The sequence below is a fragment of the Calliphora vicina genome, chromosome 3 (assembly GCF_958450345.1).
Source record: "Calliphora vicina chromosome 3, idCalVici1.1, whole genome shotgun sequence".
NCBI lineage: Eukaryota > Metazoa > Arthropoda > Insecta > Diptera > Calliphoridae > Calliphora > Calliphora vicina.
In genome coordinates this window covers 114,977,822-115,115,045 of record NC_088782.1, presented here as the reverse complement: position 1 = coordinate 115,115,045, position 137,224 = coordinate 114,977,822, and the positions used below count along the sequence as shown (strand labels likewise).

The following is a 137,224-nucleotide window of genomic DNA, read 5'->3' as shown; positions in this document are numbered from 1 at the left end:
GATTTTCGGAAGTGGACCTTATATGGGAGCTATGGTCAAATATGGACCGATATTTACAAAATCCTGTAGTATGATTTCTAAATATAAATTACGGATCTGTGTAAAATTTTGTTTTGATATTGATATTTTTTAGATATTTATGTAGGTTAATGTGTTTTTCGGAAGTGGTCCTTATATGGGAGCTATAACCAATTATCGGCCAATCTTCATAGAATTAGGTACAGCGATAGTATATATAGGGACTATTTATGACGAATTTCAACTTAATAGCGATATTTATAAGACATTTATGCTTATTTAAGTGATTTTCGGAAGTGAACTTTATATGGGGGCTATGGTCAAATATGGCCCGATCCACAAAAAATTTGGTGTTGTGATTTTTTTTTAGCACGAAACTTATTTTCGCTGAATTTCATATGGATATTCATATTCTGTAGGCATTTATAGACCATATAACCATATTTCGGGAAGAAATTTGTATGGGGGCTAGGAGAAATCTTGAACCGATTCTTATAATTTTAACCAGAGTTACTCCTTTTATCATAAAAGTAACGAGTGCAAAATTTTATGATATTAGCTGCAATATATTTACAGAAAATGTCCAAAAATATATGAAAATTATCAATTTTTTTTTGTGGTTGTCCCACATTTTCATTCATAACTTTGGTTCCACTGTACCGATTTCGCTGATTTTCAATACCAAACTGCTTAGGAGAACAATAAACATTTTTCTTGGAAGTTTAACCATTTTGTTTGTCTATTTTGGACGTGAGCGTGTTTTACACAGACAGACAGACAGACGGACATGGCTCAATCGATTTAGAATTTCATAAGGATCAATAATATATATACTTTGTTGGGTCGCAGATGAATATTTCTCAATGTTACACACGGAATGACAAACTTATATATACCCTCATTCACCACTTATGGTGGTGGAGGGTATAAAAAAAATATAGCTAATTGCGATTTTATAGCGGGGTCACCAAAACTTATGGTGAATGTGTTCTATTGGTTTCTAAGTGTTAGATATGGTTTGATCAGTGATTTTGACACGGAAAGTTTGCCAGCCAAAAAAGTTTGAAGACCAAGAATTCTAGGCATTAATCCATAAAGATTTTTGTAAAACTCAACAAGAGCTTGCAAAATCATTGGCAGCTACTCAAGCAGCAATTTCAAAATGTTTGCCAGCAGCAGAATTCATCCAAAAGCAGGGAAATTGGGTACCCAATGAATTTAAGTAGAGAGACCTTGAAAGGCGATTGTGCATGTCCGAAATCATGCTTTAACGCGATAAAAGAAAATCATTTTTACACCGAATCTTACTTGCAATGTATGAGAAGAACGACCAACCAGCAGAATCGACACCAAAGTCAAATATCCATGGCGCTAAGATAATGCTCTGTATTTGGTGCCAGCAAAAGGGTCCTATCTATTATGAAATCTGGGCTTTATAAAGTATTAATCTATTTTATAAAGTATTAATCTAGCTAAAATCTTAAATCTTTTAGCTTGAATCAAATGTATTTTGAATTACTGAGTTTAGCATGAATTACAGGTCTTTACACAGTCTTAGCTTAGCTTTAATCTTAGGTTAACTTTAATTTCACATCTTTATTTAGTTTTAGTTAATTGTCATCCGCAGGTCGTCCTAAGGTCATAGTTAAGCTTCAATCGCAAGTATTTATAAAGACTTAGTTTAGCTTCACTCTTAGATCTTTAGTTAGACTTACTTTAGGTTTAATCTAGGGTTTTTAAAACGCCTTATTGAGCTGCAATCTCAGACTTTTTAAAATCTTAGTTAGGCTTGAAACACAGATTTTAATAAAGTCTTAGTCTAGCTGCAATTGCAGGACTTTTTAGGGTCCTAGTTAAGCTTCAATCATATGTCTTAGTTTAGTTTAATTTACAGTTAATTTACAGTTCTTTCTAAAGTCTTAATTTAGCTACAGTTCGAAACGCAATTTTGCCGGTTTTTTCATGTAACTCAGCCCATTGTGCAATTACAAATTATATTGTAGTTCTCTGTTTAATTAAAGTTAGTTAGTTTGTTTTGTTACTAAATACTCTCTAATAGTTAAAACTGCATTCTATAAAAAATAACAAAACAAAAACAAATTACTACAGCACAATTTATTTGAAACAATTTAAAAACAAATGCTTGTGAGATTTTCTAACTCAATTTAATGCCGACTTTGAACGGGCAAACACAGGTGCTCAAATGCATCTAGAACGGTTAAAATAAAGATAAAATACTAAATGTAAAAGTGATTAAATATAATAATAATAAAGCTAAGAAACAAGATTAATTAAGATATAAAAATAATTGTAAAACAATAAAATAATAAAAGTGAAAATATAAAGAGAAAATGCTAAATAAATAACTTACAGATTTAAATAAATGTGATTTTAATTAAAAGCTGTTAATAAATTATGGAAAATACCTTTAAGACATAAAACAAAAACTAAAACAATTTAAAAAATTAATATAAAATAATTAAAATACTCCTAATGCAATTAATTAACTATTCATACAGATCTAAAGAATAAATAATTTGCATAAAATTATTGATAGAAAAAATAAATCAGTTAATTAAAATTGTTATACAATCTGCATTTACTTAGCAATCAAATTTAAATTATTAATAATTTTGCCTTTAATATTCTTTGAAAAAAAGTCAACAAAATGTTGTTTAATTTATCGCGTAAAAACTTCTTATTCCTCTTACTATTAAGTTCCATTGTGATTATTGTCATAATTATATTCTGTACAACAACGAGTGTTAAAACATCATTCGAATGTTTCAATACGGAAGTGGATACGAAAAATTCAACATTGGAATTAGTGCATATTGTAAGTATGAGCGTTAAAGTTAAATGTGACTTTTGTCACGAAATCTACAAACAAAAAGAAAGAAAAAGTGAAAGTTAAAAGTGAATTAATCGAAATGATCTGCTTACAAATGTCATTGAAAGATGAAGGGTGACAATCGCTAAATAAATAGTTAACTAGCAGAAATGTACATGAACAAGTTGTACTATTTAAAGACTTATGATTGAAGCTAAATTAAGGTTATTCAAGAGATAAGATTAGAGCTAAACTGAGACTGTGAAATGACTTCAAATTGAAGATAAACTAATACTATACAAACCCAAGATTATAAACGACCTATGTGTAAAGATTAACTGAAATAAAGACTATGACAAAAGCTACAATTTAAGTTAAACCAAGACTATAGAAAAATCTTTAATTGAAAATAAACTAAAACTATATAAACCTACGATTGAAGATAAACTAAGACTTTATGAAGACCTTAAATTGATGCTAAACTAAGTGTTTACAAAGGGTTACAATTGAACCTAAAGCAAATCTTTATAAAGACCTATGATTGAAGCTAAACTAAGACTTTAAAAAACGCTTTGTGTAGGCCTAAGATTAAAAAAAACTAAGATTGACGATAAACTAAGGATTTATAAAGACCTGAGATAAAAGCTAAACCGACTTTATAAATACCTGATATTAAAGCAAAATTAAGACTTTATAAAGACCTGAGATTAATGTTAAACTAACACTACACAAAGACCTGCGATTGACACTATGCTCAGACTTAAAAAGACTTGCGATTGAAGCTAAACTAACGGCTTGTTAACTTAGGTTTTAGAAAGACCTGAGGTAAAAGCTAAACCGATACTTTATACAGAGCAACAATGGAAACTATACTATGACTTTATAAAGACCTGAGATTTGAATTAAACTAAGTCTGCACAAAAACCTGTGATTGAATTTAAACTAAGATGGCGATGGCAGCTAAACTAAGATTTTAAAATAACCTAATATTCAAGATAAAGAAAGACTTTATAAAGACCTTAGATAAAAGCTAAAACGATTGAAGCTAAACTAATACTTGATAAAGACTTAACTAAGGCTTTGTAAATGTTCAGTTCTAGTTCAGTTCTAGTTCAGTTCTAGTTCAGTTCTAGTTCAGTTCTAGTTCAGTTCTAGTTCAGTTCTAGTTCAGTTCTAGTTCAGTTCTAGTTCAGTTCTAGTTCAGTTCTAGTTCAGTTCTAGTTCAGTTCTAGTTCAGTTCTAGTTCAGTTCTAGTTCAGTTCTAGTTCAGTTCTAGTTCAGTTCTAGTTCAGTTCTAGTTCAGTTCTAGTTCAGTTCTAGTTCAGTTCTAGTTCAGTTCTAGTTCAGTTCTAGTTCAGTTCTAGTTCAGTTCTAGTTCAGTTCTAGTTCAGTTCTAGTTCAGTTCTAGTTCAGTTCTAGTTCAGTTCTAGTTCAGTTCTAGTTCAGTTCTAGTTCAGTTCTAGTTCAGTTCTAGTTCAGTTCTAGTTCAGTTCTAGTTCAGTTCTAGTTCAGTTCTAGTTCAGTTCTAGTTCAGTTCTAGTTCAGTTCTAGTTCAGTTCTAGTTCAGTTCTAGTTCAGTTCTAGTTCAGTTCTAGTTCAGTTCTAGTTCAGTTCTAGTTCAGTTCTAGTTCAGTTCTAGTTCAGTTCTAGTTCAGTTCTAGTTCAGTTCTAGTTCAGTTCTAGTTCAGTTCTAGTTCAGTTCTAGTTCAGTTCTAGTTCAGTTCTAGTTCAGTTCTAGTTCAGTTCTAGTTCAGTTCTAGTTCAGTTCTAGTTCAGTTCTAGTTCAGTTCTAGTTCAGTTCTAGTTCAGTTCTAGTTCAGTTCTAGTTCAGTTCTAGTTCAGTTCTAGTTCAGTTCTAGTTCAGTTCTAGTTCAGTTCTAGTTCAGTTCTAGTTCAGTTCTAGTTCAGTTCTAGTTCAGTTCTAGTTCAGTTCTAGTTCAGTTCTAGTTCAGTTCTAGTTCAGTTCTAGTTCAGTTCTAGTTCAGTTCTAGTTCAGTTCTAGTTCAGTTCTAGTTCAGTTCTAGTTCAGTTCTAGTTCAGTTCTAGTTCAGTTCTAGTTCAGTTCTAGTTCAGTTCTAGTTCAGTTCTAGTTCAGTTCTAGTTCAGTTCTAGTTCAGTTCTAGTTCAGTTCTAGTTCAGTTCTAGTTCAGTTCTAGTTCAGTTCTAGTTCAGTTCTAGTTCAGTTCTAGTTCAGTTCTAGTTCAGTTCTAGTTCAGTTCTAGTTCAGTTCTAGTTCAGTTCTAGTTCAGTTCTAGTTCAGTTCTAGTTCAGTTCTAGTTCAGTTCTAGTTCAGTTCTAGTTCAGTTCTAGTTCAGTTCTAGTTCAGTTCTAGTTCAGTTCTAGTTCAGTTCTAGTTCAGTTCTAGTTCAGTTCTAGTTCAGTTCTAGTTCAGTTCTAGTTCAGTTCTAGTTCAGTTCTAGTTCAGTTCTAGTTCAGTTCTAGTTCAGTTCTAGTTCAGTTCTAGTTCAGTTCTAGTTCAGTTCTAGTTCAGTTCTAGTTCAGTTCTAGTTCAGTTCTAGTTCAGTTCTAGTTCAGTTCTAGTTCAGTTCTAGTTCAGTTCTAGTTCAGTTCTAGTTCAGTTCTAGTTCAGTTCTAGTTCAGTTCTAGTTCTAGTTCAGTTCTAGTTCAGTTCTAGTTCAGTTCTAGTTCAGTTCTAGTTCAGTTCTAGTTCAGTTCTAGTTCAGTTCTAGTTCAGTTCTAGTTCAGTTCTAGTTCAGTTCTAGTTCAGTTCTAGTTCAGTTCTAGTTCAGTTCTAGTTCAGTTCTAGTTCAGTTCTAGTTCAGTTCTAGTTCAGTTCTAGTTCAGTTCTAGTTCAGTTCTAGTTCAGTTCTAGTTCAGTTCTAGTTCAGTTCTAGTTCAGTTCTAGTTCAGTTCTAGTTCAGTTCTAGTTCAGTTCTAGTTCAGTTCTAGTTCAGTTCTAGTTCAGTTCTAGTTCAGTTCTAGTTCAGTTCTAGTTCAGTTCTAGTTCAGTTCTAGTTCAGTTCTAGTTCAGTTCTAGTTCAGTTCTAGTTCAGTTCTAGTTCAGTTCTAGTTCAGTTCTAGTTCAGTTCTAGTTCAGTTCTAGTTCAGTTCTAGTTCAGTTCTAGTTCAGTTCTAGTTCAGTTCTAGTTCAGTTCTAGTTCAGTTCTAGTTCAGTTCTAGTTCAGTTCTAGTTCAGTTCTAGTTCAGTTCTAGTTCAGGTTCTAGTTCTGTTCTAGTTCAGTTCTAGTTCGGTTCTAGTTCAGAATAAGAATTGCGGGATTTTGAAAGATATTTAAAATGAATTATTATCTGGAAGGAGACTAATTAATTTATTTTTTATTATTTACAGGTTTTAAGACATGGTCCCAGAACACCAGTAGATACTTATCCCAAAGATCCATATGCTAATGGGGGATTTGAGCCCACCGGTTGGGGACATATAACCAATGTAAGTTTTTAAGTATATAACAATATTAAATGAAAACCTATTTCATTTTCTATTTAGAAAGGTAAACGGGAACTATATGAATTGGGAAAATTATTAAATAAACGCTATGGAAAATATATGGAGCCCTACTATACACCAGATGTAAGTTATTTGTTAAATTAAAAATATAACAATGGCTCATATGGTAAATTATTTACAGAGAGTTTATGCCCAAGCTACGGCCTCTCCCAGAGCCATGATGACCTTGTCTACTGTATTGGCCAGTATGTTTCCTCCCCACAATACACCCATGGAATGGCATCCTACCCTTAATTGGCAGCCCATACCCATATTCTCTGAACCCTTGGATCAAGATTCATTGCTGTTGGTGCGCACCCCCTGCCCGCGATATTTTGAAGCCCGTGATGAGGTTTTCGAATTGCCCGAGGTTAAGGCGGAAATGTTGAAATACCAGCCGCTGTTTAAAAATCTAACAGAGATAACTGGCATGAATATAACAAATGCCGAACATATCAATTCACTTTATATAACGTTGGAGGCGGAAAGAGATTTTGGTTTGGCCTTACCCGATTGGACTAAAGATTATTTCCCCGAGAAAATGCAATTTTTGGCGGAGCAAAGTTATGTTTACAATGCCTATACCAGAGAAATGCAAAAAATAAAAGGAGGACCATTTTTAAGGAAAATGTACGATGAGATGTTAAAGAAAAGGGCTCAGAAATTGAAGCCTTTTGATAGGAAAATGTTTATTTACACCGGTCACGATTGGACAGTGGGCAATATATTGTCAGCTTTGAAAATATGGGACAGACAAATGCCTAGGTTTTCGGTAATGGCCATATTTGAACTGCATAAGAATCCCATAACTCAGGAGTACTATGTGGAGGTAAGTAATTGATGTTAAAATTCATTAAAATCTTTAAATAATGTCTTACAATTTAATAGATCTTTTTGCGTAATGACGAGCAAGGCTGCCTTAGACAATTGCAAATACCCCACTGTGAGCTTAAGTGTCCCCTGGACAAGTTGCTGCTACTTAGCCAAGATGTCATACCAAATGAACCGTATGCACAACGTTGTGCGGCCAAAAATAGTAACTTCATTGAGCCACCACCAAGGCTGATTGATCAGTAACTTGTAGCTGATCACTTGCAAACATTAAAGAGCTGGCCTTGTACATAGCAAACCAACCAACCACCCTATAATTAGTTATAAGAATCTAGAACAAGTATTTAACCAGTATTATATGGTTAAAAATTGTTTAAATTATACAAATCTTTTGTAAATTTGTAATTAGATTTAATTGTAGTTTATTTTGTTTATAAAATAATTGTAACCAATTTCTTGTTGCTTTAATTTAGCAAAGAGTTTAATTGTTTTATTTAGAGTTTTTTGAACTTGATCTTAGTAACGGTTATTTAAAAATAATTTTGCATAAATTTGTTACCTTGAGCAAAAAACATGATATTTAAACTGATTTGACTTGCCCCCAAATGCATAAGCTGTTTTAAAATTTATCAAAAGCTTATAAATTAAAATTCGTTTTGAAATTTTGTTTTATAAAACGTTTATAAATTTAAAAATTGTCTATGAAAATAGTGGGGCTTAGGACGAATTTAAATTCATTCCTTTAGTACGTATACGAGTAACAATTGGATTAGAATTGAGACAGTTAACTTGGCGTCTTGCTGATCTGTCTGAAGATCCTCACATTTGTCTTAAAAATTTAAAAATTAAGAAAGTATGGTCGGTCAAGCCCGACCATATAATACCCTACACCAAGTAAATGAGTATAAATATTTTTCTTTTAAAATATCAATAATTTATATTCGTGAGTGATTTTCGGAAGTGGGCCTTATATGGGAGCTATGACCAATTATGGACCGATCACCATGAAATTAGGTCGTGTGATTTATGTCTATACTAATTTGAATTTTATGTGTACTCCAACATTTTTAAGCGATTTATGCACGTTAAAGTGATTTTCGGAAGCGGGTCTATATGGGAGCTATGACAAATTATGGACCGATCGTAACAAAATTTGGTGACATGAATTTTGTATTTATAAAACTTATTTGGAGCGGAATTTGTGGAGATACATATATAAATTAAACATTTATGACCGATAAAGTCCTATTTCGGAAGGACTTTTGTATGTGGGCTAGGTGAAATTATGGACCGATTTTAGCCAGTTTCAATGGGCTTCGTCCTTGGGCGGAAAAAATTATATGTACCAAATTTTATAGAAATATCTTCAAAATTGCGATCTGTACTATGCGCACAAGGTTTACATGGACAGCCAGCCAGGCAACCAGACGGACGGACATCGTTTAATCGACTCAGAAAGTGATTCTAAGTCGATCGGTATACTTTAAGGTGGGTGTTAGACTAATATTTTTGGGCGTTACAAACATCTGCTATGGTGGTGTAGGGTATAAAAATTGTCTATGAAAATAGTGGGGGTTAGGATGAATTTAAATTCATTTCATTCAACTAACGTTGGATTAGAATTGCGACAATTAGCTTAGCGTCTTGCTAATCTCTCTGAAGATCCTCACATTTGTCTTATAAATTTAAAAATTGCTTACGAATATGGGGGCTAGGATAGAGATCTTATATTCATACATTTAGTGCTTGTAAAAGTAACAATTATATTACAATACAGGCAATTATTTTGGTGACATCGATTTGCTGATCTCGCTGCAGATCCTCTCATTTGTCTTTTCTTTCGTGGTGTAGCATTGGAAATTTTTACAATAGATTGCTCCTAGAATTGTTCTATGGACTGTAGATATTCGTTCTGAAAAATATTAGGAGGATAGGATGACGCTAACTGGTGGTTTCATCTTCAGAGCGGTTAATGTTTGGAAATGCATTTACAAGGGGGAAACAGATGCATATTTTTCAGTTCTTTAAAAAATGTTGCCATTAAATAATTCCTTTGGCATTTTACTGTAAAAGAAACGAAATATCAACAAATTTATCGTTCTAACGAGATATGTGTCTAGTTTCTCTGCGTAAGTTTAATTTTTAAGGTTTACACACAAATATGAAAAAAATTAAAATAGTGCAAATTTAAAAACATTTGTCTTGAGTTACAAAACATCTATTTTGATAGATATCCCACTCGCATCCCACTAAGCGACCAAAAAGGTTTTAAAGGAAAAGACCTAAGCTTTCTTTTGAGAAAAAAAAATTAATAAAAAAAGAGTCCATTTTGGAAAAAAAAAAGTCAAAAATTTTATGATTTTTCAAAAAAAAGTAAAAAATTGTATGTCTTGAGTTACAAAACATTTTTTTATAGATATCACACTCGCATCCCACTAAGCAACAAAAAGGGTGTTAAAGGAAAACACATAAGCTTTCTTCTGAGCAAAAAAAAAAAATTAAAAAATGGGTCCATTTTTTTAAAAAAAGTCAACAAAGTTTTTGATTTTGCAAAAAAATTCAAAAATTTTAAATCTTGAGTTACAAAATATTTTTTTTGATAGATATCCCACTCGCATCCCACTAAGCGACCATATAGGTCGCTTAGGAAAAGACCTAAGCTTTCTTAAAAAAAATAAAAAAAAAAAATAAAAAGGGCCCATTTTGAAAAAAAATTCAAAAATATTTTATTAAATTTTTTTAATTTTTTTTTTCGAAAGATTGCATAAATAGCTATCTAAACTATTTGGGACACATTTTGCTAAGAACAATAGGTAATAAGTTATATGGATAAAAAAAAAACACCTGTTTGGCCAAAATGTCAAATTTTGACCTCCTATAACTCAGAGAGTTCTTGACCGATCTTGTTGAAAAATGGTGTCCGAATTACTATCCAATAGAACTAACATTGGTGCAAATTTTATCGCGATCGGAAGACATCGATTTCAAAAGTTGGTTCACTTGACGTGAAATTCCCCATATTTAATAATTAGTTAATACGTTTCTATCAACATTTTTCCCTTTTAACCTCAAGTTTTTCCCTTTTAACTAAAAAAGCGTATACAAATATATTTAGACAAATTTCAAAATATTTGGTTATGGGACTTAGTATATGAGAGCTATGACCTATTATGATTCGATTGTCATAAAATATTTTTACGTGATTTTTATGTATTTATATGAGAGCTGTGGCCAATTATGGACCAATATTCACAAAATTCAGTATTATGATTTTTGAATACAAATTACTGATTTGTGTACTATTTTGGTTTAATATATGGATGCTATGACCTATTATGGTCCTAAGTATTTGAGGGCTATTTTTGTAGAATTTCATATAAACAACGCTATTAACAAAAGTGGACCTTATATGGGAGCTATGCCGAATTATGGACCAATATTTAAAAAATCGTGTAGCTCGATTCTTGGATACAAATTACTGATCGGTGTAAAGTTTTGGTTCAGTACAGATTTTTTTTGATATTTGTGCAGGTTAATGTGTTTTCCTGAAGTGGTTCTTATATGGAGGTTATGACCAATTATGGGCCTATCATCATAAAATTTGGTACATCGATTTTTGTATATATTGAATAAATTTGTTTTGAATTTCAACCTGAGAACTATATTTGTAAGAAATTTATGAGGATTTTAGTGATTTTGGGGAGTGGATCTTATATGGGAGCTATGGTTAAATATGGATCGATATTCACAAAATCCAGAAGTATGATTACTGTATACAAATTACTGATCTGTGCGTAATTTCATTTTGATATCGATATGTTTTTAATACTTTTTAAGGTTAATATCTTTTTTCGGAAATGGGCCTTATAGGGGAGCTATGACCAATTATCGGCCAATCTGCATAAAATTTGGTACAGTGATATCTATAGATATGAGTATAATTTTTGTCGAATTTTAGCATGATAAATGTATTTATAAGAGATTTATGAGTACTTAACTGATTTTTGGAAGTGGACCTTACATGGGAGCTATGGTCAAATATGGACCGATATTCACAAAATCCAGTAGTATGATTTCTAAATATAAACTACTGATGTGTGTGAAATTTTGTTTTGATATTGATATTTTTTAGATATTTATGTAGGTTATTGTGTTTTTCGGAAGTGGTCCTTATATGGGAGCTATAACCAATTATTGGTCGATCTTCATAGAATTAGGTACAGCGATTTGGGTATATATGGGGATTATTTATGTCGAATTTGAACTTGATAGCGGCATTAATAAGACATTTATGCTTATTTAAGAGATTTTCGATGGTGTACTTTATATGGGGGCTATGGTCAAATATGGGCCGATCCACGAAAAATTTTGTAATATAATTTTTATTATCACGAAATTTATTTTTGCTGAATTTTATATGGATATTCCTATTCTGTAGGCATTTATAGACCATAGAACCAAATTTCGGGAAGAAATTTGTATGGGGGCTAGGAGAAATCTTGGACCGATTCTTATAATTTTCACCAGAGTTACTGCTTTTATCATAAAAGTAACGACTGCAAAATTTTATGATATTAGCTGCAATATATTTACAAAAAATGTCCAAAATTATGTGAAAATTATCAATTTTTGTTTGAGGTTGTCCCACATTTTAATTCATAACTTTGGTTCCGCTGTACCGATTTCGTTGATTTTCAATACCAGCTTAGGACAATAATAAACATTTTTCTTTCAACTCTACTAAGTTTGTTTGCGTATTTTGGACGTGAGCGTGTTTTACACAGACGGACAGACAGACGGACATGGCTCAATCGACTTAGAATTTCATAAGGATCAATAATATATATACTCTGTTGGGTCTCAGATGCATATTTCTCAATGTTACACACGGAATGACAAACTTATTCACCACTTATGGTGGTGGAGGGTATAAAAAGGAAAAACTGCCTCAACTATAGCCAATTTCTATCACCGACCTTTAGCTTTTAAGACAAACTTTGAAAAGAAAAGCTTTTGCTGCTAACAAAGATCAAAAGTACAATAAATTTATATGAAACTTTGATACATGGTTCAAGTCTTGGCTAGTAACATTAAAGACGAGCTTCCAAGTGAAAAGCTTTTAAAGATAATTGGCAAACTTAATTATGACACAGTGGTTTATGTCTAAGCTATCACATTATCATTTAATAGAAATGTTTGTTTCAAGTTATATTTATTAGAAAGCTTGCTTAACAAAGTGCTAGCTATTAAATTGATTAAATATAGTAATAAATTCATAAATGCAGTTTCTGTTTGCTAGTAGTATTTGAAATGTAAAGTTAATATTCATAATTCTGGATAGGAATTACGGCATTCGTGATTGAATGAGCTTTCATGAATTTCCAGCTGACAAGTCAGCAGGTTTATCAAAAACTCTGAAATGTTATATTAACAATATACTTTTTCCATTTCACCTTAAGCATGGGAAATGCAGCAGAGATTAACAAATTCTGAACTGGTTTCCAATTGCTTATATCATTATAACTTGTAAGAAACAAGTATTATTTTAAGTTAATATTTAATTAGTAGTTACAATTTGATTTGTTTGAAGAGCTGAAAAATTCTCTATAATATACTTATTGTTCAAAGATTATTATTTCTCTTTAGCTATATATCAGTTTATACTTGTGTCGGCATTAAAATTGTTTAAAATTCATAAAACAATAATTACTTTCGTATATTTCTATTTACGTTGCGATTAATGCACAAATATTTGTATTAAGTCTGTACAGCAACAAATTATTTTAATAAAGATATAATTTAAATAAATTTATTAAGTAAATTATAAGACTCTGTTCTCTATATGGTTTAATAAATCAAGTTAAAGGGAAATTATTTTAAATTAAAAATGTTTTCAATAGGAATTGTAATTGACCTACGATTAAAGCTGAACTAAGACTGGGATTGAAGCTAAACAGCGACAGTAAGATGTCCTATTGAAGGTGATCTATTGGTTGTGTGACTTAAAAATCCGGGATTTACAATAGATGGCGTATCTTTTGAACGGAGTTTTTGTTTTTAATAACTTATATGTCATTTTGAAGGTTACATATCTGTCTTTTATTCCCATTTAGTTATTAAACACTAAAGTGTAAAAACAAATTTTTGTTTTCCTTCGAAAATGTCGAGTTTTGTACCAACGAATCCTCATATGCGGGAAGTTTTGCTTCACTTCTTTAGTTTGAACGAAAGTGACGCTGTAACACACCGATTGCTCACTGAAGCTTATGGTGAAACTTTTTTTTATCGATTTCAATGAGCGATAGATAGTTTGTGCGGTTTAGAAGTAGTGATTTGGAAATGGAAGGCAAATATCGAAAAGTCCAGCCAATAAAGTTTGAAGTTCATGAATTGGAGGTATTACTACTCCATGAAGATTGTTGTCAAACACAACAAGAACTTGAAAAATTATTGGGAGCTACTCAATCAGCAATTTTAAAACGTTTGCGAGCAGCAGTATTCATTCAAAAGCAGGGAATTTGGGTACAATACGAATTGAAGCCGAGATACATTGAAAGACGATTTTGCTTGAACGCTATAAAAGAACATAATTTTTGGAACGAATCATTGGATCCATTACAATAACCGGAAGCATAAGAGATCGTATGTGAAGTTCGTCCCATCAGGTAATGTGAATGCAAGGGTCATATCTAATATGAGCTGCTGAAATCTGACCAGACCATCATATGGAACATTTACCGAACGCAACTGATTCGTTTGAAGAGAGCATTGACGGATAAACGCCAAGAATATGCGATCAGATATGAACAACGATTGGCAACATGTTGGAATATCTGTGGCTTAGCCACGAGAATACTTTAGAAAGAAGTGGTTGGGAAGTTTTGCCTCATCCACCTTATAGTCCAAACCTTGCCCCGTCCTACTTCATTTTGTTTCGATCGATGAACACTCTCTCTGTGCTACACTTAACTTTATAACAGAGTAACCGAAATTGGCTTGATTGGTTCTTGGCCTCAAAAGATGAGCAGTTCTTTTGGCTGGGAATCCATATGTTGCCAGAAGAACAAAAATATAAACTTAAATAAGACGAATTACTATTGAACTAAGTCTGTATAAAGACCTATAAATATGCTAATACTATATAGGGATTGAAGTTCAACTAAGACTGAAGGTAGATCAAAGATTTAAGCCAAACTAATTCTGAATAAAGACTTTAAATTGAAGCTAAACTGAGACTGTAACGAGAAATACGATTAAAGCTAAACTAAGACAGAAGGAAGACCAAAGATTGAACCAGTGATTGAAGCTGAATAAGACTGATGGAAGATCAAAGATTAGAGTTAAACTTATATTGAAGAAATGCGATTGAAGCTAAACTTAGACCGAAGGAAGACCAAAGATTGTATCTAAACTGATGCGGTATGTTGAAAAGTGATTCATGATCAACTAAGACTGAAGTAAGGTCAAAGATTGACGGTAAACTAAGACTGTAAAAAGAAATGCAATGAAGCTAAACTATAATTGAATGAAATCCCACGATTGAAGCTAAACAAGAGTGTAAAATGATATGTTTCGGATTAAGCAGAACATAGACTATAACAAGACTTAGGATTGAAGCTAAACTGAGACTGCAAGAAAATTTACGATTGAACTCAAATAATCCTTTAGAAAGACCCACGATTGAAGCCAAAATAGGACTGTAATAGGGCATAGAATTGAAGCTAAGCTAAGACTATATAAAGACCTAGAATTGAAGCTCAACTTAGTCTGTATAATGAACTACTATTGCAGCTAATCTAAGACTATAGAAAAATCTGGGAACGAAGCTAAATTACGATTGTAAGAAGACTTACGATTGAAACTAAACTTAGACAAAAATAAATTTAAGATTGAAACCCAAATAAAATCAAAGGAAGATTAAGACTGAAGGACTGTAAAAATACATAGAGTTCAAGCAAAACTAAGACTATATAAAGACCTACTATTGCAACTAATCAAAAAATCTAGGAATGAAGCTAAATTATGATTTGAAGAAGATCTACAATTGAAGCTACATTGTGACTGTAAGAAGATTATCGATTGAAACTCATATAAGATTGAGGGAATACCAACGATTGAAGCTAATCTAAAACTGAAGTTAGACCATCAGGACTGTAAAAAGACATAAAGTTAAAGCTAAACTAGGACTACATAAAAACCTAGGATTGAAGCAAAAACGATGCTGTAAACTACATACGCTTGTAGCTAAAGTGGAACCTTCAGAAATCTTTAGGAAACTGATTATGGTCCTACATAAGCCACACTTCTTTCTATGAAACTTAACACATTTGTACGATGTTGACTGGTATAGGTTATGTTAACCGCTAATTTGGATAGTTGAACACACAGAGAATTAAGCATTTGAGTGGTGCTCGCTGACTTATTTGTTTTTATAGCGCTCAGTAATAAAATTAATCAGCTCTACCCGGGAAACCGAGTAAATCACTTAAATATTTCTAAAATTAGAGAATTATTTAAGCCAATTTTAACATAATTTTCAAGCTAAATTAATGATACACTTCTAATTTGTTGTGAGTAAAGGTGAGTACTGTAACAGACCCAATTAACTCTATAACGTCATCGCTTGTAGACTTCGTTGTATTTATATTTGTTTTAAATTTAATTGGATACAAACCAAAAATTTCCCACCAAATTATTTATCACATATTTTTGTCGGTTTTTAGTTTGGTTATTCTTTTACTAATAAATTTAATTTTTTTTAAAATTTTAAATTCAACAAATATACCACATTTGTTGAAATTTTTCGTCAATACTTTTAGTTGTTATTTTTATAAAAGTTGTTTTTTTTCTAACTTACATTTAGTTTAGCTCTAACGTTTCAACTAACAACTATGAAGTCGCCATGTACTACATTGCTTTTAATAATTCTAATGTATTTAATACGAAATTTGCCAGTTAGGGCTGCTGAAACGGCTGCACTGAAAGGGGTGGAGCATGCAAATCAATCGACACTAAAGTTGGCACATGTGGTAAGGTTTTGCTAAAAAAAGATTAAAAGATAAATAAAACAATACTTGATTAAAAATTTAGTGTTAAATTTGTATAATTCTTTAAATTTCAGCTTTTTCGTCATGGCATTAGAACCCCCGTCAATACTTATGCGAATGATCCCTATAAAAATGGAACATTCTTTCCATATGGCTGGGGTCATTTAACAAATGTAAGTTGAATTTTGGAAGAAATCAGGAAATTTTACAATAATTTTTGTTGAAAATAATTAAATTATTGAAATAATAGTATGAAAATCAGATGAGGTTTCCTTTGCCTCTGCGCCCATGTAAGGGCCTGTAAATACCCCTGAATTTCTTATATTAAGAAAAGGACCAAATCAGTAGGTTGTTAATAGTACTGAACAGTTTTAGTAAGGAAGCTTTCCGTACTACATATTAACAAACTTCTGATTAATTCCATTTCACCTAATATGTGAAACTATCAATTATGTCCTTTTCACTGCGGGTAAAAAGATATCAGAATTATAGATATTTGATTTAATCGTTTTTATCTTCCATTTAATTACAATTTAGTTGCAATAATAAATATTTTATTCAGTTTTTTATTGTTTTGTTTATTTATTTTTAACAGGATGGCAAAAGAGATCTTTTTGAAATGGGCAAATGGTTGGGCCGGCGTTATCAGGATTTCGTAGCACTCTACTATAAACCAGATGTAAGTTGACAAAATTTAAAGCATTACATTGAAATTAAGCTAAAATGTTCATTTTTTACAGCTGGTTTATGCTAGATCTACCGCCTCACCCCGCACCCTCATGTCTATGGCTACCGTTTTGGCGGGCATGTTTCCTCCTAGCAATACACCCATGGAATGGAATCCGAAAATGGACTGGCAGCCTATACCAATATTCTCCGAACCTTTGGATAAGGATATAGTAAGTACTTGAAGTCAAGAACTAGAACAGAACTAGAACAGAACTAGAACAGAACTAGAACAGAACTAGAACAGAACTAGAACAGAACTAGAACAGAACTAGAACAGAACTAGAACAGAACTAGAACAGAACTAGAACAGAACTAGAACAGAACTAGAACAGAACTAGAACAGAACTAGAACAGAACTAGAACAGAACTAGAACAGAACTAGAACAGAACTAGAACAGAACTAGAACAGAACTAGAACAGAACTAGAACAGAACTAGAACAGAACTAGAACAGAACTAGAACAGAACTAGAACAGAACTAGAACAGAACTAGAACAGAACTAGAACAGAACTAGAACAGAACTAGAACAGAACTAGAACAGAACTAGAACAGAACTAGAACAGAACTAGAACAGAACTAGAACAGAACTAGAACAGAACTAGAACAGAACTAGAACAGAACTAGAACAGAACTAGAACAGAACTAGAACAGAACTAGAACAGAACTAGAACAGAACTAGAACAGAACTAGAACAGAACTAGAACAGAACTAGAACAGAACTAGAACAGAACTAGAACAGAACTAGAACAGAACTAGAACAGAACTAGAACAGAACTAGAACAGAACTAGAACAGAACTAGAACAGAACTAGAACAGAACTAGAACAGAACTAGAACAGAACTAGAACAGAACTAGAACAGAACTAGAACAGAACTAGAACAGAACTAGAACAGAACTAGAACAGAACTAGAACAGAACTAGAACAGAACTAGAACAGAACTAGAACAGAACTAGAACAGAACTAGAACAGAACTAGAACAGAACTAGAACAGAACTAGAACAGAACTAGAACAGAACTAGAACAGAACTAGAACAGAACTAGAACAGAACTAGAACAGAACTAGAACAGAACTAGAACAGAACTAGAACAGAACTAGAACAGAACTAGAACAGAACTAGAACAGAACTAGAACAGAACTAGAACAGAACTAGAACAGAACTAGAACAGAACTAGAACAGAACTAGAACAGAACTAGAACAGAACTAGAACAGAACTAGAACAGAACTAGAACAGAACTAGAACAGAACTAGAACAGAACTAGAACAGAACTAGAACAGAACTAGAACAGAACTAGAACAGAACTAGAACAGAACTAGAACAGAACTAGAACAGAACTAGAACAGAACTAGAACAGAACTAGAACAGAACTAGAACAGAACTAGAACAGAACTAGAACAGAACTAGAACAGAACTAGAACAGAACTAGAACAGAACTAGAACAGAACTAGAACAGAACTAGAACAGAACTAGAACAGAACTAGAACAGAACTAGAACAGAACTAGAACAGAACTAGAACAGAACTAGAACAGAACTAGAACAGAACTAGAACAGAACTAGAACAGAACTAGAACAGAACTAGAACAGAACTAGAACAGAACTAGAACAGAACTAGAACAGAACTAGAACAGAACTAGAACAGAACTAGAACAGAACTAGAACAGAACTAGAACAGAACTAGAACAGAACTAGAACAGAACTAGAACAGAACTAGAACAGAACTAGAACAGAACTAGAACAGAACTAGAACAGAACTAGAACAGAACTAGAACAGAACTAGAACAGAACTAGAACAGAACTAGAACAGAACTAGAACAGAACTAGAACAGAACTAGAACAGAACTAGAACAGAACTAGAACAGAACTAGAACAGAACTAGAACAGAACTAGAACAGAACTAGAACAGAACTAGAACAGAACTAGAACAGAACTAGAACAGAACTAGAACAGAACTAGAACAGAACTAGAACAGAACTAGAACAGAACTAGAACAGAACTAGAACAGAACTAGAACAGAACTAGAACAGAACTAGAACAGAACTAGAACAGAACTAGAACAGAACTAGAACAGAACTAGAACAGAACTAGAACAGAACTAGAACAGAACTAGAACAGAACTAGAACAGAACTAGAACAGAACTAGAACAGAACTAGAACAGAACTAGAACAGAACTAGAACAGAACTAGAACAGAACTAGAACAGAACTAGAACAGAACTAGAACAGAACTAGAACAGAACTAGAACAGAACTAGAACAGAACTAGAACAGAACTAGAACAGAACTAGAACAGAACTAGAACAGAACTAGAACAGAACTAGAACAGAACTAGAACAGAACTAGAACAGAACTAGAACAGAACTAGAACAGAACTAGAACAGAACTAGAACAGAACTAGAACAGAACTAGAACAGAACTAGAACAGAACTAGAACAGAACTAGAACAGAACTAGAACAGAACTAGAACAGAACTAGAACAGAACTAGAACAGAACTAGAACAGAACTAGAACAGAACTAGAACAGAACTAGAACAGAACTAGAACAGAACTAGAACAGAACTAGAACAGAACTAGAACAGAACTAGAACAGAACTAGAACAGAACTAGAACAGAACTAGAACAGAACTAGAACAGAACTAGAACAGAACTAGAACAGAACTAGAACAGAACTAGAACAGAACTAGAACAGAACTAGAACAGAACTAGAACAGAACTAGAACAGAACTAGAACAGAACTAGAACAGAACTAGAACAGAACTAGAACAGAACTAGAACAGAACTAGAACAGAACTAGAACAGAACTAGAACAGAACTAGAACAGAACTAGAACAGAACTAGAACAGAACTAGAACAGAACTAGAACAGAACTAGAACAGAACTAGAACAGAACTAGAACAGAACTAGAACAGAACTAGAACAGAACTAGAACAGAACTAGAACAGAACTAGAACAGAACTAGAACAGAACTAGAACAGAACTAGAACAGAACTAGAACAGAACTAGAACAGAACTAGAACAGAACTAGAACAGAACTAGAACAGAACTAGAACAGAACTAGAACAGAACTAGAACAGAACTAGAACAGAACTAGAACAGAACTAGAACAGAACTAGAACAGAACTAGAACAGAACTAGAACAGAACTAGAACAGAACTAGAACAGAACTAGAACAGAACTAGAACAGAACTAGAACAGAACTAGAACAGAACTAGAACAGAACTAGAACAGAACTAGAACAGAACTAGAACAGAACTAGAACAGAACTAGAACAGAACTAGAACAGAACTAGAACAGAACTAGAACAGAACTAGAACAGAACTAGAACAGAACTAGAACAGAACTAGAACAGAACTAGAACAGAACTAGAACAGAACTAGAACAGAACTAGAACAGAACTAGAACAGAACTAGAACAGAACTAGAACAGAACTAGAACAGAACTAGAACAGAACTAGAACAGAACTAGAACAGAACTAGAACAGAACTAGAACAGAACTAGAACAGAACTAGAACAGAACTAGAACAGAACTAGAACAGAACTAGAACAGAACTAGAACAGAACTAGAACAGAACTAGAACAGAACTAGAACAGAACTAGAACAGAACTAGAACAGAACTAGAACAGAACTAGAACAGAACTAGAACAGAACTAGAACAGAACTAGAACAGAACTAGAACAGAACTAGAACAGAACTAGAACAGAACTAGAACAGAACTAGAACAGAACTAGAACAGAACTAGAACAGAACTAGAACAGAACTAGAACAGAACTAGAACAGAACTAGAACAGAACTAGAACAGAACTAGAACAGAACTAGAACAGAACTAGAACAGAACTAGAACAGAACTAGAACAGAACTAGAACAGAACTAGAACAGAACTAGAACAGAACTAGAACAGAACTAGAACAGAACTAGAACAGAACACATAAAAAAACATTCAATTCATATACCCCAGATATCCCACTTTGGGGCCTTGAGGCTCGTCCACACTTCAGTGTTTAAAAATTTTATTAAAATCGGACTATCGTTTTAAAAGTTACAGTTTTATTTCCACTTTTTGTTCATATCCCTCACTGTGCGACTTCCGAAAAAAATATTTACTTTTCGTTACCAAATTATACTTAAGGTAAAATTATAATCGTGTTTAAGACAATATAAACGAATTGGCACGAGTATAGCAAGCAGCAACAACAATAAAGTACATATAAAATTCATATAAACAATAACAAAGGGTACCATGAAATAATGAGAAGCGCATAGTAAGCAGCAATCACAAAATTTATTAATGCTTACTCTGTTTACAAGGTGTGACTTCTACATTGATTATTTTGTAATAAACTAAAGTAGTTAAATATGTATTATATATCACTGGATAGGTAATCACTCCTAGTTTTTGGGGAAATACACCAGTTTACTTAAATGTATACATTGTAATCATGAAAAGGAATTAATTGTTAAATAGAAAAATAAGCTAAATCAAAAAAAAAATCTCCAACGAAATTTTTCTAAACAGTGATTATTTATCATTATAAATCATATCAAATAAGCAATAAAATAGCATTAACAGATTTCAGAAATATTTAAAACAGAGAATTTTGAAAAGAGACTTTTCAGGATGAAGGCATACAAAAATTATCAACGGGTTTTCTAAATATCTAAATATGTATATGGTTTTCTTATGCTAATTCTATAATTGATCTGAGCAAACGATGAAAATATCCGGCTTCAATCGCTTCCTGGAACTAGTTAAAAGCGTGACAATTTGAAATTAAATAAATCACTGGTGAAAGAACTAGTTCTCGAACGATTTCTAAGAAGTTCAACGCCAAACTAGAGCAAGAACTAATATATTTTTCCTAATAAATATTAACAATCTGAGGTTTTAGCTGTTTTAAGAAGCAATTTTTGAATATTTGTTAAAAAATGTACTTGAAAATTAATAAGAGATTCAATATTTCAGACTCTGCGTATGCAAACTGAGTGCAAAGCTTACACTGAAATGAAAAATAATTTAGAAAACTTTGAAGATCCTGAAGGCCTATTTGAACAGTTAACTGAATTGACGGGAGATAATGTAACCAAAGCCGATGATGTAAATTCAATATTTATAACCCTATGGGCAGAGGTGGGTTTTATTTTATTTGTTTAAACAAATCAGTTTGTTTTTTTATTTCTATTACAGCAATTGTATGGCCTTGAATTGCCTGAATGGACTCTAGATTATTATCCCGATAAAATGCGTTTTATGGCCGAGCAAAGTTATGCCGATTTAGGTGCTACCACAGAAATGCAACGCCTCAAAGCAGGACCATTTCTACAAAGTTTGATGCAACAAATGCTGGATAAAATTAATGGCACATTAAAGCCTTTAGAGAGGAAAATGTTTTTATATAGTGCTCATGATTGGACTATAACCAATGTTTTGATTGGCTTGAAGGTGTGGAAGAGGCAAATGCCAAATTTTGCTGCTCTCATATTATTTGAATTGCATCAGGATATGGATACACAGGAATATTATATGGAGGTAAAAAGAAATTATTGAAACAAATGATTTATTTATAATATTTTTTTGGGGAATTTTAGCTGTATTACCAAAATGGTCCCAAAAGCTCGCTGGAACCCTTAACATTACCCGGCTGTATCTTCCAATGTCCTTTAGCTAAGGTTATGGAATTACTACAAGATGTTTTGCCTACGGGAACTTATGATGAAATGTGTGGTAATGAATGAGAATTAATCATGGCCGTCTCTGATTTTTAAGAATATGTTATCAGCTATTTTCTGTATTAAAACAGCGCAATAAATATTTAATTAATTGGAAATATTTTAACAAAATTGTCTTAATATACTCATCATACAAATACATATAAACCTTTTATAGTAGGCTAAACAACTAAACCGATTCTATTGAAATTTTTACTGTATTTCCTCTATGTCCAGAGGAAACAGTAGGCTACTTTATATTTTGCTGTATCAAGTGGGTGTGGCACCTCCCATGTAAAGTAAATAATATATATGGAATAACTATAATTCTGATAGTCTATAAACTTTATACGAATCAATTTTTATCACTGTATGAAGTTTAACCAAAAATATTTGGGAGTAGATTAGTGGGCGTGGCACATTCCATACTAACTAAATAGTTAATTTCGTAAAAGTATTTAAAATTTTTATGAATCAATTTCTTATTACTGTACGGAGATTAATAGGCGGAATTGATAATAGGCGTAATTGGATTAGTGGGCGTGGCTCCTCCCATACAATGTAAATAGTTTTTTCTAAATATCTAGAGAATTATAATCGTGGAAGTCTTGAAATGTTGCCCGAATAGCACCATCTTTATTTAACATAGTTTTGGATGAAAATGGGCGGTATTGGATAAGTGGGCATGGTACCTTCCATTAATTGTTAATTTCGAATATCTGAAGAACTATAATCGTAAAAGTATTTAAAATTTGTATGAGTTAATTAACGAATAAATTGCCAAAAATGGGAGGGATCGGAATAGGGGGTGAGTCACCTCCCATAGAAGGTAATTAGTTAATTATCACTGCACATTAGGGTGGCCCTTAATAAACGAAAGTTGGATTTTGGCCATTCTCACCCTCCAGTTTGGTGAACATTAGCAAAAAAAATCATCCTGAAAAAATTTTAGGTAAATCGGTTGGGGTTAAGACGTGCCGCAAGCCCTCTGAAGTTTTGAGATGCATTTACAAGGGGAAAAAATTCATTTTTTTCAGTTTTTGTAAAAATTTTGCCATTAAAAAATTACTTTTGTAATTCAATTTAAAAGAATCGAAATGTGTACGTAATTGTCGTTCTAATGAGACATAAAAAACAGAAATCGGTTAAAAAATTTTAAAGTTATTAAAAATTCGCCAGGCCATTAACGTGTCTCAGGCCACTAGAACAAGAAATGTTGGAACAAAATTAACATATTTTGAGAAATATTAAAATAAAAGCTAATTTTTACTTAAAATATGTCCATATTTACTTGTATATGAGTTTTTGTCTTCGTAGGATACCGTTAACCTATTCTTAGGTATGAACAAAAAAATTTTATTTTTTTAACGGCAGTTTCAAAACTCCATTTTCAAATTTTTAAAAATTTTGTTAAATAAATTTCAGAATTTTTTGATCATCTCATTGGGATTTATTAAGAGTATAATAGGGAATTAAATCGTGAAAAAATTATGAAAATATCTCTTATAGTTTTTCCGTACCTGCGATTTAAATTTTGAAATTTTCGAGAAAAAACAATTATTTGGCAATTTTTAGGCCAATGAGCTCTATTTTCTTACTCTTATGAATTTTAAGCAAAACTTAATTAGAATATTATAGTCCAGATAATTCTAAATATACTCTGAAACTTTTACTAAAATCAAAAAACGATAACCCTTAAATCGTGAAGGTCAAAGGTCAAATTTTTCAATATTTGGAATTTCTCTTGGAAAGATTTTGAAATGTTCGAAATGTTGTATATTTTTGGGCCGATTTTGATGAAATTTAACAAAAATATAACACAAAGCCTAGTATTTACAAAAGCAGCAGAAAAATTAAAATTAACCCTATATAGCACTTGGTGTTAAAATGACCCCAAACTTCTAAAACCATAAAAAATTATGATTTTAAAAGTTTGGTGTCATTTTAACCCCAAGTGCCATTAAGCGTTAATTTCCATTCTTGTGCTGTTATTATAAACCCTAGAGTTTATGTTATATTTTTGTTAAATTTCATCAAAATCGGCCCAAAAATATACAACATTTCGATCATTTCGAAATCTTTCCAAGAGAAATTCCAAATATTGAAAAATTTTACCTTTGACCTTCACGATTTAAGGGTTAACGTCTTCCGATTTTAGTAGAAGTTTCAGAGTATATTTTGAATTATCTGGACTATAATATTCTGAATAGGTTTTACTTAAAATTCATAAGAGTAAGGAAATAGAGCTCATTGGCCTAAAAATTGCCAAATAATTGGTTTTTCTCGAAAATTTCAAAATTTAAATCGCAGGTACGGAAAAACTATAAGAGATATTTTCATAATTTTTTCACATTTTTATTCCCTATTATACTCTTAATAAATCCCAATGAGATGATCAAACAATTCTGAAATTTGTTTAACAAAATTTTTAAAAATTTTAAAATGGAGTTTTGAAACTGCCGTTAAAAAAATTAAATTTTTTTGTTCATACCTAAGAATAGGTTAACGGTATCCTACGAAGACAAAAACTCATATACAAGTAAATATGGACATATTTTAAGTAAAAATGAGCTTTTATTTTAATATTTCTCAAAATATGTTAATTTTGTTCCTACATTTCATGTTCTAGTGGCCTGAGACACGTTAATGGCCTGGCGAATTTTTAATAACTTTAACATTTTTTGACCGATTTCTGTTTTTTATGTCTCATTAGAACGACAATTACGTACACATTTCGATTCTTTTAAATTAAATTACAAAAGTAATTTTTTAATGGCAAAATTTTTACAAAAACTGAAAAAAAATGCATTTTTTCCCCTTGTAAATGCATCTCAAAACTTCAGAGGGCTTGCGGCACGTCTTAACCCCAACCGATTTACCTAAAATTTTTTCAGGATGATTTTTTTGCTAATGTTCACCAAACTGGAGGGTGAGAATGGCCAAAATCCAACTTTCGTTTATTAAGGGCCACCCTACTGCACATAGTTTAGGTAAAAATGGCCTGGATCGCAACAGTGAGTGTGGAACCTCCAATACAAAGTACATAAATAGTTATTTTCGAATATCTGCAGAACTATACTTGTGACAGACTTCAAAATTTATACTGATTATTTACATAATAAACACCTGAGTAAAGTTATAATAAGAAATAAAAAAGAAAATCTACTTGTTATATTATCTATCCTATATATTATAAACAAATGTATTAAGTTGTTTTTATTATTTACACAAAAATATTTTAAACATTTGTCATTAACAAATTACTTTTTGATGTTACAAAACATTTTTATCTTTTCCACATAACAAATTAATCAAAGTTAACCTAACTTCACAAAGTAAAATTGCACAACAAATGTTTGTTAAACTAAATGAATATTTATGAGTACTATGTCTACATTTAAGTAAACTGGTGTATTTCCCCAAAAACTAGAAGTGATTACCTATCCCTTGATATATAATACATATATTAACAACTTTAGTTTGTTACAAAAGAATCAGTGTAAAAGACACACCTTGTAACCATAGTCAGCATTGATAACTTTTGTCATTGCTGCTTACTATGCGCTTCTCATTATTTCATGGTACCCACTGCTATTGTTTGTATATGTACTTTGTTGTTGTTGCTGCTTGCCAATTCGTTTCTATTTGCTTGAACACGATTATAATTTTAGCTTAAGCATGATTTGGTAACGAAAAAGTAATTTTTTTTTTAGGTGGAGTAGGATCTATTATTAATTGATGCAGTTGAAAGTTTTGTTAATAGAATTGATTTTAATAAAATTTCAAATATCTATAGAGGTGTAGCTGAGTTTATGTTTTGAATTTGGACTTTAAACATAGAGGGAGGGCGGAGCCTTAAGGCCCCATTGTGGGGTATATGAAAAATTAAAAATGATGTCAAATTGTTGTTCTCGATCCGATTTAAAAGATTTATATATAAGTTGAATCTACAAGAAGTGGGCTACAGAAAATATTTATCTCTTAAAGTTTACGAGATATTCTCATTTAAAAAATGAAAATTTCAGGTTTTTTACCTACCTTAGTCTGCATTTTTGCTAATAACGAATCTCTGCCGATTTTTTTCAGATATATTTTTTTTAATTAACAACTTATTTATTATTATTAGCAAAAAGGAATAATTTGAAATGCGATATCAAGTTAAATGTTATGTGTTTTAAATTAAACAAATTTTAAAAAGGAGTTATTTTCGATTTTTTTTTTTTTTGAAAAAGTAATTAAATTAATGTTTAGTTATACAGTAAATAAAAAAAAAATAAATAATGTGGTTATGTTTTTCTTAAAGGTAAAATTTCGAGAAGTAATATTGAAGAAAAATAATTTTAAAATTTTGTATTACTGCGAGGTCTAGAGTAAATGTAATTTTCAACTTTATGCCAAATATTCTCAAATCCCATAGTTGTTTTCAAAAAACTAAAACCTCTTTTGTATACCCCAATACGTCCTTAAATATTTTGCAAAATGAATTTATAACTTGGACCTAGGTGTAAAATCTAGTATAAACAACAGGTTTTTTGCATCGAAGATGACGAATTTTTGTGTCAAATCGTCATATTCCGGAAGCACACCGTTTGCTCACCACAGCTTATGGTGAATGTGTTTGTTCCATCGGTTTCAATATGCGCTGGATGGTTTCTTCGTTTTAGAAGTGGTGATTTTAACATGGAAGACAAAAATCGCCTAGGCCAGCCAAAACAAGAGCTTGCATAATCATTGGGAGCTACTCAAGCAGCAATTACTAAACCTTTGCGATCAGCAGGATTCATCCAAAGGAAATTGGGTACCATACAAATTGAAGCCGAGATACCTTGAAAAAAGATTTTGCATGTCCGAAATTATGCTACGCTGTAGAAGAAAATAATTTTTGCACCGAATCATTACTTGAGATGAAAAATTTTAAAAAATATATTTTGGATCCTTGTAGATAGCGGAGTCGATTAAGCCATGTCCGACTGTCTGTCTCTTGAAATCAATTTTCTGAAAACCCCAGATATCTTCGGGATCCAATAATTCTGTCAGACGTGCTTTCGAGAGGTTTGCTATTTAAAATCAGCAAAATCGGTCCACAAATGGCTGAGATATGATGAAAAAGCCAGGACAACTTCGATTTTTGACATACATACATATATCTGGATTACTAAGACATTAATATAGACAATATGGATATCTGATGATAAATATTTCAAAGACCTTTGCAACGACGTATATAAGACCATAGTAAGTTGGACCTACAATGGGTCAAAATCGGAAAAAAAATTTAAAATTTTAAAAAAAATTTAAATTTAAAATAACAATCGAAATTTTTTTTTCCAAAAAATTAAAAAAACAACTGGAAAAAAAACAAGTAAGAGTACTATATTCGGCCTTGCCGAATCTTAAATACCCTCCACCTAAATATGATGGTATAACAACTGAAATAATATAACAATTGTTAGTAAAACTAGTTTACGCAGATCTAATTCAGCAATTTATAATTGAAATTCCTATTAGAACGTATGAAATTTAACAATTTATATACTTAATCATCATCATCATCATCATAATATTAATAGGCAAGTCGATTTCTTTAGACCCCTTTTACGCTCACATTATACATTCAATTTGGGCAATAAATATACCATTTTAAAGGGATTTATTCACAGAAGTGCAGAATATATATTTTATTGAAATTGGTTCAGTTTTTTAGGAGTTATAAGCGTTTAAAGATGTTACTAACACATATGCAAAAACATGTACATGTGAACCTAAAGCTAAAAAAGTAAACAAAGCAATTCATGTTTGTCCAATTTGTTGTTGTAAATAAATAAGAGAAACAGTTAAACAGTATTGATTACGCTCTGATTTAAGTGAGAGCTGTTATAGAAAACAAAGAAGAAGACCTTAGTCACAAAAATATATTTCGAAGGTGTTTTTTTTATTTTGTAACTCCCATATGCATAAACAATTTTAAAATTGATCAAAATTAAACCAAATCTCCATTCAAAATTTCTTTTATAAACCTTTGACAAATTTAAAAACTATTTATGCATATGGGGTAAATATATAATTGTACATAAGTAAATAGTTATTTTTAATATGTGCAGAAATTTAATTGTGACGGTTTTTAAACTTCATACGTACCACAACTGCATGAAGTTAAATCAAAAATGGGACGGGTCGAAAAAATGGTGAGTAGCCTCTAGGGATGCCAAACGGGACTGGGTTTTACAAATCCCGGGATTCGGGATTTTTGAAATGTAAATCCCGGGATCCCGGGATTTTTCGGGACCCCGGGATTTTTCGGGATCCCGGGATTTTTCGGAATTTCGGGATTTTTCGGGACTTCGGGATTTTAGTTAAACGTCAAAAACATCAAATTCAAGAATAAAAACTATTAATTTCATTAATATATTTAAGTAAAAATATAACAAATCTAAAACTAATGCATTGAATTAAAATATAATGGTCCATGATTTTCCCTACATCCATACAATTATCCTCCGGAGTACTGTTTGAGCAGTCCTAAATATCCCTATAAAATTTTGCACAAAATAAGTTGTAAGTACTCTGAAATTATACTGTAAAGCATTGCGGAAATCGGGCTACATTTGCCCATAGTCCCCTTCAGAAAATAACTAGAACATAAATTTCGAAAAAGTGTAAATTGTGTAAAAGTCTGTCAATGCAAGGTAGACGTGCTGCTCCCTGATTCAAATGAAAAAATCTGTCTGCGTTTGGATTTGAAGCGAGATTAGTACACAGAGAAAACAGATTCGTGATAGCAACCGAATTTGTTGCCAATCGAATGATTCGGTTGCACACATAGAATTTTTCAGTTCTAACAACAGAAAGTCAGTTGATAAAGAAGAATTTCAGTTGAGGCAACCAAACTTTAGTTACCCCTTACAAAATATTGTACCCACAACTGTAAAATTCGGTCACTAATTATAAATATGCTGAAATTTAGCTTTCTAGGTATTTTGGGTGCTTCAAAAATCTTCCTAAAATATCAAAAATCTCATAATATTCCGGGATTTGTTAATCCCGAAAAATCCCGGGATTCTTTTTCACAAATCCCGGGATTCGGGAAATCCCGATCCCGAAAAATCCCGGGATTTTCGGGATCGGGATTTCGGGATTGGCATCCCTAGTAGCCTCCCATACAAAGTAAATAGATATTTCTAAATATTTTGTGAAATATAATTGCAAGATTCTTCAAACTTAGTCTAAATGGCGCTTTTATAATTTTGCATAGTTTCGCTGAAATTGTTCTGGATTTGAATAGTGGGCGTGGCCCTATACAAAGTAAATAATTAATTTCGAATATCTGTAGAACTATAATTGTAAAAGTGCTTAAACTTTTAGCGAATTAATTTCTTATTACTGTGCGGAGTTTAGCTGAATATAGACGGAAATGGGAGGGGTCGGAAAAGGAGGTGAGTCACGTCCCATACAAAGTAATAATTGCAAGGTTCTTCAAACTTTGTCCGCATAGCTCTCTTACTATTTTACACAGATTGGCTGAAAATAGTAGGGATTGCATTAGTGGTTGTGGCACAAAGTAAATAATTAATTTTGAATATCTGGAGAACTAACTATAATTCTAAAAGTATTTAAACTTTGTATTAATCAATTTATTCTACGGAGGTTAGCTAAAAACGAATTTATTCCTGTTCCCTGTTCGAAGTTTAGCTAAGCATGATCGGCTTAGTAGGAATGACCTCTCCCTTATAAAGTAAAGTTAAAGTAAAGATTGATATTTACATAAAAGGTTTAAAAATGGGTGTGATCAGAGCAGTGGAGTGGTATCTCCCACAAAAATTTAGCTAGTTATTTTTGAATATCAAGTGAACTGTAATTGAGAGATTCTAAAATTTTGTATGTGTTATTTTCGTATTTCCATTCATATTTTTTTAATTTTTCTAGGGTAGGGGTAGCGGGTAGGGGTTATGCTAGTAATAAGTTAATACGTTTGGATCAACATTTTTCCTTTTTAACCTCAAGTGAAGATTCTTCACTGAAGAAACAGATTATAAAAAAGGGTATACAAATATTTTAGACAAATTTCAAGATATTGGGTTGTGGGACTTATATGGGAGATATGACCTATTATGAGTCGATTGTCAGCAAATATTTTAACGCGATTTTTATGTATTTATATGGGAGCTGTTGCCAAATATTTCACAAAATTCAGTAGTATGATTTTAAAAATTACTAATCTGTGTACTATTTTGGTTCAATATATGGAACCTATGACCTATTATGGGCCTAAGTATTTGAGTGCTGTTTTTGTACAATTTCATATAAACAACGCCATTAACAAGAGTGGATATTATATGGGAGTTATGACGAATTATGGACCAATATTTAAAAAATCTTGTAGTACGATTCTTGGATACAAATTACTGATCGGTGTAAAATTTTGGTTCAGTACAGATTATGTTGGATATTTGTGAAGGATATATGGAGGCTATGACCAATTATGGGCCTATTATCGTAACATTTGGTACATCGATTTTTGTATATATTGAACAAATTTGTTTCGAATTTCAACCTGATAAATATATTTGTAAGAAATTTACGAGAAGTTTAGTGATTTTCGGGAGTGGACCTTATGTGGGAGCTATGGTCAAATATGGGCCGATCCACAAAAAATTTGGTGTTGTGATTTTTTTAAGCACGAAACTTATTTGTCCTAAATTTTGTGTGGATACTGCAATTTGGTAGGCATTTACAGACCATAAAACCATATTTCGGGAAGAAATTTGTATGGGGGCTAGGAGAAATCATGGACAGATTGCTATAATTTTTACCAGAGTTAGTCCTTTTAACATAAAAATAACGAGTGCAAAATTTTATGATATTAGCTGCAATATATTTACAAAAAATGTCCAAAAATATGTGAAAATTATCAATTTTTTTTTTAGGTTGTCCCACATTCCTACATTTCTTGTTCTTGTGGCCTGAGACACGTTAATGGCCTGGCGAATTTTTAATAACTTTAACATTTTTTGACCGATTTCTGTTTTTTATGTCTCATTAGAACGATAATTACGTACACATTTCGATTCTTTTAAATTAAATTACAAAAGTAACTTTTTAATGGCAAAATTTTTACAAAAACTGAAAAAAATGCATTTTTTCCCCTTGTAAATGCATCTCAAAACTTCAGAGGGCTTGCGGCACGTCTTATCCCCAACCGATTTACCTAACATTTTTTCAGGCTGATTTTTTTACTAATGTTCACCAAACTGGAGGGTGAGAATGGCCAAAATTCAACTTTTGTTTATTAAGGGCCACCCTAATATATATATACTTATAGCACTCTTACTTGTTATACAATTCTTTCATATTTTTTATTTTACTACAATGTTGGTAGCGAAGCGCAGCGGGTTAATAATGTACTTATAAACAATTTACACACTTTTTAATATAATTAATATAATTACGGCAATTTTTAGATAATTTGAATTAAACTGGTAAATTTATACATATATTTATGTAAAACAAAGACAATTAAAACCAGCACTAATTAAACCCTCCAGTAATCGCAGTAATAACTTGTAATGGATCTTATGAAACAGAAAGCTAAAGTATGACAAGCAACAATCAGGCTTAAATATGTCTCCTAGAAGGCCTTCAAATTAAAGTTACCTGACACTATCCCTCTGTGATATTATCCTAATCTTTATTATAGTCAAAGTACTAGTACACAAAAGATCTAAAACTCGGTCATATTATTTAATAGTTTATGTTATTATTCCCCTTTTGATTTCTCATCCACATGTGTTCGCCAGTTATACGCAGCTAACGAAAAGATCACAAAATATTTTAATGTCAATAAAGAATTCATAAAAGACGTGTGTCACTCACTCAATGGCAAATTGTTTATTGTTAAGTGTTTTATAATGACTATAATAACTTGAATAAATTAGTAACACGATCCCCCTCATTTTTACACTAATAATTGACATATTATTGTCTGGCAGGCATTCAGACAGTGGATATGATTTGACAAGTGTTTTTGCATGTTACAACAGCTGACATAAGTTTTATTAAAAAGTAAACTATATAATTATTTTTCATGTTTTTGATAACAAAATAATAATAAATAATTTGTATGTTCAACGTAAACATTCTTTACGTTTTAAAGTAATGTGTGAGAGTGATCAGTGTTTAAAGGTAAACATGTAGAGGGAAAGATCACTAAAGAGGAGATCCCAGTAGTTCTAGGAAACTTACACTCTACTTTACTTAGAGATACTAAAGTGCCAATTGACTGCGCGCTAGGTTACATGGGATCTCAGTATACTTAAGTGAAAAGAAAACAAGTAAGAAAGTATGGTCGGTCAAGCCCGACCATATAATACCCTACACTAAGTAAAAGAGCAAAAAAAATGTTCTTTTAAAATTTAAATAATTTATATTTTTGAGTGATTTTCGGAAGTGGGCCTTATATGGGGGCTATGGCCAATTGTGGACCGATCACCATTAAATTAGGACGTGTGATTTATGTGTATATTAAAGTTAACTATGTTGAATTTTGTGTGTTTACCAACATTTTTAAGCGATTTATGCACGTTAAAGTGATTTTCGGAAGCGGGTCTATATGGGAGCTATGACTAATTATGGACCGATCGTAACAAAATTTGGTGACATGAATTTTGTGTATATAAAACTTATTTGGAGCGGAATTTGTGGAGATACATATATAAATTAAACATTTATGACCGATAAAGTCAAATTTCGGGAGGACATTTGTATGGGGGCTAGGTGAAATAATGGAAAAATGATAATATGTATCAAATTTCATCGAAATATCTTCAAAATTGCGACCTGTACTCTGCGCACAACGTTTACATGGACAGCCAGCCAGCCAGCCAGCCAACCAGACGGACGGACGGACGGACATCGTATAATCGACTCAGAAAGTGATTCTAAGTCGATCGGTATACTTTAAGGTGGGTGTTAGACTAATATTTTTGGACGTTACAAACATCTGCACAAACGCATTATACCCTCCCCACTATGGTGGTGTAGGGTATAATAAAAAGTATGAGAATTATATCAACAAAATTTCTATAAAACCTTTTTGTACATATTACTCACAAAACATTTAAAGTGACTACACTCTAGATTACTTAGAGACACTTGAGTGACAATTGAATTCATGCTAGATTCCTGGGATGTAAAAAGTAATCAATTGACTTTATCTCTGATCTACAAAATGTATAAATTGAAGTCAGCCAAGTGAACAGACAGATATGTACAGATTTTTTCGAAAGAACGAAAGTTAGTTGAGAATGAAGAATTACGATTGAAATATCCGATGTTTTGTCACCTCAACATAGTTAAATTTGTCAGCTTCAACAGGTTTTGGACTGAAATAATAAAAATATTTTGGAAATAATGATATGAAATTTTATGTGGGACTCCACAGAACCCTCAGGGTAGTAGTCTTAAAGTAAAGCACTTCAGACATGCAAAAAATTTGGTTCATTAAATTTCAAAGATTTTAATATATTATTATTTAAAGGCCTCGATTATACTTACTTGAATATTGTTACGTTTTAACCTTTTCAAAACGTTTGGTTTATTTCCTTTAAATAAACCGGATACTTTTGATTGCAAATAAAAGCCGTTTAGTAGTTTGAAAATTATAACAACTCTTTATTTATTTAAAAATGTACAACAACAGAATTAAATAGTCACTCAATGTTTATACCCTACACCACCATAGTGGGGAGGGTATTATGCGTTTGTGCAGATGTTTGTAACGCCCAAAAATATTAGTCTAACACCCACCTTAAAGTATACCGATCGACTTAGAATCACTTTCTGAGTCGATTAAACGATGTCCGTCCGTCCGTCCGTCTGGTTGGCTGGCTGGCTGGCTGGCTGTCCATGTAAACCTTGTGCGCAGAGTACAGGTCGCAATTTTAAAGATATTTCTATGAAATTTGGTACATATTATTTTTTCAGCTCAAGGACCAAGCCTATTGAAACTGGCTGAAATCGGTCCATTATTTCACCTAGCCCCCATACAAATGTCCCCTCGAAATTGGACTTTATCGGTCATAAATGTTTAATTTATCTATGTAACTACACAAATTTCGCTTCAAATAAGTTTTATATATACAAAATTCATGTCACCAAATTTTGTTACGATCGGTCCATAATTAGTCATAGCTCCCATATAGACCCGCTTCCGAAAATCACTTTAACGTGCATAAATCGCTTAAAAATGTTGGTATACACACAAAATTCAACATAATTAACATTAATATAGACATAAATCACACCACCTAATTTTATGGTGATCGGTCCATAATTGGTCATAGCTCCCATATAAGGCCCACTTCCGAAAATCACTCACGAATATAAATTATTGATATTTTAAAAGCAAAATATTTTTACTCATTTACTTGGTGTAGGGTATTATATGGTCGGGCTTGACCGACCATACTTTCTTACTTGTTTTTTTTTATATACGTTTATAAATTCTCAGAAATACAGACACTTTATAATGTACACGAATTCACTTGAAAAATACAGCACACTTTAAGGCACTCAGTTGATGTTTATTCGAATAGCGTCTCTAATAAACCCACTCACGACTGCAACCTCTGCCACTATTTATAACACTGCATTAACATCTAGGAAGCTCTATTTCTACAATGTTCTTTAACTGAATATTCGAATTCGAATATACGGTCGCAGCAAACAGCGTTGCCATACATACGATCAATGGTCAACTGAAAGCTTTTATTCAATGTTAATAATGCCCATAGATATGTTAAAGTTTGGGCACTGCTATTTGAAAGCATTATGCAACTTTAAATCAGCCGTACAATCTAGTACAATTTCGTAACAATATGTTACTTATTTCTTATAGTTAGCGAGTTATACGCATTTCTCAAAATATCGAACACAAAAATAATCGATTGAACATTTTGCAAATTAAGAAAATATTAAATTTTTATATTTTTTGGCTAAAATATGGTTATTACTCTGTGATTCTTAAGAAAAAAGGCGTCAACTGTTGCTGGTCTGTAGGAACTTTTGTGGCTTGTTCTCACTCCATATCCGGCAATTTGGTTTATTAACAAACCCGTTAAGACAAAATGAGCTTCATCGCTGAACATAATTTAGCTATAAAACAGTCGTCTATAAGTTTCGCGAACTGATTTTCAAAGTAAATTTGGATAGTTGTTCGATCTATAATTTTGCAAAGTACAAAACTTTGATATATAAGAATACTCTCGATCGTTATAGATAGCGGAATCGATGTAGCCATGTCCGTCTGTATGTTGAAAACAACTTTCCGAAGTCCCCAAATAAAGTACATACAGGATTTATATATCCGCTATAGACCCGGTTCGGTTGCTATTTAAAATCAAGAAGATCGGCCCACAAATGGCTGAGATATAAGGAAAAAACCAGGACAACTTTGATTTTTTATCTATATCTGAATATAGACAATATGGATATCTAATAATAGATATTTCAAAGTCGGACCAACAATAGGTCATAATCGGGAAAAATATTTTCTAACGCAATTTTTTTTCCACCAAAAAAATTTTTTTATCATAAAATTTTATTCAATCATAAATTGAAAAAACAAATTTTAAATTAAATTTAAAAAAAAAAATTTTATCAGTAAATTTTATTCAATCATAAATTGAAAAAAAAATTTTTGGGATACAATTTTTTTCACTAAAAAATTTTAAAAAAAAATTTTGAAAAATTTTAAAAAAAATTTTTAAAAATTTTAAAAAAAATTTGGAAAAATTTTATTTTTTTAAATTTGTTTACCTAAAATTTTTTTGGTAAAAATATTTAAAATTTATATTTTAAAGTATAATTGTTTTAATTTATTTTAATTTTTTTATTCACTTCAGTTCAGATAAAAATTACAAAAAATAGACCTTGATTCTTCAATAAAATGATATATAAGAATACTAGAATCTCGATCGTTATAGATAGTGGAGTCGATGTAGCCATGTCCGTCTGTATGTTGAAAACAACTTTCCGTAGCCACCAAATAACCTACATACATGATTCATATATCCGCTATAGACCCATTTCGGTTGCTATTTAAAATCAAGAAGATCGGCCCACAAATGGCTGAGATATAAGGAAAAAAACCAGGAAAACTTAGATTTTTGATCCATATCTGGATTACTAAGTCATAAATATAGAAAATATGGATATCTTATGATAGATTTTTCAAAGTCGGATCTACAATAGGTCATAATCGGGAAAAATATTTTCTAACGCAATTTTTTTTTCACCAAAAAATTTTCCTTATAGATAGCGGAATCGTTTAAGCCATGTCCGTCTGTCTGTAAGTCCGTCTGTCTGTTAAAATCAAATTTCTGAAGACCCCAGATATCTTCGGGATCCAAATCTTCAATAATTCTGTTAGACATGCTTTCGAGAAGTTTGCTATTTAAAATCAGCAAAATCGGTCCACAAATGGCTGAGATATGAGGAAAAAACCAGGACAACCTCGAGTTTTGACCTATATCTGGATTACTAAGTCATTAATATACACAATATGGATATCTAATGATAGATCTTTGCAACGACATATATAAGACCATAGTAAGTTGGACCTGCAATGGATCAAAATCGGAAAAAATATTTTTTAACCCGATTTTTTTTTTACCAAAAAAAAGGAAATAAAAAACCAAAAATTTTTTTTAAATTTTAAAAAAAATTTTTAAATTTAAAATAACAATTCGAAAATTTTTTTTTTCAAAAAAAAGAAAAAATCGGGAAAAATTATTTCTAGCGCAATTTTTTTTTTCACCAAAAAAAGTTTTTGAAAAAAATTTAAATTAAATTTTAAAAAAAAATTTGGATTTTTTTTTTTAAATTTGTTTACCTTAAAACTTTTAAAATTTTTATTTTAAAGTATAATTGTTTTAAATTTATTTTAATTTTTTAATTCACTTTTCAGTTCAGATAAAAATTACAAAAAATAGACTTCGATTCTTCAATAAAATGGTCATGATGAATTTATTCATGGTAGCCTAACTGATTTCAGCCCTTTGCTAGTTAATAGTCAAATATATAGTCTATTGTCTAGAATTTTAAACCTTTAACTAAAACCTCCGTTCTTTTATCTACTTTATTAAATATTTTCAAATTCTATTATTGTTCAGCGGCTACACTTCCCCTTAAAACTCACAAGTTGAGCGAGCGCTCGTGCATCATACGCTCGCTCACACGTTCACTCACTTACAAATAATTTGGAAGAGTCACTGTCTGCTGTTGTATCTACTTTGTAGAGAAAACTTATAAATTATTATCAGATTATAAAGAGAAATAAATGATAATAGCAATAGCAACAAACAACAAGCAATGATAATAAAAAAAAATAATAAAAAACTAAAAAAAAGAACAGTTTAGCTAAAGATATTGATGAGACCGGTAAAGAAATTAAAACAAATTAACGTAGAATTTAAAAAAAATATAAAAAGATAACACAAACAAAAATGAAAAAATCTCATAAAAATCAAACGTGATTATTTGTAAATAAAAAATTTCTGCTTCAAAACAAGTTTAAACAAAAACGTGTCAAAATAAATTTGAATAAAATGTAAAAAAAATTAATTAATCAAAAATATAAAATAGATAAATAAAATGGTTTAAAATGTAATTTATAAAAACAAAGCAATGTAAACTTACAAAAACCAACAACTATTTTATGTGTTTAAAATTTATTAATATAAACAAATTAAAAACAAGTAAGAAAATATGGTCGGTCAAGCCCGACCATATAATACCCTACGCTAAGTAAAAGAGCAAAAACATTTTTCTTTTAAAATTTCAATAATTTATATTTTTGAGTGATTTTCAGAAGTGGGCCTTATATGGGTGCTATGTCCATTTATGGACCGATCACCATGAAATTAGGTCGTGTGATTTATGTCTACATGAAAGTTTACTATGTTGAATTTTGTGTGTTTACCAACATTTTTAAGCGATTTATGCACGTTCAAATGATTTTCGGAAGCGGGTCTATATGGGAGCTATGACTAATTATGGACCGATCGTAACAAAATTTGGTGACATGAATTTTGTGTATATAAAACTTATTTGGAGCGGAATTTGTGGAGATACATATATAAATTAAACATTTATGACCGATAAAGTCCAATTTCGGAAGGACATTTGTATGGGGGCTAGGTGAAATAGTGGACCGATTTCAGCCAGTTTCAATAGGCTTGGTTCTTGGACCGAAAAAATAATATGTAACAAATATGATCGAAATATCTTCAAAATTGCGATCTGTACTCTGCGCACAAGGTTTACATGGACAGCCAGCCAGCCAACCGACCAGACGGACGGACGGACGGACGGACGGACGGACGGACATCGTTTAATCGGCTCAGAAAGTGATTCTAAGTCGATCGGTATACTTTAAGGTGGGTGTTAGACTAATATTTTTGGGCGTTACAAACATCTGCACAAACGCATAATACCCTCCCCACTATGGTGGTGTAGGTTATAAAAAAAAATGTTTATAAAAATATTGTAAATTTTAATGAAGGTGGTTGGGGGCTTTTAAATTGCTACGACTTTAATAATTTGAAGGTCTTCTTTGTTTTGTTAGAGTTTTTTTTTAAGTATTTAACAATTTTGTTTAAACAATAATGTGAATGAGGTGTTTAAACTGAACCATTATAAATGGTTTGTTTGTATAGCCACCATCAAAAAATATGGGGGATATATTGGGTTTGTCATTCCATTTGTAACACATCGGCATATTTATTGCAGAATCACAAAAGTTTATAAATATTCTGGGTCCTTATGAAATTCTAAAACGATCTAGCAGCTATGTCCGTCCGTTTGACTGTCTGTTGAAAACATGATAGTGCCCAAACGAAACAGCTAAAATATTCCACAATTAACTACTCTCTATTTATAAGGTTTGATTGGCTCTTTCAACTAGCCACCATACAATTCCCCCCGGAATACTGTTTCATCGGTCATAAATATTTTGATTATGCGGCAATATTGATAAAATGTTGCACAAATTAGCTCTTTGTACTCTGAAATTATACTGAGAACTATGGCAAAAATCGATAATTGTATATAATTGTCTTATAAACTGTATGAAATCTCTTCAGTTCGGACCACAACTGATTCAAGTTCCCACCCCATAGATAGCCAAAATTACATATTGATGGTGGGGTATACAAAATTCGTTACAGCCGTATATATTGATCTTAGTTGTTTTATCTTGTCTCTGTTTTACTCAACTCTTTCTGTTTACGTCAATTCTTTGAGTAGTAAACAATACAAGAAATTAGAGAGAGAAAAACAAAATAGAAACACATAATAAATTTTAAAACAACAGTTAATATTTAAATGTCTTTTTATTTTTGTATTTGTTTTTTATTTACTCGTAGTTCATTAATTGTTTGTTTTATTTTATTGTATTGTATAATAAAATAATTATAATCAAAAGCAGTTACAACCTGTAAGATCTGGGGGAAATGAGGGTCCATTCCAGTTTGATCTGGATTAACTTCAAATTTTAATTAATTTTACTGTACAGTACCATAAATAATGTACAAATTTCCAATTTTGGCACTATGTTTGATTTGACCAGTAGATAATCGACTGGTCAAGTCAAATATTTTGATATACGTATGACCATGTTTAGAACATGCTGTTTATCAGATTTACAGCCCGGTTATATTTGAAGTAGTACGAATATTTGAAATAAAATTAACTAAATAATTCTGTGATTTCAAAATCGAGAGATTATCAAAATCGAATAATCAATAAATTAATGTTTGTTTAATTGAAACGAGTAAGTTATGTCGCACAGAGGAATAATACTCAGGAATATTGCCGTAAAGTTTGGTTAAATATAAAGTCCCATTCATAAATGCACTTCAACAATCACAATTAACATTAGTTCTTGATGAAATTTGACATGAATGTGTTTTATATGAATCTTATGATCGATCCATAATTGCCACTAGGTTTCATATAAGGCCCCTTAAGAATATCAGTTTACCGTTCATAATTGATTTAAAAACTTTAGTTGAAATGAATGAAATTCGAAATGAACGTTGTTAGGTGTTAAAACTGATGTGATTGATAAAGAGGTATAAGAAAGAGTTTATTTTGTGCAAATAAAAAGGTGATATTTTCAAAAAATGCACAAACAATAACTGCGCCAACTTTTTTTCTTGTTCCTGAAATCAGTATTACAAATTTTATTGCAGTATATAACAGTTTTGTGCATTTGCTGCTTTCACATTTAAAAAACTTATCTTTTTTTTTTTGGGTAAAAAAAGTGTGAAACCTTTTTTCTTTTTAATTTTTGAACGAATATTTAAGATATTTTTTAAAAATAGCATTTGAATATATGCAAATTCAATGTAAACTTCTATTCATTTAGCTACAAAAAAGATCATATAAACCTTTTAAATTGTCTTCTTTTTCCTGACTTTGAAAGCGTCTCATAACTAACAACCTCAACATAAAGTCTTAAAAACTCACAATATGATGCAACATTTTGTTGTCTATGGAGCTGCGTACTTAATTTTTGTCTTTTCGGCAAGGTTTTCTCCTTACCCCCATATTCTCAATTTCTGGTTATTATTTATCGTGACGATAAACTGACAGTTCTCATACAAAAAAATGTTAATTGGTGGTTTGTCGTTACGAAAAGCGATAACCAGATATTGAGAAAATGGGGGTTAGTTTGTCGATTCGATTTACAGAACAGCAAAATATGTTTATTCGTTTTAAAAACGAAACGTTAAATTAGTTGTTTACGCCAAAAACAACACTTAGCGATTTTTCCCATTTCCCTGAAATTCATATTTTCCCACAATATATATAAATGCAGAATGTTATGTGTTGCAGTATACTTCCACTTGTCATTAAGTACTAGGGTATTCAATCGATTAACCATTAATCGGTTAACCGATTAATTTTGGACGGTTAACTGTTCGAATAATTTGAAATTGCCGATTTTCAAATAACAAATAAACCGATTAATTAATCCTTTTTTTTTGCACTTTTTTGTATTTTCAAATTCAAATACAAATTTCAAATTAAAATTAGATATTTTTTAAACATGATTAGTGAGTATGTATAGATATATAACAACTAACATATTTAATTTACATGTATGTATTTGAAACTTTGTTTGTATTTACATGTATAGACGAAACTTTTTTTTGAAATGAGTCCTTTATCATAACTAAACGAAACTATTAAATTAATCATCCTTTTGATTTCTCCAACATATACAATCAGCGAGAGAGTTTTTTTTCCAAGAAAAGTTTTATTAAATCTAAAGAAAAAAATCGTTTAAATTATATTATTTTTTGAAAGATTATTTCAGAAGATCTCACTAAAACCCTAAAAAACTCACACATCGCTCATTTGCTGCAACAACGTCATAATTCAAAAAAGTCGTTTCGAGAAAAACGTCTTTGAATATTTTATGACATTTTACTATTTCTTAAATAAAATTTCAACAAATCATGCGATTTCAGAAATATAAACAGTAGATGTTAATATCTTTCTAATCTGTATTTAATCAAATTTTCACTTATCAAATATTTTAATTTTGATGTTTACAACAAAAAACAAGTAAGAAAGTATGGTCGGTCAAGCCCGACCATATAATACCCTACACTAAGTAAAAGAGCAAAAAAATTTTTCTTTTAAAATTTCAATAATTTATATTTTTTAGTGATGTTCGGAAGTGGGGTTATATGGGGGCTATGACCAATTATGGACCGATCACCATGAAATTAGGTCGTGTTATTTATGTCTATATTAAAGTTAACTGTGTTGAATTTTGTGTGTTTACCAACATTTTTAAGCGATTTATGCACGTTAAAGTGATTTTCGGAAGCGGGTCTATATGGGAGCTATGACTAATTATGGACCGATCGTAACAAAATTTGGTGACATGAATTTTGCCTATCTAAAACTTATTTGGAGCGGAATTTGTGGAGATACATATATAAATTAAACATTTATGACCGATAAGGTCCAATTTCGGGAGGACATTCGTATGGGGGCTAGGTGAAATAGTGGACCGATTTCAGCCAGTTTCAATAGGCTTGGTCCTTGAGCCGAAAAAATAATATATACCAAATTTGATCGAAATATCTTCAAAATTGCGACCTGTACTCTGCGCACAAGGTTTACATGGACATCCAGCCAGCCAGCCAGCCAACCAGACGGACGGACGGACGGACATTGCTTAATCGACTCAGAAAGTGATTCTAAGTCGATCGGTATACTTTAAGGTGGGTGTTAGACTAATATTTTTGGGCGTTACAAACATCTGCACAAACGCATAATACCCTCCCCACTATGGTGGTGTAGGGTATAAACACTCTCACACACAAACAAATAATTGACTTTTTAGAAAACTGATGAAACTATATGAAAGATTATAGAACAGCGTATATTTTGTATTACTCAGTTCATAAAACACGGATTTTGAGTTATGACGTTATTGCAGCAAATAGGCGATATGTTTATAAAAATGATCTCAAATACATTATTTGCTGTTTTTTATGTTTTTTGTACACAAAATTCGTTGTTGTATTTTCAATTTAAAATTAAAATATAAATTATTCGGTTAATCGAATCCGATTATTAACCGAATAAATCTAAACCTCGATTAATTATTTGCTCGATTAACCGATTAAACCAGAAACCCGATTAATTGAATACCCTATTAAGTACTAAATTAATCTTAGGGTCGTAAATACTTCTTCTGAGTACAAAATCTAAAAAAAAAAAAAAAAATCCTTCAAAAAGTCGTAGAAGTTATGAAATATCTCTATATTAAGGTTACGCTTAGACATTGCAAACTTAGAGTTGACGAGGCTTCAGGAGCCCTTTTAAATGATATCCGATATTATATGTGTTACTTTGGGAGAAAATACAAACTAAAAAAATGCGTTTTTTTTTAAAGGGCCAGCTCACGACCTAAAATATTTTTGGAGACACCCTTAACCAAACCAAGATCACATTTTTCTGGGAGTCGGCCTAGAGGCCACACAAAGTGTTTCATATATTTTGATCCAATACTTTTTAACGATTCAAATTATATTTGGATACATAAGTTAGCTATAATAATTGAATTTTTTTTGGCTGGTCATGTTTAGGGTTTGGGGTTTCCCGGATAATTTTATTTCCCGGGAAACGGGAATGAAAAATTTCAGTAATTTCATTAAAAATAAATAAAAATTAGAAAATAAATAAAAAAGAAAATTATTTTATAAAATTGTGTCATTTTATTAAGAAAAGAAAACCAATACATTACAATTCAATTGTATTAACATAAAACAAAAAAATTGGTTAGAATATTTGAAGATCATTTGATTAAATATTATTTCATAGAAATAATGTTATGTACATTAGGGTGTCCCAAATTTTTTTATTTTTATATTTTCATGGGTGCTCAAGCATATTTTGAAAGCTTGTAAAGTATTTTTGAGATTTTTTTCAGATTTTTCGGAAAAGATTTATTAGAGGTCGCTCAAGTCGAGTTTTTGTCAAAAATCGGGTTTGTCGGTCTTTTTTGAGTTTTCTTCATAATTTTGTCAAAACCCATTAGTTTTGAAGCTCATTAAGGTTCCATAAAATTTTTCGTAATTTTTTCATAAATTTTGTAAATAACGCTTTATAACTTTTAAATTTTTATTGAAAATTAAGAAAACCTAACAATGCAGTTTGAAAGATCAATTATGTTCGTCATAGAACTATTTTTTTTTAAAAAAAAATGAGTTTTCAAAATAACTAAGGCATTCAATAAGTCATCTGACATCCGATTTCTTATTTTAGTGGCAAAGTTTCCAGTCACCGAGAAAACTCTTTCGCTTTCCACAGATGTTGGCTTTCAGTAAAGCATTCTAAAGACAATCTAAATTTTTTGTCCGATTGGTATTCCCGTTTAAAAAGACTTTCAGTATTTAATTTTAAATATTTAGGGTTGCATATTCTAATTTGTTTTTAAAATTTTGCTCCATTTGTATTTCGGAAACATCATCATTTACTCTTACAAGTGTGTGTAAGATCAAACAGTATCAAATAAAATAAAATTAAATATTTGTTTTAAATCATAGGTAAAATAAAAATTTTTGAGAAAAAATTTAAAACTACGTTAATTTTAAATTTCCCGTTTTTCCCGGGAAAAATTTTTAAATTTCCCGGGAATTCCCGACAATCATTTTACGGGAAATCCAGGGAATTCCCGGACCTCATGATTTGACTATTTTCAACACCAAACATTTCTGATAAATAAATAATATTTTCTGAAAAATTTCACCCAAATATGGACCGATGTGACTTTTCGGGATGCATTGCACGCTCTTCGATTTCATGTGGATTGTTATCGTCCCAAATTCGACAATTTTGGTCGAAGCGCGCTGAACGTTTGTTGAACAGAGCACCCATTTTGATAAAACAATTTTATCATTTGCACGTGTTGTTGAACGCTATATCCGTCCATGGTGATTTGGAAAAACAAACTGAATAAATGGCAACCAACTTGATAGGCGTAGCTTCATGAACATGGCCGATATCAACTGTCAAAGATCGGAGGTCCCTATTATATAATATTCAATAAACGGATAGCAAATGTGAAGGGGCTCACATATCTAAGAGTTAGGAAAAGCTAATGTTAAAGTACCCTACTTTAAAGGTCCGTTTTCAAAACAATAACTCTCACTTTCATTATTTCTGTAGCTCGTTTCTGTATTTCTCGCATCGGAAAACTTCTCACATGAAGTGTGAAACAAAAAATGTCATCGTTTCTCGATGTGCGAGAAAAAAGTGAATGCGAAAACAGACAACACAGATTTTGTTCTTATTGGAATATTTCCAGTAATTAAGTGTCAAATGCAAGACAAACATCAACGAAAGACAGAAATTATAATAAAACGAAAACAGTGAAAGGCTAAACAATTTAAAATGCCAAAATATAACAATTGTGTTTTATTGATTGGCATCATTTGAATATAAAACAAAAAGTATAGTGTGACGCTTAGAACTGCTGAATTAAAAAAAAATAATTTTAAAACACATTTTTGTGTACTTACATGTGTATATATAATTATTTTATTCAAACTCTGTGCTACTTACATTTTCGGCTGATTTGGGTTCCATATTTATACATACGATGCTAAAAATATCTATTCAAATGTGACTTGTTTTGACAGTTCTTGTGAGAAACTTTTCCCAAAATATTGTTACAGAAACACTTTTTCTCACATCCTTCCAATAATTGCTGGAAAATTATTTAAATGACAGATAATTCTCACAAACAAAAAACTTATTTTGTTTCATTTTACACTGTTTTTGTTGCAATTCAATCGTTTCATGCGAAAAGTTTTTCGATTCAAGAAATACAGAAAAGGGCTACTGGATGTATTGAAAGACAATTTTATTACGGCTTTAAATTTAATAATTTTATATAATTATAAAGGTACATTCACATTATTCAAATATTTAGCTTTCATTATAGGACAAGTAAGAAAATATAGTCGGTTAAGTCCGATCGTATAATACCCTACACTAGTATATGAGCAAATCCATTTTATTTCAAAATGTCTATATAATTTGTTTACTTCGTGACCTCGAGTTTTGGAAGTGGGCATTAATTGGCAAACAAATTTTAAATGTGATTTCCTTTTATATATAACTTATTTGTGGAGAAATTTGTGTGAATAACTATATAAATCAGATATTTATGACAAAAAGTAGTATTTCGGGAGAACATTTCTATGGTGAAATCAATCACTTTTAATAGGCTTCATCACTGGGGCAAAGAAAATGATTATATACCAAATTTTACCTGAAAGTGATTCTGAGTCGTTGAAATGCAATATACTCTTTTTAACTTTTACATAAGTACACTGCCAAACTTTGTTGGAGTACATACGTCCACAATTGGCCCTGAATATAGCAATAAATTTCGTCTCAAAAAAAGCTATATATACAAATCGTCTCGGAACAACTTTTTAAGTCGATTTAACAATGAGGAAATTAAAGGAAATTTGAACTGATGTTTATAACAGCCAAAACTAATAGTCCAACACTCACTTCTAAATTGTAACAATTGTGTCCAAATCACTTTCTGATTTAATTTAACAGTGTCCTTCAGTTCGTCCATCCGGATGTCTATGAAAACTTTGTATTCAAAGCAGAGGTCATTATTTTTAAAGTAATTTAATGAAATTTCAACCCATAATTATAACGGCCTAAATTAATACTTCAAAGCTTTCTTCGTATATACCAATCGATTCTCAATCGCTTTTTAGGTGGATTTATAAATGTCTGTCCGTCCGTCCGTCCGTCTGGTTGTCTTTCTGTGATTTCATATACGTTTTGTATCCAAAGTACAAGTCGATATTTTGTCGGCAATTCAATTAAATTTATGCTGATATTTATAACACCACATTTTCCATTTTTGTATACCAATTTACATTGAATCTGTATTAAAATCGATGTCCGTCTGTCCTTCCGTCCGTCTGTATGTCTCTGTAAACTTTGCATTATTGTATAGATCGTAATTTTGCAGACAATTTAATAAAATTTGTCAAATTAGTTTTATTTGGCCAAATGAAGAAGGTGAGTCAGGTGTAGGGCATAAATGGTCGGTCTTGTCCATATCTAATACGAAGTGCGTTGTCATAGTTATACTAATAATATCGGAATTTGTAATTATTTTATGACTTAATAAATATATATTGTATATGAAACCTAAAACTCTTTCTTTTAACTTCTTTTAGCCACACTTAAATGTAAATTTAAATAAAACATACATTTTAAATCCCAATTCAATCAATATAAAACAAGAATTTCTACCAACAAAAAAACCAAAGATCTTTAAATGTTATACATAGCCGTTAAACGATCAGTAAATGTAAAACAAAACCACAACAACCCATCAAATAATTAATACTAATACTAATTCTATTTTATAATTTGTTTAACTTAATTAAGTATATTATTTATTATTAATAATATAATTGTTGTTGTTATAAAATAAAAATAATAAAAAAAAATTATAAACATTTTGTTTATATAAAATACCTCTAATCATAATGTCGCGATCACATTTCTCTCGAAAACTTTGTCTCGTCATGACGGCCTCACTGGTGGTTATAACATTTTTTGTGGTGGGCTACTTTGGTTCTAGCGCCATCTCAGCACCCTTGTCAGCTTACGGAAGGGAGAGTGATCAGTCTACTTTGGAATTATTGCATGTGGTGAGTATTTATTTGAAAGAAAAAAAGAGTGCATTTCTAGTGTGAATTAGTTATAGTAAACAAAGTGAAGCTCATGTTTTTTTTTTTTTTTGTTTGTTAATAAAAAATATATAATAATTCACTGATAACTTATTAATGTTTGGACTTGGAGTGTTATTTGTTTGTATTATTTTAATTAAATTATTGAATTTCCTTATCTATCTTGGTGATCTTGCTTTGTCAGCACTCACAAGTCTCGTGCCAATCATGTTTGAAAAAATAATTATTATTGTAAAGCAGCTGTTGATTAATAATTCTAGTCAGTCTTTATATGATATAGCATATATTTAGTTAATCGGTCAATTGTGCAAGAAAAAGTAAAAAGAAAAAATTATTGATTTAATTAAAAATAAAATTAATAATTTACAATAAAAAAAATTTAAATAAATTTGAAATTATTAAAGAATTAATAAATTAATTTTAAGGCTGTTTCTGAGTGTACAAAAAGTTAATCTAAACTCAAAAATTTCGCTTGAAATTAATCAAAAAAAAAAATCTAATTAAAATGAAACGCAAACTAAAAATTCCCAAACATTTAATCATATATACAATAAATTAATTGACATCATACTAGGAATTTTTTTTTTTAACAAAAAAACCGAGGTTGATTTGTTGAACTTGTTATCGAGAAAGCTGTCATTATTAACAATATAATCGTATAGCCTAATTACGTTTAAAAATGTGCCAAAATGTTTGTACTCTACAGCAATTCTGTGCAGTTGTTTATAACATCCAAAGCTAATGGACCAACACTTTTCTTAAATAATATCAAACGACTCTGTATAACTTTCTGAGGGGATTTAAAATTGTCCGTGCGACCGTCTGTCCATGTAAAGGTCGAAAAATTTGAAAACAATTTATTGGTATTTATAACTCCCAGAGCTAATGGTTCAATACTTTTCCTATATATACAAATCGTGTCTGAATAACTTTCTAAGTTCATTTAAAGATGTCCGTCCATTCGGTTGTTCGCTTGTCTGCCTGTTTGTCCACGATAGCTAAGTATCCAAAGCACAGACCACAATTTTGAAGGCAATTTAAAGACATTTGTGATGATGTTTTTAAAGCTTGAAAACTACTTGTTCAGCACTCACTAAAAATTATGCCAATCGATTCTGAATCACTCTTCAAATTGATTTAGCGATGTCCGTCCGTCCGTCTGGCTGTCTGTTTGTGCGGCCATGTAAATTTTGTATTCAAAGTACAGGTCGCAATTTTGTAGGAAATTTATACTGATGTTTATAACGCCCAAAACTAATGATCAAACACTCAATTTTGAATGTAAGAATTTAATTTAAGAATGTCCGTCCCTTCGTCCGTCCGGTTGTCTGTATGCCTATGTAAACTTTGTATTTACAGCACAGATTGTAATTTTTAAGGTAATTTAATGAAATTTAATTTGATAATTATAACAACCTAAATTAATACTCCAGCATTTTCATAATCTATACAAACCGGCTCCCAATCACTTTTTAAATTAATGTTTAAATGACCGTCCGTTCGTCCGTCTGGTTGTCTGTCTGTGAGTTCATGTAAATTTTGTATTCAAAGTACAGATCGAGATTTTGCAGGTACAAGTATTACATTTTGTAACAAATTTAATGAAATTTCTACTGGCGATTCCAGCACTCACCTTAGAATGTAACAGTTGACTTTAGATCTCTTTTCAATTTAATTTAAGAATGTCCGTCCGTCAGTCCGTCCTTCCAGTTGTCTGGTTTGTCATGGTTTTCAAAACACAGTTAATTTAATGAAATTTGAAGTAATGACGCCTGAAATTAGTGTTCCTGCACTTTTATAATCTGCACCAAATTTGTAGCAAATTTAATAATGCTTATACTGGTGAGTTTATCGCTCATGTAGCAAATTTAATAATGCTTATACTGGTGAGTTTATCGCTCACTGTTGAATGTAAAAATTAACTCTAAATCGTTTTTGGATTTAATTTAACAATGTCCTTCAGTTTGTCCGTCCGTTTGTCGGTATGGCTATGTAAACTTTGTATTCAAAGAACAGTTCAAAATTTTTAAGACAATTTAATGAAATTTGAAGTGATAATTATAACGGCAGAAATAAGTGTTCCTGCACTTTCATAATCTATACCAACCGACTCTGACTCACTTTCTAAGTGGATTGGTAAATATCCATCCGTCCGTCCGTTTGATTGTCTGTCTGTGAATTCATATAAATTTTGTATTCAAAGTACTAATCGAGATTTTGCAGGAAAAGGTAAAGGCAGAAAACTTTGTAGAAAATTTAATAACACTTATACTGGTGAGTCTAGCGGTCAGCTTTGAATATAAAAACTAACTCTAAATCGCTTTTGTATTTAATTTAACAATGTCCTTCAGTTTGTCCGTCCGCTTGTTTCAGTTTGTCCGTCCGCTTGTCTGAATGTCTATGTAAAATTTGTATTAAAAGCACAAATAGCAATTTTTAAGGCAATTTAGAGAAATTGGATTTGATTATTATAACACCCTAAATTAATGCTTCAAAACTTTCTTTAGTACCCTGTAAAATTAGAATTCATCGTGTTTATTTACCTCGTCCAAATTCTTTTTTTTACCCCCTAACACTTGTTGGTCTCATTGCTTTTTGTTTATATCATTCACGTGCTGTATGACAACATATGCTAATAAGAGAAGCTATAAAACTAAAAAAAACCTTGTAAAAAATTATAATTTTTTGCTACTGCGTTTCTTGTATGGGAGATCCACCGTCTATACTCATTCTATCTAAGTAAAACAATTGGTCTCATGCCAATTTTGCTAATGAACTTGTATCACAAAAATGTGTGCCGCTTGTTTAATATTTGAGCTATTAAATCATTGACTCTCAAAATGTCACTCCATATATACTTTTTACTTGCTTATCACCTTCATTGTTTTAAATTTCTCCTTAGTAAATATTTATAGTTAAGCGTAAGAATAGTTAAGAGAATGGTAAAAATATGTATGTAAGAATGTAAAATATGTAATAAGAATCTATATATAAAGAGTGACTGAAAATAGTTGGCTCTTTTCCGTTGTGTACCTATCGATCAGTTAAAATTTTTATGTAACACTAGTTAACAAGGCTTTTGTTCATGATGTGAAACATACTCATATGGATTTGTTACTAGAACAGAACTAGAACAGAACTAGAACAGAACTAGAACAGAACTAGAACAGAACTAGAACAGAACTAGAACAGAACTAGAACAGAACTAGAACAGAACTAGAACAGAACTAGAACAGAACTAGAACAGAACTAGAACAGAACTAGAACAGAACTAGAACAGAACTAGAACAGAACTAGAACAGAACTAGAACAGAACTAGAACAGAACTAGAACAGAACTAGAACAGAACTAGAACAGAACTAGAACAGAACTAGAACAGAACTAGAACAGAACTAGAACAGAACTAGAACAGAACTAGAACAGAACTAGAACAGAACTAGAACAGAACTAGAACAGAACTAGAACAGAACTAGAACAGAACTAGAACAGAACTAGAACAGAACTAGAACAGAACTAGAACAGAACTAGAACAGAACTAGAACAGAACTAGAACAGAACTAGAACAGAACTAGAACAGAACTAGAACAGAACTAGAACAGAACTAGAACAGAACTAGAACAGAACTAGAACAGAACTAGAACAGAACTAGAACAGAACTAGAACAGAACTAGAACAGAACTAGAACAGAACTAGAACAGAACTAGAACAGAACTAGAACAGAACTAGAACAGAACTAGAACAGAACTAGAACAGAACTAGAACAGAACTAGAACAGAACTAGAACAGAACTAGAACAGAACTAGAACAGAACTAGAACAGAACTAGAACAGAACTAGAACAGAACTAGAACAGAACTAGAACAGAACTAGAACAGAACTAGAACAGAACTAGAACAGAACTAGAACAGAACTAGAACAGAACTAGAACAGAACTAGAACAGAACTAGAACAGAACTAGAACAGAACTAGAACAGAACTAGAACAGAACTAGAACAGAACTAGAACAGAACTAGAACAGAACTAGAACAGAACTAGAACAGAACTAGAACAGAACTAGAACAGAACTAGAACAGAACTAGAACAGAACTAGAACAGAACTAGAACAGAACTAGAACAGAACTAGAACAGAACTAGAACAGAACTAGAACAGAACTAGAACAGAACTAGAACAGAACTAGAACAGAACTAGAACAGAACTAGAACAGAACTAGAACAGAACTAGAACAGAACTAGAACAGAACTAGAACAGAACTAGAACAGAACTAGAACAGAACTAGAACAGAACTAGAACAGAACTAGAACAGAACTAGAACAGAACTAGAACAGAACTAGAACAGAACTAGAACAGAACTAGAACAGAACTAGAACAGAACTAGAACAGAACTAGAACAGAACTAGAACAGAACTAGAACAGAACTAGAACAGAACTAGAACAGAACTAGAACAGAACTAGAACAGAACTAGAACAGAACTAGAACAGAACTAGAACAGAACTAGAACAGAACTAGAACAGAACTAGAACAGAACTAGAACAGAACTAGAACAGAACTAGAACAGAACTAGAACAGAACTAGAACAGAACTAGAACAGAACTAGAACAGAACTAGAACAGAACTAGAACAGAACTAGAACAGAACTAGAACAGAACTAGAACAGAACTAGAACAGAACTAGAACAGAACTAGAACAGAACTAGAACAGAACTAGAACAGAACTAGAACAGAACTAGAACAGAACTAGAACAGAACTAGAACAGAACTAGAACAGAACTAGAACAGAACTAGAACAGAACTAGAACAGAACTAGAACAGAACTAGAACAGAACTAGAACAGAACTAGAACAGAACTAGAACAGAACTAGAACAGAACTAGAACAGAACTAGAACAGAACTAGAACAGAACTAGAACAGAACTAGAACAGAACTAGAACAGAACTAGAACAGAACTAGAACAGAACTAGAACAGAACTAGAACAGAACTAGAACAGAACTAGAACAGAACTAGAACAGAACTAGAACAGAACTAGAACAGAACTAGAACAGAACTAGAACAGAACTAGAACAGAACTAGAACAGAACTAGAACAGAACTAGAACAGAACTAGAACAGAACTAGAACAGAACTAGAACAGAACTAGAACAGAACTAGAACAGAACTAGAACAGAACTAGAACAGAACTAGAACAGAACTAGAACAGAACTAGAACAGAACTAGAACAGAACTAGAACAGAACTAGAACAGAACTAGAACAGAACTAGAACAGAACTAGAACAGAACTAGAACAGAACTAGAACAGAACTAGAACAGAACTAGAACAGAACTAGAACAGAACTAGAACAGAACTAGAACAGAACTAGAACAGAACTAGAACAGAACTAGAACAGAACTAGAACAGAACTAGAACAGAACTAGAACAGAACTAGAACAGAACTAGAACAGAACTAGAACAGAACTAGAACAGAACTAGAACAGAACTAGAACAGAACTAGAACAGAACTAGAACAGAACTAGAACAGAACTAGAACAGAACTAGAACAGAACTAGAACAGAACTAGAACAGAACTAGAACAGAACTAGAACAGAACTAGAACAGAACTAGAACAGAACTAGAACAGAACTAGAACAGAACTAGAACAGAACTAGAACAGAACTAGAACAGAACTAGAACAGAACTAGAACAGAACTAGAACAGAACTAGAACAGAACTAGAACAGAACTAGAACAGAACTAGAACAGAACTAGAACAGAACTAGAACAGAACTAGAACAGAACTAGAACAGAACTAGAACAGAACTAGAACAGAACTAGAACAGAACTAGAACAGAACTAGAACAGAACTAGAACAGAACTAGAACAGAACTAGAACAGAACTAGAACAGAACTAGAACAGAACTAGAACAGAACTAGAACAGAACTAGAACAGAACTAGAACAGAACTAGAACAGAACTAGAACAGAACTAGAACAGAACTAGAACAGAACTAGAACAGAACTAGAACAGAACTAGAACAGAACTAGAACAGAACTAGAACAGAACTAGAACAGAACTAGAACAGAACTAGAACAGAACTAGAACAGAACTAGAACAGAACTAGAACAGAACTAGAACAGAACTAGAACAGAACTAGAACAGAACTAGAACAGAACTAGAACAGAACTAGAACAGAACTAGAACAGAACTAGAACAGAACTAGAACAGAACTAGAACAGAACTAGAACAGAACTAGAACAGAACTAGAACAGAACTAGAACAGAACTAGAACAGAACTAGAACAGAACTAGAACAGAACTAGAACAGAACTAGAACAGAACTAGAACAGAACTAGAACAGAACTAGAACAGAACTAGAACAGAACTAGAACAGAACTAGAACAGAACTAGAACAGAACTAGAACAGAACTAGAACAGAACTAGAACAGAACTAGAACAGAACTAGAACAGAACTAGAACAGAACTAGAACAGAACTAGAACAGAACTAGAACAGAACTAGAACAGAACTAGAACAGAACTAGAACAGAACTAGAACAGAACTAGAACAGAACTAGAACAGAACTAGAACAGAACTAGAACAGAACTAGAACAGAACTAGAACAGAACTAGAACAGAACTAGAACAGAACTAGAACAGAACTAGAACAGAACTAGAACAGAACTAGAACAGAACTAGAACAGAACTAGAACAGAACTAGAACAGAACTAGAACAGAACTAGAACAGAACTAGAACAGAACTAGAACAGAACTAGAACAGAACTAGAACAGAACTAGAACAGAACTAGAACAGAACTAGAACAGAACTAGAACAGAACTAGAACAGAACTAGAACAGAACTAGAACAGAACTAGAACAGAACTAGAACAGAACTAGAACAGAACTAGAACAGAACTAGAACAGAACTAGAACAGAACTAGAACAGAACTAGAACAGAACTAGAACAGAACTAGAACAGAACTAGAACAGAACTAGAACAGAACTAGAACAGAACTAGAACAGAACTAGAACAGAACTAGAACAGAACTAGAACAGAACTAGAACAGAACTAGAACAGAACTAGAACAGAACTAGAACAGAACTAGAACAGAACTAGAACAGAACTAGAACAGAACTAGAACAGAACTAGAACAGAACTAGAACAGAACTAGAACAGAACTAGAACAGAACTAGAACAGAACTAGAACAGAACTAGAACAGAACTAGAACAGAACTAGAACAGAACTAGAACAGAACTAGAACAGAACTAGAACAGAACTAGAACAGAACTAGAACAGAACTAGAACAGAACTAGAACAGAACTAGAACAGAACTAGAACAGAACTAGAACAGAACTAGAACAGAACTAGAACAGAACTAGAACAGAACTAGAACAGAACTAGAACAGAACTAGAACAGAACTAGAACAGAACTAGAACAGAACTAGAACAGAACTAGAACAGAACTAGAACAGAACTAGAACAGAACTAGAACAGAACTAGAACAGAACTAGAACAGAACTAGAACAGAACTAGAACAGAACTAGAACAGAACTAGAACAGAACTAGAACAGAACTAGAACAGAACTAGAACAGAACTAGAACAGAACTAGAACAGAACTAGAACAGAACTAGAACAGAACTAGAACAGAACTAGAACAGAACTAGAACAGAACTAGAACAGAACTAGAACAGAACTAGAACAGAACTAGAACAGAACTAGAACAGAACTAGAACAGAACTAGAACAGAACTAGAACAGAACTAGAACAGAACTAGAACAGAACTAGAACAGAACTAGAACAGAACTAGAACAGAACTAGAACAGAACTAGAACAGAACTAGAACAGAACTAGAACAGAACTAGAACAGAACTAGAACAGAACTAGAACAGAACTAGAACAGAACTAGAACAGAACTAGAACAGAACTAGAACAGAACTAGAACAGAACTAGAACAGAACTAGAACAGAACTAGAACAGAACTAGAACAGAACTAGAACAGAACTAGAACAGAACTAGAACAGAACTAGAACAGAACTAGAACAGAACTAGAACAGAACTAGAACAGAACTAGAACAGAACTAGAACAGAACTAGAACAGAACTAGAACAGAACTAGAACAGAACTAGAACAGAACTAGAACAGAACTAGAACAGAACTAGAACAGAACTAGAACAGAACTAGAACAGAACTAGAACAGAACTAGAACAGAACTAGAACAGAACTAGAACAGAACTAGAACAGAACTAGAACAGAACTAGAACAGAACTAGAACAGAACTAGAACAGAACTAGAACAGAACTAGAACAGAACTAGAACAGAACTAGAACAGAACTAGAACAGAACTAGAACAGAACTAGAACAGAACTAGAACAGAACTAGAACAGAACTAGAACAGAACTAGAACAGAACTAGAACAGAACTAGAACAGAACTAGAACAGAACTAGAACAGAACTAGAACAGAACTAGAACAGAACTAGAACAGAACTAGAACAGAACTAGAACAGAACTAGAACAGAACTAGAACAGAACTAGAACAGAACTAGAACAGAACTAGAACAGAACTAGAACAGAACTAGAACAGAACTAGAACAGAACTAGAACAGAACTAGAACAGAACTAGAACAGAACTAGAACAGAACTAGAACAGAACTAGAACAGAACTAGAACAGAACTAGAACAGAACTAGAACAGAACTAGAACAGAACTAGAACAGAACTAGAACAGAACTAGAACAGAACTAGAACAGAACTAGAACAGAACTAGAACAGAACTAGAACAGAACTAGAACAGAACTAGAACAGAACTAGAACAGAACTAGAACAGAACTAGAACAGAACTAGAACAGAACTAGAACAGAACTAGAACAGAACTAGAACAGAACTAGAACAGAACTAGAACAGAACTAGAACAGAACTAGAACAGAACTAGAACAGAACTAGAACAGAACTAGAACAGAACTAGAACAGAACTAGAACAGAACTAGAACAGAACTAGAACAGAACTAGAACAGAACTAGAACAGAACTAGAACAGAACTAGAACAGAACTAGAACAGAACTAGAACAGAACTAGAACAGAACTAGAACAGAACTAGAACAGAACTAGAACAGAACTAGAACAGAACTAGAACAGAACTAGAACAGAACTAGAACAGAACTAGAACAGAACTAGAACAGAACTAGAACAGAACTAGAACAGAACTAGAACAGAACTAGAACAGAACTAGAACAGAACTAGAACAGAACTAGAACAGAACTAGAACAGAACTAGAACAGAACTAGAACAGAACTAGAACAGAACTAGAACAGAACTAGAACAGAACTAGAACAGAACTAGAACAGAACTAGAACAGAACTAGAACAGAACTAGAACAGAACTAGAACAGAACTAGAACAGAACTAGAACAGAACTAGAACAGAACTAGAACAGAACTAGAACAGAACTAGAACAGAACTAGAACAGAACTAGAACAGAACTAGAACAGAACTAGAACAGAACTAGAACAGAACTAGAACAGAACTAGAACAGAACTAGAACAGAACTAGAACAGAACTAGAACAGAACTAGAACAGAACTAGAACAGAACTAGAACAGAACTAGAACAGAACTAGAACAGAACTAGAACAGAACTAGAACAGAACTAGAACAGAACTAGAACAGAACTAGAACAGAACTAGAACAGAACTAGAACAGAACTAGAACAGAACTAGAACAGAACTAGAACAGAACTAGAACAGAACTAGAACAGAACTAGAACAGAACTAGAACAGAACTAGAACAGAACTAGAACAGAACTAGAACAGAACTAGAACAGAACTAGAACAGAACTAGAACAGAACTAGAACAGAACTAGAACAGAACTAGAACAGAACTAGAACAGAACTAGAACAGAACTAGAACAGAACTAGAACAGAACTAGAACAGAACTAGAACAGAACTAGAACAGAACTAGAACAGAACTAGAACAGAACTAGAACAGAACTAGAACAGAACTAGAACAGAACTAGAACAGAACTAGAACAGAACTAGAACAGAACTAGAACAGAACTAGAACAGAACTAGAACAGAACTAGAACAGAACTAGAACAGAACTAGAACAGAACTAGAACAGAACTAGAACAGAACTAGAACAGAACTAGAACAGAACTAGAACAGAACTAGAACAGAACTAGAACAGAACTAGAACAGAACTAGAACAGAACTAGAACAGAACTAGAACAGAACTAGAACAGAACTAGAACAGAACTAGAACAGAACTAGAACAGAACTAGAACAGAACTAGAACAGAACTAGAACAGAACTAGAACAGAACTAGAACAGAACTAGAACAGAACTAGAACAGAACTAGAACAGAACTAGAACAGAACTAGAACAGAACTAGAACAGAACTAGAACAGAACTAGAACAGAACTAGAACAGAACTAGAACAGAACTAGAACAGAACTAGAACAGAACTAGAACAGAACTAGAACAGAACTAGAACAGAACTAGAACAGAACTAGAACAGAACTAGAACAGAACTAGAACAGAACTAGAACAGAACTAGAACAGAACTAGAACAGAACTAGAACAGAACTAGAACAGAACTAGAACAGAACTAGAACAGAACTAGAACAGAACTAGAACAGAACTAGAACAGAACTAGAACAGAACTAGAACAGAACTAGAACAGAACTAGAACAGAACTAGAACAGAACTAGAACAGAACTAGAACAGAACTAGAACAGAACTAGAACAGAACTAGAACAGAACTAGAACAGAACTAGAACAGAACTAGAACAGAACTAGAACAGAACTAGAACAGAACTAGAACAGAACTAGAACAGAACTAGAACAGAACTAGAACAGAACTAGAACAGAACTAGAACAGAACTAGAACAGAACTAGAACAGAACTAGAACAGAACTAGAACAGAACTAGAACAGAACTAGAACAGAACTAGAACAGAACTAGAACAGAACTAGAACAGAACTAGAACAGAACTAGAACAGAACTAGAACAGAACTAGAACAGAACTAGAACAGAACTAGAACAGAACTAGAACAGAACTAGAACAGAACTAGAACAGAACTAGAACAGAACTAGAACAGAACTAGAACAGAACTAGAACAGAACTAGAACAGAACTAGAACAGAACTAGAACAGAACTAGAACAGAACTAGAACAGAACTAGAACAGAACTAGAACAGAACTAGAACAGAACTAGAACAGAACTAGAACAGAACTAGAACAGAACTAGAACAGAACTAGAACAGAACTAGAACAGAACTAGAACAGAACTAGAACAGAACTAGAACAGAACTAGAACAGAACTAGAACAGAACTAGAACAGAACTAGAACAGAACTAGAACAGAACTAGAACAGAACTAGAACAGAACTAGAACAGAACTAGAACAGAACTAGAACAGAACTAGAACAGAACTAGAACAGAACTAGAACATAACTAGAACATAACTAGAACAGAACTAGAACAGAACTAGAACATAACTAGAACAGAACTAGAACAGAACTAGAACAGAACTAGAACAGAACTAGAACAGAACTAGAACAGATTAGATTTGATTTCAAACTCTTTTTAAATCTCATACACTTTGTAAACATTATGTTTCATATCTTTACAGCCACCCTGTTGTAAAACTGTCTTTTTGCACTTGTTCAAATAAATGTTAAGAATTTTATTATATTTATCACATTTATTGTGCGTTTTATTTTCTTTTGCTTATGAAAAAACAAACTCTTTCTTTTATTTAAATGCATAAATACACATAAAATATCTGAAATCTTTAAAAAGTATCAACATTTACTTTAAAAACTTTACTCAGTCATGACGTTTCTGTGCTCGGTGTCGGTATTTAAATTGGTGTTATTTTTGTTATATTTCGGTTTAAGCGTTATAGCGGCTTTACCTCTGGAGACGTTTAAGGGCAGCAAGGAGCCTTCAACAACATTGGAATTGTTACATGTGGTGGGTTAAAGAAAACTATTGTAATAAAAATAAAATATTTTAAAGTGCATATAAAATTAATAGGAGTCAAAAATAATTGTGAAAATATTAATTTGTTGACAAACCAAGAAATTCGATTTAAAAGTGCCTTTAAAAGGAAAATATATATTTGGTTTTTATACTGTTGCAACATTTAAAATTGCCGCTTTCGCTTGCATTAAAAAGCTCAAACATATGAGCTTTTACGTTTTGTATACAACCTTATTCAATTAACACATATTCCTTAGCTGTTTTAGTTTGTAAATTGTGTCTCAATTTTTAATTAGACTTAGAGTCTAGACTTTGTCCTTCCCATTTGCTGTAATACTAATTTTATTTTCCGCATGGAAGTAGTGTATTTTTTATGGATAAATTTAATTAAAACATGTCAATTAAAATCATTTGTAGGTAAATATTAGGGTTATAAAAAAAATTTGGTTACAAAAGAAACAGGTATTTGAAAATATTCTATAATTTCCTTGACTAATACTTTTTATTTTCAAATAAAAGCTTTTTTATTATAAATTACAATTTTTATTTTTATATAAACCTCTTTTTTTTTTTTAATAAAACAGTTTTTTTCCAAAAAGTTTCTCCAAAAATATTTTTATAAGCAAAAAGCAATGACGCAATACAATGTTTTTCCACAAAAAAAAGCTGAGCTTTTTCTCAAAAAATTAATTTTATCATATAAAAATGATTCCAAAATAAAAAACATAGAAAAGCTTTTTCAGAAAACAGTTGCTTTTTGTAAAGATTTTTCACAAATATTCGATTTTATCATTGAAAAGTTTTTTTTTTTCAAAAACCAGCTCTTTTCATTAAAGATTTCAACAAATACCGATTTGATATAAAAGCTTTTCTAAAGTTTTTTTCAGAAAGTAGCTGAAAAACACTAAATATTTAAAAGCTTTCTTAAAGTTTTTTTAAGAAAGTAGCTGAAAAAAAAACTTTTTTATAAAATAATATAAAAGAACTTTCTAACCAAAAAATATGTAGAATCATATAAAGTTTTTTTTTCAGAAAGTAGCTGAAAAACGCTTAGATATTTAAAAAAGCTTTTTTATAACCAAAAAATATGTAGAAGCAAAATTTAAATAGGTTTTTCATAAAATCATTTAAATTGATTTTTGATAATTTGATATTATCATATAAAAGCTTTTTCATCAAAAACATAATAAAAAAGCTTTTGAAGAAAACTGTGTTTTCAATAAAAAAAAACTTTTTTTATTTATTTTCATCACATAAAAGCTCAAAAAAATTATAAAAAATATTTTTTCTTTGTAAAAAACTCTTGTCATAAAAAAAAAGCTTTTCGGTTTACTGAAAGAAGCCTTTTTTAAGTTTAATATTTACTAACATTTATTTAGTGATTCCTCCTTATTTGAAAACTTGTTGAATTGACTGGTTTGTTTGAAATTATTCACTTCAAAATCTTATGCATAACCCTAATACTATGTACTTAGCTGGCATTTGTAAATGAGAGTGTAACTAGAGCTTTGTTTATTTATACTCGTATCAATCACGTGTGCGTCAGACAGATAGATAGACAGACAGCCAGCATATAAATTGTGTGTTAAAATGTTTAAAAACTAAAACGCTTCATTAAACAAAATATTAATTTGTTGTTGTTATTGGAATTGCTTAACAGTGGGATCAAAAATGAGCTAAAAACTGAGTAATTTTGAAATTGATTCAAAAATATTTTGAATATTAAACTAAACTTTTGGGTATTTGAAATAGTAATAGAGGAGACATTTCGGAATGTTGAAGAGGTATGATGTTTAAACACTTTACACAATGACCTCTTCAAACTAAAAAATTCTTTTTTTTGTGGGATAAATATTTTAAAAGATTTTCTACATCGTCTATTAATATTTCTAGTTATAAGCAGGAGAAGTTCCACATTAATAACATATTTTAATCGAAACCACTGTGCCTAGCAGTAAATGCCTACGAATTTATAGTCAATAACTCCATTACTCTCCCATAATTTGTTTGTTCTCTTCAACATCCTAACACTCATTAATTTTCATACTCCAATCTACACTAACCACCTTTTCGCCAGTCCCTCCACTGCCACCTTCACTTTAGTTCCCGTTTGTTGCAAAAAACACTAAATAAATTGAATTCATGAATTCATTTGCATTTATAGATTTTGATAACACACTCAAATTAAAATAAAATAAAACACCAACTAAATGTAAATGTAAAATAACTGAAAAAATCAAATGCAGAAAAAATTGTGCGTAACAAATCTATATAAAATGCAAATTAATGTGATGTTGCAAAAATATTTTAATTACAAACTGTTATCAAATTTTAAATAAATAATTATTATTTAACTTCTGCTGAAGTAATTTAATATAGAAATAATATTTTTTTTTTTATTTTGGCACATTTTGCTGATTGTATTTGTTTAAATTAGTAATTATTTTAATTTAAACTTAAATGGAAATACAGTGGGAGAATTAAGGAAGCGACAAAGATTATGTTAAAATTTATAGGGTAATTTTTAGCAAAAAGCTTTCCTTTTGTGAAAAAGCTTTTTTGGAATATCTTGATCATTCGCACATAACTGTTATTTATGATTTTCACCAGCAACATTCATGATAATGTAGCCGATGTAATATACTTTCTATAGGTCTTTAAGTTATCTAAGTATTCAGTTAGCTTAGACTTAGCTTTCACAACAAATCCTTATAATGTTCGGACTCTTGTTGTCCATTTCGATGTGTGTTTACTGTATTAACACATTTTTTTTTGTAATTACAGTAAAATTGTTATGTTATCAGCAAATATGTGAAACAAAACCAAAACCAATAACAACATAATTTCAGATCTAAATAATGAATTCATTAAGGTAGAATTTTAAACACTCTACAGAAAATTGCATCAAGACTCGGTCACTTAGAAATGTTTTTACAAATTTTCCATCGAAAATCGAGTCAAGACTCAGATTTTATCTAGTCATAGTCATAGTCTAGTCATAGTCTAGTCATAGTCTAGTCATAGTCTAGTCATAGTCTAGTCATAGTCTAGTCATAGTCTAGTCATAGTCTAGTCATAGTCTAGTCATAGTCTAGTCATAGTCTAGTCATAGTCTAGTCATAGTCTAGTCATAGTCTAGTCATAGTCTAGTCATAGTCTAGTCATAGTCTAGTCATAGTCTAGTCATAGTCTAGTCATAGTCTAGTCATAGTCTAGTCATAGTCTAGTCATAGTCTAGTCATAGTCTAGTCATAGTCTAGTCATAGTCTAGTCATAGTCTAGTCATAGTCTAGTCATAGTCTAGTCATAGTCTAGTCATAGTCTAGTCATAGTCTAGTCATAGTCTAGTCATAGTCTAGTCATAGTCTAGTCATAGTCTAGTCATAGTCTAGTCATAGTCTAGTCATAGTCTAGTCATAGTCTAGTCATAGTCTAGTCATAGTCTAGTCATAGTCTAGTCATAGTCTAGTCATAGTCTAGTCATAGTCTAGTCATAGTCTAGTCATAGTCTAGTCATAGTCTAGTCATAGTCTAGTCATAGTCTAGTCATAGTCTAGTCATAGTCTAGTCATAGTCTAGTCATAGTCTAGTCATAGTCTAGTCATAGTCTAGTCATAGTCTAGTCATAGTCTAGTCATAGTCTAGTCATAGTCTAGTCATAGTCTAGTCATAGTCTAGTCATAGTCTAGTCATAGTCTAGTCATAGTCTAGTCATAGTCTAGTCATAGTCTAGTCATAGTCTAGTCATAGTCTAGTCATAGTCTAGTCATAGTCTAGTCATAGTCTAGTCATAGTCTAGTCATAGTCTAGTCATAGTCTAGTCATAGTCTAGTCATAGTCTAGTCATAGTCTAGTCATAGTCTAGTCATAGTCTAGTCATAGTCTAGTCATAGTCTAGTCATAGTCTAGTCATAGTCTAGTCATAGTCTAGTCATAGTCTAGTCATAGTCTAGTCATAGTCTAGTCATAGTCTAGTCATAGTCTAGTCATAGTCTAGTCATAGTCTAGTCATAGTCTAGTCATAGTCTAGTCATAGTCTAGTCATAGTCTAGTCATAGTCTAGTCATAGTCTAGTCATAGTCTAGTCATAGTCTAGTCATAGTCTAGTCATAGTCTAGTCATAGTCTAGTCATAGTCTAGTCATAGTCTAGTCATAGTCTAGTCATAGTCTAGTCATAGTCTAGTCATAGTCTAGTCATAGTCTAGTCATAGTCTAGTCATAGTCTAGTCATAGTCTAGTCATAGTCTAGTCATAGTCTAGTCATAGTCTAGTCATAGTCTAGTCATAGTCTAGTCATAGTCTAGTCATAGTCTAGTCATAGTCTAGTCATAGTCTAGTCATAGTCTAGTCATAGTCTAGTCATAGTCTAGTCATAGTCTAGTCATAGTCTAGTCATAGTCTAGTCATAGTCTAGTCATAGTCTAGTCATAGTCTAGTCATAGTCTAGTCATAGTCTAGTCATAGTCTAGTCATAGTCTAGTCATAGTCTAGTCATAGTCTAGTCATAGTCTAGTCATAGTCTAGTCATAGTCTAGTCATAGTCTAGTCATAGTCTAGTCATAGTCTAGTCATAGTCTAGTCATAGTCTAGTCATAGTCTAGTCATAGTCTAGTCATAGTCTAGTCATAGTCTAGTCATAGTCTAGTCATAGTCTAGTCATAGTCTAGTCATAGTCTAGTCATAGTCTAGTCATAGTCTAGTCATAGTCTAGTCATAGTCTAGTCATAGTCTAGTCATAGTCTAGTCATAGTCTAGTCATAGTCTAGTCATAGTCTAGTCATAGTCTAGTCATAGTCTAGTCATAGTCTAGTCATAGTCTAGTCATAGTCTAGTCATAGTCTAGTCATAGTCTAGTCATAGTCTAGTCATAGTCTAGTCATAGTCTAGTCATAGTCTAGTCATAGTCTAGTCATAGTCTAGTCATAGTCTAGTCATAGTCTAGTCATAGTCTAGTCATAGTCTAGTCATAGTCTAGTCATAGTCTAGTCATAGTCTAGTCATAGTCTAGTCATAGTCTAGTCATAGTCTAGTCATAGTCTAGTCATAGTCTAGTCATAGTCTAGTCATAGTCTAGTCATAGTCTAGTCATAGTCTAGTCATAGTCTAGTCATAGTCTAGTCATAGTCTAGTCATAGTCTAGTCATAGTCTAGTCATAGTCTAGTCATAGTCTAGTCATAGTCTAGTCATAGTCTAGTCATAGTCTAGTCATAGTCTAGTCATAGTCTAGTCATAGTCTAGTCATAGTCTAGTCATAGTCTAGTCATAGTCTAGTCATAGTCTAGTCATAGTCTAGTCATAGTCTAGTCATAGTCTAGTCATAGTCTAGTCATAGTCTAGTCATAGTCTAGTCATAGTCTAGTCATAGTCTAGTCATAGTCTAGTCATAGTCTAGTCATAGTCTAGTCATAGTCTAGTCATAGTCTAGTCATAGTCTAGTCATAGTCTAGTCATAGTCTAGTCATAGTCTAGTCATAGTCTAGTCATAGTCTAGTCATAGTCTAGTCATAGTCTAGTCATAGTCTAGTCATAGTCTAGTCATAGTCTAGTCATAGTCTAGTCATAGTCTAGTCATAGTCTAGTCATAGTCTAGTCATAGTCTAGTCATAGTCTAGTCATAGTCTAGTCATAGTCTAGTCATAGTCTAGTCATAGTCTAGTCATAGTCTAGTCATAGTCTAGTCATAGTCTAGTCATAGTCTAGTCATAGTCTAGTCATAGTCTAGTCATAGTCTAGTCATAGTCTAGTCATAGTCTAGTCATAGTCTAGTCATAGTCTAGTCATAGTCTAGTCATAGTCTAGTCATAGTCTAGTCATAGTCTAGTCATAGTCTAGTCATAGTCTAGTCATAGTCTAGTCATAGTCTAGTCATAGTCTAGATACTATAAACTCTAGATTTCGCTTTAGGCTATAGTTTAGACTCTGCTATAGACTATAGTGACTATAGTCTAGTTTTTGCTATATACTCTGCTTTATATTATAGTCTAGACTCGTACAGACCGTATATTTGCAGGTTCTGCAAACATATGGCCAAACTGATATTATCCCTTGACTTAAAGAGCCTACAAGCAATGTTTATTATGTAGTCTCGTGCCAGATTGTATGCATCATAAATAATTCCCTGCTACATTGTAACGTCTGTGCAAAATTATAAATATTTATATGTAGCTTAAAATTTTATTTTTGGTTTGAAGCCGCCAACTTTTATACACATAAAATTGTTAAAAATTTTGCCACTCTTTTACAAATGTGACTTTGCAGTTAAATATTTAGAAAATATTATTTATGTTGCTTTATTTTTTAATATAAATTTAGCTAAACTTTTTGTTGGAAACATTTTCTTTCTTCCAGCAACAAGACAATGACACAGACACTGTCTAGTCAGGGATTGTTAAGTGGGGAAGCGTAGAAAAATAATAAATTCAATAATGTTTATTGTTATGACAAGAATGTGGCCTACAAAAAAATGGTAGAATAAACAGAAGGACAATAATAATTTTCTGGTTTAATAATTTATTTTAAAATTAATTCCCATGTTAAGTGTCTATTGAAAAGGATCAACAAGGATAATTTGTCATTTTCAACAAGATTTGTAATAAAGTGTCGTCTGCTTTGGATGAATAGATTAGGGTTTTTAATTAATCATAAGGGAAACCTAAAGAAAGAGAAAAACAATCATATGGTTCAAATATTTTTAAATTTTTCAAATTTAAGGCTCAAAATTTAAAATTTTGTATTTGCCTTTAATTTGTATATTTCAATTTTGTTTATATTTTTTTTTTTAATTTAAACCAGCATCAGCTGCTTTAATTTAGCAAATTTGTTTTAATTTGTTCATTTTTTATTGCTATTCACACCATATTTCAAAGCTGTTGTTTGTTTAACTTAATACTTTTTGACAAACAAATAATGTACTAAAACCCCAACAACAAATTGTATGGAACAAAAACAAAACCAAACTAAAGATTTTAATCAGAAATTGTTGTACAACTTGAAATTAAATATGTTGAAAGGTCAACACGAATTGTAGATACCCTGTGTTAAACAAAATTTTTATAAGTACTCTCCAAAACATTAAGAAAATATCAATTAATTGTGCTATAAATAACGATATTTTATTAGAATTAATTAATTAGTTAGAAACTGTATTAAATTTTATCGAAATAACTTAATTTATTTGTGGTTACTCATAATAATAATAAAAAGTAACCGCTTAATTTGTTTAATAAAAATAACATTTACTGAAAACTTTTTATTTAATTTTTTATTTAATAATTATGTTATAAAGAATAATGAAAATTCGTCAGTTTTTAAAGTGGTTACCTGTTATAATATAAAAAAGTAACTGGTTACTTATATGATTCTAACAAGAATTGTATACATTTTAATATTTACTGAAATCGTTTTGTTTAAATGACCATATTATAAAGAAATATGAAAAAAACTTCACATTTTTAAGTGGTTAACTGCTTTTAATATAAAAAAGTAACTGGTTACTTATACGATTCTATCAAATAATTGTTTACTTTTTAACTTGCACTGAAATATTTTTATTTAAATAACCATATTATAAAGAAATATCAAAAAACTTTAGTTTATAAAGTGGTTACCTTTCATAGTATAGACAAGTAATCGTTTACTTATATGATTCTAAAAAATAATTGTATACATTTTAAAACTTACTGAAATATTTTTATTTAAATAACCATATTCTAAACAAATATCTGTTTTTATAGTGGTTAAAATACTAAAGTTTTAAGAGGTTACTCTTATAATATTAACAAGTAACCGCTTAACTTGGCAGCTAAAAATAATATTTTGTAAAGTATATTTATTTGAATAATAATATTACTACGAAATAAAAGAAAGCTCCCGCTTTTCAAGTGGTTCTTGGCATTATATAAAAAAGTAACCGATTACTTTATGATTATAACCGATAACTTTTTTGATTTTATTAAAAAAAATTAATAAATTTTAAATTTCCTTGTTAGTAGCTGCAAAAAATTTCAAAAAATTATATAAATCAAATAGCTACTTGATATAATATACAAAAGTAACCGATTACTTAAAGTTTTGTATTTAATAATAGAAAATTGTGTGTGAATTGGTTCACAGACAAATTTTCTATAGAAAATTGTATGTGAATTGGTTCAGAGACAAAGTTTGTATAGAAAATTGTATGTGAATTGGTTCAGAGACAAATTTTCTATAGAAAATTGTATGTGAATTGGTTCACAGAAAAATTTTCTATAGAAAATTGTATGTGAATTGGTTCACAGAAAAATTTTCTATAGAAAATTGTATGTGAATTGGTTCACAGACAAATTTTCTATAGAAAATTGTATGTGAATTGGTTCACAGACAAATTTTCTATAGAAAATTGTAAGTGAATTGGTTCACAGACAAATTTTCTATAGAAAATTGTATGTGAATTGGTTCACAGACAAATTTTCTATAGAAAATTGTAAGTGAATTGGTTCACAGACAAATTTTCTATAGAAAATTGTATGTGAATTGGTTCACAGACAAATTTTCTATAGAAAATTGTATGTGAATTGGTTCACAGACAAATTTTCTATAGAAAATTGTATGTGAATTGGTCACACAGACAAGAAAATTGTATGTGAATTGGTTCACAGACACATTTTCTATAGAAAATTGTATAAATTTTAAATGTTGTCTCAGCCATTGATTTGTTTAACTGCAATTAGTAGAGCATTTCTTTGCAATCCCAACTACTACTTGTGGTTAAAAACAGTTCATTTATTCCCGAAAATATGAGCATTTATTTTTGTTGTTATCCTTGTAGCTCTGATTAAGCTTGCAACATGCTATGTATGTATGAAAACAAAAAAAAAAAAATTTGAATAAAATCTACTAGCAAGTAGCTAAAGTTTATTATTTTATGTTATTTTTTTGTAGAGAGTACAAGTAACATTAGTAATTTCATTTTGTAAATTGCAGGTATTTCGTCATGGACCACGTACACCTGCCGACACCTACCCAAATGATCCACATGTAAATCAAACATTTTACCCATATGGATGGGGACACATAACAAATGTAAGTAAAGTACTGAGTACAGAAAACAACAACAACAACAGCAGAGAAAGATGAAGTTTGTTGCAAGTTGTTTTATGTTTCTGTTTTTTTGTTATGTTGCAAATGCAACATTTAAAATAAATTGTTATGCAAATGCATGCATAAGTGTTTGTATGAGTGCAACTTTATGCTTACACACATACATATTTTTTAAACAATAAATGGCAACAACATTGCCACTAAAAGTGGCATGGTTGCAGTTGGTTGTTTAAGCTTTGCTTTATGCCATTGTTTGAGTGTGTAACAATTCCCTTGTAGAATTTATACTCATACATTTAAAGTTTTGTTTTTCACTTTGTGGTGAAAAATAAAAACTTTTTTTCTTCTTTGTAACGCAAAAAATATAACTTATTTTTTGGGGGAAATGTTTTTCCTTTTTCTTTTTTTTTTGTTGTTTTGTAATATTTTTTCATGTTGCTGCTGTCTGGTTGGTAACTGCTGCATTGTAATAAATCACTGTTGTTCACTGGTTTCTCTTACTTAAATTTGTGTGGCAACACTGATGATGTCTCGTTGCAACATACAAAAAAAAAAAAAAAAACACAAACCAACTACAAACAATTTCGTTGATGATGCGTATAATATTAATGTGGTATTGCATTGTTGTTGTTCCTGTTGATGTTGCATTTGTTGGCGGTTTTCTTGGTTTCACTTCTACTCCTCTCACTCTCTCAAACTCCCTTGAAGGCGGGCAAACGTGAATTATTTAACATTGGCACTTGGCTGCGAAAACGTTATAGCAGCTATTTCGATACCTACTATCAACCAGATGTAAGTTTTACATTACACTCTCATCTTCTGTAAAGAAGACAATTTATTAACTTATTAATATTAAATAATTACTTTTATCTTAATAGATGGTACATGCCCAGGCTACTGGTGTGACACGCACCCACATGTCCCTGCAAACGGTGCTGGCTAGCATGTTTCCACCCAAAAATACTGCCATGGAATGGAACTCTAAGTATAATTGGCAGCCAATTCCTGTATTCTCGCAGCCTTTAAATGAAGATACAGTAGGTTTTATTATTGTTAATAAACTCAACCCCATAAGAGGGAGAGAAAGCATAATAATTTATTTTACTTTAATTTTTAAAGCTTTTATTGGTACGCACCACTTGTCCCCGTTACTTTGAAGCTCTACACGAAACTTTAGACTCAGCGGCTGTTAAGGAAGAGATCAAACCATTTGAGTATATGTATTCAGAGTTGTCCGAATTGACTGGCATGAACTTTACAGAACCAGAGGATATACAGTCGCTGTATTTAACACTGTTGGCAGAGGTAAAAAGAAAACAATCGAAAGATAAAAAAAAACTTTACTTTGGAGCCAGAGTGAAGCATTATAGCCTATAGAATGTGCAATTTTCTATATAAAATTGTTCACTACAGAGCCTTAGTGAGACTTTTCTATAGAAAATTGTTCACTCCACAGCTAGATTGAGAATTTTCTATAGAAAATTGTTCATTCTACAGCCACAGTGGGAATTTTCTGAAGAAAATTTTTCACTCTACAGCTAGATTGAGAATTTTCTATTGAAATTTGGTCACTATACAGAGTGAGAATCTTCCATGGTAAATTGTTCACTCTACAGTCAGAGTGAGAATTTTCAATAGAAAATTGTTCACTCTACAGTCGAGTGGGAATTTTCAATAGAAAATTGTTCTCTCTTGAGCCACTCTTCAAGTTCTGTTCTAGTTCTGTTCTAGTTCTGTTCTAGTTCTGTTCTAGTTCTGTTCTAGTTCTGTTCTAGTTCTGTTCTAGTTCTGTTCTAGTTCTGTTCTAGTTCTGTTCTAGTTCTGTTCTAGTTCTGTTCTAGTTCTGTTCTAGTTCTGTTCTAGTTCTGTTCTAGTTCTGTTCTAGTTCTGTTCTAGTTCTGTTCTAGTTCTGTTCTAGTTCTGTTCTAGTTCTGTTCTAGTTCTGTTCTAGTTCTGTTCTAGTTCTGTTCTAGTTCTGTTCTAGTTCTGTTCTAGTTCTGTTCTAGTTCTGTTCTAGTTCTGTTCTAGTTCTGTTCTAGTTCTGTTCTAGTTCTGTTCTAGTTCTGTTCTAGTTCTGTTCTAGTTCTGTTCTAGTTCTGTTCTAGTTCTGTTCTAGTTCTGTTCTAGTTCTGTTCTAGTTCTGTTCTAGTTCTGTTCTAGTTCTGTTCTAGTTCTGTTCTAGTTCTGTTCTAGTTCTGTTCTAGTTCTGTTCTAGTTCTGTTCTAGTTCTGTTCTAGTTCTGTTCTAGTTCTGTTCTAGTTCTGTTCTAGTTCTGTTCTAGTTCTGTTCTAGTTCTGTTCTAGTTCTGTTCTAGTTCTGTTCTAGTTCTGTTCTAGTTCTGTTCTAGTTCTGTTCTAGTTCTGTTCTAGTTCTGTTCTAGTTCTGTTCTAGTTCTGTTCTAGTTCTGTTCTAGTTCTGTTCTAGTTCTGTTCTAGTTCTGTTCTAGTTCTGTTCTAGTTCTGTTCTAGTTCTGTTCTAGTTCTGTTCTAGTTCTGTTCTAGTTCTGTTCTAGTTCTGTTCTAGTTCTGTTCTAGTTCTGTTCTAGTTCTGTTCTAGTTCTGTTCTAGTTCTGTTCTAGTTCTGTTCTAGTTCTGTTCTAGTTCTGTTCTAGTTCTGTTCTAGTTCTGTTCTAGTTCTGTTCTAGTTCTGTTCTAGTTCTGTTCTAGTTCTGTTCTAGTTCTGTTCTAGTTCTGTTCTAGTTCTGTTCTAGTTCTGTTCTAGTTCTAGTTCTGTTCTAGTTCTGTTCTAGTTCTGTTCTAGTTCTGTTCTAGTTCTGTTCTAGTTCTATTCTTGTTCTGGGGAAAATTTTCATATTTTGCATTTTTTAGCAAGAATTTGGCCTTCAATTACCTTCCTGGACTAAGGGCTATTATCCCGAGAAAATGCAATTTTTGGCGGAACAAAGCTATTTGTACAATGTTTGGACTCCTGAGATGCAAAAAATAAAGGCTGGACCTTTTCTCACAAAAATGTTTAACGAAATGAAAGACAAAGCCAACAATAACCTAAAGCCAAAGTCTAGAAAGTTGTACATCTATACGGGACATGATTCCACTATAGTGAACATAATGGCGGCTTTAAAAATCTGGAAGAGACAATTGCCACGTTATTCGGCAATGACCATATTTGAATTGCATAAAAGTAAGGAAACCGGGGAACATTATGTGGAGGTGAGTATTTAATTTTAATATTAATTATAAAATGATTACAAATTAATGATTTGTTTTACTTAAGATCTACTTCAGAAACAATCCCAAGGACCAGGTTGAAAAACTGACTGTTCCCGGCTGTGAATTTCAATGTCCCTTGGAGAAACTTATTAAGTTGAGTGAGGAGGTGTTGATTGATAGTATGCAAGATGCAAATCGCTGTGCAGCCAGAAATGAAGCCTTTACAGAGCCTCCTTTAAGAGGACCTTAAGCTTTTGAATCTCATGTCTCAGGAAATAGTTTAAGTTTTTTCAGATTGCTGTTCTGATTTAAGTAGTTAAAAGTTGTACAGTTTTTATATTTTTGAAAATTTTTTAAATGAATTTTGGAGTTTTTTTTTAGAAATTTAAGTTTTAATTTAAGTGTAAATATGTTATAAATAAAAAAAGTGAGGCCTAATATTGAATTACATATTAAATGAAATGGAATTAAATTAGAAAATAATAAGTGGCTTAAAAGTTGCTTTAATGGCTGGTAAGTTATTATGATTCTTCTATGTTCCAATAAATGAACTTCCTTTCGTAGAGAATTCTACATAGAAACGAGACCTCCGTGATACAACAAAATACAGTGACTAACATGTGTTTTATTGTTGCTAGAGTTAGGTTTTTGACAACAGACTTAGAATTTGACAGTTGTGTTTTGCCTCTATGTAACCCCAGCTTCCTTTTTTCTTTGTTAGCTTCATTTAAAGTATTCATTCATCTTTTTTATTACATTTCAATGCCAAAATTTCTTATTATTTTGACACTTTTTCTTTCAATGTTGGTTTTTATGACAACAAAAAAGTAACGTTAAAAAACAGCCTTCTTTGAAAACTAATAATATGGTTAGTTGTGTGGAAAAATAAAAGAACAATTGAACCAAAAATATGTCTATATTTTCACTTAAGACGTGACTGTCTCATGCTCACATGTTTTGCGCTGAAAAGGATCAGATTCATCCTTAAGGAATTTTTGTCATTCCTCCTAAACTTTATTTGTTTTTTCTTTATTTTTTTGGCTGTAAAATGTGATATGATTGTAATAGTTTGTTCGGAATATAAAATTTATAGAAAAAAATACATATTTGTGTTTGCCAAAGCAATTGTTGTTAAATTTTTTTGTAACAAGCACATCCGGTACTTTTGGTATAGAACACATATACAGACAGTCATATAAAAAAGCGGAAGTTGTTGTCTATTTTGTGTAAATATGAAAGTGTATTTGTTCTATACAAGTGTCAAGTATCGAGATATTAATAAAACAAATATTGTTTAAATATAAAATACTTATGATAGAGAAATACTAGTTTCATTTTGTAGACAAAAAACATTTGACTAAGGGTTAATATGGGTTAAAGATATCTTGATTTTATTATAGTCGCGAGTATATAGTATAATTTGGACTGCATGGGCCCACCAGTCACGCGGTCAGGGTCCCCAAATTAGGACACCTCGGTATGTTAAATTTGTAAAACGATCGTATTTTTATACCCTCCACCACCATAAGTTGTGAATGAGGGTATATATAAGTTTGTCATTCCGTGAGAAATATTCATCTGAGACCCAACAAGTTCTAAGTCGATTGAGCCATGTCCGTCTGTCTGTCTGTGTAAAACACGCTCACGTCCAAAATAGGCAAACAAAATTGGTAGACTTGCAAAAAAAATGTTTATTGTTCTCCTAAGCAGTTTGGTATTGAAAATCAGCAAAATCGGTTCAGTGCAACCAGAGTTATGAACCAAAATGTGAGACAACCTAAAAAAAAAACTTGATAATTTTAACATAGTTTTCCTTATTTGTGCAAACATATTGCAGATAATACCATAAAATTGCACACACGTTATTTTTATGTTAAACGGACTAACTCTGGCGAAAATTATAAGAATCGGTCCATGATTTCTCCTAGCCCCCATACAAATTTCTTCCCGAAATATGGTTATTAGGTCTGTAAATGCCTACAAAATTGCAGTATCCACACAAAATTCAGCAGAAATAATTTTCGTGCTTAAAAAAATTACAACCCCAAATTTTTTGTGGATCGGCCCATATTTGACCGTAGCCCTCATATAAAGTTCATTTCCGAAAATCTTTTAAATAAGCATAAATGTCTTATAAATGTTGCTATTAAGTTGAAATTCGTCATAAATAGTCCCCATATATACCAAAATCGCTGTACCTAATTCTATGAAGATCGGCCTATAATTGGTTATAGCTCCCATATAAGGACCACTTCCGAAAAACACAATAATCTACATAAATATCTAAAAAATATCAATATCAAAAAAAAATTTCACACAGATCCGTAATTTATATTTAGAAATCATATTACAGGATTTTGTGAATATCGGACCATATTTTACCATAGCTCCCATATAAGGTCCACTTCCGAAAATCAGTTAAGTACTCATAAATCTCTTATAAATACCTTTATCGTGCTAAAATTCGACAGAAATAAAACTCATATATATAGATATCACTGTACCAAATTTTATGCAGATTGGCCGATAATTGGTCATAGGGGAGCTATAAGGCCCATTTCCGAAAAAGATATTAACCTTAATAAATATTTAAAACATATCGATATCAAAATGAAATTACGCACAGATCAGTAATTTGTATCCAGTATTCATACTTCTGCAATTTGTGAATATCGGTCCATATTTAACCATAGCTACCATATAAGGTCCACTCCCGAAAATCACTAAAATCCTCATAAATTTCTTACAAATATAGTTATCAGGTTGAAATTCGAAACAAATTTATTTAAATTTTATGATGATAGGCCCATAATTGGTTATAGCCTCCATATAAGAACCACTTCAGGAAAACACATGAACCTGCACAAATATCCAAAAAAAATCTATACTGAACCAAAATTTTACACCGATCAGTAATTTGTATCCACGAATCGTACTACAAGATTTTTTAAATATTGGTCCATAATTCGCTCCCATATAAGGTCCACTCTTGTTAATAGCGTTGTTTATATGAAATTCTACAAACATGGCCCTCAAATACTTAGGACCATAATAGGTCATAGCATCCATATATTAAACCAAAATAGTACACAGATCAGTAATTTGTATTCAAAAATCATAATAATGAATTTTGTGAATATTGGTCAATAATTGCCATAGCTCTCATATAAATACATAAAAATCACGTTAAAATAAAATATTTTATGACAATCGAATCGTAATAGGTCGTAGCTCCCACATAAGTCCCACAACCAAATATTCTGAAATTTGTCTAAATATATTTGTATACCCTTTTTTATACTCTGTTTCTTCACTTGAGTTTAACAGGGAAAAATGTTGATAGAAACGTATTAACTAATTATTAAGTAAATAAATAGTTAAATTTCATACGTTGTAATAGGAATTTCAGTTATAAATTGCTGAATTAGATACAATTTTTTGTACATTTGAAATAAAATATGTTCTGCGTAAACTAGTCTTTCTAACAATTGTTATATTATTTCAGTTGTTATACCATCATATTTAGGTGGAGGGTATTTAAGATTCGGCACAGCCGAATATAGTACTCTTACTTGTTTTGTTTCGTATCCGATTTCAAAGATTTTTATATTTTTGGAACGCGATCAGCTAGGTCTTGAAAAATTCATAACAGTAAGGAAATAGAGCTCATTGTCCAAAAAATGGCCAAATAATTGGTTTTTCTCGAATTCTCGATTTCAAAATTTAAATCGAAGGTACGGAAAACTATAAGAGATATTTTCATAAATTTTTCACATTATTATTCCCTATTATATTCTTAATAAATCCCAATGAGATGATCAAAAAATTCTGAAATTCGTTTAACAAAATTTTTAAAAATTTGAAAATGGAGTTTTGAAACTGCCGTTAAAATATTTTTATTTTTTTGGTCATACCTGCGAATATGTTAACGATATCCTACGAAGACAAAAACTCATACACAAGTAAATATGGATATATTCTAAGTAAAAATGAGCTTTTAGTTTAATATTTATCGAAATATATTAACTTTGTTCCTACATTTCTTGTTCTAGTGGCCTGAGACACATTAATGGCCTGGCGATTTTTTAATAACTTTAACATTTTGTAATTAGAACGACAATTACGTACACATTTCGATACTTTTAAATTAAATTGCAAAAGTAATTATTTAATGGCAAAATTTTTACAAAAACTGAAAAAAATGCATTTTTCCCCTTGTAAATGCACCTCAAAATTAAATCGCTAAGTCGGCACGGATTGCCCTTCTTAGAACAAGCTAACATTTTTTTTTGGTAGTATTTTATGTCATTACGAAAGGTTTCAGGGGGTACCGTCTCAACATTTCAAAAAATTTAATTCTAAGGGACACTCTAATGTCTAGAGGAAATTTAACATCTCGCATAGAATTTACGAAACAAGCAGAATCGATACTAAAGCCCAATATCCATGGCGCTATAGTAATGCCCTGTATTTGGTGAGAACAAAAGGGTCCTATCAATTATGAGCTGCTGGTATCACTGGGAACCTGTATCGAATGCAACTGATTCGTTTAAATTGTGCATTGTTCGAAAAATGTCCAGAATTAGCGGCCAGACCTGAAACCGTAATATTCCATCATCGCAACGCACAGTGCGGCAGAATCAAAATAAATGTGGAAATAAATCTGTATATAGGCATTTAAAAATTCTTTCATATTTCAGAGTAATACCAATTATGGATCCAAAAATAAATGATTTTCCATTAAAAAACAAATAAGAAAGTATGTTTTAAAAATGTGTGTTTTGAAAGTGATTTTCTATACCCTACACCACCATAGTGGGTGTCGATTAAACGATGTCCGTCAGTCCGTCCGTCCGTCCGTCTGGTTGGCTGGCTGGCTGTCCATGTAAACCTTGTGCGCAGAGTACAGGTCGCAATTTTGAAGATATTTCGATCAAATTTGGTACATATTACTTTTTCGGCCCAAGGACGAAGCCTATTGAAACTGGCTGAAATCGGTCCATTATTTCACCTAGCCCCCATACAAATGTCCCCTCGAAATTGGACTTTATCGGTCATAAAAGTTTAATTTATATATGTATCTCCACAAATTTCGCTCCAAATAAGTTTTATATATACAAAATGCATGTCACCAAATTTTGTTACGATCGGTCCATAATTAGTCATAGCTCCCATATAGACCCGCTTCCGAAAATCACTTTAACGTGCATAAATCGCTTAAAAATGTTGGTATACACACAAAATTCAACATAGTTAACTTTAATATAGACATAAATAACACGACCTAATTTTATGGTGATCGGTCCATAATTGGTCATAGCTCCCATATAAGGCCCACTTCCAAAAATCACTCAAAAATATAAATTATTGATATTTTAAAAGAAAAATATTTTTACTCATTTACTTGGTGTAGGGTATTATATGGTCGGGCTTGACCGACCATACTTTCTTACTTGTTTTTTCTTCTATCTTTGTATAAATTGATTTTAACAACAAAAAATATTGAATAAAAAGTAGTTTTTCTTTAAATGTATTGCTTTTTGCTCTTCCATAAGGAACTTGTGGGCACCCCTGATTTATATTTTTGAGTGATTTTCGGAAATGGCCTTATATGGGTGCTATGATCAATTATGGACCGAGCACCATGAAATTAGGCCGTGTGATTTATGTCTATATGAAAGTTAACTATGTTGAATTTTGTGTGTATACCAACATTTTTAAGCGATTTATGCACGTTAAAGTGATTTTCGGAAGCGGGTCTATATGGGAGCTATGACTAATTATGGACCGATCGTAACAAAATTTGGTGGCATGAATTTTGTATATATAAAACTTATTTGGAGTGGAATTTGTGGAGATACATATATAAATTAAACGGATAAAGTTCAATTTCGGAAGGAAATTTGTATGGGGGCTAGGTGAAATAGTGGACCGATTTCAGCCAGTTTCAATAGGCTTGGTCCTTGGACCGAAAAAATAATATGTAACAAATATGATCGAAATATCTTCAAAATTGCGACCTGTACTCTGCGCACAAGGTTTACATGGAAAGCCAGCCAGCCGACCAGACGGACGGATATCGTTTAATCGACTCAGAAAGTGATTCTAAGTCGATCGGTATACTTTAAGGTGGGTGTTAGACAAATATTTTTGGTCATTACAAACATCTGCATAAACGCATTATTCCGTCCCCACTATGGTGGTGTAGGGTATAAATAGTAGATAGTAGGGTATTCATTCGACTAATGATCGTTCGATTAATCGAATAATTTCTTACGAATAATTATTCGAACAATTTAAAAATGGCCATTTTCGAATAACGAATAATTCGAAATTTTTTTTTAAGAATATTCGAATACAACGAATAAATGGTCATATATATTTAAATTTATTAAATTGCTTAAAATTTTTCATAATTTCAAATTTAAATAAGTAATAATGACTCACAATAATTGTATTGTTTCTGAAATTCGACAAATAACTAAAGACAAAGGGACTTTCGATCACTGTAGATGAGTGTTCCGATAGGTCGTTCTATAAATATTTAAATATTACTGCAAGAAGTTACAATTCTAAAACAAATCTTTCAAAATTTTAAAAGAATCGCAATTAATTGTGTAATTCCCCAAGACCACTTTATTAAGCAAAGATTCGGCATTGATAGAGCTTGATGTATAATACAATTTGTTATAAATAATTTAGAAATAGTGAATAATTAATTTACTAAAGAATTAGTTACTCAATTTAAAACCCGAATTAATGAACGACATAAAAACGTATATATTGTATTTGAATTCAGGATCATTTCCAACTAGCTCAAATTTTTTAAAGCATAGCTCCAAAACTGAAACTAAAATGTTTGCCAATTTGTTTGTCAATTGTTTTGTAGATTGTTCGGGAGTTAATCTGATCAGAATATATCTGTTGAAAATTTAATGATGGACTTTGTTTTCAAATGCTCTTTAACATTATCAATACTTGAGTTGTTAACTTTAACGTTTTTTTTTTTGTTTTTCTTTAACAATAAAATATTAAAAAACCGACATCAAAACTTCATTCTTTACTTTTTTAAACAAATTTAAATTATTTGAATAATTCGATTAATTTTAAACGTATGATCGAATTATTCGAACAAGTTAAAATCTCTTATTCGAACAAGAGAAAAATCGAATAATTCGAATACCCTAGTAGATAGTACGTAGTACGTTTTTTGTAGGCGAAAAGGTGACTAAACTTTTTTTTATTAAAAAAAAAACTTTCTCTAAGAACATATAACAATTTTATGTTTTTCTGTAAGGTATCTTTACGGAGAACATTTTGGTATGAAAAAACATGTGCTTTTTTTAATATATCGCCCTAAGCCGTTCGGAATTTGACCTATTTTTTTTTATAAAAATTTCGAATTTGGGCCACCTATTCTAAAATCGCAAAGCTGGGATCAGAAAACGCTAAGCAGCCATGGAAACCTTGATGTGTTCCCTACTTATACCCAAAGTATTTCTGGGATTTTTGCTCCATTTTGAAGGAATTGCGGGATTCTCTTTCACCTTTCGACAAATTTTTTTACACATTGTTATTTAGAGTGACAAATTAAAAAAACGTTGAAAATTTTATTGAGGTTTGTTAATAAATAAAGATTTTATTACATATTTAACATTGATTGATATTGATTTTCGAAAACTAAAATTTGTATTAGAATTTTAATAGGATTGCAAATATTAGAAACAATTTGATCCACATTTAATCCGAACTAATTTTGAATAGCCTTCACCATTATTAGCAAGGAATATTGATTCATACATCAATATATCGGGAATTCTTCCGGCTCGTTTGATATTTAAAATCAACAAAATCGGCCCAGAAATGAGATATAAGGAAAAAACCAGGACAACCTCGATTTTAGGACTATTTTTGATCCTTATCTGGATTACTAAGTCATTAATATAGACAATATGGATGTCTAATGATACATGTTTTAAATTGCATTGCAATGATGTATAAAAGGCTATAATAGCTTGGACTTGAAATGGGTCAAAATCGAAATTTTTTTCATAAATTTTTTTTTTTTAAATTTAAAAAAAAATTTAAAAAAAAAAGAAATTAAAAATTAATTCCAAAAAAAAAATTAATTTTGTTTACATAAAAACTTTATTTTAAAACATAATTTGGTGAAGGGTATATAAGATTTGGCAAAGCCGAATATAGCTCTTACTTGTTTTGTTTAGATAAGTTAATTTGTGGTCTTAAGGTAGGGTCACACATGGCAAATATTTGCTCAAAAAAGCGTAACCATTTTTTTTTAGAACAAATCTGTTTGACGTGTTTACTCTTACAAATGTTTTTTAAGATCAAACAGCATCAAATAAAACAAAACTAAATTTTTTTGTTTTGAATCATACTAAATAAAATATGTTTTTGAAATAAATAAATGAATTCAAATGTATTTTATTTAGTGGTTACGTCTTTTTCGTCAAATATTTGTCATGTGTGACCCTACCTTTACAAAAAAATTCAAGTCAATATCTCAATTAGATTCAAAAATATACCACTTTAAAACTCCGTCCTTCAAAAATATTGCACTGTTTCAAATAAAAAAAAAAAATTATAATTTTTCTTAATATTTTATTCAGCAACAAGTCAATGGGTCTGACATTTTATACTTAAATATGAAAAAATTTTAAAAAATTACTCATCTTTAGGTCATACCCCCAATAAAAACAGAAAATTGTTGACTCTACAGCAGTGTTGCCAGGAGCTGGCGAAAAAAGAAGCTATATTGGCTTCAAAAAAAGGCCAGAAAAAGCTAAACCGCTTTAGAAAAAAAGCCAAAGAAAAGCTAAAATATTATAAATTAAGAATTTTGGTTTATATTTATTTTTAAATAAAAAATTAGAAAATATGTTCATAAAATTCATCTGCTTTACTTAAAGGAAGTACTAAAAAGTTAAATACTAGATTAACCATGTCAGAAAATGGACATTGTTGGTTCTATATTTGTCCATTTGTAGTTTAATATATTCTGCCCCTGAGCCTTAAGCTTCGTAATTTTATTAGCAATTTAATTTTTCACTATCAATATGACATAATATATTTTTGGTTTTACTACTTTATTATCAACGGGAAAAAAATTGATTTTGCGTAGTGTTTTCATATGGTAATCTTTGTCGCAATTGCTCAATTAGTTTAATTTGTCGTATTATTTTTGTCATAATCTTCACTAATTAAAACGTTCTTTATTTTATCTCTCATTCATCAAACTAGTATGAAAAATGTGTCAAAAACATTAAACAATTTTCAATTGGCGACGATAATGGATCAAATTCCTTGAATTTTAAATCAGAAAACTTTTTATTTACTTTTTGTACTTTGTGCAATACTGGTTTTAAAAAAAGATGGTATGCCAAATTATAATTAGTGTATTAATTACTTAAAAGTTTGGCTTTTTAGAATTGCTGGTTTGACGAAATTAAAACAAAATGGGTTTTAACTCGAAGCATAGATCCACAAGACGTTTAACGGCTATTGATCGCCATCGAGTATCACAAGCCTTCAAGAGTTTGTGGGGCTCTTGTCCATTATATAATGATGAATATAATGTGTAATAACAATTTTGTCTTGAAAGAGAATTTGCTAGACATTTAAGCTTTCAGATATAAAATACTCTATTTCATTTTGAACCACTTGATATTGGCAATTGTTATTTGTTCTTTTAATACTGCACAATTCTTGAGTATGTTGAAAAGCTAAATGAAAATCAGTAATGAATTAAAATGAAAATGGTTCACAAATATAAATTTAGCCTTTTTATTTACTCTTTAGTCTCGAAATTTTTAGCCTTTTTTAATTTCAAAAAAGGCTATTTTGAAATTAAGAAAAGGCTAGAAAAAAGCCACGAAGCTAAAACCAAAATTTCGAGGCTAAAGAGTAAATAAAAAGGCTAAATTTAGCCTCAAAAAGGCTAAACTGGCAACACTGCTCTACAGCCCTATTAAATTGTCTCTAGAAAATTGTTGTCTCTAGAGCCAGTGTGAACATTTTCTTTAGAAAATTGTTGGCTCCAGCGCCACAGTAAAAATTTTATGTAGAAAATTGTCCATTCTAGAGCCTGAGTTAAAATTTTCTGTAGAAAATTGTGCACTATAAAGCTTCAGTGTCAATTTTCTATAGAAAATTATTGGTTCTAGAGCCACAGTGAGAAATTTCTATAGAAAATTGTTGGCTCTAGAGCCAGAGGGGAAAATGTAGCTTTATACCGTTTCATTCACTGCTTCTGACTTACTTATCACTCAATCCTCGTATGCTGCTTTCTATCCAGGTGTTTTTTTACTTTATTAGTTGATTTACTTTCTAAAACCCACCTGATTAGTGGTCACATTACAGTAAATTTATGAACTAATTTAAAGTCACACTCAAATTTGTGGGCAAAAAGGCAATATGCTTAATACATTTTTTTTAAACGATGAGTCAAAATTCAATGTTATATTTCTTTTATTTTGGTGTATACTTTTAGGGAGATGTTTTCTTTTTCTAAATATAAGTTTATGTATAAAAGTATCTATGTAAAATTATAAATATATTTGTATTTGTATATATTTTTTTTTTAACTTTCATGCCACAAGTTGACATTTTTCGCATTGCGGTTTACCATAAACCACATATACATTTATAAGCAGCGTTTGGTTATATGTATGAGTGAACACACACACACACACACACACACACATGCATTTAACAAATACATTTACAGGACCGGGAAAAAACTTTTGGTTAAACAAAAACAACAACAAAATAATATTCTATATAGAAAAAAATATATAATTCCAAATAATTTTTTATACAATTTTATTTTTTGACTTGTGCAAAAAAAAGAAATGAGCCGGAATACAAAATAAAATATAAACATGATTTCGTGTTTATTTTTTAATATATGACCCCATGGTGAGCGTGTGTTCATGTGAGTGTATTTGAATGTAAAAGAATAGTTTTTGTGTGTGTGGAGCGTATTTTTATTTATATGTGAGCATTCATACATATTTTTATTGCTCACTTTTTGTATCTTTTTGTTTTTTATGCTTTGTAGGATGGTACCCTACATAGGTACGGCTCTAGAGGCAGTAATTGTGGTTCTAGAGATACCCAATTTCAATAGAAAATTGTCAATCTTGCACTAGGGATCTAATGACATACATTTTCTGTAGACAACTTTCACTATGGCTCTAGTGCAAAATTTTCAATTCCGGTGTCAAACCGGAAAGCATCGTAGGATATGGGCTGCAAAGAAATTGGATGACCCCTCTAGCTCTGAGGACAAAATGGAGACCCAATCTCTCTCCAGTATGGTTGGAGACCTATTCTGTAATCTGGGAGAAGAGGATGACGTCCTCCTCTTCTACAATCCAGATCATGGTGCAGGTGACCCAAGTGAACCTTCACCACTCTAAAGCAGCGTCTGCTTCCCTGCTCCACCACATTGCTCAGCATGGGGAGGAGATTGCGTTGGTACAGGAGCCATGGACTTGCAAAGGCGAAATACGTGGACTCAACGCACAGGAAAAATAAGATCTTGAATTTTGGCTATCAACCATCTTAATATTTTCATCCTGACTATATCAATGAATATACGGTAGCTGCTGTTTGGGAGTCAGACGCAGTTAAGATCTGACTGCTCTCAAGCTATATGGTGCACGACCAGGTTGAACCTCCAGATAACAACCTGATATCAAACATGTGCTAAAACCAGTCCTGAAATCCAGTGATTATCGGAGCTGAAGCAAATGTTCACCTACAATTTGGGATAGCTCAGATGTCAACACACGAAGTGAGTACATATTAGACTTCATATTATACTTTAATCTTGAAGTTGTTCAGAACCTACTTTCGTCATAGCAAATTAGGAACTAGAAGGCTTCAGACCACTGGTAACTGACATTTTCAGTAGAATTAGACTCTGATAAGGGAATACCTTTTCTACAAAGGAGGAAAACCAAATGGCATAATCATAAATGGATTTTATATGAATTACTTCCCTCACCCTTATGATAGGTCTCACTAAGGATATTGAAAGCGCTGTGGAAAAACTCGCACTCTCTCTTAGTGATGCTTACAAGTACTCCCACTGTTCGCAGAGAAAATGTAAGACCTCCGCTGTGGTCTTTAGATATAGCGAACTTTAGGCGTAGTTGTCGTAAAATCATGTGTGTACGTGGACACGGAGACATAGACTTCCTACGCCGGATTCCGTTATCTAGTTGCAAGGGCGGACAATATATCTTCTTGGCCTGTTCACGCTCACAATTAACAATGTAGTGGCGGTGTAACCAGAAATACATCAAAGCCTTTATTAGGAATAGCAGTTGGCTACTCAAGCTAGACACGGGAACCTCCTTGGAGTGACATAGTATCCGTCAAATGACTTGTGCATACTATTATCCTCTTCTGACCTCCTTCCCCTTTATTTCTTCTACTCCTTTATTTGATCTGACTTTCCCCTTCTCTTCCCCTTCACTATCTGGCTCGCTTTTTATTTATATTTTCAGGTAACACAAAGGGGCCTACTGTGAGCAGCTCTCTTTCCTGTCTCTACCATGCGGCTGCCTATTAACCTAACTTAGAGACACAAATTTTCTATAGAAAATAACTGTTAAAAAGTAAAAAATATAAAAATTTTAAAAAAATTATGTCACAAAAAATTAAATTGTAATAAAATTTTTTATACCCTTCACCTTCGTGAGAAGGGTATGTATAAGTTTGTCATTCCGTTTGTAATTTCCACAATATAATTTTCCGACCCTATAAAGTATATATGTATTCTGGATCCTTATAGATAGCGGAGTCGATTAAGCCATGTCCATCCGTATGTCTGTCTGTTTCCGAATCCCCCAAATAACTTACATACACGATTGATACATCAATATGTCCGGAATTCTTCCGGCTTGTAAGAAAATCGAGAAAATCGGACCACAAATGGCTGAGATATAAGGAAAAAACAGGTCAACCTCGATTTTTGACCTATATCTGGATTAATGCTTAGTTTCAGCTCTGTCACTGTCTTTATGCTTTCATTCTGGGCATTATTTGCATAAACTTTACGGGCCATGTATCCCCACAAGTTCTCCAATGGGTTTAAGTCCGGACTACAAGCCGGCCAGTCCAACAGATGAATGCTATGTTCATTAAACCAAGATTTCGATTGCCTAGAAACATGGATTGCAGCATTATCATATTGGAATATGCAATCTTCATCCATTTTTTCATCCATAATTGAGAGAAGAGCATCTTCCAACAGTTCGTTATAAATCGCACTATTCATTTTTGTCGGAACAAAACATATTTTCGACTTGCCAACTGCAGAAAACGCTAACCGAAATTACGTTTTGACATCCGAACATCGTTTGATCTCAAATCGTGCCAATAGCATGAGTATGAGTCAGGACCGTCTAAATTTAATTTTTTTCGTCAGAGCAAATTACTTTTTTCCACTCATCTGTCCATTTTAGCCGATGTTATTTATGGTGCTTTTTTAGCATTGGTTTACATTTCGGTTTTTTCCATTTTATGTTTTCATCGTTTCGCATAATATGTGCAACGTGTTTGGAAGTCACTGGAAGATTCACTTTATTCTTTATTTGTGTGGAATTCAGTTTGTTGCGTGTTTCTTCTTGTTTTATTAGATTAAGTTGTCTTCTTGTTAGTTTTGTTTTTCCCTTTGTAGGTTTGCGGACTCCATAATTATGATCTTTCTTCAAGAAATTTCGCACCACACTTTCCGAACGATCGATTTTACGTCCAATTTCTCTATTGGAACATCTTTGGTCAGAGTGATCGGACAAAAAAGTTACCGGGCATCTTTAAAAGTGATGAAATTTATTGATTAAAATAGAAAAAGTAGCATGTTACTATTAGAAACGTACCTTTGCTTGAAAAAAAAAACTAAAATTGATAATATTTTATTTTTGGTAAGTTTTTTAAAAATAAATTTCATGTCTGCGTTTATACGAATCTTCCACTTAAAATAGCACCAATAACATTTGATCACATAATTAAGGCAAACAGCAAGAATAAGAAAAACAAGTAAGAGTGCTATATTCGGCTATGCCGAATCTTATATACCCTTCACCAAATTATAATTCCAAATTTTAAATATTTTTAGGTAAACAAAATTAAATTTTTTTCCAGTTGTTTTTTTAATTTTTTGGAAAAAAAATTTTTTCGATTGTTATTTTAAATTTTTTTTTTTTTAAATTAAAAATTTTTTTTTTTTAAATTTTAAAATTTTTATTTTTTGTTTTTTAAATTTTTTCGGTTTAAAATTTTTTTTTCCGATTTTGACCCATTGTAGGTCCAATTTACTATGGTCTTATATACGTCGTTGCTAATGTCTTTGAAATATCTATCATTAGATATCCTTATTGTCTATATTAATGTCTTAGTAATCCAGATATAGGTCAAAAATAGGTCAAAAATCGAGGTTGTCTTGGTTTTTTCCTCATATCTCAGCCATTTGTGGACCGATTTTGCTGATTTTAAATAGCAAAAGTCTCGAAAGCATGTCTGACAGTATTATTGAAGATTTGGATCCCGAAGATATATGGGGTCTTCAGAAAATTGATTTCAACAGACAGACGGACATGGCTTAATCGACTCCGCTATATATAAGGATCCAGAATATATATACTTTATAGGGTCGGAAATGAAAAATGTAGAAATTACAAACGGAATGACAAACTTATATATACCCTTCTCACGAAGGTGAAGGGTATAAAAACTTGTTTACTTTCAAAAAGTACCGTTAAGTTGTCTCTCATTAAAAAAGTTAAATTTTGTTTTGGATGAGAACAACAAAGATATAACAAAAATACATAAAAAAATTAAGTCTTTTTTATTCAAAAGATCAATACATGTTGATAGCATTTGAAAATGATTTCGAGTATATGGCCACGCATTATGGACGTCCAAATTTGGACTAGCTTTACTGGCCGTATGTCACTAATAAAATAACATGTACAAAGTTGGCCTCCAAGGCATCAATTGTGACTGGTTTATCACCTTAAGCCAGTGATTTAACGTGGCTCCTTTGGAAATAATCGAGTGTTGTCAAAACGCACGACCTTGGTGGCCAATTACCTGATCCATTTCCAGAAATTTTGATTTCAATAAATCGATGGTTGCTGTATGGCACGTAGCGCCATCCTGTTGAAACCACATCTTGACCGGATCAATGTCATCCATATTTTCAAACAAAAACAAGTAAGAAAGTATTGTCGGTCAAGTCCGACCATATGATACCCTACACCAAACTAATTATGGACCAATCGCAATAAAATTAGGCGGCATGACTTCTGTCTATATGAAACCTATTTGTGTTGAATTTTATTAAAATACCAATATTTTTAAGATATCTACACTCATTAAAATGATTTTTGGAAGAGGGCATTATATGGGAGCTATGACTAGTTATTTACCGATCGTTATAAAATTTAGTGACATGACTTTTGTATATATATAAATTATTTGTGCAGAGTTTTATTAGGATACCAATATTTTTAAGAGATTTATGCTAGTTAAAGTGATTTTCGGAAATGGGCCTATATGGTAGCTATGACTAATTGTGGACCGATCATCACAAAATTTGGTGAGCCGAGTTTGACTTATATAAAACTTATTTTTGCAGAATTTGGTTTGGATATCTATATAACTAAGGTATTTATGAGAGCTTAACTATTTTCAGATAGGGCAATCGTATGGGGGCTAGGAGAAATAATGGACGGATTCTTACTAAATTCAATAGGCTTCGTCCTTGGGGTAATAGAAGAGCTTGTACCAAATTGTATCGAATTATATTTCAAATTGCGACCTGTAGTTTGATTACAAGGTTTACATGATTTGTCATTGTACCGTTTATACCTGATGTGTTATTAATTTTTTTTCGCAGGTACTATATTTTAGCCAAATTTGAATTTCAGTGGAGTAAAAGTGCTTAGGGTCAAAAGGGGTTAAACAAATTTTACACCCAGGAGAAAGTCCAAAGTATCCTCCTTAAGCCTATATATACTTGTTGACCTGTTTTGACCTGTGTGTTGAACACTTTTTTCATTTGAATGAAATTACTCCCAAATTTTTGTTCTATTTTTATTATACCCTACACCACCATAGTGGGGAGGGTATTATGCGTTTGTGCAGATGTTTGTAACGCCCAAAAATATTAGTCTAACACCCACCTTAAAGTATACCGATCGAGTTAGAATCACTTTCTGAGTCGATTAAGCGATGTCCGTCCGTCCGTCTGGTCGGCTGGCTGGCTGGCTGGCTGGCTGTCCATGTAAACCTTGTGCGCAGAGTACAGGTCGCAATTTTGAAGATATTTCGATCAAATTTGGTACATATTATTTTTTCGGCCCAAGCCTATTGAAACTGGCTGAAATCGGTCCATTATTTCACCTAGCCCCCATACAAATGTCCTCCCGAAATTGGACTTCATCGTTCATAAATGTTTAATTTATATATGTATCTACACAAATGCCACTCCAAATAAGTTTTATATACACAAAATTCATGTCACCAAATTTTGTTACGATCGGTCCATAATTAGTCATAGACCCGCTTCCGAAAATCACTTTAACGTGCATAAATCGCTTAAAAATTTTGGTAAACACACAAAATTCAACATAGTTAACTTTAATATACACATAAATCACACTACCGAATTTCATGGTGATCGGTCCATAATTGGTCATAGCCCCCATATAAGGCCCACTTCCAAAAATCACTCAAAAATATAAATTATTGAAATTTTAAAAGAAAAATTTTTTTTGCTCTTTTACTTAGTGTAGGGTATTATATGGTCGGGCTTGACCGACCATACTTTCTTACTTGTTTTATTTGTTCATATGACTGGCGCAAAGTACAAGTCGCAATTTTGAAGATATTGCGATAAAATTTGGTACATAAATTTTTTTCGGCCCGAGGACGAAGTCTATTGAAAATTACTGAAATCGTTCCATTATTTGACCTAGCACCCATACAAATGTTCTCCCGAAGCTATACTTTATCGGTCGTAAATTGTTAATTTATAAATGTATCTACACAAATTTTGCTCCAAATAGGTTTTATATAAACTGAATTAATGTCACCTAATTTTATGATGATCGGTCCATTATTAGTTATAGCTCCCAAATAAGACCCGCTTCCGAAAATCACTTTAACGAGCATAAATCTCTTAAAAATGTTGGTATACTATAAACACAAAATTCAATAGAAATAACTTCCATATAGACATAAATTACACGACCTAATTTCATGGCGATAGGTCCATAATTAGTCATAGCTCCCATATAAGACCCGCTTCCGAAAATCATTCACGAAAATAAATTATAGTGTAGTTTATTATATAGTCGAGCTTGGCCGAACATACTTCCTTACTTGTTTTTATCTGCTGATAACTTTTTTAATAAGTATAGCTGATTCAAAAAACAAAAAATTTGCATTTTCATACTAAATGCTATAAAAAATTAAAAGTTCAACTTTAACCTTAAATTGCGTAAAAACTGCTGAACCGATTTTAATGAAATTGAAAAATTCTAAAATATCTTTATCGGTTAAAAAGTTACAGAGTTTTGGCCGATGAAAAACGAAAATGAGCCACTGTGGGGCGGACATCGCTAAATAGACTCAAAAAATAATACTGATCAGATTGGTATACTTTAAGGTTTGTGTTGGGACAATATTTAGGCATGTTACAAATATCAGCACTAACCCAATATACCCTCCCCATGGTGGTGTAGGGTATAGATATATTGATCTTGGTGCAGTAACGATCTCCATTGACCGTAACGCGAGCTCCGGCCTCATTTTTTATGAAATAAGATGTCACCAGCGTGTAAACCGCACCAAACGGTGCATTTTTCTGGATGTAATGGATTCTATAGGATTTGTTGTGGATTGATCTCACACCATATGCGGCATTTTTGTTCATTCAGTCGTCTGTAAGTTGCGCGATTTTCAAAGTAAATTTGGCCCTTTCGTAAGTGCTATAGGACTTAAAAAATGCACTTTATTTATTGTAGTGCTTTTACAATTCGACCTTTGTCTTGTGTAGTGGCTTAATTGCATGCCTTTTGCTGCTGCCTTTATTTTTTTTTTTTTTATAAAATTTTAACATTAAAATTGTTGAACTATTTTGTATTTTAAACTTTAAACATTTTCTGTGTGTTTGAGTGTGTGATTGCAGTTTTGTAGTCATTTGTTTTATGTTGTTGTTGACTGTGTGTTTTTTTTGCAGGCAAAAATGCCGGCCACTTCATATTCGTGTTTATGATTGTCAGACAAATGTTGCATTTCAGCTAATTTTTTTCATTTTAAAACTCATTGTTCTTGTTGTAGTATGTAGTGAATGTACTTGTTGTTGGGCTGTTTGTTCAACTCATTTCGAAGTGATTTACGGAGTTTCTGTACGATTGTGGTAGTAAATTAAAGCAATTTAGTGGATTGTTGTGTTTTTTTTTTGCGTTTCAATCTTTTTGTTGGGGTGATTTAAAAAAAATTCGAATAAATGTTGAAAATTTTATTGTGAGGAAAGTTTAAATTACTAAGAATTTAATAAAGCATAGAGGTGGTTGAACCCAGGCAGGTAAAATATTTTGGTTTTATATAAATTATTCAAGTTTTATTAAAATTTTTGTTTTTGGGGTAATATGTAAAAATTTTGTTGTATTTATAGTTGTTCCAAGTTCTTGTAATATCGCACGCAAATATTACTTATCTTGAGAGCAATTTCTTCTTTTTTTTAATGAAAGTATGTGTGGAATGGCGCTAAGAAAAAACACACACCCCATGAATGTGTAACAGCAGAGGGACTGTAAAGGGATGCAACATTGAGCGTAATGAATGTTTTTCGGCGAAAAGAAAAAATGGAGAAAAGTGACTTAATGCTTTTACAAGGATGTCAGGTAACATTTACACTCATGGAAATAAGATAGTAAATGAAAAATTTAAATCTAAAGAAATCTTAAAAACAGAGAAGAAGGTATGTACATTGGCCAAGTGGATAGATAAAATTTAAAAAATTTTTCAATTGTTGACATTGTGTAAACAATGTATATTTCGGTGTAAACAATAGAAAACTTGAGAATATTTCAAAATTATTTAATTTTCAGAAGAATTTTCATTAAATTGAAGCTAAATTTATATTGTTGACATTTTGTAAATAATGTAAATTTCTGGGTAAACAATATAAAATCAAAAGAATTATTAAAAATTCCGGGTTTTAAACAATAACTTTTGAATCAACAGACAATTTAACAAAAACTGCAATTGTAGACATGGTGTAAACAATGTAATTTTCTGAGTAAACAATAAAAAATTAAATAAGTTTGAAATTTCTTATCTTTTAAATGTTACTAAAGAATTAGCATTAAATTTAGCAAAAATTTTAATTGTTTACATTGGGTAAATAATGTAAATTTTTGTGTAAATAATATGAAATCAGAAAAATTATTAAGAGACTTCATATGAATCTACAAAAATTTCAATTGTTGACATTGTGTAAATAAGGTAAATTTGTGTGTAAACAATTAAATATCAAAGAAATTATTAAAATTTATGGATTCTAAAAAGCTGCTTCGAAATCTATAGAAAATTTAACGAAACTTAACATTGTTGACATGGTGTAAACAATGTAAATTTCTGTGTATACAATACAAAATTGCAGAAATTTTCAAAATTTCTTTCTTTTAAAATGTTTAAGGAATTAACATTAAATTTAACGAAAATTTCAATTGTTGACATTGTGTAAATAATGTAAATTTCTGTGTAAACAATATAAAATATAGGAAATTATTAAATTTTTTGGATTTAAGAAAGATACTATAAATTCTACATAAAATTCCACAAAAATTACCATTGTTGACATAGCGTAAACAATGTATTTTTCTGTGTAAACAATAAAAAATTGAAGAATTTTTAATAATTTCTTAATTTTGAAATGTTAGGAATTAACATTAAATTTAGCAAAAATTTCCATTGTTGACATTGTGTAAATAACGTAAATTTGTGTGTTAACAATATGAAAGTAAAGAAATTATTTAAATCTTAGGATTTTTCATAGATATTTTCTACAAAAATTTTAATTGTTGACATTGTGTAAATAAGGTAAATTTTTGTGTAAACAATTTAAATTCAAAGAAATTATTAAGATTTATGGATTTTAAAAAGCTACATCAAATCTAAATTAAATTTAACGAAACCCACAAATAATGACATGGTGTAAACAATGTAATTTTCTGAGCAAACAATACAAAATTGAAGAATTTTTAAAAATTTCTTTCTTTTGAAAAGTTATTAAGGAATTAACATAAAATTTAACGAAAATTTCAATTGTTGACATTGTGTAAATAATGTAAATTTCTGTGTAAACAATATGAAATCAGAAAAGTTATTACAAATTTTGGATTTCTAAAAGATATTATAGAGACTTCATATGAATCTACAAAAATTTCAATTGTTGACATTGTGTAAATAAGGTAAATTTGTGTGTAAACAATTAAATATAAAAGAAATTATTAAAATTTATGGATTCTAAAAAGCTACTTTAAAATCTACAGAAAATTTAACAAAACTTAACATTGTTGACATGGTGTAAGCAATGTAAATTTCTGTGTATACAATACAAAATCGCAGAAATTTTAGAAATTTATTTCTTTTAAAATGTTACTAAGGAATTAACATAAAATTTAACGAAAATTTCAATTGTTGACATTGTGTAAATAATGTAATTTTCTGTGTAAACAAATGAAATATAGGAAATTATTAAAATTTTTGGATTTTAGAAATATAGGCTAAAATTTAACAAATGGTGTAAACAATGTAATTTTCTGTGTAAACAATAAAAAATTTAAGGATTTTTAATCATTTCTTAATTTTGAAATGTTGTTAAGGAATTAACATTAAATTTAGCAAAAATTTTAATTGTTTACATTGGGTAAATAATGTAAATTTCTGTGTAAACAATATAAAATATAGGAAATTATTAATTTTTTTGGATTTTAGAAAGATACTATTAAATCTACATAAAATTTAACAAAACCTACCATTGTTGACATGGTGTAAACAATGTAATTTTCTGTGTAAAAAATACAAAATTGAAGAATTTTTAAAAATTTCTTAATTTTGAAATGTTATTAAGGAATTAACATTAAATTTAGCAAAAATTTTAATTGTTTACATTGGGTAAATAATGTAAATTATTTTGTAAACAATATGAAAGTAAAGAAATTATTTAAATCTTTAAATTTTTAATAGATATTATAAAATCTACAAAAATTTCAATTATTGACATTGTTGAAATAAGGTAAATTTTTGTGTAAATATTTTAATATCAAAGAAATTATTAACATTTATGGATTTTAAAAAGAAACCTAAAAATCAACATTAAATTTAACAAAACCTACAGTTAATGACTTCGTGTAAACAATGTAAATTTCTGTGTAAACAATATGAAATCGCAGAAATTTAAAAAATTTCTTTCTTTTGAAATGTTATTAAGGAATTAATATTAAATTTAACGAAAATTTCAATTGTTGACATTGAGTAAATAATGCAAATTTTTATGTAAACAATATGAAACCAAACAAATTTAAATATTTTTGGATTTCTAAAAGAATCTACATAAAACTATACAAAAATATCAATTGTTGACATTTTGTAAATTTGTGTGTAAACAATATGAAAATAAGGAAATTATTAAAAATTATGGATTTTAAAAAGGTGCTTAAAAATCTACATAAAATTTAACAAAACTTACGACTAAAAATGGTGTAAACAATGCAATTTTCTGTGTAAACAATATAAAATCGCAAAAATTTTCCAAATTTCTTACTTTTTAAATCTTACTAAAGAATTAGCATTAAATTTGGGGAAAATTTCAATTGTTGACATTGTGTAAATAATGTAAATTTGTGTGTAAACAATATGAAACTAAAAAAATATGGATAATTTTGGAAAAATAAAATTATGCAAAATATCGGTTGTTGACATTTTGTAATTAATGCAAATTTCTGTGTCAAAAATATGAAATCAAAAAGATTTTAATTTGTAAAAAAATATTCATAAAATTCTACAAAAATTTTAATTGTCGACATTGTGTAAACAATGTAAATTTATGTGTAAACAATATTAAATCAAAGAAATTCATAAAATTTCTGGATTTTAAAATGATACTATAAAATCTTTATCACATTTAATAAATCCAAACATTAATGAGATGATGTAACAATGTAATTCTCTGTGTAAACAATATTAAATCTAATGAATTTTGAAATTATGTTGCTTTTAAAATTTCGAAAATTTCCTCGAGTGTTCATTACCCAGATGATGATACACATAAATAAACAAAATATGAATTTATGTATGCAAAAATGAAAACAACAACAACATCAATGTAATATGTTGAAAAAAAACTACATAACACATGCAACATAAAATTCTTTTTTAAATATATGCGACGTTAATAATAAGATGAGCCAACTAAAAGAAGTGTTCAACACGCAGCTCTGAAGCAAGCCAGCAGGCAAAAAAATTTGGTGAAGGGAATGTCAGATTTTGTTAATTAAAAAATATTACCACAACAACATGGAAAATGTTAAATGAATGTGATTTCAGACTTGTTTTCATTTTTTTTTTTTTGGGAAATTTATGAGTTTTTAAAAATGTGAAATAAAATATAAGAAAATATCAAACCACTAATGTGAAAATTTTAATAAGACTTAATATTATAAAGGAAAATTTACCAAAATATTTATTATTACTGTTGTGATGTGTTAAGAAACAAATTTTCAGTTTCAATTTTAACTTTATTTTTATTATGTTTTTCAGTTGTTTTGAACTGATTTTGTTTAAATACAAATATCACAACATATGTTGCAATTGTTAACCAATTTGCAACTCTTTATAAAGTTTGCCATTCATTTGAAAGTTGCTGTTAACAATTTGGTCGTGTTTTTGGAAGTTTAATAACCTCTAGTTTTGGGTGTGTGGATTTTAATAGTTGTTGTTGTGTAGTTCTATTTGAAATATAAAAAATGTCCTTATAATTTATTTTATTCGAACAAGTAAGCATGTTGTAATCGGCTTCATAAATACCCTGCAATTAAAACTAGACTTATATCAACATTGATGTCCAATCACATTCCCATACCCATTCCTTTATATACACAACAGTGTAAGAAATACAACAACAATCAAATCTACAACAACATGTTATCTTATCCAACTCATACACATAGGACAATAACATTATCAAGCACTAACAACAATGTTGTAAACAAGTGTTGTGATATTCATCAATTCCGAGGTTGTCTTATATTTCGGTCCATAACATTTTTCCTACTAAACGGATTTAGCTAATTTTTAATACCAGACTTACTACAATACTGATTATCATTATGGATAAATTTCTTTAATTTTGGTTAGATAGTTTGGATGTGAGACTGATTTACACACACATATTAATGAAAATAGTTGAAAACAGCAAAAATTTCCTATAACTCGATAATAAAACCTACTTTTTGGGGTCTTAGATATATATTTCTACAAATTTTGGAAGAAAAAACCTATAAAGGGCTATAAAATTTCATTAATTTGACAAAAAGTTAAAGAATCAAAATTTGTTTAAATATATTTCTCAAGCTTTAGGAACTAGCTCTATAGTTAGAGCTCTGTAAATTACATATCAAAGCAAAACTATCTCGTTCTTATAAATATCTATATTACCCCCCTGTAGCAATTACTATTTAAAAAAGAAAGCAGTAAAAAAACAACTTTTTCTATTCTGACCTCTAGCACAGTGACTAAACAAAAGGCCTTTTTACACTTTGAAATTTCAACAAAGACCAAATGCCAGCACCAACTACAGCTAGAACTATAACAACAAAACAAAACGGAAACAGCAACACCAACAACTACAGCTCACAAAAAACTTGTCCTTATAGTTTTTCCCCAACCAAAAAACGGGCTTTAAAAAACTCATGTAAACGACATCACTTTAATGTTACAGGATCAAGGAGAAATGCAAAAAAACGAAAACTAAAAGCAAAACAACCAACACCAACCGAGTAAAATGACAAAGGCAAACAGAGAGTTTAACACGCGTTGTGCTGGCAAAGTGGTGGGCGCCACTCTGACATGCAAACACTCACAAAAAAAAACTTTTCATTTTGAAAAGGCCTACGAGAAATTTTTGTACAAAAAAAAAAATAAAACCCCAAGAAAATTACAAATTTTTCTTAACAAATCAGCAAACAATATGTTTTTACAAAAGAGTGGTTTGGTATGTGTCAAATCTAAAGAAAAAGGAAAAAAAAATGGAATAACAAGAAAGAGAAAACCAAAGTGTTTTGTTATAATTACAGCCATGGGTTTGCTTGACAATGTCACTACAAATGAGTCTATTGTATGTACAATATTTAAAGCACTGCTGTGGCGGTCAGATAAGCCTTAAAATCAGTTTGTCAAGTTGGTAAGGAGTTTTAAATAAGGTTGAATATTAAGATTTCAATTTGAGTACAAAATTATATATGGGTTATGAGAAGATAAAAAATTCAAAATTTTTTGGATTTCATATTGTTTACACAGAAATTTACATTATTTTTACATGTTAACAATTTAAATTTTTTGTAAAATTTGATGTTAATTCTTTAGCAACATTTGAAAAGTAATGAATTTTGGAAATATCTTCGATTTTGTAATGTTTACACAGAAAGTTAGATTGTTTACACCATGTCAACAATTGTATGTTTTGTTAACTTTTAAGTAGATTTTATAGAATCTTTCTAAAATCGAAAATTGTTAATAATTTCTTTAATTTTATATTGTTTACACAGAAATTTACATAATTAGAGTGAACATTTCAGTGCAGAATATTTTATAGAAAATTTTCACTCTAGCCTTTAGAGTGCAGAATTTTCTATAGAAAATTTTGTTCTAGTTCTGTTCTAGTTCTGTTCTAGTTCTGTTCTAGTTCTGTTCTAGTTCTGTTCTAGTTCTGTTCTAGTTCTGTTCTAGTTCTGTTCTAGTTCTGTTCTAGTTCTGTTCTAGTTCTGTTCTAGTTCTGTTCTAGTTCTGTTCTAGTTCTGTTCTAGTTCTGTTCTAGTTCTGTTCTAGTTCTGTTCTAGTTCTGTTCTAGTTCTGTTCTAGTTCTGTTCTAGTTCTGTTCTAGTTCTGTTCTAGTTCTGTTCTAGTTCTGTTCTAGTTCTGTTCTAGTTCTGTTCTAGTTCTGTTCTAGTTCTGTTCTAGTTCTGTTCTAGTTCTGTTCTAGTTCTGTTCTAGTTCTGTTCTAGTTCTGTTCTAGTTCTGTTCTAGTTCTGTTCTAGTTCTGTTCTAGTTCTGTTCTAGTTCTGTTCTAGTTCTGTTCTAGTTCTGTTCTAGTTCTGTTCTAGTTCTGTTCTAGTTCTGTTCTAGTTCTGTTCTAGTTCTGTTCTAGTTCTGTTCTAGTTCTGTTCTAGTTCTGTTCTAGTTCTGTTCTAGTTCTGTTCTAGTTCTGTTCTAGTTCTGTTCTAGTTCTGTTCTAGTTCTGTTCTAGTTCTGTTCTAGTTCTGTTCTAGTTCTGTTCTAGTTCTGTTCTAGTTCTGTTCTAGTTCTGTTCTAGTTCTGTTCTAGTTCTGTTCTAGTTCTGTTCTAGTTCTGTTCTAGTTCTGTTCTAGTTCTGTTCTAGTTCTGTTCTAGTTCTGTTCTAGTTCTGTTCTAGTTCTGTTCTAGTTCTGTTCTAGTTCTGTTCTAGTTCTGTTCTAGTTCTGTTCTAGTTCTGTTCTAGTTCTGTTCTAGTTCTGTTCTAGTTCTGTTCTAGTTCTGTTCTAGTTCTGTTCTAGTTCTGTTCTAGTTCTGTTCTAGTTCTGTTCTAGTTCTGTTCTAGTTCTGTTCTAGTTCTGTTCTAGTTCTGTTCTAGTTCTGTTCTAGTTCTGTTCTAGTTCTGTTCTAGTTCTGTTCTAGTTCTGTTCTAGTTCTGTTCTAGTTCTGTTCTAGTTCTGTTCTAGTTCTGTTCTAGTTCTGTTCTAGTTCTGTTCTAGTTCTGTTCTAGTTCTGTTCTAGTTCTGTTCTAGTTCTGTTCTAGTTCTGTTCTAGTTCTGTTCTAGTTCTGTTCTAGTTCTGTTCTAGTTCTGTTCTAGTTCTGTTCTAGTTCTGTTCTAGTTCTGTTCTAGTTCTGTTCTAGTTCTGTTCTAGTTCTGTTCTAGTTCTGTTCTAGTTCTGTTCTAGTTCTGTTCTAGTTCTGTTCTAGTTCTGTTCTAGTTCTGTTCTAGTTCTGTTCTAGTTCTGTTCTAGTTCTGTTCTAGTTCTGTTCTAGTTCTGTTCTAGTTCTGTTCTAGTTCTGTTCTAGTTCTGTTCTAGTTCTGTTCTAGTTCTGTTCTAGTTCTGTTCTAGTTCTGTTCTAGTTCTGTTCTGTTCTAGTTCTGTTCTAGTTCTGTTCTAGTTCTGTTCTAGTTCTGTTCTAGTTCTGTTCTAGTTCTGTTCTAGTTCTGTTCTAGTTCTGTTCTAGTTCTGTTCTAGTTCTGTTCTAGTTCTGTTCTAGTTCTGTTCTAGTTCTGTTCTAGTTCTGTTCTAGTTCTGTTCTAGTTCTGTTCTAGTTTTGTTCTAGTTCTATTCTAGTTCTGTTCTAGTTCTGTTCTAATAATTTTCTATTTGAATTTTTATTAAATTACTATAAACTTACATAGATCAACTATATGCCATTGGCTATTTATACATATTTAAAGAATTGGCTTATTATTTTCATCTTCAAGCTCATCAACATAATCATTTATATCATCAACCGCATTGTTTGTTCCATAAAATAGTTGTTGCTTTATGGAAAAACTCTATGCGAGGGAATGGTAAAAAAAAACTATAAAAACTATAAAAACGACCAACCGGAAATCAATGTCTGGCTAAAAACGAAGACAAAAAGAATGTCAGTAGTTGGTAATAACTAAGTATCCTGTTTATATTATTATTTCCAAGTTATTTATGTATGTCCTTGTACTCGGGTTTTGACATGTGTTAGTGTTGTTTTTAAAATGTCTATTGCCTGATTTATATCTGTGAGTAAGTATGATTTTGTGTTTAGCTAATAAAACTAATGGTCAAGTGTAGATTTAGTTGCATGTTTTCTGCAAGTTTTTGTGTAAAGAGTGGAATTGCATAAAATTATGTTTATGGTTATCCTGTTTTTGGTTTTAAGGATATTTTTTTGTGCTTTTTTTAGACTAGAGCATAAATTGAAAATAAATATGATATAGATTTTTATAGTGATGTAAGGAGAAGTGGGGTTTATTCAAATCTAGATTAAGTTACACAAATTTAATTATTTTTCTTTAATTTCTTTTCAAACTGAAAAAAATAGACTGCCTTTAGCGTATACACTATAACCTGAGCTCTTTCATTATTACAATAAGGTATCAATATTACTTAAAATTGAAAAGTCTAAAGCTAATTTTTATACAACATACCCTCCCTCCTACTATGTTGCCAATACAAAACAAATTTCCAATTTGTTATAAAACGTAAAGAAATTGTTCTGTTATACAAATTTGAAATTGTATACCAGGACTTATTTTTACATTAAATTTATTCTTTTTTATTTTGCTTTGCTTATTTACTGATGTTGCAATCTGGGTGTAGAGAGGAGCAGTTCTAATGGCAGATTGAATGAATGAATGACTGAATCAAAATCACAAAATAAATGGGCAAATAAGTTGACCATAACAGGTTGACAGGTCCTTTTCTATTACTTTTGGTTTTCTTTTTTTTTTAGTTTTCTTATATATTTTTACTCTAGTTACTTGCTTTCTTTGCTTGTTAGGGAGATGTAAAACTAGCTATAAAAAAAAATAAATATAAAAATTGTAAGAAACTGTTTAAGGGTTTTTCCACAACCAGGATGTCTTTGTTAGTGTAAGAGTGTGTTGACTTACATTTATTTTATTATAAAGGACTAGGAAATAAGAATGCATAACAGTAGCTGGGCAAAGACCGCACTGAAAGTAGTAGTTTTAGTAGTAAAGGCAGTAGCATTGGGTAATATGTAGTAAGTAGTAGCTGTGTTGTAGAGCTAGTGGCTTTATTAAGTTGTTTTGTAATTTCCTTTATTTTTTGTTTCTTTATGTTTAAGGATATTTTAGTTTATTTGTATTTTAGTTGTTGTTTTATTTTATATAGTTTTATATCATTTCATTAGTTTTTATGCTCTACACCAGCATTACATTTATAACTATTCGTTTGAGACTTCAATATTCTCTCAATTTAAAATACGCTCCCATCTTAAATATGTAGGGGGAAACTAAAAAGATTTTCTTGAAATATTTAGCTGTGTCCTAGGAAAATCATCCAAATCTGTTTAGAATAAAAAAAGTTATGAAACTATGAAATTTTTATTTTAGGCAAAAGTGACAATGATAGAAAATTCTGGGGTTTAAAGCAAGAGTTAAATTTCTTAATAGAAAATTGTATAATCTAGAGCAGGACAGTAAAATTTTACACTCAAGAGCAAATTAGAATTTTTATATTGGGTGTATGACTTAAAAGTATACACCCAATATAAAAAAAACAATAGATGGCGTTTCTTTTGAATGCGGTTTTTGTTTTTAATAACTTATATGTCATTTGAAGGGTACATGTCTCTCAATTATACTCACATAGTTATTGAAAATATCGAAATTTGTACCAACGAATCGTCATATGCGGGAAGTTGTGCTTTACTTCTTTTATTTGAAAAAAGTGATTTTGACACGGAAGACAAAGATCGACCAGGGCAAATAAAAAAGTTTGAAGACCAAGAATTGGTGTTATTACTCCATGAAGATTGTGGTCAAACTCAACAAGCACTTGCTAAATCATTAGGAGCTACACGAGCAGCAATTTAAAAATGTTTGCGAGCAGCAGGATTCATACAACAGAAGGGAAATTGGGTACCATACGAATTGAAGCCAAGAGACGTTAAAACACGAATAAGCATGTCCGAAATGCTGCTTGAAAGCTATAAAAGAGAACTATTTTTGCACCGAATCATTATTTGCGATGAAAAATTAATCCATTACGATAAGTCGAGGCTTAAGTGATTGTATGTGAAGCACGCCTATTATCCGAATCGACACTAAAACCAATTATACATGGCGCTAAGGTAATTCCCTGTATTTGGTGGGAGCAAAAGGAAATCTGAACAGACCAAGAGAGCAGATATGCGGCCAGACATGCAACCGTAATATTCCATCATGACAACGCTAGGCGACATGTTGCAATACCTGTTAAAAAGTATTTAGAATGAAGTGGTTTTGAGGTTTCGTCCCACCCGCCTTATAGTTCAGACCTTACGCCGCACAGTGGTATGAGAATAAAAAAAGAGGGAAATAAATCTGTAACTTCTAAACCCTTACGCCGATTTTAATGAAATTTCACACGCGCAAAGAGGAGTAGTCGAGTAGTCGAGGAGTCGAGGAGTAGTCGAGTTTAAGTTTTGAATTTGGACCTCATGGACCTACCAGGAGAGGGACCAGGGGTTCCCAAAGTAGGACACCTCGGGTATGTTCAATTTTTAAAATGATCCTATTTCTTCGTTTGTGTTCCGATTTAAAAAAAATTACACATACAGAATCTCCTCGTCGTGCACTACATAACACCTCGTCGTAGCTATCAATTATCTCTTATAGCTTAGGAGATATTCGCATTTGAAAATTTAATTTTCAAGATTTTTACCCACCTTACACCAGTTTTTTGGTGACCGCGGTTCCAAATATTCTCCGTTTTTATCCATTTTTCTTTTATAGGATTAAGAATTGTTTAAATATTATGACTGAGTCCAAAGTTAAATGCATTTAAATATAAAAAATTAAAAAAGGCAATTTTTCGCAATTTTTTTGGAAAAAAAGTACTTTTATTCTTTTTAAGTTATCTAAAAATTTTCTAAGAGGATGTATAATCAATTTGTACTTTTTGAAAAGCTAACTTTACGCCAAATACGTTAAATGAAAAAAAATTTATAATTTTTGATACCGACGGTACCCGGTCCATTCAAAAAATGCCTCTTTTTTATGTAAAATTCAAATTTAGAGCAATTTAGATCAAAATATAGTAACCTATTTTAGATGGCCCAATAAGATCTTAATTATTTTGTAAAGGGTTCCGATAACCCCACCCCTATTATGGATATTACAGCCAAAAAACGAAAAAATCCCATTTTTGGGATTTTTCAAGATTTTTTTTGGGAATTGCGGGATACTTGATTACAAATTTCAAAATTTGTTTTTATTTTTCCATTTTAAATAGCAAAATCTACATAACTGTGAAATTCTATTAAAAAATATTCATAAATAAAAATTTTATTTCAATTTGAAAAATTTGAAAAATTTGTATCTATGCAAAATTCAATAAAAAGCATTTTTTGTCATATTTTTCAAAAAAGTATTCCATGAATTTTTTAATTGTCAAAAGTTATATATATTTTTGAAAAGTAGACAAAGTCCTCTATCCATTGATATATAACATGTCTACCTTATGTTTTTTACGTGTCAAATAAATTAGGGAAAACTTAACAACTCGCTGAGAATTTATCTAGCACTGTTATTTACATTCATAAAAATGTTATTATGTAGCCAACATGCTTTTTTATGAATTTCTATGTTAGGTAAATTCTCAGCGAGTTGTTTAGTTTTCCCTAGTTTATTTGACACGTAAAAAACCTCTTTGCGCATGTGAAATTTCATTCAAATCGGCGTAAGGGTTTAGAAGTTACAGATTTATTTCCCTCTTTTTTTATTCTCATACCACTGTGCGCCGTCCTACTACTATTTGTTTTAATCGATGCAGAACGCTCTCTTTGGGATACGCTTCATTTTTGAACTGAGGTTTCGATATTGGCTTGATTCGTTTTTGGCCTCAAACGATGAGCAGTTATTTTGGCTCGGAATCCATATGTTGCCAGAATGATGGGAAAAAATCATAGCTTACAATCTCCAATACTTTGAATAAATTTATTTTGTACAAATGTTTTAAAACTAAAACTAAAAATTTGAAAAAAGACCAGCATTTTGAAGTCATACATCCAATATAATTGGTCATAACTATGGTAGGTGCCATGCCCACTAATACAATCTCGCCCATTTTCAGCTAAATTCCGTGAAGTGAGAAGCTATTAATTCGTATAAAGTTTAAATAATTTTACGATATTCGAAATTAGAGATACAATACCGCCCATTTTCCGCCAAACTATGTAAAAGGTGGCGCAGAAGTAATCCTCCTATCAGAATATGCTATAACTTTTGCGATTAGCCCCTAATGTCAGTTCTGTTTTGACATTTGTGTAGTAAACACATGCGAAATACACGTTAATAAACAATGTTACGCTACACTGCTCCAGAACGCGGAATTTTGCTGACTATTTATTTGACCAATAATCGGTCGGTGACTTTGGCACAACGTGAATTTCGTCGCAGATGAGATTTCCATCTTAGCGAGATTTACGCATCTGGGGCACTGAAAATCCACGTGTAACCCACGAAGAGCCATTACACCCGCTCAAAGTCACTGTATGGTGTGCTGTTTTCGCTGGAGGAGTCATCGGACCTTTTTTGTTCGAAGACGTCGCGGGCCAAACGGTTGCTGTGAATGGTGAGCGTTACAGAGAAATGATCAACGAGTTCTTTTTACTGCAACTTGATGAATTGGGATTGGAAAACATGTGGTTCCAACAGGACGGTGCAACGGCACACACTGCACGTGTCACAACCGATATGCTGAAGGATGCATTTCCCAGGCGCCAGCTAGATCGCCTGATATGACCGCTCCAGACTTCTTTTTGTGGGGCTTTTTGAAGTCGCGGGTTTATGTCAACAAGCCTCAGGCTATTGCAGCTCTTAAAGACAATATCCGTCAAGAATGTGAGGATCTATCGCCGGAAGTTTTGGCCAAAGTGATGGAAAATGCCATAAAAAGGCATTCATATTCTCGACTTGATGTAAAAAAAATTAAAAGACCAAATAAAAATAATCCACAAGAAAAATCAAAGTTTTTCATTTTTTTTTTAATTACAGCCAAAAAACATCGGAAGTTTACTTTTGCGCCACCTTGTACAATAATAATGGAGATATTCATGAAAAATTTTAACAATCCCTGTTCCGATCCGTCCCATTTTTGGGTAAACTTCATCCACTGATATGAAATTGATTCCTGTAAAGTTTAAAGACTCTCACAGTTATGGTTCTGCATATACTCGAAACTAACTAGTTACTTTGCATGGGTGATGCCACGCCCATTTTTCTAAATCCACTAATTTTAAGCCAAAAAGCGAACAATGGAACTAAAGCAAATTCCGCGAAGTTTTGGGGCTTACACAACTATAGATCACCAGATGGGAAGTGCCACGCCCACTTGAAATTTCAAAAGAAAACGTATCCTATTACTCCATCCAGGTATAAGTAGAAGAACATACAGTAAACATTTTAAAAGGATCAGTCATGTGGTCTAGACTTCTGACAATGCAAATTTCTGTGTATACAATACAAAATCTATGAATTTTTCAAAATGACTTACTTTTGAAATGTTGTCAAGGAATTAACATTAAATTTAACGAAATTTTCAATTGTCGACATTGTGTAAAAAATACTTAAAATGTATAACACAGTACAACACATCATTCTGGGACTCAATTCTGACAATTGCTCGTAAAAGTAGCCCTAAAAATAAGAACTTCTGCATCATTAGTTTTGTCAAGTTGGCTACATTACTAATTTAATGGTCATACGAATTTTAACACGGATATATCTCGTATACTGTACGGAATAACTTTTTTGTGTCTGAAGCAATGTTGTAGATATTGAATAGGAGAAAAAATAAGCGGAACATATCTACCCGAAAAAAGTGCATCCAGTGCCTTAAAAATCGCATTTAAAAATTCCAATTGTTTACAATTTTTTTCCCCATTTTTCACCATTTTACATGTGACGTATACGTTATATATTTATAAATAAAAAAATAATATTACGTATACGTCACATGTAAAATGGTGAAAAATTGTAAACAAATGAGATTTTTTGCGATTTTCAAGGCACTGCATGCTCTTTTTTCGGGTAGATATGTTCCGCTTATTATACCCTACACCACCATAGTGTGGAGGGTATTATGCGTTTGTGCAGATGTTTGTAACGCCCAAAAATATTAGTCTAACACCCACCTTAAAGTATACCGATCGACTTAGAATCACTTTCTGAGTCGATTAATATTTTTTCGGCCCAAGGACCAAGCCTATTGAAATTGGCTGAAATCGGTCCATTATTTCACCTAGCCCCCATACAAATCTCCTTCCTAAATTGGACTTTATCGGTCATAAATGTTTAATTTATATATGTATATCCACAAATTCCGCTCCAAATAAGTTTTATATATACAATATTCATGTCACTAAATTTTGTTACGATCGGTCCATAATTAGTCATAGCTCACATATAGACCCGCTTCCGAAAATCACTTTAACGTGCATAAATCGCTTAAAAATGTTGGTATACTCACAAAATTCACCATAAATAACTTTCATATAGACATAAATCACACTAGCTAATTTCATGGTGATCGGACCATAATTGGTCATAGCCCCCATATAAGGCCCACTTCCGAAAATCACTCAAAAATATAAATTATTGAAATTTTAAAAGAAAAATGTTTTTGTTCTTTTACTTAGTGTAGGGTATTATATGGTCGGGCTTGACCGACCATACTTTCTTGCTTGTTTTTTTTTTGATTCTATTTAAGTACCATATTGTCTAGTAAATAAGCTTTTTGCATGGCTGAACATATTAAAAAGATTCTGTATATTATTTTGTTTATGTTCTTGTCTTTCTTTCATGTTAGATAATATTGGTAACGTAAAGGAAATTTTTATTTTTTTACAAATTTAGTTATAGGTGAGTTTGTTTAAGTAGCTGGGATGAATAAATAATTTGTGAATATTGAGAACAATTTGAATAATTTTGAAGACAGTTTAAGTAAATATTTCCTCAAACATAAATTATTATTACAATCCATACTCTATATTTAGGAGCTTAAGGTTTCTTCAAAAGATGTCCAGTTATTTCTGTTTCGTGCTAGTAATCTTAATTTGCTAAAAACAGTTCGACTGGACATTGTTTGTGGTATTCCATGAAACTGCACACCTTGCGGGTTCCACACAAGAACAGCATGGGATGATACTCTCCATATAGGGCTCTCAGAATATGCCCAATCCAGCCTTAGTTTCTCTTTCTTATTTCAGTTCTCCATTGGTCTTCATTAGATATGATTCAAGGCCACTTTATATGAATCATACAGAATAACCATTATTTTTATATTTTCTATTAATAACTCAATAAAAGACCTTATGAACCCCCTGATTTTCTCAATTTTTTTTTTTCAAAATTCATTAAAATAAAATCAGTTAGTCAATAATAATGCTAAAATGTTAAAGTTAAAGTTTTAAAAAACATTTTAAAACATTATAACCATTTAATTACTTATCACTTACCTTTCAAAACAATAGCTCTGTAAACTAATCACAATCACAAATCTCTTTCTTTTTTTTAAAGCAGATTTCACTCTAAAAAAGAACAATTTGTATTGCAATTCATTTCCAGCTGTTTTTACATATATTTTTTATATATTTTTTGCATTTTCTATATATTTATTTAAATATGTAGTAATACTAAATACCAGTTGTATATTGTATGTATTTAAAAAATTTGTTGTTTCTCTTTGTAAACAACTTAAATAACAAGAAGGTCTCTTTTGTACATATACAACATTGAACATACAGCATACAGTATTATTTTTTTGCTAAAAAGTAAAGCAAAAAATATAAAAATATAAAAAAAGAACTTATATGCTTTTATGTGCATTTTATTCAATTGATTTTTGTTAAAAGCATTTGAAACTTGTTTGAGTGAATGTGTGTTTAAAATGTGCATTTAATAGTCCTTTTGTATGCATATACTTTTATAGTTTTGAAATGTTGGAATACATATATATATATATACAAGTCTATGTATGTAGATATGTATATTTGAAATTGTTTTGGAGTGTTGAATATAAAAGTGGATCTTAACTGAGCTGAGAGTTGTCTAAAAGCTTTATGAAGTTGTATATAACTAAAGTGAAGAGAGAGAGAGGGAGAGAAGAGATATAGTTGAATGATCTTTATAATATATTTTAAACATTTATGACCGATAAAGTCCAATTTCGGAAGGACATTTGTATGGGGGCTAGGTGAAATAATGGACCGATTTCAGCCAGTTTCAATGGACTTGGTCCTTGGACCGAAAAAATGATATATACCAAATTTGATCGAAATATCTTCAAAATTGCGACCTGTACTCTTAATCGACTCAGAAAGTGATTCGATCGGTATACTTTAAGGTGGGTGCTAGACTAATATTTTTGGGCGTTACAAACATCTGCACAAACGCATAATACTCTCCGCACTATGGTGGTGTAGGTTATAAAAAGTGCCGAAGAAGCACACAGATTTCTCACCACAGCTTATGGTGAATATGATTCATCGGTTTCAATGTGTGGTTTGTGCGGCTCAGAAGTGTTGATTTTGACACGGAAAACAAAGATCGCCCAGGCCAGCCAAAAAAATTTGAAGACAAATAATTGGAGGCATTACTCCATGAAGATTGTTTTCGAACTCAACAACAGCTTGCAAAATCATTGGGAGCTACTTAACCAGCAATTTAAAAACATTTGCGAGCAGCAGGATTCATCCAAAATGGATGCAAAATAACACGAAGCATAAGAGATCAAAATGATACCAAAGCCAAATATTCATGACACTAAAGTAGAGTTTCGTGTTCGGTTTTAATCGAAACCGAAACCGACAATTATTCGTCGGTTTTTATTTTTAATTTATTATCAGTAGAAAAATTAAAAATTTTGAAATGAAAAACAATGATTCATCCAAGTATTTTCTAACAATTAAAATTCAAATTACTGTTTATTTGACCCGGTACGCTTCGCTACCCCAATAAGAAGAAATAAATAGTGCTATTAAGTCTCCCTTTGTGAATTAATAATAATTCAGGATAACATGTCAATGCCTAATTTCATATTTCTGGGCACATTATTATTAAAAATGCAAAAGAAATGTACCACTAAAGTCACCTTTGGCGAATTCTAATTCATTCAGAATCATGTGTGTCTAAATTTAAAAAAAAAATTTAATATAATAAAAAGTACAATTAGAAGATAAAGTACTAATTATCCATAATTGAACCCCCGTCAAGTTTGAAATCAAAGTAATTTCAATATTATAGAAAATTCAAAAAGTACCATTTTGAAGAACGAAAAAGTACTTCTTAGTTTGGTTTAGTTCTCCTTTTCTTGATTATTTCTTAACTGAGAAGCAATAAGCTAACTAATTTAATATATTAAAAAAGTACCATTAAAAGAAAATGTCTAGTTTGAATTTTAAATTTGTTAGCTTTTCCTATACTATCAACAGATTTTGTTTCTATAACACTTGATATTTAATAAATTATCCCACCCTGTAATGGGTGGGAGAGAAAGGGTCCTATATATTTAGAACAAGTATGAGAGCTATATTCGGTTGTGCCAAATCTTATATACCCTTCACAAAATTATACTTTAAAATAAAAAATTTTAAATATTTTTAGATAAACAAAATTTAATTTTTTTTTTACAGTTGATTTTAATTTTTTAATTTAAAAAAAAAAAATTGATTTTTTTTTTAATATTTAGTGAAAAAAAATTTTTGGGAAAAAAAAAATTCGGATTAAAAAATATTTTTGTCGATTTTGACCCATTGTAAGTCTAACTTACTATGGTCATATATACGTTGCACAGGTCTTTGAAATATCTATCATTAGATATCCATATTGTCTATATTAATGATTTAGTAATCAAGATATAGGTCAAAAATAGTTCAAAAATCGAGGTTGTCCTGGTTTTTTCCTTATATCTCAGCCATTTGTGGACCGATTTTCAATAGCAATCGAGCCGGAAGAATTTCGGAGATATTGATGTATGTATCGTGTATGTAAGTTATTTGGGGGATTCGGAAAGTTGATTTCAACACAGAGACGGACATGGCTATATAAATTCCGCTATCTATAACGATCCAGAATATAAATACCTTGTGGGGTCGCAAATGAAAAATGTAGAAATTACAAACGGAATGACAAACTTATATATATTCTTACCAATCATGGTGAAGGGTATAAAAAAGTTTGGGGGATCAATAATCAATATGATCAGGAAGTTTTTGAATAATTCCTAATATGCAAGCATGCCCATAGGATATATAAATCCATGCATTGCAGGAGTTGAGCCTAAGGGCCTTGTTTAATGCCAGAATTCTGGCTATTGGATCTACTAGTAGCCAGTTAAGTAGAGTGAAGAGAGACTTCGTTGTGGTAGTACGCAATGGCCCTGTTATCAGTATACTTCTTAATACGCTTTCAAAGAGTATACGATTGGAGGCCCTATACATTGCCTTCCACCAGACATAGGCTTTATACAATAATATAAGTTTAGTAACCGTATCAACTAGACAGTTACGTTCCAGGGTCTAATACCCCATCTTGTGTCTCTGGCCCTTTTGAAGACATATATGTATAGCGGTCATGTTCTTAGATGCCCTTGCCTTACTGTTGGGTTTCCAGTATAATTTCCTTATAATGCCCAAGGAAATACCCAAGTGCTTTCCATTATCCAAAAACGACAGTTCGATTCTGCTCAGTAGGGATCTTAGTCTTCAATGAGAACAGTACAAGTTCGGTTTTGCTGGGATTTACACTCAATTCACTATCGATACTACATCGATTTAATATTTCAAGTGCCGTCTCCAGTTTTTGTTATATCGTGCCCAGATGAATCCCTGAAACTGCCACCGCTACATCCTATGCGTAGGCGACAGTATTGTAATTTAGGGAGTTGAGATAGGATACCCACCTAGGGAGTGCTTCTTTTGGCAGAGCTAGATATCGAAGTCGTTCCAATTCTAGAATGAATGATCCTATAATTCAGAAGGTAGCTAAAGAACCTAGAGCTTATGGTTTCATATTTCACATTATTAAAAGCTCATTCTATATCCAGAAAGTCAACGAGTGTATAATTGCGGAACTTGATAGATCTCTCGATATAACCTACTAGTGAGTAAACTGCAGTCTCAACTGATCTTCCCTTGGTATAGGCATGTTGAGAGGTAGATAGTAGTGCCTGATCAACCGACATTCGAATATGAGTGTCGATAATTCTCTCCAGGATTTTGAGCCTCCTTCAGGATAAACGTCACATTGCATTCTGTCCAACTTGGTATGGGTATGTAGGACCATGAGAGACAGGCTTGAAAGATTGCTATCAGCCATGGTATAACTAGCTCTGCGTTGTTTTGCAGGTCAGCCAGTATAATACCATCGGGATTTGTATGGATCATAGCTACGAATGTCGCAAAGTACCTTATCCTCGTTAATCTTAATTGAGGATGAAGTCCGATCATGCGGTTGAGATTCATATACAGTTTAATGGCAGGCTTCCCTGAAAATGAGTGTCTATGAGCACTTCTTGTGCTTTTGGATGTAGCCCTAAACGGTTGATGATTTATATAGAATCTTGCGCAAGTGGCTAGCCTCAAAGGAGCTTTCAATGCCCCTGCAAAAGTCCCTCCATGACTTCCGCTTTGCATTTCTGATCAGATTTTTTAATTTATTCAATGATGACTTATAGGTTGACCAGTTTCCTGATCTGTTAGTCTCTTTGAAAAGTCTGCGGCATCTCGTCTTGGAGTCCGTTATTTCTGGTGACCACCAGGTTGACCAGTCTCCTGAACGAATAGCCTCAGTGAAAAGTCTGCGGCATCTCGTCCTGGAGTCCACTATTTATGGTCGTCTATTGACTCTTCTTACAGAGGGAGCGCAAGTGTAGCTTCAGTTATGGAGTTTGTAAGTATGTTCACAGCTCTTACAATATCCTCAATACCATTTATCAAGGGGGGCTCAGATAGAATTCGTCGATGCTCATCCCATCTTGTCTTCCTCCTATTCAAAAAGGTTACAACCCCATCAGGTTTCCTTTCGATCGAAAATACTAATTAACCTCGAGCGTTTGTGTCTGAGCTTACCCAGACATGATTAGCATTGGCATCAGCCCATATGACAACAGGAGTCCGAGAGCGATTAGCAGCACGCATCATGTTCCTCACCAAGTTGTTGAGTGGTGTATCGGCCTGATCATGTGCCGTATAGCATGAGAGTAGCCAAATGTTGGATGTCCGTGACTCCCTTGCAGCGGTTGCAGTATCTTCATCGCTATAATCAGTTAAGATGAAGATATTAAGGTGGTTTTTTAGCCAGTATGGAGTATCTTATTGTACCTGTGCCTTTAATGTACACAAGTTTGTACCCTGTTGCGTTGAGTCCACAGGTTTCGCCATTCCTAATCCACGGCTCCCCGTTTTCTTCGATGTGGAGGATTACTGTAGCAGAAGCTGCTTTAGAGTGGTGAAGTTTCGCATGAATCACTTACACCATGGTCTGGGTCAGAGGCGACGGTCACGTCCACGTCTTCTGGATCAGAATCCAGAAAGGCCTCCTCGTCTTCCTTCCTCCCCTTTTTCTCCCCTTTTTCTGTAGAGGAAGCTGATTTAGAGTGATGAAAGTTCGCCTAAATCACCTACACCATGGTCGTGTTTAATAGACTATGATCCACGTCTTCTGGATCAGAATCCAGAAGAGACTCCTCGTCCTCCCTCCTCCCCGTTTTCTCCGATGTAGAGGATTACTGCAGCAGAAGCGGCTTTAGAGTGGTGAAAGTTCGCCAGAATCCCCTACACCATGGTCGGTGTCATAGACGACGGCCAAACCCACGTCTTCTGGATCAGAATCCAAAAGTGTCTCCTCGTCCTCTACTTCGCCCAGAGCACGGAATAGATCTCCAAACATACCGGAGCTTTTGCACCAGAAGTTTCGGGGTCGATTTTGTCGTCACCACAATAGATGCGCAGCCTAGTACTATCGAATCCGTAGTAAATTCGCCTTTGGTTCTACCGCAGTAATGCCAATGATTCTTTGTTCACCATACCTTAACGGATCATCACCCATTTTTTCTGGGAGATAGCTCAGTCTTCAACACTCCTATCGATAATTGTTCTTACCAGCGGATTGCGAGCAACCTCACTGTATGGCCTTCTTACCAAACGAGCATCTTCCTTTGGACGTTTAGTCCTCGGATGTTGAAGCTGCTCCTCCTTCGAACGTTGCCGTTTAGGAGCGACAGATGCGGTTTGGTCCGCTGCATCTGTACTGGTCAGCAAAACGGACCTTAGCCCAAACTAGAGCAGACAGTTCGTCGCTAGTAAGCACCTCGACCGTCTTGGAACCATGCCCTTGTACGAAGGCCAACCATGATGGTTCTTTGCGAGTGGGTGCAATCGTTGGTACTGTAGTGGCGGGTGAGGTTACGGTAGTTGTATTACCCAGTAATGTGTTACTAATTTCTGTATTTTTTTGCTGGGTCTATTCCCCTATTGTTTCTTTAGCCCATGTGTTGCCCTAGAAAAACTTTGTAGAATTAATTTCTAACAAACTCTTTAATACTTACTTGATTTTTATTTTTCACTGGCTAAAAAGAACAACAAGCAGCTTAATTAAAAACAAGCATTTCTTTTGTGTTTCTCTTCCTGGCTCTTAATGGAAAACAGGAATAGAATATACAAAAATTAAATATTTTTTTGTGGAACTAAACCATTTAAAATATAAATTGAAAGTTGTGGGTATTCATTTTTACTCGTGATACTGCTGTATAGCCAGTCTTTTGTCATCGTTTAGTTATAAAAAGGAAAGAAAGATAAGAAAGACAGAAAAAAAGACATTGTGCGGGTTGTGTGCAGCCCTTTTTTAAATTTCGGCACCACCTTTCAACATTAGCGTTATTGTATGAACAGAAATGGTTAGTTTGTAGGTGGTTTGAGGTGTCTGCTAATTGTAACATCATTTAATGACATAATTTGCGGTTAAGTTTTTGTGGTGTACAATTTTAACGACCTTTTACAGCATCAAACACAATGACAACGTTTGTCTTTTGTTCAACCAGCAGCTTCTATCTTTTTGCAGTTTTACTTTCATGCTTCAAATTTTTTTATATTTTATGAATTTTTTTAGTCAATGCAAAGACTTCACTAAGGCTACAAATACAATTTCAGTATTTAATAATATTGTAACTTAATGCAGCTTATTTTCCATTACGTGGTTAGTGTAAACATTCAATCTTTTGTTATTTCCCTGTTTGTCTGTGTCTGGCCATGTAAAGGTGTATTTTTTCAGTTCACCCAAAGCATTTTAACATTTTATTGAAATTTTCTTAGCCAAATCTTTGTTTTCTCTGTCATCTTCTGGCTGTTCTTTGGGTTTTGTATAAAAATGACAATTATAAAGATGATGGTAGTTCTGTGCTTGGGTAAAATGCAAATATAATGGTTGGTTGTCCAAGAAAATGAGGGTATTGTTTTGATAATTCTTTAACCCTTGGCAAGAGCTTTTAGTTTTTTCTTAAAGTTGATACCAAAGGAAAAGTTTAAATTAACAAAATAAAATATATTTCCTTAAGATGCTAAAAGAATTTCAATAAGTGACACATTTCGTATAGAAAGGCATGTTTCTATGGAAAAGTGTCTGCTTGAGACATATTTCTATAGAAAAGTTCTGCTTGGGATATATTTTTATAGAAAAGTATCTGATAGAGACATATTTCTATAAAAAAGTATCTGCTTAAGCAACATTTCTCTATAAGAGTGTCTGCTTGAGACATATTTCTATAGAAAAGTGTCTGCTTGAGACATATTTCTATAGAAAAGTGTCTGCTTGAGACATATTTCTATAGAAAAGTGTCTGCTTGAGACATATTTCTATAGAAAAGTGTCTGCTTGAGACATATTTCTATAGAAAAGTGTCTGCTTGAGACATATTTCTATAGAAAAGTGTCTGCTTGAGACATATTTCTATAGAAAAGTGTCTGCTTGAGACATATTTCTATAGAAAAGTGTCTGCTTGAGACATATTTCTATAGAAAAGTGTCTGCTTGAGACATATTTCTATAGAAAAGTGTCTGCTTGAGACATATTTCTATAGAAAAGTGTCTGCTTGAGACATATTTCTATAGAAAAGTGTCTACTTGAGACATATTTCTATAGAAAAGTGTCTGCTTGAGACATATTTCTATAGAAAAGTGTCTGCTTGAGACATATTTCTATAGAAAAGTGTCTGCTTGAGACATATTTCTATAGAAAAGTGTCTGCTTGAGACATATTATTATAGAAAAGTGTCTGCTTGAGACATATTTCTATAGAAAAGTGTCTGCTTGAGACATATTTCTATAGAAAAGTGTCTGCTTGAGACATATTTCTATAGAAAAGTGTCTGCTTGAGACATATTTCTATAGAAAAGTGTCTGCTTGGGACATATTTCTATAGAAAAGTGTCTGCTTGAGACATATTTCTATAGAAAAGTGTCTGCTTGAGACATATTTCTATAGAAAATTGTATGCTTGAGACATATTTCTATAGAAAACTGTCTGCTTGAGATATATTTCTATAGAAAACTGTCTGCTTGAGACATATTTCTATAGAAAACTGTCTGCTTGAGACATATTTCTATAGAAAAGTGTCTGCTTGAGACATATTTCTATAGAAAAGTGTCTGCTTGGGACATATTTCTATAGAAAAGTGTCTGCTTGAGACATATTTCTATAGAAAAGTGTCTGCTTGAGACATATTTCTATAGAAAATTGTATGCTTGAGACATATTTCTATAGAAAACTGTCTGCTTGAGACATATTTCTATAGAAAACTGTCTGCTTGAGACATATTTCTATAGAAAACTGTCTGCTTGAGACATATTTCTATAGAAAACTGTCTGCTTGAGACATATTTCTATAGAAAACTGTCTGCTTGAGACATATTGCTATAGAAAACTGTCTGCTTGAGACATATTTCTATAAAAAAATGTCTGCTTAAGACATATTTCTATAGAAAAATGTCTGCTTAAGACATATTTCTATAGAAAAATGTCTGCTTAAGACATATTTCTATAGAAAAATGTCTGCTTGACATATATTTCAATAGAAAAATGTCTGCTTGACATATATTTCAATAGAAAAATGTCTGCTTGACATATATTTCAATAGAAAAATGTCAGCTTGACATATATTTCTATAGAAAAATGTCTTCTTGACACATATTTCTATAGAAAAATGTCTGCTTAAGACATATTTCTATAAAAAAATGTCTGCTTAAGACATATTTCTATAGAAAAATGTCTGCTTAATACATATTTCTATAGAAAAATGTCTGCTTAAGACATATTTCTATAGAAAAATGTCTGCTTAAGACATATTTCTATAGAAAAATGTCTGCTTAAGACATATTTCTATAGAAAAATGTCTGCTTAAGACATATTTCTATAGAAAAATGTCTGCTTAAGACATATTTCTATAGAAAAATGTCTGCTTAAGACATATTTCTATAGAAAAATGTCTGCTTAAGACATATTTCTATAGAAAAATGTCTGCTTAAGACATATTTCTATAGAAAAATGTCTGCTTAAGACATATTTCTATAGAAAAATGTCTGCTTAAGACATATTTCTATAGAAAAATGTCTGCTTAAGACATATTTCTATAGAAAAATGTCTGCTTAAGACATATTTCTATAGAAAAATGTCTGCTTAAGACATATTTCTATAGAAAAATGTCTGCTTAAGACATATTTCTATAGAAAAATGTCTGCTTAAGACATATTTCTATAGAAAAATGTCTGCTTAAGACATATTTCTATAGAAAAATGTCTGCTTAAGACATATTTCTATAGAAAAATGTCTGCTTAAGACATATTTCTATAGAAAAATGTCTGCTTAAGACATATTTCTATAGAAAAATGTCTGCTTAAGACATATTTCTATAGAAAAATGTCTGCTTAAGACATATTTCTATAGAAAAATGTCTGCTTAAGACATATTTCTATAGAAAAATGTCTGCTTAAGACATATTTCTATAGAAAAATGTCTGCTTAAGACATATTTCTATAGAAAAATGTCTGCTTAAGACATATTTCTATAGAAAAATGTCTGCTTAAGACACATTTCTATAGAAAAATGTCTGCTTAAGACACATTTCTATAGAAAAATGTCTGCTTAAGACATATTTCTATAGAAAAATGTCTGCTTAAGACATATTTCTATAGAAAAATGTCTGCTTAAGACATATTTCTATAGAAAAATGTCTGCTTAAGACATATTTCTATAGAAAAATGTCTGCTTAAGACATATTTCTATAGAAAAATGTCTGCTTAATACATATTTCTATAGAAAAATGTCTGCTTAAGACATATTTCTATAGAAAAATGTCTGCTTAAGACATATTTCTATAGAAAAATGTCTGCTTAAGACATATTTCTATAGAAAAATGTCTGCTTAAGACATATTTCTATAGAAAAATGTCTGCTTAAGATATATTTCTATAGAAAAATGTCTGCTTAAGACATATTTCTATAGAAAAATGTCTGCTTAAGACATATTTCTATAGAAAAATGTCTGCTTAAGACATATTTCTATAGAAAAATGTCTGCTTAAGACATATTTCTATAGAAAAATGTCTGCTTAAGACATATTTCTATAGAAAAATGTCTGCTTAAGACATATTTCTATAGAAAAATGTCTGCTTAAGACATATTTCTATAGAAAAATGTCTGCTTAATACATATTTCTATAGAAAAATGTCTGCTTGACACATATTTCTATAGAAAAATGTCTGCTTGAGACATATTTCTATAGAAAAATGTCTGCTTAAGACATATTTCTATAGAAAAATGTCTGCTTAAGACATATTTCTATAGAAAAATGTCTGCTTAAAACATATTTCTATAGAAAAATGTCTGCTTAAGACATATTTCTATAGAAAAATGTCTGCTTGAGACATATTTCTATAGAAAAATGTCTGCTTGAGACATATTTCTATAGAAAAATGTCTGCTTGAGACATATTTCTATAGAAAAATGTCTGCTTGAGACATACTTCAATAGAAAAATGTCTGCTTGACATATATTTCTATAGAAAAATGTCTGCTTGACACATATTTCTATAGAAAAATGTCTTCTTGACACATATTTCTATAGAAAAATGTCTTCTTGACACATATTTCTATAGAAAAATGTCTGCTTGAGACATATTTCTATAGAAAAATGTCTGATTGAGACATATTTCGTTTAGATATATGTCTTGTTAAGACACTTTCGCATAAAAATTTGTCTTGCAAAGACATTTTCATATGAAAATATGTCTTGTATTCTAATTTCTGTGCTGTTAAAGGTTAAACAAAAATGTCTTTAACTTACCTTCCGCCTTACTTACAATTTCATATTCAATTAAAAATTTAATTACAATGTTATGGTTAATGTTATTTTTTTGGTTATTTTTTTTCTAGCCACAATATTATTCTTAAAGGATACTAAAACAATTTTGAACTCCCTGTCTTTTAACTGCAGCTTTTGTATTTTTAATTTGCCGCTAATAAAAGCAAACAAGAAAAAAAAACGCTTTCAACTAAGTGGATTAAATTTAGTTAAACAAAAAATAATAAGACAACAAAATTAAATTAACAATTTTATTGCCTCAATTTTGAGTAAATTGTTAAAATAAAGTTTATTTTTTTTCAGAAACTTAACACTTTATAATTCATTTGGTTGTGTGTGCCCTCTGCAAATAGCATTCAACAACTTTCAATTCATCTGTTTTTTTTTGGTATTTTGTTGAGTCTCTCATTCATTTTTTAATAGAGATTTATTTTTTAAATCCCCATAAAAATTTCACGGCCTTTTGTATTAATCTTGCCATTGAAACAAGTTGATATTTTTTTTGTACTGCTGCTGCTGCTTTTCCTTTTCGTTTCGTTTGTTGTCGAGTGAGTGAGTGTGAAAAGCGCTTTATAATGACAATGACAAGGCTTAAATTTATACGGCAGGCTGTGTCTTGCTGTTATATTTCAATATTGGCTGTGGGGGGAGTTTTGTATTGAGATGGGAAATTGTAGTGATTTTCATTGGGGCATATTCTGAGCGTTTTTGGATCATGCTGGCTTCAAACGAATCAGTACGGATTCCGTTTGATGGTATGGCTAAACTGCAGACTGAGAATTCCATATTTATTTCTCACTTAGAGTTTTTATAAAATCATTTTGTTATAAAACACCCCCAATAATTTATATATTTTTCATACACACACTTTTATTATATAGTTTTCTTTTTTAACAATATTGTTTAAAAAACGTTTATTTATTCCTTCAGTGAACAAAATCAAAGCGTATGTTTATGTACAATTGATAACACTGGAGTATGAGAACGATGCAGAACGATAGATAGATTCAACACACAATGAAACAAAGAGAGAGGCAGAAAGCTAGAGAGGATGAGTGAAAGGAAGAGGTAACATTCAAGGAAGTGTTCATATTTTCATGTCGGTGTGTTTTGTGTGTAAGGATTTATATTTATTAAGTATTTGTTGTAGTTGTTGGCATCTTTCAGGAAACAGTGAGCACTCATGCAAGCATTATAAATAATTTGTATTTGTATTTCCGCTTAACGCGTTGATAACACTTGTCTGTATATGAGAGAGCATGCATGTGTGTGCGTGTGTTTTTGTATGTGAAATTTTCCAAACGTGTGTATGTATAAATGTGTCTACTTACAAAGTTTTATAAAAAAAAAACACCCAGATTCTCACATACCTACTTATGAAGAGGGTGTGGAATATAGCCAGCGGGAAAAATTGTTACGGTTTCACTTTGTAGGCCTTCTAAAAGACCTGTTTATACATCCTGCAACCTCTTTAGACCGTCTTACAGTGGACCATTTCACGAGAAACCGGTCAAAAGTCCATAAATTATTATTGGATTAGAATTTTAATATGCGTTTGCTTTTGTTTCGAAGGTTAGACATACAAATTGAACAATAAGAAAAAAAGTTATGGAGTGTTAGCGCCCAAAATATTGGTCAAACACCCACATTAAAGTATACCTATCGACTTAGAATCACTTTCTGAGTCGATTAAATATCCGTCCGTCTTGCTGGTTGTCCATGTGAACCTTGTGCGCAGAGTACAGGTCGCAATTTTGAAGCTATTTCGATAAAATTTGATACATATAATTTTTTCCATGCCTGTTGAAACTGGCTGAAATCGGTATATTATTTCACCTAGCCCCCATACAAATGTCCTTCCGAAATTGGACTTTATCGGTCATAAATGTTTAATTTATATATGTATTTACACAAATTTCGCTCCAAATAAGTCTTACATACACAAAATTCACGTCACCAAATTGTGTTACGATCGATCCATAATTAGTCATAGCTCCCATATAGACCCGCTTCCGAAAATCATTTAACGTACATAAATCTCTTAAAAATGTCGGTATGTATACAAAATTCACCATAAATAACTTTCATATAGACATAAATCAGACGACCTAATTTCATGGTGATCGGTCCATAATTGGTCATAGCTTCCATATAAGGCCCACTTCCGTAAATCACTCAAAAATATAAATTACTAGTTGACCCGCCCGGCTTCGCCCGGTTGCGTTTACTAATGTTAGTTCTTCTGGTTTCTGCAACCCACTGTTCTTATTTATTTGCAAATAAAATATATAAATTTGTACTGCATACTTTAGGGAGATTTTTTATTACAGTTGACTGGCCTCAAAAAAATTTCCGGAATTTTTTAATTTTTTTTCATTACAAACAGCCAAATCGCTCCAGCCGTTCTCACGTGATGACATTACATACATGGACCATTTCATTTTTATATATGGGGCATTTCATGTCAAGTGAACCAACTTTTGAAATCGATGTCTTCCGATCGGGATGAAATTTGCACCAAGGTTAGCTCTATTGGATAGTAACTCAGACACAATTTTTCAACAACATCGGTCGAGAACTCTCTGAGTTATAGGGGGTAAAATTTTGACAATTTGGTCAAACAGGGGTTTTTTCTTATCCATGTAACTTATTACCTATTGTTCTTAGCAAAATGTGTCCCAAATAGTATAGATAGCTATTTCTTCGATCTTTCGAAAAAAAATATTTAAAAAAAAAAATAAAAAATTTTTAATATTTTTTTTCCGAAATCAAAAACTTTTTTGACTTTTTTTTTAAATTTTTTCTCTTTTTTTTTTTTTTTTTTTTTTTCTTAAAATAAAGTTTAGATATTTTCCTTGAACACCTACTTGGTCGCTTAGTGGGATGCGAGTGGGATATCTATCAAAATAAATATTTTGTAACTCAAAACATAAAATTTTTGACTTTTTTTGCAAAATCAAAAACTTTGTTGACTTTTTTTTTTAAAATGGACCCTTTTTTAATCTTTTTTTTAGGTCAAACAAAAGCTTAGATATTATCCTTGAAGACCCTTTTGGTCGCTTAGTGGGATGCGAGTGGGATATCTATCAAAATAAATATTTTTTAACTCAAGACTTACAATTTTAGACTTTTTTTTTGCAAATACGATTTTTTTTCCAAATGGGCCCTTTTTTTAAAATTTTTTTTGTAGTCAAAAGAAAGCTTAGGTCCATTCCTTTAAGATATTTTTAGTCCCTTAGTGGGATACGAGTGGGATATCTATCAAAATAAATATTTTGTAACTCAAGATATACAATTTTTGATTTTTTGGCAAAATCAAAAACTTTTTTGACTTTTTTTTAAAATGGGCCCTTTTTGTAATTTTTTTTTTTGCTATAAAGAAAGCTTAGGCCTATTCCTTTAAGATGGTTTTGATCGCTTAGTGGGATGCGAGTGGGATATATATCAAAATAAATGTTTTGTAACTCAAGACATACAATTTTTGTGTTAAAACATTTATTTTGATAGATATCCCACTCGCATCCCACTAAGGGACTAAAAATATCTTAAAGGAATGGACCTAGGCTTTCTTTTGAGCAAAAAAAAATTAAAAAAGGGCCCATATTGGAAAAAAAAATTAAAAAATTGTATGTCTTGCGTTACAAAATATTTATTTTGATAGATATCCCACTCGCATCCCACTAAGCGACCAAGTAGGTGTTCAAGGAAAATATCTAAACTTTATTTTAAGAAAAAAAAAAAAAAAAAAAAAAAAAATGACGTATTTTAAAAAAAAGTCAAAAAAGTTTTTGATTTCGGAAAAAAAATATTAAAAATTTTTTATTTTTTTTCGAAAGATCGAAGAAATAGCTATCTACACTATTTGGGACACATTTTGCTAAGAACAATAGGTAATAAGTTACATGGATAAGAAAAAACCCCTGTTTGACCAAATTGTCAAAATTTTACCCCCTATAACTCAGAGAGTTCTCGACCGATGTTGTTGAAAAATTGTGTCTGAGTTACTATCCAATAGAGCTAACCTTGGTGCAAATTTCATCCCGATCGGAAGACATCGATTTCAAAAGTTGGTTCACTTGACATGAAATGCCCCATATATAGATTGAAATTTAAAAAGAAAAATGTTTTTGCTCTTTTAATTAGTGTAGGGTATTGTCAAGCCCGACCATTCTTTCTTACTTGTTTTTTGTTGCATATTGGTATAAAAGTAACGAAAAAGTTATTATTTACAACTAATACTTTTCAAAAATTTTCTAACTTAAACTCATCATCGTTTTAGTCCTAATACAAGGTTTAAATGTTGGCTTTTTTTAGTAACAGCCCGATTTAAAATAAAATTTTTTAAGTAGCGAACATAAGAGTTACCTGATAATGGTTTAAATATAGCAAAGATAGAGAAGTTTTAATGAAAATGTTGTATCATTTTATTTTAGTTAAACATTATTTTAATTATTTGTTTTTTTAATTTCTATTTACATTAGGGCTATAACCAAATTTTGGCGTTAGCACCGCGTTGTTTTATTTACGATAACATTTTTTTCCGGTCATTTTGGAGGGAAAAAAACACCTACAAAACCGATTTTTTAAAGTCAAAAGTTTCTCAAATTTTTAAAGTAAAATAGCAGATTCTTTCCCGTTACCACAAATTTTAATTATAGATTCGAGCCAGGTTGATATATTTAAAAAACAAAATTATTTGCGTTTTATGGATAAAAAAAAATAAAAGAATTATCTACAAACTTTACAATCTAAAAAAGTTATAGGCTAATTTTTGTTATAAATTTATAAAATAAATATTGAATAATATGTATAAATTTTTAAATCATGAACATACTGTTGTCTTTAGAAAAATTTTAGTTTTGATTTTCATTTTCAAAAAATTATTTAGCTTCTTAGTCTAATTCAATATCTGTAGTTTTCCATATCGATCGTGATGGAAACCTTAGTTATATTTGATAGTAATTCAGGCACAATTTTTCAACAAAATCGCTCGAGAACTCTCTGACTTAGAGGGGGTTAAAATTTGATATTTTGGACAAGCAGGTCTATTTTTCCGAAATCAAAATTATTTGACTTTTTTTTCTCAAAAGAAAGCTTAGATATTTTTCTTAAAGACCTTTTTGGTCGCTTAGTCGGATAGAAGTTGGATATCTATCAAAAAAAATGTTTTGTAACCCAAAGCATACTTTTTTGTTAAATCAAAAACTTTGTTGACTTTTTTTTTTCAAAATGGACATTTTTCAAGACCGGCTTGATGCAAGATATGAGAAAACTTTAAAATTTTTGAAAGTGGGCAAGGTTTGTTTAGATTCTGAAGAGTAAATATAAACTTTTTATATGAGTTTTTGCTATCGGTGGAAACCTTATGACTTGAAGATTGACATTTTAGTAAAATGAATTAATTTTGTTAGTTAGTTTAAAAACTAACAATATTTCAAAATGGTGATTTTCCATCAAGAAAAATAAAAACTTTGAATTAATGTAAAATTTGAACAGTTACAGACATCACAATAAAATTTGGAAGTAATATAGACCTAAATGTTCTTAAGTCAATGGCATCATTAATGTTGCCATTCTTTGTTTTAAAACACCGAAATTCCTAAAACGGGGAAAATGTGTTCCAAAAACTGAGTTTTTTTTTTAGAAAATAGCCCTTTACATTATTTACAGTATGATAGTAAAAACGTTAGTTTTATTATCATATTAGTTTTTTATTAAAGGTTTTTTTGCGAAAAAACTTAAAAAACACACTCATACAAAGTTGAAATATATAAAAAGATGTTTTAACTTTAATTTCGACCTTCCGGGCCCATGAAAAAAAATCGGTCACCAAAATGTACAAACTGAGTATAGGGTTTTACTACCCTTTGGTAGTAGAGTCGAACCTATATAGTCATGCTCGTGTGTTTTTTTCACTGTTGCACTGTGTCATTAGGGTGGGTAAATTTGTTTGCCTACTAATCGTATAGCAAATTCGTAATCTACGGAAAATTCTAAGAACTTTTCCCGAAGAAACCATGGTTCTAAAATCAAATTCCGGTTTTTACGAGAAAATTTGGTGCTCATGACCACTGAAAATAATGCTACTTTTTTTTGGAAATATTCATATATTGTCATTGCTATTGGTGAATTGTTGATGTGTATCACTGGAAGAGGGCTTGTTTAAAAGAAAATTTTCTCAGCTTTCCATATCTGTGATCATTTTAAGAAAATTCTGTACATAAATAATGGTTTTGATGATTTTTATAAAAATAATAATAGTCAAATGGGTAAAAAACCTAAAGATTTTGATACCCAAAAATTAAAAGAATTATTTTAACAAATTTTCATTCAAAATTGAGTTAAAAAATCAATTGATACAAAACATAATAAAAAGAATATTTATTTGAAAACTTTAAGTTGAAACTGAAAATGGAAAAATTGAAAAAAAAAAATTTTAATCGATTTTTTATTAAAACTCAATTTTTTATTAAAAACAAAAAGAAATTCAATCAAATAGCAATTAAAAATGTATTAAAAAAAATATTGGCCAAACCGGGCATTAAACCCTGGCAACGGCAGTTTTTAGAGACATTGAGTTTATGGACAAAGTTGGGGGAATTCATTGTTATGGATACAGCCAAAATCGGTAGTGAAAAAAAGAAGTGCAGAACTTTGTTACGTGCACAACAATTCAATGTCTCTGATATCAAAGCGTTTTCCTTTGATGACAGGACCAATAGTCCAGTCTCGCTTGTTAACAAAAGCCAGCAGAATTTTGCGATTGTATGTAACAATTAACTCTAACAGTGGGACAGAATCAAAATTTTTTGCAAATAAATCTGACATTTCTAAACGGCTGGTTCGATCGGTATAAAATTTGACGTGGGCGTAGACAAGGAGTTTAAGTTAATAAAATTGACCCCATAAATGCTCCAGGGTACCTTCGACATATACAATTTTTAAGCACGTGCCATTTTTTTCCCCATCCGATTTCAATGATTTTTATATTTTTGGAAAGCGCTTGGCTAGGTCTTGCATGTGATGCAAGAGTTATAGGCATTTCATAATTTAAATTTTAAAATTTTGACATAAATATAGCCAATACTTTTGGACCAAATTTAGTTAGACAACTAAATTAACAATAATATAAAGAAGATTTCAGAGCAATATCAATTATTGTTCAAAAAATAAACGGGTTTCAATTTAAAAATTAAAAAAACACATCATAGTAGCTTTTAGCTGTCTTTTGGGCGAACAGGTGACTTAATTATTTTTTTATTAAAAAAAACTTTCTTCAAGACCATATAACAGTTTCATGTTTTTCTGTAAGGTATCTTTACAGAGAACATATGGGTATAAAAAACATGTCCCATTTTTCGAATATGTCGCCCCTACACCCATCGAAATTTTACCGCTTTTCATGAAGATTTCAATTTTGACCCACATGTTCTAAAATCCCAAAGCTGGGATCAGAAAACAGAAAGCAGCTTTGGAAACCCTGATTTGTTGCGTATTTTGTTTGATTTTCTAAAACTAAAATTTGTATCAACATATTAATAGGATTGAAAATATTAGTAACATTTTGATCCACATTTATTTCCCAGTCATCTATTTTTTAAGTTTATATGGTCGACGCAGTATTTACCGCCAAATCATAGAGAGAATGTTAATAAAGTTGTGCAAAATAATGCCTACTTTGCTCACCTGGAAAATGTTTTAATGACTATGTTTTTCGATGACAAAAAAGCCGTGCGTGGGAGATGCACAAACAAAATTTTGTATTTTCGTAACAACCTTTGGGATCCGTGAAAACTTAGAGCCTACGAAAAACCTAAAATAAATTTTGATTGCTCAGACCACTTTGACATGATTGACTTAGATGACGATAGCATTTTATCTGAGCCGCCATTTACTACAAACATCGCCTACGAGCATTTGTTGGAATACATTGCTTTTGATGATCCTCCGCTCCTTCAGGGAACTAAGCGATTTGTACAATTGCTTACAGTTTAAGCGTAAATCTTCATATATATTTAAGTGATCTGAAATTAAAATACTGTACTGTAAACAATAGAATAAGAAACACATTGGAGAGAGCGATAGGTAACTAGTTACAAATAACTTAACGAATAGCCACTCTCTCATTGAGAATAATGTAACTCTCATAAAATTAGGCAGTTGCAATAGAAAAATAAATCAAAAAGGTTGGTGTATTACAAAACTAAATATATTTGAAATTAAACCCCGATTCAAACCCCAGTTTCTTTTTATTATTTTGCATATAAAATGTTTGCGATTTGATAACAAATTAATATGATAATTTGTTATCAAAAAAGGTCCCTAAATACTTTTCTCCTTCTGATAAAGTCAGTTTAACACCTATTTATTATTGACAAATTAAAATTCCCTTTCCTACGCTCTGCCTTCTCTCAGAAGGTGTTCTAGAAGGACTTTGCTATCCTTCTAAAAAGTTTCAGACATTTCATTTAAAAATTAAACATGACTGTTTTTGCAATTATTCCTATACATTGACTTTCTAAAATAAAATAAATTTTGCTCTCTTGATTAACTATATGAAACCAGGAGAAGGTACATTATCGTTTAAACAATTTTATAAAACTATACACGTGATGTTTGAAGTTCCATTCCTTTGGTTCCGTATAGAATTTTCCATAATAAAAGAGGCTTGTTAAGGAATAGAAAGACTTACTCAGCAGATCTTAAATAAGGCATTCGTTTTCAGGTCTTTTAGTATAAGTTCCTATTTAAACAATATATAAGGCATTACGTGCCAGGTCTCTTTACAGGCCCTCAACGGAAGACATTCTAATATGCCTTGTTATCAGTCGTCTAACTGCCTTAAGCCTTCAAGTCATTTTATATGCGGTGTAAAATTTAAACTATTTTGCAATGTGACTAGCTGTCCTTGTGTCTGCAATCTAAGGCCTTTAGAAAGGCCTCTTTACTGCATCCTTTTTCCCGCTGGCTACACAATACAGCTCCTTTACAAATACAAACTTACTTGCATAAGATTTCCCGGGTTATAAACTTTCTTCTCGGCTGTCGGGTTTTTCATTGCGCTTAAGATTTTATGCACGTGATTGTGTGTCTGTGAATGAGGTATTCCATGGCCATTATTCATATATGGGAACAGGATGATAAGTGATTTACAAGGAATTGACGAAATTTGTTGTGCCTCATTATATTCAGCGAAAGTCTTAAGAATTTGTATACCAAAACATTTAATCTAGTAAGAAAGCAATTAGCAGACACTAAATACAAGTAACAATATTAATTTCAAAACATCCAGCTTTATATTTTTCATTTCGAATTCACTTTTCAGGTCCTGCCTCGCATGTGTTAGTACTTTTTCTGGCATTATAATCACATTCATTTTTCTCCCCTTTCCTACATTGTTATTTTGTCAGTGACATAATCGTTAAATTTATTCAATAGAAGACAAGATTGAATATCTTCGTCTGTCTGTCTTATTTTGTCATATTTATTTGTTGTTTTTTTGCTTCTGTTGCTCATGTTTCTTTTATTGACATTCAACATGTTTATGCTTGAACAATTGTTGCGAATTTAGTTGCCATTTTGTTTTTATTTGTTTAAATCATATGCTTGTTTTTTTGTTTTATATTCAATATTTTCCATTTCAATCATTTGTTGGCAAATATTTTTTTAATAAATAAGAAAAATATGGAGCATAAATTGTAAGTAAATTATGATTTTTTTGAAGAATTTTATCAAATATTTTTTTGGAGATGTAGATAGAAGGGAGATACTCGTAGCATAACTCTGAACAGCCAGCTTAAGTTTAAATTAATAAATGTAAAACTGTTTTTTTTTTTTTTTTTTTTGATTTCAGTACAAAATGTTTATGTGAGATTAAATGCTGATGTTTTCAGGCTTTAGCACAACTTGGCGTATGATTAATGTTTGTTAGTTGTATAACAAGTATACGACATGTGCTTTAGTTGTAATATAGGGAGAATCCATATCAAAATGGACAGAGAGACTATTATTGGTGTCCTCATACCATGTTCTTTTTGAATTTTTAACAACGCGATCTTTGATATTTTTTACATTGAAATATATTCTCCGAATATTGACCTTTAAGCTTTTGAAAGTAAACAATTTTATTCACACCATTTTAAAGACAATATCTTTGGCTTTAAAATGGTGTCAAAAACAAGAAAAGGAGCTCGGTCTGTGATCACTCTTATTTCTGAAAAAAATCGATTTTTTATATAAAAACACAAAATATCTAAATTCGCTAATAACTTGGCTAATTAGCGTTTAATTAAGAAAAAGAGCTCGATCTGTGATTACTCATATTTCTGAATAAAAATTGATTTTTTATATAAAAACTCAAAATATCTAAATTCGCTAATAACTTGGCTAATTAGCGTTTAATTAAGAAAAAGAGCTCGATCTGCGATTACTTATATTTCTGACCAAAAAATCTATTTTTTATTTAAAAACTGAAAATATCTAAATTCGCTAATAAGCGTTTAATCAAGAAAAGGAGCTCTATCTGTGATCACTCATATTTCTGAAGAAAAATCGATTTTTTATATAAAAACTCAAAATATCTAAATTCGCTATTGACTTGGCCACTAAGCGTTTAATCAAGAAAAGGAGCTCTATCTGTGATCACTCATATTTGTGAAGAAAATTCGATTTTTTATATAAAAACTCAAAATATCTAAATTCGCTATTGACTTGGCCACTAAGCGTTTAATCAGGAAAATGAGCTCTATCTGTGATCACTCATATTTCTGAAGAAAAATCGATTTTTTAAATAAAAACTAAAAATATCTAAATTCGCTAATAACTTGGCCAATAAGCGTTTAATTAAGAAAAGGAGCTGGATCTGCGATCACTCATATTTCTGAAGAAAAATCGATTTTTTAAATAAAAACTCAAAATATCTAAATTCGCTAATAACTTGGCCAATAAGCGTTTAATTAAGAAAAGGAGCTCTATCTGTGATCACTCATATTTCTGAAGAAAAATCGATTTTTTATATAAAAACTCAAAATATCTAAATTCGCTAATAACTTGGCCAATATGCCTTTATTAACAAAAGGAACTCGATCTGTGATCACTCATATTTCTGACAAAAAATCGATTTTTTAAATAAAAACTCAAAATATCTAAATTCGCTATTGACTTGGCCACTAAGCGTTTAATCAAGAAAAGGAGCTCGATCTGTGATCATTCATATTTCTGACAAAAAATCGATTTTTAAAATAAAAACTCAAAATATCTAAATTCGCTAATAACTTGGCCAATAAGCGTTTAACCAAGAAAAGGAGCTCTATCTGTGATCACTCATATTTCTGAACAAAAATCGATTTTTTATATAAAAACTCAAAATATCTAAATTCGCTAAAAACTTGCCCAATAAGCATTTAATCAAGAAAAGGAGCTCGATCTGTGATCACTCATATTTCTAAACAAAAATCGATTTTTTTTATAAAAACTCAAAATATCTAAATTCGCTAATAACTTGGCCAATAAGCGTTTAATCAAGAAAAGGAGCTCGATCTGTGATCACTCATATTTCTGACCAAAAAAACGATTTTTTATATAAAAACTCAAAATATCTAAATTCGCTAATAACTAGGCCAATAAGCGTTTAATCAAGAAAAGGAGCTCGATCTGTGATCACTCATATTTCTGACAAAAAATCGATTTTTTAAATAAAAACTCAAAATATCTAAATTCGCTATTGACTTGGCCACTAAGCGTTTAATCAAGATAAGGAGCTCTATCTGTGATCACTCATATTTGTGAAGAAAATTCGATTTTTTATATAAAAACTCAAAATATCTAAATTCGCTATTAACTTAGCCAATAGGCATTTAATCAAGAAAAGGAGCTCTATCTGTGATCACTCATATTTCTGAAGAAAAATCGATTTTTTATATAAAAACTCAAAATATCTAAATTCGCTAATAACTTGGCCAATAAGCGTTTAATCAAGAAAAGGAGCTCGATCTGTGATCACTCATATTTCTGAACAAAACATCGATTTTTATATAAAAACTCAAAATATCTGAAATCGCTAATAACTTGGCCAATAAGCGTTTAACCAAGAAAAGGAGCTCTATCTGTGATCACTCATATTTCTGAACAAAAATCGATGTTTTATATAAAAACTCAAAATATCTAAATTCGCTAATAACTTGGCCAATAAGTGTTTAATCAAGAAAAGCAGCTAGATCTGTGATCACTCATATTTATGAATTAAAATTGATTTTTTATATAAAAACTCAAAATATCTAAATTCGCTAATAACTTGGCCAATAAGCGTTTAATCAAGAAAAGGAGCTCGATCTGTGATCACTTATATTTCTGAAGAAAATTCGTTTTTTTATATAAAAACTCAAAATATCTAAATTCGCTATTAACTTCGCCAATAACATTTAATCAAGAAAAAGAGCTGGATCTGTGATCAATCATATTTCTGCCAAAAAATCAATTATTTTTTGTTGCAAGACTTAGGTTTTTGACAGCGGACTTAGGTTCTTTATCTCTCAGTAAGGCTTCTATTTATATTTTATTCTGTGATCATAGAATTCATTGTACATTAGGGGGGTTATTCTAAGCAATTTTCTAAAAGAAATCATAGGTCTAAAATCAAATCCTATCTTGCGCATTTCGTGTTTTTTCCAATGATATTTTAATATATATTATTTTAATAGTTTTCTTATTGGATAAAAGACGAAATGCGCAAGATAGGATTTGATTTTAGACCTATGGTATCTTTTGGAAAATTTCTTAAAATTTTCCGTAGATGATTTTTTACTTTTTGATCCTCCATACAAATCGACCCGGCCTATTGTACATATATTAAAAGCAAATGTAAATCAAACATAATCCAAACCTATATGAATAAAAATTATCATTTAACAATAAGTTTTTTTTTTTGGACTATTTCTACCCATTTCCAACCGATTCTCACAATTTCACAAATCGAACACAAGAATTTTTTTTTAATTTGGACAGGACAACGTTTGTCGGGTCAGCTAGTATTTAAATAGAAAAGTGTTTTCAAAAAACTCATTTATACAGATTAGCTTCAAGCATAGGTGCTTTTAAGGTCGAAGTTTAGCTTCAATTGTGCCTCCTTATATAGTCCTGGGTTAGCTTCGATCGTGGCTCCTTTTACGGTTTAGCCTCAATTGCTGCTGCTTTTATAGTCCTAGTTTAGCTTTAATCGTGGTTAATTTAATAGTCCAAGTTTAGCTTCAATCATTGCTCCATTTTATAGTCCTAGTTTGCCTTCAATCGTTACTCCTTTTATAGTCCTAGTTTAGCTTTAATCGTGGCTTCTTTTATAGTAGTAGTTTAGCTTCAATTGCGGCTCTTTATGTAGTCTTATCTTAGCTTCAATCTTAGCACCTTTTGTACTTCTAGTTTAGCTTCTATAGTAGTTTATAGTTTATAGCCCTAGTATTGCTTCAGTCTCCTGGTTTAGCTTCAATCGTAACTCCTTATATATTCTTAATTTAGTTTCAATCGTAGCTCCTTTTATATTCTTCGTTTAGGTTAAATCGATAGCTCATTTTATAGTCCTAGTTTAGCTTCAATCATGGCTCCTTTTATAGTCCTACTTTAGCTTCAGTGGCACCTTTCGTTTTTAGAGGTATATTTGTCATTAAGTTTGTCATTCCGTTAGTAATTTCTACATTTTTCATTTGCGACCCCATAAAGTTACTATATGCTGGATCATTATACAGAACGGAGTCAATATTGCCATGCCTGTCTGTCTTTTGAAATCAACTTTTCGAAGCCCCCAAATAACTTTCATACATGATTGATACACCAATATATACGCTAGACTCCAACTTATGACTATTAAAATAGAAAAAATCTGTCCATAAATGGTTGAGATATAAGCCAAAAACCACTACTTCAAATGATCTATAGTGCCGTTTTTTTTTTGATACCACATGTCTTTGGTGTCCATGTCACCCAATGCCAAACGAAATTAGTAATCATTAACCTATAGCGCTAGCAGTTGACAGTGATTAACTGTCCTACTTCGTTCTCAAAAAAATATGGACCGTCAGACCAAAAACCAAAAAAGGATGCATTGGACGATCTTGGATCTTGTGGATTGGTATCGTTCCAAATTCGACATTCATCCAGAAAACGGCATCATCACTGAGTGTCAGTTTCCAGCTGATCTAGGGCCTAAACAACAAACACATGTCGTTATCTTTGGGCGTTTACCTTCAGTATCTGAATGTTGCCCAAATAGGACACCCATTTTGAGAAAACAATTTCATCATTTGCATATGTTGTCGAACACTATAGCCCCTCAAGATTATTTGACAAAATAAACTGAACAAATGACAGTCAATTCAACGGATGTAGCTTCAGCAACTTTCAATTTTCGGAAGTCCTTTGGTTAAACTATAATAATTGTTCCATATAAGTAAGTTAAAGTCTTCTGTTTTCCTTTAATGAAGTAAACGAGTACCCGATTCTGAGATTGTATTTTAGGCTGTCAGTCATGACTTAAAGTCTAGAATTACTTTGGTTTACAATCTCAAGAAACATGTTTATAAATTTATATTTTCTTTTACCCCCAGCCAAAACTCTTTTTGATGTAAGACCCTTATCGTATTCTTCTATATTTTCTTATACCTTAACCCCATTCTTCTTTTAGATTTCTTTTCATTTCCTGTTATTGTCACTCAACAGTTTGGTTGGTGGCTGTATGTGTGTGTATATATTTGTATACATATATTTATTTTCGCGTGTCCTGTTGGTTGGTTGGCTGGGTTTTTTTCCTGCTTTGTTGTATTACTATGATGTTGTCATTGTGCTGTTTAAGCGGTACTTATTCACAACTGCTACACAGCAAATATTAGCTTATCATACTTGAAATTTCAATTACAAAATGTTCGTGATGTTAACGTTATTTGTTGTTGTTGCTGCTGCTGTTGTTGTTTGGTCGAGTGTTTTGTAATGATTTCATAAACATTTGTCACCCTTCCTCTTAGACCGAATAACAAGAAGAAAAAAAAATAAACAAAAACAGCAGCAGCAAAAAATGAAAAAAAAGAAAATTTCACCAAACATTTGTATGTTTAGAATGCAAATGAAATAATTATGTTTTTGTGGTTTTAATCTCTGTTTTGTTTGCACTTTTTTGTGGAGTTGGGGTTATGGTTTGTTTTGGTTTATTTTGCTCCTTTCACTGAGTTCCAAACTCACAAAAAAGCGGTTTTGATTGACAGCATTAGTATGTAAAAGCATTTGGGTATGGGTTTGAATTATTGTCAAAATCATGTACTATGAATATTTCCTTAAAGGTTTTAATTATAATGTGTAGTAAATTTTTGAAGACAGCTTTTGAATTTATATTTTGGGATACCCAAAAGGAGTAGAAAGGTTAAAATATTTTATACAAAATCTTAAGTTTACTTAAAGGTATAAAATTGTAGTTGAAATGAATTTAACAAAATATTGTGGAAGATTATTTTAAAATTAAAGTAAAGAAAATAAAATTAAAATGTCCCAAGCGTATACGTTATATTTAATAAATCATAATTAAATATCACTCATACGTATATTTATAGACTTGTTTCTAGAAATGTGTCTTGATAAGTAGGATAATCGATTCTTCGACACTTTTTAGAAACCGGATTTCGGTTTCTTCGAAAAATTGGAATTTAATATAAACCGGTTTCGGTTTTTAAATAGTAGCCGATTAACCGGATTTTTGGCAAAATATTAAATCGCATAGAAATAAAAAGAAAAAAAATTGTATTTATTAAAATATTAGATAATAATCTTTATGTCAACGGCAACATAGATGTAGCTCTGATCGACTTCAAATTTCATGATATCCTAGCCAAAACAGTTTTCCGTAATTGTCCCAAGTTTGGTTAGGAAAGGATCACAAAGTTAAATGTATTTGAATTTAAAAAATTAAAAAGGCGATTTTTCGCTAGTTTTTTTCAAATAACGCCTATTTTTTATGTAAAATTCAAATTTACGGCAACAATTCTCAAATCGCATAGTCGATATCAAAATAAGGTAACCTATTTTAGATGGCCAAATATGTTCTTAATTATTCTGTAAAGTGTTCCGATAACCCCGCTCCTGGTGTGGATATTATAGCAAAAAAATAAAAAAAATACCATTTTTGGGATTTTTCAAAACTTTTTTGGGAATTACCGGATTCCCGATTATAAATTTCAAAATTTGTTTCTATTTTTCTATATCTAATGGAAAAGTCTATATAACTGTAAAATTTTATTAAAATCTATTAATAAATAAACAATTAATTTTTATTTAAAAAATTTGTATCTTTGCAAAAACACAATAAAATTTTTTTTTGACATACATACACAACCACTTTTTCAAAAAACCTTCAATAAAATTTTATCATACATTTTTTTAACTTTTTGTCTATTTCTAAGAAATTAAAAAAAAATTATACAGATATTCCAACAAACGAGTTAGATATTAGCATTTTTATGCTAACGACATGCCATTTACCATACAAAACGTATGAACATACCCAGGTATGTTGCTGTTGACGTGCGTAAAGCAGTTATGCTGTTGACATAAAGGTTAAAGTAACTGTCACAGGCGTGTATGTGATATTTAATAAGTCATAATTAAATATCACTCATACGTATATTATAGACTTGTGTCTAAAGAAATGTGTCTTGTAAAGACACTTTCCTATAGAAATGTGTCTTGTACAGACACTTTCCTATAGAAATGTGTCTTGTACAGACACTTTCCTATAGAAATGTGTCTTTTAAAGACACTTTCCTATAGAAATGTGTCTTGTAAAGACACTTTCCTATAGAAATGTGTCTTGTAAAGACACTTTCCTATAGAAATGTGTCTTGTAAAGACACTTTCCTATAGAAATGTGTCTTGTAAAGACACTTTCCTATAGAAATGTGTCTTGTAAAGACACTTTTGTTTATAAATGTGTCTTGTAAAGACACTTTTGTTTATAAATGTGTCTTGTAAAGACACTTTTGTTTATAAATGTGTCTTGTTAAGACACTTTCGTATAGAAATGTGTCTTGTAAAGACACTTTCATATAGAAATGTGTCTTGTAAAGACACTTTCATATAGAAATGTGTCTTGTAAAGACACTTTACTATAGAAATGTGTCTTGTAAAGACACTTTACTATAGAAATGTGTCTTGTAAAGACACTTTACTATAGAAATGTGTCTTGTAAAGACACTTTTGTTTATAAATGTGTTTTGTAAAGACACTTTTGTTTATAAATGTGTCTTGTAAAGATACTTTTGTTTATAAATGTGTCTTGTTAAGACACTTTCGTATAGAAATGTGTCTTGTTAAGACACTTTCGTTTAGAAATGTGTCTTGTAAAGACACTTTCGTAAAGAATTGTGTCTTGTAAGGACACTTTCCTATAGAAATGTGTCTTGTAAAGACACTTTCCTATGGAAATGTGTCTTATAAAGACACTTTTCTATAGAAATGTGTCTTATAAAGACACTTATAAAGACACTGTAGAAATGTGTCTTGTAAAGACACTTTCCTATAGAAATGTGTCTTGTAAGGACACTTTCCTATAGCAATGTGTCTTATAAAGACACTTTTCTAAGAAATGAGTCTTATAAAGACACTTTCCTATAGAAATGTGTCTTATAAAGACACTTTCCTATAGAAATGTGTCTTATAAAGACACTTTTCTATAGAAATGTGTCTTATAAAGACACTTTCCTATAGAAATGTGTCTTGTAAAGACACTTTCGTAAAGAATTGTGTCTTGTAAGGACACTTTTCTATAGAAATGTGTCTTATAAAGACACTTTTCTATAGAAATGTGTCTTGTAAAGACACTTTTCTATAGAAATGTGTCTTATAAAGACACTTTCCTATAGAAATGTGTCTTATAAAGATACTTTCCTATAGAAATGTGTCGTGTAAAGACACTTTCCTGTAGAAATGTGTCTTGTAAAGACACTTTCCTATAGAAATGTGTCTTGTAAGGAAACTTTCCTATAGAAATGTGTCTTGTAAAGACACTTTCCTATGGAAATGTGTCTTATAAAGATACTTTCCTATAGAAATGTGTCTTTCCTATAGAAATGTTTCGTGTAAAGACACTTTCCTGTAGAAATGTGTCTTGTAAAGACACTTTCCTATAGAAATGTGTCGTGTAAAGACACTTTCCTATAGAAATTTGTCTTGTAGAGACACATTCCTATAGAAATGTGTCTTGTATAGACACTTTCCTATAGAAATGTGTCTTGTAAAGACACTTTCCTATGGAAATGTGTCTTGTTAAGACACTTTTGTATAAAAATGTGTCTTGTAAAGACACTTTCCTATAGAAATGTGTCCTGTAAAGACACTTTCCTATATAAATGTGTCTTCCAAAGACACTTTCCTATAGAAATGTGTCTTGTAAAGACACTTTTGTTTATAAATGTGTCTTGTTAAGACACTTTCGTATAGGAATGTGTCTTGTTAAGACACTTTCGTATAGAAATCTGTCTTTTGAAGACACTTTCGTAAAGAATTGTGTCTCGTAAAGACACTTTCGTAAAGAATTGTGTCTTGTAAAGACACTTTCCTATAGAAATGTGTCTTGTAAAGACACTTTTCTATAGAAATGTGTCTTGTAAAGACACCTTCCTATAGAAATGTGTCTTTCCTATAGAAATGTGTCTTGTAAAGACACTTTCCTATAGAAATGTGTCTTGTAAAGACACTTTTCTATAGAAATGTGTCTTGTAAAGACACTTTTCTATAGAAATGTGTCTTGTAAAGACACTTTCCTATAGAAATGTGTCTTTCGTATAGAAATGTGTCTTTACTATAGAAATGTGTCTTGTAAAGACACTTTCCTATAGAAATTCCTATAGAAATGTGTCTTTTAAAGACACTGTCCTATAGAAATGTGTCTTGTAAAGACACTGTCCTATAGAAATGTGTCTTGTAAAGACACTTTCGTATAGAAATGTGTCTTTCGTATAGAAATGTGTCTTTCGTATAGAAATGTGTCTTGTAAAGACACTTTCCTAAAGAAATGTGTCTTGTAAAGACACCTTCCTAAAGAAATGTGTCTTGTAAAGACACTTTCCTATAGAAATGTGTCTTGTATAGACACTTTCCTATAGAAATGTGTCTTGTAAAGACACTTTCCTATGGAAATGTGTGTTGTTAAGACACTTTTGTATAAAAATGTGTCTTGTAAAGACACTTTCCTATAGAAATGTGTCCTGTAAAGACACTTTCCTATATAAATGTGTCTTGCAAAGACACTTTCCTATAGAAATGTGTCTTGTAAAGACATTTTTGTTTATAAATGTGTCTTGTTAAGACACTTTCGTATAGGAATGTGTCTTGTTAAGACACTTTCGTATAGAAATGTGTCTTTTGAAGACACTTTCGTAAAGAATTGTGTCTCGTAAAGACACTTTCGTAAAGAATTGTGTCTTGTAAAGACACTTTCCTATAGAAATGTGTCTTGTAAAGACACTTTCCTATAGAAATGTCTCTTGTAAAGACACTTTTCTATAGAAATGTGTCTTGTAAAGACACTTTTCTATAGAAATGTGTCTTGTAAAGACACCTTCCTATAGAAATGTGTCTTTCCTATAGAAATGTGTCTTGTAAAGACACTTTCCTATAGAAATGTGTCTTGTAAAGACACTTTTCTATAGAAATGTGTCTTGTAAAGACAC

General features: G+C 31.4%; 3 protein-coding genes across 4 annotated transcripts; all 3 read left to right on the top strand.

Annotated features, from left to right (window-relative positions):
* Positions 1-2,224: 2,224 nt before the first annotated feature.
* On the top strand, positions 2,225-7,472 carry LOC135954690 (venom acid phosphatase Acph-1-like). Its single transcript, XM_065504905.1, has 5 exons — positions 2,225-2,854; positions 6,159-6,257; positions 6,315-6,398; positions 6,457-7,143; positions 7,203-7,472. Exons 1-5 carry the CDS (start codon positions 2,687-2,689, stop codon positions 7,389-7,391), a joined length of 1,227 nt encoding a protein of 408 aa, XP_065360977.1. The 5' UTR covers positions 2,225-2,686; the 3' UTR covers positions 7,392-7,472.
* An 8,554-nt stretch (positions 7,473-16,026) lies between these two features.
* Positions 16,027-22,711, top strand: LOC135954884 (venom acid phosphatase Acph-1-like). Its single transcript, XM_065505128.1, has 7 exons — positions 16,027-16,174; positions 16,267-16,365; positions 16,788-16,871; positions 16,933-17,091; positions 21,880-22,044; positions 22,102-22,443; positions 22,503-22,711. Exons 1-7 carry the CDS (start codon positions 16,037-16,039, stop codon positions 22,647-22,649), a joined length of 1,134 nt encoding a protein of 377 aa, XP_065361200.1. The 5' UTR covers positions 16,027-16,036; the 3' UTR covers positions 22,650-22,711.
* A 24,990-nt stretch (positions 22,712-47,701) lies between these two features.
* LOC135954645 (venom acid phosphatase Acph-1-like) lies at positions 47,702-72,589 on the top strand. 2 transcript variants are annotated; one of them, XM_065504853.1, is made up of 7 exons: positions 47,702-47,896; positions 68,841-68,939; positions 69,666-69,749; positions 69,836-69,994; positions 70,077-70,262; positions 71,786-72,127; positions 72,192-72,589. In XM_065504853.1, exons 1-7 carry the CDS (start codon positions 47,732-47,734, stop codon positions 72,375-72,377), a joined length of 1,221 nt encoding a protein of 406 aa, XP_065360925.1. In that variant the 5' UTR covers positions 47,702-47,731; the 3' UTR covers positions 72,378-72,589. The 2 variants fall into 2 exon arrangements, with proteins under 2 accessions (XP_065360925.1, XP_065360926.1); XM_065504854.1 differs by lacking the exon at positions 47,702-47,896 and adding an exon at positions 59,708-59,868.
* Positions 72,590-137,224: the final 64,635 nt, after the last annotated feature.

Coding starts and splice junctions, on each gene's coding strand:
- LOC135954690 (XM_065504905.1), top strand. CDS start 2,687: ATGTTGTTTAATTTATCGCGTAAAAACTTCTTATTCCTCTTACTATTA. Junction 2,855..6,158: donor CATTGGAATTAGTGCATATT/GTAAGTATGAGC, acceptor TATTATTTACAG/GTTTTAAGACATGGTCCCAG. Junction 6,399..6,456: donor AGCCCTACTATACACCAGAT/GTAAGTTATTTG, acceptor AATTATTTACAG/AGAGTTTATGCCCAAGCTAC.
- LOC135954645 (XM_065504853.1), top strand. CDS start 47,732: ATGTCGCGATCACATTTCTCTCGAAAACTTTGTCTCGTCATGACGGCC. Junction 68,940..69,665: donor GATGGGGACACATAACAAAT/GTAAGTAAAGTA, acceptor ACTCCCTTGAAG/GCGGGCAAACGTGAATTATT. Junction 69,995..70,076: donor AGCCTTTAAATGAAGATACA/GTAGGTTTTATT, acceptor TAATTTTTAAAG/CTTTTATTGGTACGCACCAC.
- LOC135954884 (XM_065505128.1), top strand. CDS start 16,037: ATGAAGTCGCCATGTACTACATTGCTTTTAATAATTCTAATGTATTTA. Junction 22,045..22,101: donor TTATAACCCTATGGGCAGAG/GTGGGTTTTATT, acceptor TTTCTATTACAG/CAATTGTATGGCCTTGAATT. Junction 22,444..22,502: donor CACAGGAATATTATATGGAG/GTAAAAAGAAAT, acceptor GGGGAATTTTAG/CTGTATTACCAAAATGGTCC.